Source organism: Poecilia mexicana, unplaced genomic scaffold, assembly GCF_051168715.1.
Source record: "Poecilia mexicana isolate PSO_F unplaced genomic scaffold, ASM5116871v1 scaffold_3, whole genome shotgun sequence".
NCBI lineage: Eukaryota > Metazoa > Chordata > Actinopteri > Cyprinodontiformes > Poeciliidae > Poecilia > Poecilia mexicana.
In genome coordinates this window covers 13,184,630-13,296,520 of record NW_028263372.1, presented here as the reverse complement: position 1 = coordinate 13,296,520, position 111,891 = coordinate 13,184,630, and the positions used below count along the sequence as shown (strand labels likewise).

The 111,891-nt window shown below is 39.6% G+C and overlaps 5 protein-coding genes and 1 long non-coding RNA gene across 11 annotated transcripts; 3 read left to right on the top strand and 3 right to left on the bottom strand.

The window, feature by feature from the left end:
- Positions 1-10,410: 10,410 nt before the first annotated feature.
- Positions 10,411-21,630, bottom strand: LOC106904493 (SHC-transforming protein 4). Its single transcript, XM_088004187.1, has 13 exons — positions 21,540-21,630; positions 20,964-21,445; positions 20,006-20,076; positions 15,865-15,925; positions 15,667-15,786; positions 15,507-15,560; positions 14,051-14,102; positions 13,859-13,967; positions 13,582-13,780; positions 12,546-12,618; positions 11,546-11,642; positions 11,305-11,452; positions 10,411-11,128 (listed from the first exon to the last, which is right to left on the bottom strand). Exons 1-13 carry the CDS (start codon positions 21,589-21,591, stop codon positions 11,000-11,002), a joined length of 1,647 nt encoding a protein of 548 aa, XP_087860313.1. The 5' UTR covers positions 21,592-21,630; the 3' UTR covers positions 10,411-10,999.
- Positions 21,631-24,766: 3,136 nt separating this feature from the next.
- On the bottom strand, positions 24,767-43,599 carry secisbp2l (SECIS binding protein 2-like). 4 transcript variants are annotated; one of them, XM_014968843.2, is made up of 18 exons: positions 43,374-43,599; positions 39,074-39,294; positions 38,125-38,452; positions 37,877-38,018; positions 34,603-34,826; positions 33,885-33,909; positions 33,652-33,767; positions 33,380-33,490; positions 33,159-33,269; positions 32,769-32,936; positions 32,531-32,672; positions 32,211-32,386; positions 31,955-32,087; positions 31,136-31,298; positions 29,256-29,476; positions 28,752-28,906; positions 28,368-28,587; positions 24,767-27,235 (listed from the first exon to the last, which is right to left on the bottom strand). In XM_014968843.2, the coding sequence occupies exons 1-18, from the start codon at positions 43,392-43,394 to the stop codon at positions 26,598-26,600; spliced, it is 3,315 nt and encodes a 1,104-aa protein (XP_014824329.2). In that variant the 5' UTR covers positions 43,395-43,599; the 3' UTR covers positions 24,767-26,597. The 4 variants fall into 4 exon arrangements, with proteins under 4 accessions (XP_014824329.2, XP_014824331.2, XP_014824330.2 ...); XM_014968845.2 differs by having other exon boundaries at positions 33,652-33,764; XM_014968844.2 differs by having other exon boundaries at positions 37,877-38,015.
- An 856-nt stretch (positions 43,600-44,455) lies between these two features.
- Positions 44,456-51,129, bottom strand: cops2 (COP9 signalosome subunit 2). The gene is made up of 13 exons (XM_014968848.2): positions 50,948-51,129; positions 50,432-50,545; positions 50,264-50,341; positions 50,045-50,170; positions 49,744-49,833; positions 49,582-49,659; positions 49,282-49,456; positions 48,993-49,171; positions 48,756-48,808; positions 46,249-46,346; positions 46,092-46,174; positions 45,681-45,739; positions 44,456-44,979 (listed from the first exon to the last, which is right to left on the bottom strand). The coding sequence occupies exons 1-13, from the start codon at positions 50,999-51,001 to the stop codon at positions 44,835-44,837; spliced, it is 1,332 nt and encodes a 443-aa protein (XP_014824334.1). The 5' UTR covers positions 51,002-51,129; the 3' UTR covers positions 44,456-44,834.
- A 19,001-nt stretch (positions 51,130-70,130) lies between these two features.
- On the top strand, positions 70,131-71,595 carry LOC148160180 (uncharacterized). The gene is made up of 2 exons (XR_015762592.1): positions 70,131-70,825; positions 70,878-71,595. It is a non-coding gene; the product is annotated as an uncharacterized LOC148160180 (long non-coding RNA).
- A 23,350-nt stretch (positions 71,596-94,945) lies between these two features.
- fgf7 (fibroblast growth factor 7) lies at positions 94,946-101,676 on the top strand. Of its 2 annotated transcripts, none has more exons than XM_014968852.2 (4): positions 94,946-95,256; positions 95,786-96,201; positions 99,690-99,796; positions 99,887-101,676. In XM_014968852.2, exons 2-4 carry the CDS (start codon positions 95,916-95,918, stop codon positions 100,094-100,096), a joined length of 603 nt encoding a protein of 200 aa, XP_014824338.1. In that variant the 5' UTR covers positions 94,946-95,256; positions 95,786-95,915; the 3' UTR covers positions 100,097-101,676. The 2 variants fall into 2 exon arrangements, with proteins under 2 accessions (XP_014824338.1, XP_014824337.1); XM_014968851.2 differs by having other exon boundaries at positions 95,564-96,201.
- Positions 101,677-106,939: 5,263 nt separating this feature from the next.
- dtwd1 (DTW motif tRNA-uridine aminocarboxypropyltransferase 1) lies at positions 106,940-110,412 on the top strand. Of its 2 annotated transcripts, XM_014968840.2 has the most exons (6): positions 106,959-107,000; positions 107,376-107,477; positions 108,438-108,751; positions 108,923-109,060; positions 109,634-109,919; positions 110,007-110,412. In XM_014968840.2, exons 2-6 carry the CDS (start codon positions 107,444-107,446, stop codon positions 110,234-110,236), a joined length of 1,002 nt encoding a protein of 333 aa, XP_014824326.2. In that variant the 5' UTR covers positions 106,959-107,000; positions 107,376-107,443; the 3' UTR covers positions 110,237-110,412. The 2 variants fall into 2 exon arrangements, with proteins under 2 accessions (XP_014824327.2, XP_014824326.2); XM_014968841.2 differs by lacking the exon at positions 107,376-107,477 and having other exon boundaries at positions 106,940-107,000.
- Positions 110,413-111,891: the final 1,479 nt, after the last annotated feature.

Here is a 111,891-nt window from a genome sequence, read left to right as displayed (position 1 = left end):
GACATTGCCCCTGTGGATTTTTACTGTGAGCCGTTTTCAGGCTCACGATTGGCAAACACCTTACTCTGCGGAAAGTATAGCACCAAAGTGTAGCTTTAAAGCACATCTGCTCACAAAGTTACCGCAGCTCAAATTTATTTATTTTTTTTCAAAGGTCCCGCTCGCTCGGACGCCAACGGGTTTCCTGAAGACTTCCACATCAAAGACTCCTTGGTTGTGTTACTTTTTTTCCCCGTCTGCAACAAACGCACAATAAAAGAGGTTTCGGTGCTGCCTTTTGTAGCCACGGTAGGAGACCCTGCAAGTATTTACCTTGCACAGACTGTGTGATTTGAGGAATTTTGTTCAGCGCAGTGATAGTTTTCACACTCTGCCTGATGTCTGTCACCACGCCCTGTAAATATACAGTCAGCCTGCCCCACTCTGAAGCTTCCTGTCTGAATCCAGCAGCAGTCACTTTCCATTATATTCCACACCAGCTTCCCTGTGGGCTGCGTTTCCTCCTCTTGTCTCCGCTAACTGGCTTTGACACCTTTCACTCCCTCCGAGCTGATTCTGTTTTGATATGTGGGAAAGAGCTCTGAGAAAGACAAAAGTTTTTTCAGCACGTGATTAAAAGCACCACTTTCCCCTGCACCGTGTATCAGCTTCGCTTCGTCAAGTTGTCATTTTGGCATAGGTCTCCTCTCGTCTTTCTGAGATACTCTCTTGGAAGCATGTCAGCCACCTCAAAGTGAGCCTCATCGATCCTCTGCTGCTGTTCCTGCCCTTCACATGGCCTCTCCATCACTGCTGACAAGATGGTGTTTACCTAATAGACAGCAGGCAGTCTGCCTGCTGTCAGAGGGCACCCAGAGTTAAACCTCTGTGCATTTCTGCTGCTTTGCTCGTTTTCTAAACAGAGGGCTTGAAAAGAGTGTTACTCATACTTTTGGTTAAGCCCTGTTAGGACTCCCCTGGAGCTCTTAAATGACTGATGTTACCCCATGTTGCTGACCTTATTTCTGCACATGGATGTTCCTTTAAACAGCTTGAAGCATTACAGCACACAACAATTTCCATTTGGTGCAAACCTTTGCTTCAAAGTTGCAGCTATAAAGAGCGTTTTGTAAAAAGTCTGCCGTCCTCCTGTACTTTTGTAAATGACAATGTGCCTGAGCTACTATTTTGACCTACTTCCCAGTGCCCAAAATGCTAATTACAGTTCTCTTCATACTGGAGAAATAAGAGTGTAAATGACAATGGAAATGTCCCTAAAAAACTGTAAAAGGTGAACAAATCAGCTAAGTCAAGTGGTATGCATGAGAAACTGTGGGTGATGGCAGAAGAGACAGCTGCTCAGAGGATAATAGGTTCAGAGTTGGAATGAGAGTCTGGAGAAGAGGCAGAGCAGAGAAGTGGCCACTGTGGACTAGAGGCGTTGTTTTGACAGTAAGATGGACTCTCCCTCATTATATGAGAGCTTCAACTGTCTCTCTGTCTCTTTAAGTATAGCATACATCAACCTGTGCGACATATCCGTGAACTGGGTTGGGAGGATCAGTGCGTCACCCACTGGCTTCAAGGTTTCACAGTTGTGATGTTTTGTTGTTGTATCCAGCAGTGATTTGCAGCAGACTGGGTCTGCTTGAGAACGCACAGATCCATCCAGTAAATCAGTAAATCATTGAAAGCCCATTTATTTCAAGTACCTACAAGAAGTGCAGTTTCTACTGCTCCAAACATCTCATGTCCTGAGAGAGGACGGTCTCTAGAAACCAGAAGTGATCCACCGTCCTCTTTCACATTTTTAAAGCAACCATTTTATTAAATTAATTGCACGGTTTGACTGACGTAAGAAATCCAGATCCCAAAACGTTTGTAAGGCTGCCGTTGAATTCCTCCTGATCTTGGAGAAGGAACCCAGTGGCAGCTCAGTAGCGGGAGTACCAGCAAATAAATGAGCAAAAACATGTCCTGTAGATGTATTAGTGAAAGAGAAACAATGAATACAACATGCCAAGCAGATAACAGTGCTATGGAGACTGGGAAAGACTAATGAAAGTCTAATATGTACTCCCACACAACAGCCCTGCTGGAGTCACAGCGGTGACGTCAGAAACGTTTCTACTGAGGCTTCGGGTCGTGCTTTTCATCAACGAGATGTGTAGCATGGGAGAAAGCTGATGCCTTCTGCTCTTCCTTTACACGAAGAGTGTCATTTGCTGGAAGATACACACCCCTCCCATCTCACTCCACCCACTCAAACGCCCACCAGTGTGTCCCCATCCTTCCCTCGGTTAATCTCCTTTCTTTCAGGAAAGAAAGCGTGGGTTTCATTTTAGGAAATGTTTACTCTTGGTGCCTAAAATGGCAGAGCTAAAAAGTCTGAGGACTGAAACAGAGTTCAGATAAACATCTCTAAAGCAGCCGGTCAGTTTGTGCTCTGAATTTTACAGCCCGCCACATTTCCCTATTGTTTGTAACTGTTTATTCTGCGTATTTAATCCGTTTTCAATGAAACATGATGAAGCACAATTTTTCTTCAGCTCTTTTCTTAAACTAATCGTCCATGAAATACATGCCAAGACGCTTTGAGTTGCTCGCTCTGTCTCTCGCCGTTTTGGGAGCAGCAACTGGAGCAGACTTTCTCACACAGTGTGTTGTGTTTGGCTCCAGCAGCCACGGTTCATTTCCTTTTGTCTTCTGCAGCACTACTGCTGCCAATATTCATGTGAAATATTTCATGAAAATGAGCTGCAGCAGAAACAACTCTCTCCCCTTTCCTCCTGCTTCGTCTCCGTGACCCACATGCACACACACACACACACACACACACACACACACACCCACACACACACACACACACACACACAAACTCGGCGTAAAATCGAGTGCAACCGGCTCAAAGGCGAGTTTGGTGCTCTCGTCGGTGGTTTATGTGGGTTATTAGTGTAAAATACTGAGCAGTTTAGGAACGTCTGTTTATTATCCCGAAAGCTCTCCTTCATTAACACAAACATTACTTACAGTATAGAGGCCCCGGCTCCAGTATAAACAGAGTCATGATAAATATTTGAAGCAGTCTCCCCGGTTTTCTTGCGTGCACCTGTATGTGCAGCCTGCACTCTTTCACCCTCTCCGTGGTTTCCCCGTGGGAGTGAATCAGAAATACTAAGAGGATGATGATGTTTCCAAGCAATGAGAGGAATGACGGAAAAGCAGCACGAGGCTGGATAGTGAGTCATCTCTGAGCGCGCTGGGAACAGGGTTTAAGTGCGGCTGCTCTTAACCTGGATGTTGTTTTGTGCTTACTCACACCCTGAAATGACACTTAATCTGATTACCTGCAATCTATTCCCTGATGGATTGAGGGAAGCGGTCCAAGTCGCCTATTCCGAATATGAGCTTTCAAATGAAAAACATCTGTTCTTGTTGGTACAAATGCAGAGTGTTGGTCAAGCCGAATGGTTGACATGCTGCTTAATCAGAGATAGTATTCCTCATACACTGGTTGTGACGAGAAGTCCCTTAAACTACTGTTGCCTTTCTATCATTTTAAACCCGAGATACTCAGATCAGCCCGTGTGACACTAATAATCGTGACATGTTCAAAGTCACCTGAATTCAAAATGTTCCCCCTTCTAATGCTCAGATTAAACTTCAAAAAGTTCACTTTACCTCTCTTTGATGCCTAAATGCATTAGTGTTTTGTAGCTTATAACTAAAGAGTCTGGCTATCAGCAGGGAGCTGCACAGATAGACAGCAGCAGGTGCTAAATACCTGCTCTTTCTCCTCTGGACAAAAAAGTGCCCTTCTGAAATCTTTTTTTTTTTCCCCCATGAGGTCCAAAATGGCATGATTATGCCTAATGTTCAAGCACTTCTAAAAATAAATGTATACTGCTAAAGCTGCCTGTGGTTACTTAATGCAAGGTTCCCCTTTTTTTTTTTATTTACTACTTGACCCCCAAAATGTCTGTGCACAGTACACCAGTGTCCATCGGAGAGACTGGTGAGAGTATATTTCTGCTCCAATAGAAAAATTAATAATGAAAACCAAGTAATCGTGAACAAGGGGAGAAAATGCAGCATATAGTTGTGGCAGCTTGTTGCCATCATGTCCCCCGTTTTTTTACAGGTTGAAAACTGAGATGTTGGGGAAGCATGGCTCTTCAAGGATCCCAGCTAACTAGGAGGCATTGTGAAATGATTAATGTGGAACAAAATGAGAGAAAACTGACTCATTTTGGTATGACAGCTTCCCAGAAGCCATTAAATCTTATCCGAAAATCTGCACTGGATTGAAATGGTTAGAAACTTCACTTGCTGTGACACACTGAATAACTAATGATCTAATGCATTAATGTAACTTTGTTCCAAAGCAAATGATGAATCTGTTTCCCCCATTAGAAAACCTCCATGTCTGGCGTTCACCTTCCCAGAAATACAACCACAGGTGGCAGCAAGCGCTGCAGAGTTGACTGATGCACTTTCATGTGTTTTTCTTACTCCTCAGTAGCCTCTCAACTGCAGTACGAATGGGATGGTTCGCTTGTACTGGAATTAACAAAGGCCAAATTTAATCTGAGACTCCACTTTGATATAACTTGTTGCTTTTATTACTCCAAAATCTCTGCTCTCATTTGGGTTTAGTTCATTTTTGAGTTGGCGTTACACTGATCCCCATGAGCTTCACAGAGCAGACTCTTGTCAGATGTTAAAAGCATCTTGAAATCTCTTCTCAACATTTGTTTTTATTCACAATGAACTGGAACCAACAAGATTTTTACTCTGGTATTTGCTTGGCATCCACAGAATGTGTAAAACACTGGAAATGGTTAGGCGAGTACAGAGGAAATGTTTTGTTAGGTAAGCCCTGCAGCTTTCATTGCGCTAAAATTCAAATATTTAACAGTGAACGATGTACGCTTACCACATATAGTCCTCCGTTCATGCATGCAACAGTTCAGTTTGTTACACTGAGCTGCAATATGATATCAGGTGTTAATGTTGCGCTGTCCACATGCTGCGTCTGAACGCTCACAGATTTATGCAAGTTCCATCCCTTGCGGGGCAAACTGGATAGTATCCAGGCTGCTCTAACAGCCTACTTACCCTCACCCCCCTTTTACGTGAGATTTATGCAGTCTGTGCCCCCCACACAAATCTGACCATCTTAGGAATGGAAAGCATTCCCTGCTGAATTTTCCTACCAACTGTTCACAGCTACCATATGCAAGAGGCTTCGAGTCAAAGAGAGAGGACCAGCAGAGCTCACTTCATAGAAATACAGATTTAAAATAGAATAGGATACAAATATCCTGAATTTTCCCTCACCGGGGAAATTCAGGTGTACCTGCAGCAACGTAAGGGGCGAAACGGAAACAGAGCTGTACACAAAATTAAAGATTATATAAACAGAAAATAAGAACAAGAGGCTGATATGTACGGGTAATTTTACAATATAAGAGAAATAAATGCTGTTTTGGAAATAGCTTATTCAGATTCAAAGAAATGCTCAACTGAGTAAGATAAATTTTTTTTTAAAAAATGAACAAAATGCGCACGTATGTTTGGGAGTTAAAGAAAAACATTTTACTAAAAAAATGGAAATTATTGGTATTTTCTGAAGTTGTTAAAGAAATTGGGACATTCCTTTTTCATTTTATATGCACTTTTATTTACAAGAGCCAAAAATAGCACAACATCATAATTTGAAGGAGTGTGAATACTGTTTTTGGCATAAACATTTTCCCCTGAATGTGGGTGGAATGTTACTCTTTTCTATGTAGAAGAAGATGTTGTCTTTAGACCGGAGCTGATGAAACAAATGACTTAGCATTTTGTTGAAATATGCCACAGTTAAACAAAAGAATTTGCCACCATTCTTTCTTTTACCTCCATAACATTACCTCTGGCAAAACGGAAGGAAAATATACATTTCAAATTTTTAAAGTTTCCAAAAATTAGGCAAACTTAATAAATTCAAGGTGACAACAGAAGACAATCTCTTGTGGAGAGCCTTTATATCCACTAATTAAAAGAGCAGAATATGGGGGGGGAGGAAAAAAACATCATGGAAACCTCTCTCCTGCTGGTTGCTGCAGTCCAAGTCACGCTGTCAGAGTCTAAGAGAAAAGTTGGAGCTGCTGGGCGAGCTGAGAAATAGAAAGCAAGGCTGGAGTTAAAGGCTCTTTTTGTAGCTTGCCAGCAGTGGAGTTTAGATTTTAGTCTCCCACATCTGTCTGCTGCCTCGCACAAGAATCCTGGAATCCCCCACCTCATCATCATTACTGTATTACACAGAAAACACCCACAGACTTGTGCAGCGGTCCTTATTAGGACAACCCAATGGGCCGTGTTCATTATGCACACCCAAGCCTTGACTTTCCACCAGTGCATGTCAGCACTTAGCAGGATGGTCCTCACTCCAAAATTGAACATCTGGTCCTGACGAGGTTGGGCATGGAAACAATCCCCAGGAGAAACCAAAAACAGGAACACAAACACGCAGAGATGCAAACACAAGGATGAACTCAACTATTTCCTTTAGATTCTTAGATGGGGGACATTGTGTAAAATTGATTCTTTTTTTTAATTTTATATCATGTTTCAACGCTATTCTCACGTAAAAACATACATTGAGTGTTGCTTTGATTCTTTCACGCATGTTTGAAAAAAAAATCCTTTAATCTCCCATGGCAACCATTCAGGAGTGCCTAAACGCTTGCTCTCTCCAAGCACTGCCTTTTCCATGCCCCTCTTCGGGCCTTCCCCCTCACAGAGCAGCCCTCCCCTGCACCTTCCCTACTCACGACTCTCCCACTCAGCTCCTGTAGACTAGCGGCAGCAGCAATCGGCAAACACCTGGTGGAACCTGGTGAGTCTGCTGAGCTCATCACACAAACTACTTCTCAGTGCAAAGCTCCTAAGACCGGTGGTTAGCATTGGAGCATTGTTGTGAGGTGGTCTGTCGGAAAGTGCAGGAACTCCTTAAAGAGACAGAGACCCGTTATTAAGGCGTCAAATTGCAAAGTCAGTTTTCCTTTAAATTATGTTTGACATATGCAGCGTTTTGATAACAACTAGTTACTCGACTGTGCTTTAAAATGGCACTATGTGCCTGGAAAATACACTCTACTGCCCCTTTAAAACAAATGGCAGATTAGCATTGCTGATAGCTGAACTTACAAACACACACACACACACACACGCAGACACGCACACAAGTACACAGCTGGGGTGTGAGCTAATGACATGAATCACACTGACCTATTTTGTGAAAAGACAGAAGTGAAGGAAGAGTGGAAAGATCTGAAATTTGGGAAGTGTAAAAAGACTGCAGGGTCTTCAGATGACTCCATCTGAGTGGGCTGAGTGTGTTTCTCCTCAACTTCACACATACATAGTAGCTTCAAAGGTAAGCCACCATGCTGGTCATACCGCCAGCCAAAAGTTGAGCTCTGTTAAGCAGAGATGCTCTCTACACATATAGATGCAAACTTTTCTCGTGCATCCACTCTGGCAAACTCTTGCCGTTTGCTTTTTTTTTTGATAGACATTGTTGCCCTGATCTGCTGCATGTCCTTGTTGGATCCGGACTTTTGCAAACAGGAAACAGAACCAGGCGCGAGACCCTGTAAGGTTTTTTTTTTTGTGTGTGTGTTTTTTTGTTAGCGTGTATTTGTTTGTGAGCCTCACATGACTCAGTGTCTGCTTCTTTTAACTGCCTGTAGAGGTACGCGCATGTGGAGCGTTGCAGTGACTGCCGCAACGCAGCCAAGTTTCTCTTAGTTTCCTTCCAGATCTGAACTCTGTGTGACTCTGATAACATTGAATCGAGAAACAATTTCATGCTCTTGTACTCGGGGTGCTTTTTATGGCTTCAACTGTTCCATTAAGGCGCTTCAGGGTCTGGGAATGGTTTTTTGAAATGTGTGTGTACGTGTCTCTCTCTCTCTCTCTCTCTCTCTGTCTGTGTGTTTTAAGTTAATGCCCTCAGGCTCATCAGCCGTTCAGTTGATACTGCAAAAGGAATCCAAACAGTTCAAGCTCTTTTATGTTTTGGTTCCTGACCAAAGCCACAGAATGAGGAGATTACCCTGAATGCTTATCATTTCCTGTTTCTGAGGCTGTCATGTCACCAATGGGGTTCAAGGAAATTATTCACACTAACAAATGGACACAAGACATGGGTGCAACTTGTGAGCTCCCTTCGTCGTTCAGATTAGTTTTTCTTTTTACCTTTATGACTTATATCAAACTTCTAAGCAAAAGTTTTAAGAGTTTTTTTTTTTTACTTGGTATTGTAGACACAAATAAAAAAATATATTGTGACCATCGCAATGCGATGCTTACTAATCTTTTCCAGGTAACTCGTCATAAACAAGTTTTATAGCTTTACAGAAGAAATGGTTTTACAGTTTCTTCCTCAAATAACGAGTTTATAGGTCGCCCATAGTTTTGGATTGTTGTTTAGCAGTGTGTAAAAATGTGTCTCATTTGTCCCTGTCTTGGCTCTAAAGTGGTTTCCGATCATAGATAGTGTTGTTTGTCCTCCATTCATTGGAGGACCTTGAGGTTTCTGAAAGGAAGCCATCTTTTAGGTCACTTGCTGCCCACCATCATGATCATTGTTACATTCAGAAGAAAAGTGGGAAGCTTAGACTACGAGCCTTGCAGTGGAAGAGGCGCTTAATCGAAGATAACATGTTAAAATTTTTATTTTATTTTTTTTAAACACATGTTGATGATTTGTAATAATAGCCTGATGAAAGGTCTAAAACTGCATCCAGCTTCCCAACTGTTATTTTGACATTAATGAGAGGTCAGAGGTTAAACAATGAGCTCACAGCTTCGACAAGCTGTGACAGTCTGCACGCCTCTCAGAGTCGGCAGAATGGCGTCACAGAGGAGGCCATTGTTGTTCTTGGTGACACTTTCTGGGAGAGGTTCCTGTGACTCAGAGAAAATATGCGAGGATAAAACTGAATCAGTCAGTCTGCTTCATTTCATTTCACATTTTGTGTTTGTAGGCGACTTATCGTTACACTTGAAACCCCCGTGGATCTTTGAACCGACAAATTCAAATTACGCTCGCACTGTGATGAAACTGAAATTGTGCATTAAATGCGTAGGAAACACAGGAGATAACACTTCAAGCAGCTCCACTTCCTGCTCCTTCAGACGTTCTGCAAGTTTGGGATTGTGAGGAAGTTACAAATGCACTGATAGCATCTCACATCTTCAGAACAGAAAGGCTTCAAGTGTTTGTTGTTTTCTTTCTCTAAGATACCCTTCAGTATGTATCTTTTCTTGTACCAGTCAAAAGAATATCAGCTGTCGGTTCTGTGGTCTCACCCTAACAAGCTTTACTCAGGCTGATTAGGACAGGAGAGACCTCCCAGGCTTCACGAGAAAGCTGTTAAAATTTGCGTTTTTAGCACACTTTAGCATCTTTTACTGCTATAAGGTGAATACGAAACAGGCAGCTGAAAACTAAAGCCTAGCAGCAGCTATTGTAGGCTGGTTCTAACCAGCTGTTTTCACTGCTCCATCTCACACACATCTGTTTCAGACCCTCAGATTTGCTACAGAAACTAAGTGTTTTTTATCTACGTCTGTCTTTTCCGCAAACTTGCATTGGCTCCTTTTCATAATAAGACGTAATATACATTGTGCGAGAACGAAAACAAATAGTTTAGGAAACCCTAGCAAGCTTCATTCTATATATCATTTCCTTTTAAACCCGCTTTTTCTGTCCGGGGTCATGGAGCGGCCGGAGTCCATCCCAGCTGTCACCAGGCGAAAGATAAACTACCAGCAGACTGCCGGTCCTTCACGAGGCCATTTGACCAATCAACGAGACAGTTTATATACCGTGAGGTCAGAGGCTCGAGGAAGATCCACAGCACCATCTTGTGGTCAACAATGGCTACAACAGCAACGAGCCACATACCCTGATGCAACCTTCGATGGAAAACACAGATGCAGATTGAGTTCTGTGGAGTTGATCCTCCACGGGACCTCAAAAGTGAAAGAAAACGTAAAGATTTGTCAATATCCATACTTTCGCTATTTCATTTCCAGTTATTGTTTCGTCATTTGGTTTCTATGGGGAGAGAAACTGCAAAGGGGCAGCAGTAAAAACTAAAATAAACGATTGAACAATTGAAGAGGTGCCAATACATGAAATACAAATGAAAAACTTTGATTAATATAATGTAAATAATGTGATATGACGACATAATCGGAACAAACTGCAGTATGCCCAATTTTTTGATTCTTCTTACTATGAAAATGAGTCAGTAGGGGTGTGTTTGGCACCAATCTTAATGCATCTTTTCACCTGATAACGCCTTAGAAGATTCTTGGAGTATTAGAATGTATAAAAATTGATGAGAGTAAATAATACAGAAACTGCAAAGGTTTTATGTAAAATAACTCTAGATTTATTTTGCTTCAGAGAAAACAGAATATCTTAATATTTCTCAGCCATTTATCTGATAAGAACTAAACATGTAATTTCTATATGCTTAACGCAAAGAGAAAGTGAAGCATAATATGAATCAGCCATATGAAATCAGGATAATAAATCCAAAAAAATAAAAAAATAAAAATTAAAACAGGTTAAATTTATCATAAAAAAAAGAAGAATGATTTGGAAAAGTAAGCCGGCGTTCTGGTAATTTCCTCCTGGCAGCAGAGATTGTGCTTAAACTTCGACTAAAAGCCAGCAAAGTCTGCATGGAGGAGGCCGGATGTTCCGCAGGCGAGCAGCTGCTCTCAATGTGGGACGGAGGAGCTGACAATTTACTCATGACGGACAGAAACAAATGGACAGGAAGAAAGCTCAGGAACTGTACATACATTTTTCCGCCCTCAAAAAGTCGCAGCTCACTGTGATTCTGTGAATTTGATCAGGCTGCTAAATGTGATGATGAACATTATTCTTTTTTTTAATTATTTTAATTTTTGGGGCCCAGATCTTGTATTTACATTTAATAGTCTCTCAGTGTTACTGCGATTGCAGGATCGGCTGCTTCAGCCACAGCTTGGTGCTTCCAGAGAAGATGGGCGTCTGCCTCTCCATGTGGAACCGCACCAGGTGAGAAACGCTCTGAAACACCTGGTCCCGTGTTCGCACCTGATTACACCAAAATAAAAATGATTTATTTCGCTTGAAGTATTCATAGCACTAGAAAAGAAGATTCTCTGTTTCATTTTAGTCTAGAGACCATCCTAAAACATAAATATGTCGTCATCTAAACTAAGTATTCCCACAGCATAACGAATTAAAGAGGTAGGGCAGCAGCACACTACCTGGCCGTGTGAATCCACCAGCAGTATATGTCGCACAGTGTCGCCCTCCATCCCACTGAGGACGTATTGACTGGAGGCCGAGCCACTTTCTCTGACCAGGAAGTCCCCGCTGCAGGTGAGGAGAGACTCTGCCTGTTCTCTGTCCAGCCTGGAAACGAGGGACACGAAGACGCTGTGAAATCATGAAAAAAAAAAAAAAAACGGAAACCTGAAAATTTGCTGGTATGATGATTCTCCCCACCTGCCGTGGAACCAGTCTTCCTGGTAAACTAAGCTCTGGACTGGGGAGCCAAAGAGGGGAGACTGTTGTTCTCCACTGTCATCAAACTGCACAGAGTCTGGTGGAGACAAAACCAAAAGGAAATAGAGAAAGAGAAAAAAAGAGATGAATTTCATTGGTGTCCAGTACATTCACACAAGATTTACAGGATAATACCAGCTGCATTACACACGCTTCAACTTGCACAAAAAACTTCATGTAAAGGAGCTGAAGCTCCTGCTTGGGATTCAAAATAGTGTTTTACCTAAAGCCGATAATGTCTATGTTTTGATGGCCTCATTTTAATGCAGTGAAGTAAGTAGATTCACCACAGAGAAAAACAGATTTCAGCAAGAAGGGCAATCCCAAACAATCACCCGAAGAATAAAAATGAGTCTTTAAAATGTAAATACACCAAAGTTGAATTTATATCTTGTTTAAGAAGCACATCATACCGTTCCACAACAAAAGTTTAGTGCTAGCAGCTGGCGTGAACATATTGGTTCCTGTTGTGACTAAGTTTGGACTTTTAATCAATTCACACTGGCCTGGGCTTCCCTGTTAAATCTCAAGTGTGCACGCACTTACACACAGCGACTGTATAAACAGTGATTTATTTCAAGTTGTGAATGAATAATCTTATACAACTCTCACTGCTGCTATATTTAAAAACATCAGAAATAAATGCTATGCTATAGTAAAATTATGAAAAAATATATTTTAAGATACACAGCAGATTGCACCTTAAATAGTTAAATAGATCAGACACCGACTGATGTCCACCTACTATTGAAGTTAGTCAAACTCTACCTTCGACTTGAATTATTTGCTCCTTACGTGTCTAAGAGTAAGATTACTGAGTGTGAAGCAAATTGTTGAAAAAGTGTTTGGAGACCTCTCTATGCATCAGTCCTGTGTAAACCTGCAACACCGGTTCTCAGGACGCTGCTTTCTCTCCTGCAGCCTCATCTCTGACACTCACCTGCAGATGGAGCTGGAGTTTCTTCTCTGACAGAGTAGTTCTCATACAGCGACACCGGCTGGGACAAGCAGACCTGCAACAGATGAATCATGCAAACTAAATGTAACAGATATCTTTGTCACTGTGTGTGTGTGTGTGTGTGTGTGTGTGTGTGTATGCGTGTATGTGTATGTGTGTGTGTGTGTGTGTCAAAGTGTGCGTGTGTGTGCGTGTGTGTGTGTCCTGCGTGCACAGTTGTTTGTGAGCGTAACGAGAGCCATGGCCTGAAGGTTAGAGATGTGAGGTCGTGACAGGAAAGTCGCTGATTCAATTCTCACAGCGATTGTTAGAAGTGACTGAAGAGCGTCTTCTATTACAAACTACTAGGAAAGGCATTTCCTGTTCAGTTGTTCCTCCCCGGTGACCCACAGACGGAGTTACGCTGTACAGGGCCACCCTGAGGTGTCATCGTATAAATGACTGGCTTTAATGAACTAATTCAGAACAATTAAAAATAGGGAAACATTTCCTAACTTATATTTTTCATTCTTAGTTTGTTTTAAGAATGAAGTGTTTCAGAAGTGATCACATTTCAAATACTACAATCTATCGCTTAAACTGAAGGACAAAACTTTGTTTTTTCTTTTTCTTTTTACTCAACTGCTGCTGAATAAACTAACCCTACGGCTTTCAGCTACATCCTGCAGCTTCTATCGGGGAACTGAGTCACTGAGATGCTCAATTATACAAAAGATATTTATCCAAGATCAATGTGCTAAATTACAAATTATCACCATGATGACAAATATTTTATATAGTTTTCAATTATTTAGCTAAGTAAATATATATATATATATCTCCTTATTACTAGTTACAGGTTAGTTATAGACTAACAGCGTAGATGGTGTTAGGAGTCAAGTACAGGAGGAAAAAAAAGCATCAAAATGAGTCACAAAATGTTAGAAAGAGCGAAATATGACCAAGACAGTTTTGACTCATGAGTGTCTATAGATGTCTAGATCAACTGAGCACATAACAGATTTTAAAGCACTCTTACCTCCTGAATATCAGGTTCCTGTTTCTTCTCCTCCTTTGACGCCTGCTTGCCCTCTTTGCCGCCAACCAGTGCAAAAAAGGTTTTTCCTGTGATGACGTTATAGTAGTCCGGCTGCTTGGCGACCTCTTCCTTCTGCTTGGTGTTCTGCTCCACCGACGTCTCTTTGGGACTCCGTCTTGGACATATCCTAACCATAGACCTGAATGAAAACCCACATCCGTGATGTTCAGATGTCGCCGTGTCTGACAACAAGCTGACTCACTCATAACTTTATAACCTTGGGGAGAGGAGCGTTGATGTCTGCCGGAAGCGCGTCTCAAAGGCCTGCCCGATGGTGCCGATAACTTCACTGGCCCGACCCTGGGGACACTCCATGATGTGACACTCTGCCCGACGGTGAAAAGGAGACGCATCATTCCCATAATTCAAATATCTAGGAGCTTATTGTGGCCTAAAAAGTGAGCCCTACCTCTCTTATTGATGAAGTCCTTTGCAACGTACGCAATATAGTCTGACATGTCCTGTGAATATATTTAAAGAGGCTTATTTAGTCATAGATAGAAGCATAATTATGTCCCATTAAAGTCAAACATCTGCGGGTGGAGGTAAAGTGTGTAGAGTGAGATTTAAGTTAAAGTTAAGATTTTTGGACCTGACCTGAGTTAGACCAGTGTTGATGAAAATAAAGGAGAAGACGTCAATATTAGTTTTATTGCTAATAGCAGTCAGCCACCAGAACATTTAGGAAAACTCAAAAGTTTTCTGTTTTGCAACTACAATTTTTCAAATTCGGCTCTGATGTTATTCCCACGTTGTGTGTGTGTGTGTGTGTGTGTGTGTGGGTGTGTGTGTGTGTGTGTGTGTGTGTGTGTGTGTGTGTTGGTCATGGGATGAACGAAGTGAAATTCACTGGGTCAAGGTGTTTTCCACACTCACTAAGAGACAATACAGTGTTGTACACACACAGCTCACCAGAGCCCCCTAGTGGTCAAATAAGTACATGGTCACTAAAACAGAAACAAGTTCGTCAGACTGTTTTAAATGGAGCCACGCTGAGCATGCAGCTAATGAATCTTCATTATCGCAGACTGAGCTGCTGCATAGGATCGCATAGATTAATTAGTGATGTCGCTATTTACTCAAAGCTGCTCCTCTTCCTACACACTCCTCGGTGTGGATGTGTGTCTGATCAATCCCTTCTCATTTGTTTTATACTGATTCAAGAGCAGAGTCAGCAGAAAATATTTTCAACAAGGCTGAAACAATTTTAATCCCCTCAGCTCATGCTCCAAAGCTGAGTTTTAAGGCACACTTCTGGATTATTTTAGCTAATTAATTTAGCAGAGAGCTATAATCCTTTCCACAGACACTACCCTCTTGCTTGTTTATTTCTTTGTAAGTTACTGACCAGAGATTTTTTTTTTATTCTGGGTTTGTGTCCACAGGTTGCTGCTTCAGGATCATATGATTTGTAGCATCAGGAAAATCAGTCAGGGAGGTAAATGATCAACAATCTATATATTTAGACCTCTAGCAACCAAATTTTATCATTAACTTCTTCATAAATGTATGAGAAAAGGGCATTTTTAAAAAATATAGATATTGTAATAAAAGACCTGACCTAAATGAAATCTCAGGAAGTTCAGTGTTAATCAGCTTTTTTATAGTTGGCATTTTAATAATAAAAATCAACAAGCTGGGTTAAATCATGCTAAGCCTCTAAATCATCAGAATTAGCACAACTCAATCTCAGCTAACAGAATGACTTTAATCAGGAAAGAAATTTTAATTCAAGCTGTCTGACCTAATTCTATATTTTAAAAATAATAGCATAATCAATACAATACGTTGTGGTACACTTTTTGCATTGATATTAACCTGAAAATGTTTGTTCATGTGGAATATTCGAAAACAAAAAAACATACTGGGTCTCCTCCGGAGGCAAACGAAATGCCCTGCATGGGATGGTTGACGATCCTCTGTGGAAGAGAAGGGAGGGAAACGCAAACAGTTTTGGATACTGTTGTTAGAAACAAATATATATATTTATATATGAGGGAGGTTCAACGCGGATTCGGTTGTTACCTGTAAGTTGGAGGCTGTGATCAGAGACAGACTGTCTGTGGACACTGTGAGGATGGCTCTGCTCCCAGAAAACTGCATGTTGATCTGACCCAAAACAGCAGAAACCCCTTTACACGGAGGCTGATGACGACAAGAATCCCAGTTACTCCACCAATCCGTCACCTGAATCCTCTCCCCGCTTGTTTACACCGCACTTACCCTCCTGCTTTTCAGCAAGGATTTCACTGAAGCCCTCTCGCACAGTCTGCTAATTGCCTCCCTGCACACAAACGCAGATGTTAAGCACGTACACAGTCGAGCGCACGAGCACAGAGATACCTTTGTAAAGAAGGGATTCGGTGCGTCCTGTGACTTGTGATGCATGTGACAAAAAGAGGAAAACCTCATTACAAGCAGCCAGTGTAAGCAGGGTTACATTTGTTCCTTATAGTAGTTTAGACAGATGAAGAACACAAATAAATATTTTTATAGAAGTGTGGAATAAAATCCTACTTTATAAAAATAAATTAAGAATAATGTACTGTATTGCAAATCTACCACATTTCAGAAGCTAAAATTGCATATGGTTTCAAACCAATTCATTATTTTTTAAAATCTAAAATTAATATTTTAGGCTAAACAACTCAAACATTTAGTCTTGGTAAAAAGGACCCCACCCTATAAAGATCAAATTAAAGGATTTAACTCAAACTCTACTGAACAAAAACAAAGCCACCAGATAAAGCCAAATTGTAAAAGCTTGTTAACATTCAGTGCACTATAAGTTCAAAGTTTACTGTATGTCTCTAATCTTTAGATTATTATTTTTTAATTAAACTCACAAAAGTGCATCAAAGCTCCTGTTGTTGGTTGGATGATTAAAAAATGGTTGAAATTCCCAGCTTCATTCCAAACTCTGGTCAACTGATTCATGCATCACTAGTTTCTCGTTCTGAAAAACATTGTTCTTAATAGAAACTATTTTACTGAAGTTAAAGTCATTCGTGATCAAGATAAACTCTAAATATAATAGAAAATAGTTCCAAAATTGCAGCAGTGTGTTAAAAGATGTAAAAAAAATAAGGAAGGAGTTCAAAATCGTTATAGTGAAACACGCATGCGCTCTGGTGCACACTTATACTACGTTGACAGTTTAACAACTAACTGAATTATTTGCTAACAAATTGGGAACACTGAGCATTAAAGAATTTAAAGAATCCAGGGGGGAAAAAATCTAGTTACATGAGGCATGTACAAGGCCTCTGCACAACGCAAAACTCATCTGGACCCACTTAAGTGGATCGGAGTGATGCCGTAAAGTTTTCCTAGTAGTCTAGCAAATCAAACTTTATCACAGTTTAGTAAAACAGTGCTAAATATTTCACTAAACTGCGGACTGAAGAAGGAACAGGAAAATGCCGGCAATTATTTGCACACAGCTTACCAAAAAAAAATGTGAAATACCACCCGGCATGTCAGTGGGGGGAGCAGGACTGCACTGCTGCTTTTTTGCAGATGATGTAGCCGTGCTGGCTTCATCGGGTCACGACCTCCAGCTTTCTGTGGAGTGGTGAGCAGCTGAGTATGAAGTGGCCAGGATGAGGATCAGTGCCTCCAAATCAGAGGAAACCTGAGCCGGAAAAGGATAGAGATGGGGACGTGGTCCACCCCTCCAGTGGGGGAGTTCGAGTTTCTCAGGGTCTTTTTCACAAACGAGGACAAAATGCAGCAGGAGATCGACAGGTGGACTGGTGCTGCGTCTGCAGTGAAGCAGAATCCAACAGGATCCATGGCGGACTTGATTTTTTCTTTGTGTGTGTGTGTGTTTGTAATACATTATGGAGGGGACGATTTTCCTGACACATACTACGTTGTGGGGACCGAAGCCTGGTCCCAACAAGGGGAAATGCTGTTCTTGGGTCAGAGGTCAGATTTAAGGTAGGAATTGAGTTTTGGTTAGGGTTAGGTATGTAGGGGTTAGGGTTAGGTATGTTAGGGTTGGCGTAGGTATATAATGGGTAGGGTTAGGATAAGGGTAAGGTGGTAGGCTGTAGAAATGAATGGAAGTCAATGGAAAGTCCCCACAAAGATAGCCACGCAAACGTGTGTGTGTGAATGCATGTTCCTGTTCCTTAAGTGAAAGGGTTCCTGCCGATGTCTTTGGTAAGGACTCTCAGAAGAAAAGTCCTTAGATGTGTTATTTTATAGGTCAATTTTTCATACAAAATTGAGATCAAGAGAAAAAAGACGGTTACATAAAACTGGATTCTTGTTTTACTGCGGCAAAAATTTGTTCCCCGAAGAAGTTACAAAGCTCCAATCGAACTCCCAGACGATTTCTGAGAGCAGATGCTCGGGTCAGAAATGCGAAGGCATAAAAACACACACATAACTGTGTAGGCAACAAGGTCGTTTTCCTGGAAGAACATTTCTCCTCTTTGAAAACGTGTTTCATGTAATGGATGTGTTCTGCCTCTCCAGCTTGCTTTTTAATAAGACTATGAGAGATCATTAGGAGGAAATTCATCTAATTGGATTTTCTGGCCCATCACTCAGCAGCGCTGTTGTTAACAGAGGTTGCTGTGTGTTGGCATTCTGCACTAGGATGTCAATATCAAATGTGAACGAGAAAGCCCCGGTTTATGAAACATTATACATTTAATTTAATTTCCCGTCTTTGAAAAATAAATAATAAGCTACACATGCCCACTTTGGCAAATATAACGTCAAGCTTGGAGTGAAAGGAACGTCACTACTCTTTTAAACACATGGACAAAATCAGCAAATATATCAATAATGCCTTATATTTGTGCCTAAATGTTCCTCTTTTTATCTTTATTTTGGTCTGGAGCTTTCTCTTTCTCTTTGACAGCATTTAACTTTGCAGGATAAATAACTCAATGTGCTTTTCAAAGTGTCTCCAGTAGAACTATATGTTGACTTTGTCTTTCTAAATACTTAATTTGAAGAACTGTTGTTTAATTTTCTTTCAAACTACACAATCTTTATTTCTTTGCTGGTTTTGTTTCTAAAGTACATGAGCATTTCATTAACTGTTGATTTGAAAAATAAAATCTGGCTCTTGAATTTAGATAACTCTAATGTAAAAATGCAGAAAATGTCTGCTGAATTTCCCTGCTTGTCTGCCATTTGAAATCAGACTTTCTGGAATCCTTCAAGCTCTTTTCTCAGAATGATTACTTGTACTTCCAGACCTCACCATGACCTCCTCCTGTCCGTCTATGTGGACAACTCTAAATCACATTACTGACAGAGAAAACATCTTTTCTCCTTTAAGCTTCTCCAACTTCATGGCTGTTGATTATATTGTATTGCATACTTCAAAATCTGCATTATTTGCATTTGCAATTACAGGCCTTTGTCCCGAAATTAATACAAACCACCCAAAGCTTAAGTAAGGCAGTTTTTACTTTAAATTTGTACCACTAAAAAAAGGGTTTGGGATAAATAGGGTCACATTTTTAACGCAGAATAGCAGAGCTCCATGAAATTCGTTGGCTTCCTGTCACGGTGCCAGCTATTTAATGTAGTCAATTTCATTTGCGATAGGTTTTGAGCCAGAAGCTAGTCTGCTTAATCCAAACACGTTTTAATGTGTTTGGGATTATTGTCTTGTTGACAAGCTGCAAACACGTGACCCAAACCCTGTCATCCTCAGACAAAAGTAAGTTGTTGAAGAAGTCCAGAAAAAAAAAAACGCAGAAACCGCTGAAAGGGTCCAGTCAATCATAAACTGGAAACTTCTGGAACACCTTTGTTCCCATCAGCAAGCAAAACCAAATCTTAGATAGAGACCCAAAGAAATACTCTGACTGTTCTCAGTTGGGACAAAATGAAGTGTAGAGTCCTACAGGAAGCAGCAAGCTGGAGACGCCTTTAAGCTGAAGAGCAGGGCACCAACCAATCCAAAATAAATGCTCCCACATAATAAACTGGTTTGCTGAACTGGTAAAGGCCATTGACAGAAACAGATACTGGAAACTCTACTGTAAATGTGTGGAACAATTTAGAGGCAGAGCCTGCTGTCCCACATCCATCCAGAATAATGATGAGTGCAAAGACTTTTGATCAAGGGACAATTAACCAGATATTAGAAGGGGCTCCTGGAAGCAGCACATCCGGAAAGTTTTCACAGCACTTCACTTTTTACACACTTTGTTGTCACAGCTCTTATTCCAAATTGTACTAAATTCATTTCTATCTTGAAAACTCAACATACAAAACTGTGGAAGAAAGTTTTTGAGTGTTTTGAAAATTTACTGAAAATAAAAAAAAAAGAAAGAAAGAAATCACATTTACGTAAGTGTTCACAATCTTTGCCACGGGTGTGTTATCGTACCGTGTGACTTGCACTCTTGTATCAAAGTCGAGTGTCCTCATGGACTGGACCACTTCCACGCTACCCATGTACTTCAAAACACAAGCAAATAAACAAAACACCAGTTACTAAGCAGACAGAAACATGATCGAAAACAGCATTAAGCAGAGCCGCTGTGACTTTCTGTCCTATAAATCCACTGCATATGTCCACAGTGTCATCTGTTTATCAAACAGCGAATTTCACAACTTGATAGTAAATACATGGAGATGATTGTAGAGGCATTGTTGCAAACAGGCGACAATTTGCTCACTTTTTGCTGCCCTTCTCCCATTGGTCATGAGTTCGAACAAAACAGGCCCTATAGGCCGGAGCTGGGATGAGTAAATCCATTGATGCGAACCCAGCTCAAATCAATAAGTGTACATGTGGGTGGGGTGTGATACTTGTGTGTGCGTGTGTGTGTGTGTGTGTGTGCTTGTTTATAGAGGACAGCCAGACAGTCCGTTCTCTTTTCCACTGTTGGTCAGAAGTCCTGCTCCTAATCACCCACGAGAACACACTTCTGTTTATGGGACAGCATGAGCCCTGCTAATACCAAACACACACACAGACACAAAAATACACACACACACACACACACCAGCAAGCAGAGTTGATCTAGAGAGGAGCAGAGAGCCAGGATGAGTCACTACTGCCTACACAGGAAGCTGTACGTGAGAACTGGAGGGGGGTATGAAAGTGAGCATGATAGTGTGGAAAGAGCAGAATGAGACAAGGGTCTGTGTGCCTCCTTTGTGTCCGATTGTCCAAAAACTGTTGATCCCAATCAACACAGACATCCAGAAAACTCAACCGTGTTTCACAAAGAGAATATGTGGTGATGCTTAAACCCAAACACATGGAATGGAAACTCTCCTCAGCATTAGTTGTTGCTAGATTTTGCGTGTGCAGGCATGGAGAGCGGTCAGAAGTATACCTTCACGTGATGGTGAACTGCTTTGTTCGATGTCCTCACCACTGCACAGTCATCTACTGTCTTCAAGCGGCAGAGCCCGTCACTTTGCTGCGAGCACGGGGCGCAGGGGAGGCTGGCCATCCGGTGCAGCGTGATGGGACGCCTTGTGGAGAGGAGAGCCGGGTGAATCAGGTCTGGTCCACCGAGGGAAGAGCTCCAGTCTGCTCTGTCGTCCCGTTTACTGACAGTTCTGATTGTGTTCGCTTGTCCCTTCAGGACTCTCCTCAGGCAGTTGGGACTTTGCAGCCGGATGCTGGCCACACGGGGGATGAAGTTCCTCAGGGTGGATGATCCATGGGGAGATGGAGTCCCGGGGTCAAGCTGAGCAAAATCAGAGTCTAGGCAAAGGTCCCTCTTCGAGGGCACCAATCTTTCAGGGCGATCCTCCAAAGAGGTCAAGGAGTCGTTGCGCAGTCGGCTGTATTTGGTGCGTTTCAACATACCTGCAGACGATGGAGAAAAGTGTAAAGAATGAATTCTTCAAGAGTGAATGAGCAGAAAATGTCTTCTCATTAAATGTCGTTAAAAGAGACCCACCTGGTAGGAGTCCTGTCTGTGGTTTGAACTTGGGTATGGTTTGCTCTCGCATAATCAGGGCACTGGAGCACTGGAGGAAGGAAGAAAAGAGGGAGCTGATAACATTAATGACTCAATTCTCCCTCAAAAAAATTGAAAAATGCAACAAAGTTTTAATTTTTTGCCAATCAGCTGCTCTTTACAAATGTATCCCTGTGTTTTTTTGTTTTGTTTTTTTGGGTGGGGGGAATCATCAGATCATCATATGTGATTCCCACCACACATCACAGCAAATTCAACTCACCCTCACGCGTCTGGGGTTGTCCTGTGTAGATTACAATCCTGTCTGCTCCGCTGCAGTCATGCCGAGTAAAGTATCAAACCTCCGGACTGAGCACTTTCACAGTCAGTTTACCGGCTTCCAGGGTTTTCTATCTGAGGCATGGAACAAATGAGCAGCTTTTATGAATGAACTCACTTTTTTTATGAATGAATGAGAGGCTCTGGCTCACTTCCTCTGTCTCTCTCTATGATGCTGCAGATGAATGTATGAATGAACCAGAGGAGAGATTGACAGACAGACCCTAAGGCAGCACTGTTGCCCCTCCCTCACCGATAAACTACCATCCAATCACAGACAGGCAGGGTGACTCATGCTCTGCACTCTCTCTCTCTCTCTCTCTCTCTCTCTCTCTCTCTCTCTCTCTCTCTCTCTCTCTCTCTCTCTGTCTCTTTTTCTCTCTCACACACACACACACACACACACACACCTACAGTTATACACTGAAGCAGAGCCAATAGAGTGCTTTGTCCCTCTCTGTTAACATCACTTGCACCTTGGAGATGCTTTTAAAGCGCATTATTAATGCATTACTAGCTTGGCTTCCTCCCCTCAAAATGCTTCCTATCTGATTTCTGAATGAAATGAACTTTTTACCATCTGCTTTGCAGGAACATTCTCGGGTTGACTTGATCTCTGCGATAAAAAAAGAAAAAAAGACATTTCGTAGTGTATCTAATGAAGGTATTATTCAAATGACCCGCATGAGCGCGCAAGCGGAAGGGGATTAAATGAAACATTTGCATTTCCGTGTGATTCAGATCGGAGCGTTATACCCGGCGCCAGTGTTGAGAGTATTTTACATAGAGAGTTTGCTGCCGATTAAAAAGATCGTCACTGTTCTATTTTTGAACTGTTTTCATGAGATTTTACTCGGATGTAAGCAACACGGCAGGGACCTTTACACAAAGCAAATAAAAACATGCAAACAAGAGATAGAAAAACACACAAAAGCATGCAAATCTTTGCATCGTAAAGCACGGCATTTATAAATGTAGTCATCATATAACACACCAAATACCACGGTTTGAAACTGAAAGAACATTATGTGCAAATGCAGACGCAACGTGTTGAGACATCAGCCAGGAAGTTAATGCTCAGGTGCAAATGGGTCTTCAAGAATAGAGAATAGCTCTCTCAACATACAGTCAGAGATTTTTGATGTGGCCATCAGGCAGGACTGATCTTGATGCTTTAATTTGTGAGCAGATCTGAGAAGTTGTATGTGAACAAGGCGGCCTACAAACCTGACTGAGTCACACCAGTTCTGAGAGGAGGAATGGGCCACCACTCCAACTAAACTACTGACAGAAGCTTGTGGAAGGAAACCCAGAATGTTTGACAAAAAGAAAATGCTGTAGAAATGCGTGTGACCATATGATGAAGACATTAAGAAATAAATCTCACACATGTTCTTTCTTCTATTATTCTGGTATTTAGCTAATAGAGATAGTTCTGGTAATTCTGCCAAGAAGAACTTTCTTGGACACAAAAAAATGTGTCCTTTAATTCAGTCATTACCATTGCCAATTGTAGTTTATGTTGTTTGTTCTCTATTAGTTTCATTATTTATAGATTTACAAGAGAGCAAATTTCTCCGCATCACATTTCACATATTACTTACACATTTCTGACAGCCATCAGCTATGATCAGAATAAAAACAAACAGCACTGAAGCAGGTACAAATGTCCGTATGTTACGCATAACATGCTGTTTATTGAAGAATAGTTTCCATATTCTGAATTTCCCTTTAACCAATTAGGGAAAAAATATGTTAATGTGGTTATTATCTATAACACAAAGTAAACAAGATTTGTCCATGTTCAACAAGTAAAATGAAAAAATGTGCCTCAAAAAGCATTGATTTGTGAAATACTTTGTAAAAACATATCTAAATTTAGCAAATTTTAGTACGGAATATCCCTCTAAATCTGAAGATTTGGAAAATACAATCATTTACTTTTTGAAAGTAAATGCACTTCAAAAAATACATTTATGAACAATAAAATAGCAGCAATAAATAAAGCAGTAACATAATGTCAAATAAATATATATATATATTTTAGGAAAAAACAACAAAAAAAGTTAAAAAAAATGCATCAATGAATATGTGTCTTAAAATGTAAAATAAATATAAAAACACAAGCATGAACTTTACTGGAAATAAAATGAGTTAAATGAATGGAGATAATGGGTAAGTTATCGCAATTTAGCTGAAACGTCATTTAGACCTTAAAAGGTGAATAACAATGTTGGAAATAACTGAGGGCACAATACAGTAAAATACTTTATATATAATTTTAACAACAAATAAACTGTTGCAAGACGACATTTAAGTAACTGTGGCATCTGCAGAGTAAACCAGAAAGTTCGTATCTTTTTGTATGAAGTTTTGACTGGTAAGTTGTCAGAGCTTTTTCTCCACCTAGTGGTCATTTTGTAAAACTACACCCTGAGTATGTCAACCTCATGCTTAAACTGAGACTAAATTTCTGTTAAAACAGCGGTGAAAACAATTAAAAATATAAACCTTTTATGCAACACAGTCGATATTTTCCAAGGAAGAATGATGTGTGTGTGTGTGTGTGTGTGTGTATATATATATATATATATATATATATCTCAGTTAATAGATGTACAAATCTGGTGGATATGGCAACTGAGATTACAGGAAGTGGCAGTATTACTTTTGGAAAGCATTTTATGTGTGCAAATCAATTGACTTGCAATTTTAAAAATAAATAACTAAAAATCTGAGTTTTCAGCAAAGATTAAACTTTAACCCCACCAGGCATCTTTGGAACCAAGTGAAAACGTTTTGAGTCGAAACGCTGCAGAAAAACCTAAGTAAAGCTCCAGAGTATTTGTGTTGAAGCTGCGGGCAAAAAAATGAGTCATCAGTCCAAATAATTTACCTAAACAATATTTTAATGATGTTAATCATCAGTCCATATATGTTAAGAGTGTTAACATGATCATGAGAAACAGCCTCCAACAGTGTCACAAGTGAAGTACAGTCAGAGGGAGACGATTTTAAATATCCATAGAAAGACAACACACTCAAAATAGAATTACTTCATTGAACCGTTTTTTTTTTTTTTTTTCTTTTTTCCTTCTGTTTTTGTCGTTTGTTCACATTAGTTACAAGACTTTAACCGGTACTGTATTTACATAGTGCAAAAGAAGAAAGAAAAACACACACACACATTAGCTTTCAATTACCACATCAAAACACTTTGATGAAAGTCATTACACACGCACACACACACAGCGTACCTTTAATTAAACCAGAAATACTTTCATTATTTCAAAGCATGAAGTATACAGACAACCCCCCGGCACACGGCCTCACATGTTGCATTTACATCCCTTAATAGTCTGATTATTGATCAGATACCATTATCAAATTGGATTCCGACTGTTCACATGTTCAAAGTATTAAATGGCTTTAAAAACAAGATGATTGCCTTTTCTTTTCTTTTTTTTTTAAATACAAATCTGAATTTTGGTTTTTCTTTTTATGCCTGTATTTACAGAAATATGTCCAGAAACTTATGTTAGACTGGAAACTTCTTATCTTTACTGGTGCTTGAAGTTTGGTGAATTAAAAACAAACAACAAAATAAAACTGCTTATTAAATCTGGAAGAGCTCCACTGTGATTCATTTCAGTGAAGCAGAAATTGATATCAGGGGAGCTATCAATGCGGTTCGGTTACCAGTAAACCGGTAAATTCCCAAATTTCCTAGACGGTAAAGTGGGAGTAAATCTCAAGTGTTTATAATAGAAGAGTTGTGTGGACGACAACCTCTTTCCCTTTGGGGGAAAATAAACACTTAAGAAAACAAATAAGGATCACTTTTCTTTCTTTTTGTTTTTCTTTATGAAGCACAGGTCAGGGATTTTACATTTCCAATTCATTGGAAAACCTCTAACACTTTCACACAAGGCAAGATCAATATGACAAACCATTAAATGCTTTAGTAGAACCACCGAGACAAGGTTATATTCACAAATCCTATTTTGCTTCTTAGAAGTAAAGTTATTCAAATAATCTAGATACAGAATGAGACGCTCGTTGTTTAGACGTTAAAAACACTCTGGAGACTGATGGATGGGAGGGAGGAGCCGTTTTGGTTCCAACACAAAGCCTCCCCGACACTTTTGAAGCAGATGACAAAACCGACTAGGTAGTAAATGCAAATCTCTCTATCCCTTGGTAAGCAAAATGAACGGGGGGAAAAAAAGAAAGAAAGAAAGAAACAGCGTATTTAATATACAGATAAAGCCAATGAAACAGCAAAGTAAGTCGAACGCATGAGTCTGTAAAGCGCACACACACGCAGACGAAATACATGTAGAGCTGTAAACCTCTTCAGAGCTCTGGATGAAGAAATATCCCCCAAACTCCGCGTCGCTCTCAACACTTGCTCCCAGAAAAAGTCTCCGTAAAGAGTTCAGCTTCAGAGGTGAAGGGAAAAAAAACAAAAAAAAAAAAACAAAGATCAAGTTTCTCCCACACTCTGGATTCAAGTGTTGCAGGTTCTGGGTTGAAGAAGGGAGGGGCGTCCTTGCTGTAGTGTGAGGGGTGGTTTGGTCTGCGAGCTGGTCAGATCCTCTGCGACGTGTGTGAATGTTGGTCGACGGGTTGATTCCTGAGATAATGCCTGGTGTCAGGGGTAACACACGGAGGAGACGGAGGGATGGAGAGTGAGCGAGAGGAAACACTGGAGTGGCTTCAGGCTGAGGCTTTCTTCGCTTCCACCTGTTCTTTTTCCTCCACCTTCGGCTCCGCGACGTCCGCCGAGTCCAGGTCGTCCTCGTCACCGCTCTGCCCCCTCTCCTCTTCGTCCTCCTCCTCGTCCTCTTCCTCCTCCTCTGTACTTTCCTGGCTTTTCCCAAGGTGCAGGTTTTCCAGGGTCTTTGACACCCAGGAATCGATGCGACTGCTCAGGGTGGGCACTTCGACAGAAATAGGTTCTGGAGTGTAGTCTTCCTCCTCTTCGTCCTCCTCCTCCGCCTCCTCCAACATCCCAGGGACCAGGGTGGAAGTGGTGGAGGTGATTGAGGAGGTCAGCGGCCCCCTGCAGCTCCCGTCCAACGATCCCGTCTCCGTGCTCTGAGAGGCCAGCTCCAGCCGGTCGTCGGCCCGGACCTCATCTCTCTCGGTGGGACCCTGCGTTGCGGGGCCCGTCCTGGGCTGGGGGGCGGTGGAGCCTTGAGGGACGCTGCTGCTGCTGGTGGTGGTGGTGGTGGTGGCTGCTGACGTCTCACTGCTGTTACTCTGGGAGGCTGCGGAAGCCGCGGGGCGACACGGCTCCGTCTCTACAGGCTCCAGCGCATCTGACGATTCCATCATGCTCCTCCAATTCGTCTCTGAAGGAAAAAAATAACAATTTGTGGTTGTATTTTTTTATTATTATTCATTTAGTTTTAAACAGGAAAAGAAGAAAAGAAAAATCGGGCTTGTAATCGGTTTTACAGCGAGTTCCTGCTCTCCAGATACCCAACATCACATTAGTATACACTACACACACACACACACACACACACACACGATAGGTTACAAAATTTAAGAAAAGCAGCGTTTACACTATGAGCACCTAACGGTGATTACAAAAGTAGGTGTGTAGATGGGACTTTATACATAGAAAAATTGTCTATGGCTGTCACAAAATATTTAGAATCAGACATTAAACCCAACAAATCTATTAGAAAAACTGCAAATGTGCCAAATGTCAATGTAACAGTCATGTTTTTAGGATATTTCCCCTTTTCTGGGAATGAGAAGAGATGGGACTCCAATTGTAAACGCTGCAGTAACCTCAATGCGTCAGCAGGTGGCAATAGCGTTGAGAAGCACACCAAAAAATTCAAACCTAAGATGACTGAGAATGTGTTCTGCATTTTAGTATACTCTGTCCTGACCAAAAAGAAATGTTTTCTTCCTGTCACCTTGTGAAGGAACACACTTTTTTTCCTCTATTGGATTAGTTCTGGCTCTTCTGTGGGGATTTGGAAATTCAGGAGAAGCTTCATCATTTCAGCATTATTAGTCTGACAGGGTGCTCGCCTGTTTCAGATAGTTCAATTTAAATCCCTTTAAAGATTTTTTAAGACTTCTAGGAATGAAATGACACTTTACCAGATCCATATGAAAATTTTAATTAAAAAAAATAAAAACAATTTATTGTCATCGATTCTTCACGGGAATCAACTGAAAAATAAAACTTGACTAAATTAAATTTGAGACCTCGGACGAAAATCTAGTTGTTTTTAAGACCTTTTAAGTTCTTAAATTCAGATTTTTCAAATTTTAGCTTTTTTTTCTTCTTTTTTAAAGACATTTTAAGACCCCACGACAAACCCTGCTCTGACAGAGACTCAGATTTCCTGCAAAACTCCAAATTGTGAACAGATATCTAGCTAAAGACAAGAGCATAAAAGTAAGCATAAAATTCAAACATAACCCAAAAAGCTATGGGCCAGATATGAAACATGAGCTCACCATACTCTTTTTCATTGACCTCCGAGATGGGCTCAGAGAAAATGGAGCAGAAAGAGATGGCGGAGGCAGCTGAGTGGTTGCGTGAGTGGCCCATGTGATGTGGGACCTTCTTGTCATTTTTCAGAGCCTCCTCAGCCTGCTCCTGCTCCAGGGCAGACACCATGTCCTTGTAGGCCTTCCTCGCCTCTTCTGTCAGCGACACCAGACGATTGAATAGACCCTGAGAGAAAGAAAGAAAAAAAAAAAGGACAGCAAATAAAAAAATAATAATCATCACAAATAATCCTGTTTCCAGGGTCTCTGAAAAAATTGTTTTAGTCCAGAATAATACTGCAAGAGAAACGTTGAGAAATTAAGGATTTTAGAGCGATAGCGATGGCCTACCTCGGCCCCAGAGTAGTTAAAAATTCCCACAACACTAACAGGCACCAGCTTGTTGACGCAGCGTCCGAGAGCTTTCCTGCCCAAGGCAAACACAAACGGGATCTCTTGCTCCCTTGCCATGGCGATCACATTATACAACGCTTCATCCAAACCACCTGCAACACATAAAACAGTTGGAACCTCAAATGGCCTCAACAACAGGGTGCAACAACACAGTAATTTGGCTCAGGAGCATTCAGTACCCATTACACTGCTGGGTTTGGAATCCCTTTGCATGCGACCAATTATTCAAACACCTGGTATTAAAATTATTTCACGACTTTTCTAGTCATGATTTTTGGACTGAGAGGGAATTTCTCTCTGCAAACATCCACACTATTGCAGCTTAGCTAGCATGCAGTCACATTAAAAGGATTTACTTCTGTCAACGGAAGAAAACGACCCTCAAATTATTGACTGAATTTATCCCTTTTGCTTGAGCGTGCTACGCGTCCCGACTGTCACCTTTAGCTTGGATCTTCTCGCAGTTGGGAGAAATGATGACACACTTGATCTTGTGCAGCTTCATGTGCTTGGTGACCTCTCTGAGGCCCATGACCAGCCGACGTTTAGATTTGGCTTTGGTGGGGTCTTTCTGGTAGACCCGCTCCTGGAAGCGAACCAGCTCCTGCAGCAGCAGAGTCACGCTCTCATCGATCTCCTTACTCAGGACTTGGTTACAGTACCTACAATGAGGCGGGGCGGGGGGAAAGGTTATAGGTCATTGCTACGTTAGTGGTAAAGCCTGAAATAGTCACCATAAAGGACGAAGCTGCCTAAGATAATCTCAGTATTTAAGGAAAATGTATAATTCAAGAGTTGATCTTTGAACTTTTTAACAAAACAAATGTTTTTCTCCAAACTGCTGCCTGGCTGCAGACCCCATTAGTGCATGAGATCACATTGCATAAGTCAGCTAAGTTTAGCGCCATCTGATCAAGTGTCAAATCCAACGTGGCGGATAAAAGCTTCTGCGTCAAATGAGCAGAGTTATAAAAGGTTTCACTCTAAAGTTAGACAAATTTTCTGTCTGGTTTCCTGTTCAATGAATATCTGTTTATGGAAACATTTTGTGGCATGCCAGTCCAACTCTGCACCTGCGTGTGCTAATGAGCCGACTCGGCCAACCAAGTCCACTTCACTTCATGCTGCTTCAATCACATTTTATTGTGACGGTAACGTCGATATCTAAATGAATGCGTTATAAATGAGACGCACTCGTAAACAGGAGTTTCTAAACACAAACTCCTGGGGGTCGCATGGAAACGTTAGTTTCCACTGTGACATTTTAAACAAAAGGGTGTAACAGAGTTTTTCTTTGGAGAAACCAATCATGACCGAAAAAAAGTTTAATGCTATTTTCGTCAATATTCTGAAAACCTATAAAAATTAAACAAATAAATAGGAGCTTTATAGTACGTATTTTTGTTTTGCTACAGGTGTATCTTCACAGACACTTTAAATGGCTAATATTTGCTAACATTTCATGTTGATTTAACATTAACTTTTGTTCATTTTTTTTCTCACAATTAACAAATGTTAATTTTGTTAAACTTTTGTTTGTTAATTACCAAGAGTTTCTTTTTTCACAATTTACAGAAGTTGTGAAAAAAGTAGCCGTCATAGTGACTCTAATAAAGTGCAAATAGAAACAACAGTTTTAGACTTAAGCAAATTAGCTGCTAAAATAGCTTAAGAACCATCCTCGTGCTTTTACGTCAGGTTTTCAAGCCAAACTGTGGTCGTTGTTTTGCAGCTGGTAAAGAAAGCTCACACAGCTGCTCAAAACAAAAAACAGAGCTAACTGCGTATGTTTGCTGCAATTCATTTCAGAATGAATTGCCATTTTCAGAAAGAGGAAATGCCTTCAGCCTGACGGTAAAGCACAACAGATAAAAAAAAATTTATCTGAAATATTCATCAAAAGGTCAACATGGTGTGATGTGAGGATTCAGCGTCCTGGCAGCTGGATCTCAGAGGAGGAGCTTTGGCCACAGAGGCCTTCTGGAGACTTTAAAAGAAAAAGAAACAAGCAGCTAGAAAGCGGTGGGTTGGGACAAAGGGCCTTTAAGTGAAAGCATGGAGGAACAAAGCTGTGTTTGAGACGTCAGGCATCCAGTTTTGCTTAGCGCTAGACGTTTGTGCCACACTCTACAATTCTTTATTGTCCTTTCCCACCCATTAAAGCCACCCCACTGCTTCTCACAGCCAAGGTGTTTTTGGAGTGGGACACGGATTTTGCTGAACCAACAAATTCTGCCCGCCGCATAGTGAATATTTCCATCCATTAAAATACCAGAGGTTGCTAATAACATTTCCACGTGGGGTCGGAGCAGGGCACTCACTCTCTGAAACGCCGGCTGTGGATCTTGGTGATGGCGTTCGAAGCCATCGGGCTGCCGATCCCGGAGCTGGCAGGAGAACCCTGTGACACCGGGGTGATGCTGTACGGGGAGTTCTGGCTGGCCGGGGACAGGGAGCCGTCGCTGGGGACGCTCAAGCCGTTTTCTGTCACACGAACCACCAGCAGAAACGTTTTATTAAAAACATTTCGACTTAAAAAAACTTAAAAAATTAAACATTACTGAAACCTCTATGCAACTTTCAAACCTATATTAAGATGAGTTTGTGGCAATAGTTGCATGTAGTTTTATAATTACTTAAAATGTGTAACATGCAAGATGTTTTACAGAACCACTTGCAAATAATGATTATTTTAATAATCAATTAAACTATCAATTATTCTGATGATTAATCAGATTTAAAGAAAGGCACATTTGAGATTTTTTTTTTATCTAACCACTTGAGCCTTTTTTAGAGAATCTCAAAAATACACTGAAATATGCAAATGAAGTAAATTCTTCTTAAATAAGAAAAAATATTTTATAACACATCATTCCTTTACTAAATTAAAACCTATTTACAAAGTTTTTTTTTTTGTTGTTTTTATCTTAAATGCAAAATTGTATATCTTTTTGTACAATCTTAGCTTACTTGCTACTCTGACTATGTTGTTCACAATTCACAACATATTAACCACATTTTTTGGATTTCTCCAAATTATTCCTTTCTATGATTCGGTATCAACGCAGTAAAGTCTGCAGCATTTAGTCGAAGAGCAAGTTCCCACAGAACGAGAATGATCCGCGTACTGATGAGCTCACCTTCCTGGGACGCCGGCTCACGTGACAAATCATCGGTAAACTGGAGGCACTCATCTCCGTGCTCGTCAGGGCCTGCAGAGTCTTGCTCTGCACATGACTTTCCTTTCTTCCCCTCACGCTCCTTTAAGATAATCTAGAAACGCAAAGGAGGGAAAGGAGAAGATTAATCGACGTATAATTCCACAAGAAAAAAACAAGGACAAACAAGGTTTTATTTCTGTCAGCAACTGCAGATTATTAAATTTAATTTGCTAACTTTTTTAAGGGCAGTAGGGCGTTTCACTTTGGGAATTTCTCTCTCCTTCCCCCTCTTTACTCGCGGTGCGGTGGAATCCAGAGCGTTGTGTGGGGCCGAGAGGGCTTGCTGGTGACCCCTCAACATGGACGGCACGCTGGTGGAGCCTGAGCTGTGGAATGGAGTGGTTGTTCCAACTGGGCAGAGGATGAGAGAGAGGGAAAAAACTCCACAAGTTATTCTAAAATAAAGGACATCATGTGGAAAACTCCAGGATTAACCTGTTGACTTTATGTGATGTTTTTATTGACGCGTTTCATCCGCAAGTATTTTACAAATACCTGTAAAAGACAGTGGCTTCGTATTTGTGAGTTGTCTGGCCTTCATGGCCTGCTGTTGTTTTTCCAAAGCAGCCAACATGTCTCCCAAGTCGAGCTCAACTGAGGTTTTACTCTTCTTCCCCGCTGCTTTGGTGAACGCTTCCTGCAAGAGCACATGCTAAACCAATTAGAGGCCGCAGAGGAGCAAAACAATATTATTGCACGTGCGGCGCTGTGGATCAGAATGTTTCGTCCACACCTGCAATTTCTTCTGCTCCATGCTGATTTCAGAATACTCCTGGGCAGTGGCCAGGGCAGCTGCCAGGGCCTTCTTCCTCTGACTCTTCGCCCTCTTGGGAACGGAGGTAGTGATGGGAATGGGTGTCTGCACAATGTTGATTGGAGAGTTTTCTGGTAGGTCATCCAGCTGCAAAGCATAACCATGATGATCTTAGTCAGAAACACTTTTTTTTTTTTTTGCTACCGAGCAGAGACGTTGGGCACCCCGAGTCCAGAGCTCTAACTTCGAAGACGACTCAAAAGCAGAAGGCTTTCTCCAACACGATGAAAAAGACTCATCAGAGGCGGTTTTGGTTGATGTGATATTTGACTGTAAACCTACAGAGATGTGGAAAGAGATTTCTCTCACCAGATTTTTAGGCAGTTTAGGTTGTGTGTGCGTCTGCGCCGGTGCAGGCTCAGGTTTGGTGCTGCGTTGGACAGATCCTCCAGCTGCAAGATCCGGAAACTCATCCTCATCCTAGAAAATGCGCGGAGGTCGTTTCAGTTTAGTTATTTTTGAAACACAGAGGCTGAAATGCCTTTGTCTTGCTAAAATTCACACGGAAACAGACCAGTGCTTCATCTAACCTCAAAGTAAAGCGGCTCTGGAGTGAGATCCCCAACAGTGACCACTGCTGGCTGGACTATTTGCTCCGACTGGTTGGATGTTAAACGTCCCGAGTAACCATTATGGAAATCCTGGTGGGAAAACAGTAATTCAAGTAAATAAAAGGGTTTACCCATCACGACTTGTGGATCTACTCTGGTAAGGAGGGCACGATGGGGAAGGAAGTTAAGCTGACATAAAACTACAGTGATAACCTTCGTCGTTTAATTTAGATGCCGTGTAAAAACTTTACCAGTGGCAAGTTTCTCTGTTCAGGAATCTTCCTCTGATCGGCTCGGTGGAAATGGCCATTTCGGTCCCTCCAGTACTTCGGAGTGGCCTGAGATGCTACATTTACCCAGGTACCTGCTGGCAAATAAAAGAAAATGTTAAAGTACAAGAAAAATTAACATTTAGCAGTGTAGGTATTATTCCTACATTATTAAAAAAAAAAAAAAAAACACAAATCAGAGGGATTAAACTTACCTGTCACCACACCAGTTTCCACTCCCTAGGAAAACCGAGACATAAAATAATTTACATCTGCAGATATATGAAAATACACAGACGGCGTGAATGTAATTGTGCAAGAGTTCATTTCCTGCAGGGCTGACAGAAGTATGAATCTGATATGATGAGCATTTAAAAGGTTAAAACAATTTCAGATACAATTAAAAAAATGTTTATAAGATCCATAGGGAAAAAAAAATATTAAGCCACCTGATCTCATGGTTATCAATAGCCATTTTCTAGAATGTTTTGTTAAACATCTGCATTTTAAGGCAAATTTTAAAGTGAGATCTGCCAACGAGGATGTTTGTGTTGTCTTCTTTTGGAGATGTAACGCGTCCTAATCGCACACACTCACCTAAAACTACCTCTCTGATTTACTTAATATTTCGATAATCCAGGAGAGTTGCAGATGTTTTCACACGTGTGCCTCAGAAGATAAACAGTTTGAAGATTTTAGTATTTTGAAGAATTTACTCCCTCCTTTACCACAGGACGCTTTAAGCACACCGTGTTAAACTTTATTAATGTTAAAGCTAACAGGCAATTTGAGTTATAGGTAAATTTAAGCTGATCACAGTCACAAAAAACACAGCAACACACCAGGATGCACTGATCCGGGTTAAAGGATGGAGGTAAAAAAAGTTTTTTTTTATTTTTTTGTCTTCGGCCAAGCACAGAAAACTCAACATACCATCGGTGTAGCGGTGTTCTCTGGAGTTCGCTGTGCCACTCCAGTGGCCTGGTTGTGTTTGGGACTACAGTAGCCGCTGTCGCTGTCAATATCTGCCTCGCTGGCGCCCTGCTCGTTGTAGCCTTCAGCCGGGTGAGAAGCCCGTCTTCTCTTTGTTCGGTTTTTCCACATCTGTGGACTGACCTGCTCAGAGGCACAACGCCCCGTCGCTTCACCTGGGAAGTCTGAGGTGGGCGAGAAAAAAAAAAAAAAAAGATAAGCCTGTATTTTTCATTAAGAGACACAGACCCTGAAGACTTAGTCCAACTAAACAAACACTCAGAATGATTAACATTAATGGGGTTTGTGCACTTTTCCCCCCAGAGTAAAATTCAAGCACTTTTCAAGGTAGCTTTCAAACTTTTACACCACAACAGACAGGTTCAATTCACTGATATAGGATATAATTTATTACTTTTATTAATACAATCTTGTGATAGTATTCTATAATGCATGGACATGGTAAACAAATGTCTCTCACACAACCTATACACTTGACTGGACCAAGAACAAAAAACACAAATTTAGCAAACAATAAAAAATACAAAAATGAATAATATTGCTTAATGAAATGTAATACAAGCCAAACTTTATTTCAATTACACAGATCAATAAGTCATTGAGCAATTAGGAATAATAAATACTTATTACACTGAAATAATCCTAACAAATAGTGTCAAATTTTAACCTTCCTGTTAAAATTAAATGCTAAGAAAGAAGTAACAAAAAGATATCTCAAAATATTTCTAGCATTTAGCAGACAGGAATAATTTTTGGTAATTCTCTAAACAAGAGAGAAAAAAATGGTTGTGTCCTTTCATTGGGTGTATGAAAATTTCCATTGTAACTAAAGTTTTCTAAATTTAGGCTTTTAATTAAATGTTAGATTGCACTTCTCAAGCCCTTTCAAGGACTTGATTTACACAGAAATCAAGCACTTTCCAAACCTTGAAAACACCCAATTGAATTTCAAGCATTTTCAACGATTTCTGGCACCCGTACAAACCCTGCATTCAGAAAACCCCAGCTAAGATAAGCTATTCACATAAGGTCACTCTCCCAGCAGAGACTCGGTTGGTGACATCATGTGCTGCACACATGTTCCCATCTCACACTGGAATCTCAGCATTCCAGTTCTTCTAAAGGTTAAGCCGAAGCATCGTCAACATCGACAATAACAGTAAGAGCGGTGCCAGACACCGCTCTTACTGTTATTGTGTCCTTAGCAGCTGACAGGAAAAGCACTTTGTCATGACGTAAAAAGCAGAAATCTTTTAATAACCCCGGAATGTGGTCATCGCACGCTTCAGTCAGCAAGAGGACTGAAGACTAATCCTGGGCTCACATGAGATTTTCATGCACAGCATGATAACCATCAGGAAAAATATGACACAGGTAAATCAAGCCTTTACAAGCTAGTTATAAATTCTGGTTATCTGCTTGTGTAGCCAGCTTAGATTTAGCTGCTTAACAAATAAGTCACGTGAACTTTAGCTTTACATAAACTTTAATAAACAGTTATGGGCAGTGCTCCTTTAATTACCACCCAGTGACTGCCTGTGTAGGCCTGTCACGATAACAAATTTTGCTGAGCGATTAATTGTCTAAAAAATTATTGCGATAAACGATAATATTGTTTTGAGACCTTTTGACACTGATTTAATGGAAATGACTGCATGCTATTTCCTGCCATAGATACACTTTGTTTTCAAAAGACCACATAACACTGGAACTGATAAACTAAATAAACAAAACAACCAAAAACAAAAATAAAATGGATTCTCAGTCTCCATTAACAAAAAATGTACTTTAATAAAAACTAAACAACATAAAGCCTAAGTGAAAATAAATACGGCATTCAACCAAAAGAGTGCAGATCATGAAGTCTGTAAACTGTATTGGCCTTCAGTAATCACTAGATTTAAATAGAGAAGACGGGCACATCTGACTACCTAATGCAGTAGTTCATACTACACGATTCCCCCCGCCCCCCTATTTTCTCCTTATCACAATCTTAGATCGTTGGCCGATCTAAGATTGTCGCTGGTGATTTCGTAACCGATCATCCCGTAGTGTGACGTAGATCGTCGTGGCCGCTCCGATCTAAATAAGGGGTTTTCTCCAACTGGGAGCTTAACGCTGAATGTATCAGGTAGCCAATCAGAAAGCGCGGATTCTCCTCCGTGCTTTCTGAGGGGAAAGTCCAGCGGAGATGATATGTGGAAACAACATTAATGTTTATTCAACGTTTCGTGCAAAGAATATAGAAATGACAAGGGGAGGAGTTGGAGCCAAATTGCTACCGCAGATGATAAACCTGGTAAGTTTTCAGCTGTTCTTTGTTACCGTGACATAAATAGGTTATAATGATTTTCATTCAGTCAGGACTTTACGCTGACTCTAGCCAAATGCATCACAGGTAGATTCTAGCAAAGCATTGATTAATGCCTGATTTTAAAATTAGTTAACTGGACTTGTAGCCATTATTTTGTGCCCATGTGGCTGGACACCACACGGCACGACGAACCCGATCGAACCGTAATACCTAGAATTTCTGTCGGCTAATGATGGTCTCTCAGGTTTTGAAAATGGGCCGACAACTCTTACTGTGCGCTGGACATTACACTAAGGAAATAGAAGGGAGGGTCAGTGCAGAGCACCGGAGCTCAGCCTTTTTCATTCAGTGTCATCAACAGAAAGAAAAAACGGCAGGAAGAGACGATAAAGCCGATAATTAAAATGAGGTCGATAGGTTTAATTTATCATGCGATTAATTGATTTATCGTTTAGACAGGCCTATGCCTGTGTTTCCAAACAGCTGAATTAGTCATTTTTCCTCACCAAGGGAAATGTGTAATCCCTCCTTCTGCCAGCTGACAGGTAGTGCACAGCAACAGTCTGCATTCTGGACTGAAATGGACTTTGTGTGTACTGGACGACATAATTCGGGGTAGGATTTAATAAGCATTTGCTTCTCCCTACTCCCTTTTGAACCAGATTTGATTATTTTGTACGTTTGATTATTTGTGTTTTCTCCTCATTTTATTTCTCTGTTATTTTACATGTTTGAAATAAATAAAGAGAGGGTGAGGTGGAGCTACATCACGACGTGATGTGTCCAACCAACATCTCTGCTGCATTAGTGATATTCAAACTAACTTTTACAGCAAAGCCTCCAAAACATAAAAGCAGTTGTATTCTAAAATAAGCGTCATAATTGTCGTATTGTTCTTACCGGTCTGTTGAGCTGCGTCCACCAACATAACAGTCTTGGTCCGACCGTCAGGTGTTAATGTGCACACCTCCTTTTGCACGGCAACGTTTCTAGTTGGGGGCCGACGACCTCTTGGAGGCTGGCAAACGCCTAAATGCGGCTGCTGGAGGAAGTGGAAAAAACAGATGTTAGCCGTCCGTTAAAGCTACAACCAAACGGCCTCGATGCAGCAGCAGAGTGAGTGGAAAAACCATGTTGAAGCTCCAGACCTTAGTAAGAACATTCGATCGGGGAATGCCTCTCCCTCTCTGGCCGGCCATACCATACGTAGGCCCCAGCGGCAGAGGCCTTTCACCGACATCCGCTGACACGGGACTGACCACCCCGGCTTGCACTGGACCGGCGTACGTCCCAGGGAAGGGCTGGTAGAAGCCCATCACAGGAGGGCATGGCGCAGGCATGATCTGGTAGTAAGCGTAGTCGTTTGAGACGGGAGGCTGTGGGGAAGACAAGATGGGGTAGGCCAGGTATGGACCTCCAGGGCTGGGGTTAGGCTGCGGCCAGCGCAGCTCCCCTCCATTGTACATAGGATGCTGCCTGTAAAGAAGCAGACAGTGAATGTCCCGGTTGGTGATTTCACTAAACACGCAAAACTGAACTAACTCAAGTCCAGGCTGAACAAGGCCCAGATTCCTTTAGCCAGAGCGGTTTGACATGCATGATGTTTTTATGTTTGGTTTGCTCCAAGCATGCAACACAGTAAAGGCAAACGCTGATAAAGATCAACGTGACATTTCCACAGCCTCTGTCTGCTATAGTGGGCATTTCCTTGCATTCAAATAGTGGGAAAGGAAACAAAGAAACGGATGCGTGCAGGATACAGACGATCACTGCGGACAAAGGAAGAGTCGATGGAAACATTACAGTTTACTTTGGCTCAAAATAAACACCAAAACTGGTGAGGCGTCCAGTTCTAATTGGAGAACAGAGGAATCTGGTGGTTCTGACAAAGTATGATGTCTAAAAAAATATGACAATAATTCAGTTGTGAAACATAACATGGGGGACACAATGTTCTGCTTTCAGCAAACCACATTGTGAGAAAACGTGAAATCAAATTGTCTTTGGTCAGCCATTTTAGGACTTATAGAGTTTGATAAAAATGAAATGCACGTTCTGGTGCTTTTTCACCCCTCCACAGTGAAAGCGGCGCGGTACCTGTTGGGTTGGTTTTCCTGGACGAAAGGGTAGCAGGTGATGAGGTAGCTGGGTATGGGTGCAGCCTCCACCCCTCCGCCGCCTCCTCCTATACCGACGCCTCCTCCTCCTCCTCCGCCGCCGCCGCCCGCCTCGCCGGAGAGACTCATGCTGACCAGTGATCCTTCAAAACCTTTCCTCTGTGGGATAAATGGTTCCACTTCAGGTGAAAGCTTCACATCCTGCACAGACGCAAACGAGCAACCGTTACTGCCGCACGGTGTGCGAAGTCGAGCAATCGCGGCTGCCAAGATGCATCTTGAGAAACAAACAGCTGTAAACGGCAGAGATCGGCTCGTCAAGCTGCTGCCGGGATATCGGCGAACGGCTTGGAGAGGAGGGATCTTTTTCGTGGCAGCACCCGACTCTAGAGAGGTTATGGCCTCCTGTCACATTTGCCCGTCAAGGGCTAAAGTAATAAACCTCGACAACAAAAAGGTGAAGAGCTAATTTACAGTGCTGGGCAAAAGTCTGAAGGCAGCCTGCAAATATTTACACTTGGACTTATTTAATCCAAGTGTAAAGTTCTTTCAAAGCTGGGTCGAGCATTAGATTCCCAAACTTTCTGGCAGAATTTCAAAGTTCTCAGTCCTTGATTTTTTTTTTACCATTATAGTTTAGTAAAATACATATTTTGTATTTTTTTTAAATAAATATACAAATAATCATTACTGTCATTACTAAAAGACCATCAATCCAGATATTACTAACATTGGTGGCAAAAGAAACAAAAATGTGTTAAAAATGATTTGATCTTATTTGATAGTGGATCAAATTATCACTATATTAATTTATATCTATCAAAACTGATCAGTGGTGAGAAAATTATCAATTCAGTTTATAAAAAAACTTTTTAAAAAATTGAAAATATTATGAACAAAAGTAACTAAGGAAAATCTTTAAAACCCCACGAAGAAATTTGAAGGACCCTACAGAACTAGGCTCCTTTAACATTTGAATTAAATAAAATTAAGAAATACAAACGTTGCTCTGTCATTAATATGCGTTTGTAGTCTGTCGTTAAAATTATTTTAAGAGATAAGAAAGTTGTTTTTCCAAAGTCAGCTTACATGATAACACTGCACCTCAGAGACAATCAGTCCCCGGACCTTTAGGTTTATAACTTTAGTGTGGTGAGCTGATCACAGCTGGAGGCATATTTACTCTTAGCGATGCTGTCACTTTACAACCCTGCTTGTCATTAACCATAAAAAAGTCACATGATACAAGGGTCACAATTTATTTTTTCCATTATGACATAATACTTTTTTTTTCCCCATGACGCATCACTGACAAAAGTTCAAACCAAAACTAAAAACAATGCCTAAAAGCATCTGACAGGAGGAAGTTCTGGCTTTAATCAGAGCAAAATATTCTTAGAAAACTCTTAGCCAACCTACATTAATCACATCTACTGTTTTTTCCACAGAAAAAGTAGATTATCATTTTATTAGAAGTGAATGAAATACTCTCTAATCTCTAAAATACAACACCAAGACAGTGATAAATGCCAACTCTGTAATCATTTTCTTTCCCCTCAGAATCATAAGACTCTGTTTTAGACTGACGTGCTAACTCCGACATGACGTCGTCTTTGTTGTAAAAAGTTAATGACTGCTCGCAGCAAGAAAAAAAGATAAATACTTTGAATGCTCTTCTTAATTATAGCTGTTACTTAGAAAACGGAATCAGCCAATGACAACATTGGCAGGTCGAAGGTTTATATTAAGAACAAACGCTGGGAAAATGGGCCACACATTTCTGATTGATGCATTGCTACATTATGACTAAGGGTCCTAAAAGCGAATTACCTCGTTAAGAGAAGTTGGTTTGCTTTATTTCTGTAATTATTTTTAAACTCGCAAAATAAAGCGAAGAACAAGAAGAAGAAAAAAAACCCATCTAATTATGCCAACTAATCATTGCCTTTGCCAGCGAGGCGAAAAAAAACATCAATCCAGATTTTAGTAACCTTAGTTGGAAAATGAGCTGAGTTTTTTTCTCCTTAATCTTTTTAATTAATTTTTATTATTTGTTCCTTTTATCCTTGGAACATTTTCTCTCTGAGCGCTCTAGTTAATGACAAGCCTTTAAACAGACGTTACAAAGTAATCACCTGATCCGAAAATCAACGGTTTTGACATCTGGAAGCATCGTTTGTTATCTCCCAACACCCTTTGCTCTACATCATGGTGGCACTTGTTGTCAAACTGTAATTTGCCATTTCGCAAAGAAAGAAGAGGTGACAGGGTTCAGCGTACAAAGATGTCCCCTTTCTCTGAAACCGTGGTTGTGGTGGATGAATGGAGTTTCAGTGCAGCCACTGGATGTTGCACAGACAACTATTGTCTCCCACTGTTGGTGTTTGTGGGTGGTTTCTTCACTTTCCCCTTAGGTGACTCTGAGACCTCAACCCGTCCAGTGAATATAGAAGTCTACCAGATCACTCAGGAGGGCCAAATTACGTTTAAAAACTGAGATTTCTTTTTTTTATTTAAGCTTCTCAAACCCAACACAGCAGTAATAGTCTTCAAATCCAAAGTATTTAGCAGTGCAGTAGCTCTGGACTTGTGCGATCTTACACTGTTGCTGATAGTGTGCCGCTATAGGATTAAGTGTGAGAGGATAAGGCAGGCACTGCATCACAGGATTAGCTAATTATCCAAAAGGACACAACATGGACTTCTCATTTTAATTCTGAAAAAAAATAAATAAATAAAACACAGGGCATACATAGACAAGCATGACCATAGACAGATATGTGGAGGAAAAACCAGAGGATTCATCTTTCCGTTCAACCATGGGTGGATCAGTACGTATGTGTTAGATAGAGGGAGGGTCGCTGAGAAAAGCTGCGATTGTTAAAAAGGACAATGAGGTCAGACCCAGATGTGCATCCGTTTGGGATGACAGAACCAAGCTAAAACGACCGGGCGTCTCTGATCTCACCAGCTTCTGTTTGTCCAAGCATTCATCCTGAAACCATGGGAGAGTATCTGATTTTACACTGAAATTGAGCTATGTGTGTGCAACACAGCGTACTACAGCTATGTAGACAGTTTTTTTGTTTGTTTTTTTTTTTTTTTACAAAAAGAGCTGACACCTATCATGGCATTGTAACAGCAGTTAGGTTTTTAGGGCAGGATTAAATATAAAATAAAGTAGATTACTTCCTTAAGTGCTTAAATCACCTAGTGCCACAGTATCTATGAGTCCTGTTTGCTTCTTGTAATCCAGACTGCTTTCTAAGATCCTTGTGCCACAGGTTATTAGGGTTTGGAGATTAAAACTCTACATGTCATTACTGTTATTGGTGTTGTTTTAACAAATCTAAGAATCCTTAATCCTAATGTCTGCAGACAACGTCAGAGGTACTAATGTGTTTACTGCTTAATTCACTCAAGTCAGCCATTTATGTAAGACGTGAAAGTTCATTTAACACGACTCGTTTGACCAGCTGTGAGTCATGCAACACTGCTATGTAAGGATTTTAGTGGCAGGTTAAATTGAAGCTTTGGCTTTTAAACAGGGAGGAAAAATCCGATCGCAACCAAAGTGAACTTTCTGCATAGCTGAGAACTGCAAAGGAATGACAGACATGCAGAAGAACCAGACATTCCTCTCCTGATGGTCCACGCACTGAAACGTCTCCGCCTCTCTTGACATCAACACTCATGCATACGCTCCTTTCTGACAGAAACCTTCCAGATCTGATCTGTCTACATCTAGAAACTGATACAAAAGCGAAGCAAAAAAAAAAAAAAAGTATATATAACGAGGTTACACCAAGAGGCAACCGCGTCTTATGACAGCAGAGAGATATTAAGTTAGCTTCTGCTAGCCAACAACGTTAGCCTGCAACCACGGCGGAATAAAACGCAAAGGAATGCGGTTATAATTATTTATGGTAGTTTGGTGACATAAACCAAGCACAAACACAGTGGCTAAATAATAATACGGCGTTGCGGGTTCGTAAGATACCATTAATGCTGTTTTTAGGTTAGCTTATTTAGCTGTCGCCTGTCTCAGAAAACACCAAAGCCTATCTCTCGGCTAGTATCGAATAAGATTCAAGAGGGCATTTGAACGCAACAAAAAGTGACGACGCAGTTGTTGTTATTAACAACAGTGGTTGTTTTTTGGGCAACTGCAAAAAAGTCTAAATTTCGGCCTCGATAACCCAAACTAACGTTGCCCCGTTTCTTTCCACAGGCTAAAGCGTTAGCTGAACCCATCAAAAACAGAGCAAAATAAACCGTACCTTAATGTCACCAGCGTCCATGTCAGTCACCGACTCCGCCACAGATCGTCATTGATCACTATGTGGACACTGTCAGGACGGAGCCCATTTTAGTTTCTTCATTGTAAATAATATCAACCACTAAAGCCTAAGAGCGACTCGCTGTTCCCACGAGCTCCACCGTTAACTGTTGCTGCTGCGTCAGCTGCGAGCGTGAAGCGCTGTCTCTGGCTACAAAGGGAAAACTGCTGTCGATGAGGAAATGGGAGGGGCTCAGCATCATTTCCCAGCCGGGGAGTCAAACAGAGAGCCGGCGAGGAGGAGTTTGCGCTTCAATTCAAGCTGTACTTGACATGCAGGATATTAACCTACTAATACACATTGCAACCCGCTTACATTCAACTAAAACATTCACACTTTAAGGCAGATATAAACATAACACGGTTGTTTGGATGCCGTGAATTATCTAACACTTTTCATACTTAATAAACTTAGCTAAGTCATATCCTATACAGTGCATTTGTCAACAGTTAATGACGTGCTTAACCAAATTCGCACAGAGTGGTGTTGCATGACGTTACAAACACCTTTCTGCGCCAGTAGACGGTTACCCCCTAACAGATAAACTCCCCCCTCGCCGTTTGTCACCGCTCCCACCCAAATCATTTGGCGGCTGACTGTGAAGGAAGGGACCCAGTTATCTGAAACGGAAGCTGTCAAACTTTGGATATATATAATCAGAATTACATAAATAATTCAGACCTCGCACCATTTACAGACATTAAGATGTTTCAATGTGTATTCCATTTTCATAAGTACGAAATCACCCATGAAATTTTTAGGTGCTTTCTAAGGCTTTAAGTCTACTTAGTACGTAATTTAGCTATGTAGTAAAAGACCGCAAGAAAAAAAAAAAAAAAAACATAACTTAGTTTTGTGATGCAAGAACAAACTCAACATGAAGTTAGATATATAAAATTCTAGTTTCAACTAGGCCTTACTTAGATAAAAAAAAGTTTCAAGAGTGAATATCTCATTCGTAATTCCATATTTATCTTAGGACACATTTTAAACCTTACTGCTACCCGAAAGCAGCTCAGACCTTTTATAGTGCCGAGGGAAATCAAGTTTATTAACAGGCAACAGTATACATTAAAATGTTGTGTACAGACTTTCATACACATTTGAACTTTTTATACAACCAAGATATTTGTCTGCTGCACCTGAAAGATACGGCCAATCAACATAAAAAAAAAAAAAAGAAAAACAAAAAAAAAGAAAAACAGGAGTCTGTGATTTCCTCTCATCAGAACAGAAAGAAACATGTTCCTGGGGTTCATGGAGTCCTCGTGAAACTGATGCATTCTCAAAACCCGAGCTGTGTATCTCGTCTGAGCAGATTTACTCGTAGAAGCACATAAGCATACGTTATGGATGTATTCAAACATGCCATTTTCCTTTGTCTCTTTATTCGATATGCCATCATGTGAGCTTGCTAACAATGGCTTGGTTCAAGGAGTTGAGCTGATTTGTCCATTTGTCTAACGCTGTGTAGCGAGCGCCTCCTCTTTTCTGGTAGTCCAGTTCTAGAAGCTGGTTGACCTGGTCGATTCGTCCATGGATCGTGCTGTGGAAAAACCAAAAAAAGATTAATGTTTAGTTCATTTACAGGCAGGGAGTTCAGGTAAATTTATCATCACAAATAGAACAGATGACAAGAAATCAGTTGGCATAAACAAAAGGAAAGTTACATTAAAGAGGTGCTTTCACTTCCTACTGTCTCATTTATTGTTCATTTTTACAAATGAGACATTACAGCTTGAATATGACGCTGTATGATGATGCTGAAAAGGTGCATATGGTCTGCAACACTGCTTGCATAATTAGCACAGATCAATATAACATGCACACAAATGGCAGAAAAGAAAAGAACCTTGCACATAGCATCACACTGACTTCACTGGTTTGCGTTCCCATGATGCATCCTGCTGCCGTGTGTTTCCAGGTAAACCAATGTTGCAAATACGCAATTTATTTAGTTTTTCTTCTGAAAGTATTACATTTCAGTCTTCCAGTAACTAATGTAATATTTCCTTACCTTAATTTCCTGAACTTCCACTGCACTTGTCTGAAACCCTTTCTGAAAAGGAATGTTTAAGTCCTAAAAACGAGCAATTAGGCCTTAATTACCGGTGAAACAATTTGCACCGCTCAACTCTTACAGGTCAAGGGATTCAAACTATGAGGAAACATTGCTATTAACAGGAAAGCAGGTGATTTTTTTTTCTTCTTTTGTGCTTGTTCTCGGCACACAAAGGCCAAACTTACTTATCCAAGATGCACTGCACCAGCAAACTCTCCACGTCGCACACGTCAATGTTTAACTCCTGAAACAACACAGAGCAGACATGTTCTCAAACCGGTTAAAGATGTGTGAGTAATCACAGAAAAGCAGCACATGAGTGGTGCTACATTGTAGACACTCTGTAATGTCAGAGACAGGGTAAACAAAACATCGAATAAATCATCATATGAAGACTACAATTCTGGATTCCTGTATGTAATCTGTAAAAAATAAATGTTTGAGTAAGTAGATAAATCCGAGTTCACAAGTAATCATTTGGTCAGGTAGCCATAAGTTTGAGTGTTTGACATAAAAATAAATAAAAAATAAAAAATCTATCAAGTCCTAAAAGCAAGTAATGGTGCCAAAAAGTAGGCACATATTTTCAGACTCACCTTAGAAATGAAGGGGATGTGTATTCTTGTGTATGGTTTGATGAGTTTGATAAGGACTTGAGTTCTAATGTTACGCAGGAGCTCTGAAACGTCACATAACATCACATGTTTTAACGACTGCGCAGGCAAAGCGACTGCGGTCACGTCCTCTACTCACCCTCTATGTGCTCTCTAATGAACGGGTCGTCCATTATGTTGCTGTGATTTGTCTTCAAGATTTTCTCAAACTCGGTGATGTCATTGTTCTGGTAGGCGCTGAAAATAGAAAACAGTCTCGGTTGTTTAAATAATTCCCATGTTTCTGGGATCTCTGGGACTTCAGTTCCCCTTCCCAGCCACCCCGAAGGTCATCAGACATATTGCAAAATATTATATAAATATTTCTTCTAAACTCTATTCTTGTAATAGCTTTGGGTTTCCATTCTTAGTTTCTTGTTTTATCTTATTAAATCTTAGCAATGTTCACGGACATACTGACAGTATCTGGTATCTGTGTAAACACTGGAACAAAAGCTTGCAAAAAAAAAAAAAAAAAAAGGAAGCAGGAAATGTGTAAAAGCTTCACATTTCTACAAATTCTATAAAGTGCCTGGATAAAGAACTGTTCGGTCATTTGCAGGGAATGATTTTAGAAACATTAATGTCCTTGCTGAAGCTAAGCTATAGATGATTTTCACAGAGACAAGAAAAACTGCTCACACTGGTTGTACAGAGCTTACAGAAAAATTCACATCCCTTACGTGTTTTCATGTTTTATCTGATTTAACAACATAAAGCAGCAAACAGCTAAAGCAGAAGGAAAAGGTGCGTTGGTTTTATTTTATCAAAATCTAAAAAGAAAGTGGTGTGCACACATATTCACCCCATTAATAGGACAACTTTTTAAATCATAATTTTCATAGTATCGCAATAAAAGGGACTGAGTGCATATAGACATCACACTTCCTTTGCATATTGATTGTTTGGGATATTTTTCACAAGAAGTTTTTAAATCTGGTATTTTAAAAAAAATATATATATTTCACATTCATCTGTTGCTCTGCATCGAGTCTGTCTGAAAAAGTTCCAATAAATTTGTTAGCCGGAATGTGAAAAACCCAAAAGAGTGTAAATACTTTTGCAAGGTGATGCAAATGTGGCACGGTGAGCATCTGACCACAATACAAAACCTTTGCATGTGACACATTGATTCATATCAACTTCTCTTCTTATCATTACAAACATATTTCTCACCGAACTTGCTTCACTCTTAGGCCATTGTCTAAAAAATAATTGCGATAAACGATAATATTGCTTCAAGACCTTTTGACACTGATTTAATGGAAGTGACTAATAATGCATGCGATTTCCTGCCATAGATGGATACATTTTATTTTCAAACAAACACATAACACTGGAACTGATAAACTAAAACAAAACAACCAAAAACAAAAATAAAATGGACTCTCAGTCTCCATTAACAAAAAACGTACTTGAATAAAAACTAAACTTAAAGCCAAAGGGGAAATAAATATTGCATTCAACCAAAAGAGTGCAGATTATTAAGTCTGTATACTGTATTGGCCTTCAGTAATCACTAGATTTAAATAAAGACGGGCACATCCGACCACCTAATGCAGTAGTTCAGACTACACGATTTTTTTGCCCCCATTTTCCCTTTATGACAATCTTAGAACGTTGGCCGTTTCAAGACTGTCGCTGGTGATGTCATAACCGATCATCCTGCAGTGTGTGGTGTGTTATGGTGGATCCTTGTGGCCGCTCTGATCTAAATCAGGGATTTCCCCCAATGGAAGCATCAATGCAGCCCTTGAATGTGACAGATAGCCAATCAGAAAGCACGGATTCTCCTCCATGCTTTCTGAGGGGAAATTACGGAGGGGAATCCCAAACAGCTGATATGTGGAAACAACATTAATGTTTATTCAACATTTCGTTCAAAGAATATAGAAATGACAAGGGGAGGAGTTGAAGCCAAATTGCTACCGCAACCCGGTAAGTTTTCAGCTGTTCTTCGTTACCGTGAGATAAATAGGTTATAATGATTTTCATTCAGTCAGGACTTTACGCTGACTCCAGCCACATGCATCACAGGTAGATTCTAGCAAAGCATTGATAAATGTCCGATTTTAAAATTAGTTAACTGGACTTGTAGCCATTATTTTGTGCCCATGTGGCTGGACACCACACAGCACGACGAACCCGATCGAACCGTAATACCTAGGATTTCTGTCAGGTTTTGAAAATGGGCCGACAGTCCGCCAACAACTCGTGTAGTGTGTGCTGGACCTTGCACTAAGGAAGAGCACCGGAGTTCAGCCTTTTTTCATTCAGTGTCATCAACAGAAAGAAAAAAAGACAGGAAGAGACGATAAAGCCGATAATTAAAATGAGGTCGATAGGTTTAATTTATCGTGCGATTAATTGATTTATCGCGACAGGCCTATTCACTCTTAACATTTCTTAGAGCAACATGTATAACAAAAGAAGCAAAACTCTTTACTTTTTCGTGTGAAGTGTGAGTTCAGCAGAGTCCAAGATCCACATCTACTGTCTAGAATTCTTAAAACTTGTCTAAATCTCAGTAATTATTCCAAATTTATCAGTCAATATTAACATTTCAGCCCTCTTATTATGGTTACGCATTCAAACATGGACACTCACCTTACTAAGTTTGTCATAGCTAGGATCTCTGGGTCGTTTTTGTATGGTTTGGCCTTAGGGGGAGAAAAAGAAGAAGTTAAAATTTGCAAAAAGTAAATGTTAAAGTACACTTTATTACCCTGATTAGAATAGTTTCTGCTGGGTTTTAAAACAAAGTTTAAACTGTATGGTCAGATAGTGCAATCATTCCAGCTCCCACTTGCATTATTTAACTGAAGCTAAACATAACCTCCACACCTCTTGAGAATCGAAAGGGTTTATCCCCGACTTCATCAGCATGTTGGCCAAGACCAGGTACTTCAGGCACGTCGTCCTTCGTGGGCTTCCAGACTCGTCATAGTTTTTGAAGGCCTCGAAAAAATCCGTGTGCGCTTTCTCGAACTCGCCCTCTCTTAGATGCATCTTCCCTCCACACTCTGGCAGGGACCAATCGGAGACGAGTTATTCCACAAACAGCAAAATGTTACAGCGCACGCAGCTCAAGTTATTGATTTATTTTGCTTTTTTTTTTTAAAAGAGAGCTAACCTCGAATAACTCCCATTATGAGAGGGTGAGGGATAGCAGACTTAATGTGAAGCGACTGCTCATACAGCGCTTTCAGTTTCTTGTTGTTTTTTTGTGCAGTGTACATTTGGATTTCCAAAGCGTAGATCTCCAGCAGCTGTGTGCCTTTTTTCAAGTCATCCTCTCCATCATCTGTCTGTATTTAAATACAAATATGCATCAATAAAGGAATGTCTACTTAATCAGTCAATGTAAGAGTCAGACTTGCTCTGACCTTAAGAGAAATATTATTTCATGCACAATATTATTTAGATTTATTACCTGACATGACTGGTGAAGTTGCCTAAGTATCTTCTGAAGTTTTCCATACTCTTCTCTCTCCAAGTACAGCTTTCCCAACTAAAGAAATGAAACAAAAAGGATTTGTAGAGCACATTTTACTAGCAAATGGTTGTGTACGACTGAGGATCGATGCTTCTGTACCTTTGTGTTGGTTTTAAACCACAATCTGTCATTTTTTGCATCCTTCAAAGCCTCCAATGTGGTTTCATAGAACTCCTGCAGCAAGTCCATCTGTGTTCAGAAGGGCAGCAATTTAAGATGCACAGCAATGCAAACAGCAAAAACGAGACAGAGTAGGAAAGTGATCCAAGTGCATCTATATTTTTGCAAAGATTGGCTGCATACAAAATTATTGAGATCTTTGCAAAAGTCAATATGCAAATATTTTTCTCTTTTTAAATAATAAGTTGACACATATCCATCTGATACTGTAGAACCATACCTGTTTAGAGGTAGAAATGTAGTCCAAAATGGAGTTGATAGACTTTTCTGAGTAGTTCCTGGTAACAGCACTTCGGATGTATGTAAGGAGCTGCTTGTACCTGTTCATCATTTCTGGAAAATTGGTCTATGGTGTTGAGAAAAAAAAAACAAAAAAGACCATGACAACAACCCTGATTTAATTGAAATAATTCAATTAAGCATGCGGTACATGACTTACCAACTTAAAGTTGATTTTTATCATCTGCTTAAGAGCTTTGAAACCCCATTCTCCCTTTTCTCCCTCTAGTTCCAGTACCTGTACAGAACAAACATGAAGAAGTCTATGCATATTTTGTTCTAAAAACACACGTAAATAGCAGATTGCCTTTAAGGAGCTCAACTGCACCTTTTGGAAACTGCTAAGTGCTGCTTTGGGATCGTCCTCCTTCAAGGCTTTGGAGTTGTAGTACTGGTTCTCCAGGTCCACATTTGGCTCTGAATTGCTGTCCTCTGAATATTCCTGAGTTTATAAGAATCGGTATTCATCAGGGTATCAAACTATTCCCTTCATGAAGCAGAGGTAAGCATGGTAGGTTCATTGGCTAACGTGCAGTTAGCTAACAACATGACTTCGTAACTTGCTCAGTGATCGCCCTAAAATAAACTATCGTAACGCGACGCATTTTCTCAAGCACCTCTACCAATGACAGCGTTAATTCTTGATGATATTTCTCTTATATTAGCCTTTACCAACAATAACAATAACACTAGCGGGAAGCTAACGTTATTTATATACTGACAGCTTCACGTTAGCTAAGAGCTAAAGCTAACTAGCCCCGTGCTGTCGGGACTTTGGTAACAGCTCTCAGCGGATAAACGATGAAAATTTAAAAGTCAAACAGGTGATAATAATCTTAATTACCAGGTCGTAATCTTCTTCATCATCGCACATGAAATCATCTTCCATATCAGACATTTTTATGGGGTTTCTTGTCCTTTTTCAGGGACAGTCAGCAGCCGAGGCCTGTGGTATGTTTTGCAGAGAAGTGGTGAGGAGGTGCGGTAAGAAGCAAAGACACACTTTCTGCCATAGATGGCGCTATTGCACCGCCTCAAGTTTCCTCAGATGATTTTTTTTTCTTTTTTCTGGCTTCTCCAAAAACTCATGGTCAAACATAACCAAATCAAATTTAACCAATTCGTCAATACATATTTTTGTGTGTCATAGTAATTCATTTAAAAACATACTTAAAAATAAAAGAACTATCCGTGTTTGGTTCAGTATGTCAGTTACGTATTGAATAAACAATTCATTTATAACTTGGTAATAAAAGTTTTAATTCATTTTGTTAAAATTATGTAATAATTTCAAAATATATTGAACTTTTCAAAATTGCTTATACTTCAGTCCATCATTACATAATATAAAACCATATAAACATTCACCTTAACGTTTTTTTAAATGAAATACCGGCATTTGATTGGTTAACCTGCACAGCAGTTCGACTGCAGACCAATCAGCTTCTCCATAGCATTGTAGTTACACCAGGTGACATTGATCACTGTAAGGACCAAATACGTAAGTTCACCATATATAGTTCATAGGCTAATATTTATCAAATTCTGGTACTTTTTCAGCTCTGAAGGATAAAGTATTAGTTAAAACAATTTGATTAAAATTCACTTTCGAGTTGAATGCCATGTTTTTTTTCTGCTGTGCAACAGCTCAGATGGAAATAATTAGTTTTTTTTTTCCTTTACTGTAATATTTTCATCTGAGATGCATCTCCTTTGGAGAGCTGCATACCTCAAACCATATTAATCTTGAAGATGGTTATTGCAAGAGATATCAAGGGATCAAAATTAACTTCAGCCAGCATTTGTCCTACTAATTTATAAATCACTGTTAATTCGTTATCATATAACATATAGCATTTCCTGTCATTTTTGTTGCAACGACTTCAAATTGTACCATGTTGTACAATTGACATTGAGTAAATTGTTTGTTTGCATTTGTGTCAGTCTTTACTGAATACAGTTTGACGGAAAAGAGCTCATGTATAATTAATCATAAGCTGCTAAGGTAGAGGTAGGTGTATTCACAGTTGTTGAGAAAATACACTGGTAATTTCCATCGCTGTAAATATCCCAGGAACTCCAGCTGTGTGTGTCAGATGTTAGTCAGCCCCATTAATCAGGTTCTTGTCAAACGGATTTCGTGACTACTCAACGGCGCTGGCTGCCACACAGAGAGACCATTGGCAGCATCATATCGGCAACCTCCCCACCTCTCTCTGGGGTTCGTTCCACATTGGACACTGTGAAAAATTATACTACAAAAGGGTCTGAGTTTCCCAACGCAGACTTTATGCAATCATCTTTTGTGTAATCAACATATGTTTTATAAGTTCGAGGAAAAAAGAAAAGAAAAACCCGATGAGTGCTGGTGAAAAACTCAAGCCTATGATCTGATGCAGTCAGCCTGGCCATAATATTTACAGTCTCCAGACACAAATCACTAACACCATTAGAAGGGAGGAGGCTGTTTTCACAGACCGAGTAATAACGCTAATCGTTATTAATGTTTAGTACTCTGGGTTCTGTGATTGTGTTTATTCATGTGCCACAGACAGAGAGTTTTCCTTACCCATATCATCATTCTTGTTTGCCCCGACAGAATTATTATTTACAAAACGGCATCACTTTGTTGTGTGCCAGCTTCACGTCGAAGCGAGAACAATGAGATTACTCTGGGAAGGTGACGTCTTTGCTTCTCCAGTGACACGATACAGTCTATTTGCGCCAATTAGCTGGCTGCGTGAGAAGCTTAATATGAACAATGGTGGCGTGCGCTTTGTCTGTCAACATGTCATTAATTGCACAGCTCAGCATCAACATGGAACACAAGAAAAGCTGTTGGTCTAAGACAGAGACAAATAGGTGATAATTTACTTCAGTTTTTGATCACAGTGCCCACATAATCCTCCTGAAATTATATGTTATTAGGCTTTGTCCTAAAATCTCATATTGACTGTTATCAAAACTGACGTGTCTACAGAATGAAAATCCTCCAAAAAACAAAATGCATGTCTCAGCTGTGAAGAGGGAAAGGAGCGATTTTCCTGGCTGGTTTGTTAGAAGAAAACATAAAGCTGGAACATCTGAAAATCCCCTAATTTGATTAACAGTCTTGGTTTTCACCAGAAATGGGCTGATTTGCACAGATGTAGCGAGCTCAAAATGTGAAGGATGGGTTTTATTTATTTATTTTATCTTTTTTTTTGGGGGGGGGGGGAGGAGAAGGGGGGACTGCTGTTCAGAGATCTGTTGTGCGTCTCATTCTGAATCAATCCCAGCGAGTGACAAGTAAGCATCAACACATTTCAGAGATTAGTGCAATGCTGAACATATTTACTTCTGAAAATTGAATGATAAAAGTAAAAATAAAGTTTAACAATTAGTCCTGTGCCCGTAAATCTACTCTGCAACCCCCCTAAAATATATTTAATTATATCTTCTTTTAATGGTTATTAAATTACTTGATGAACTTATCATTGTGACATAAATCCCTTATTACTAATTCATAGGGTAAAAAAAACGAGAATAAAAAAACAGACCGCCTGACAACAGAAATCTTGTTTTGTTTCATGCAAAACACTATTTTGGGTGAAATTAACATTAGCCAAAAAAAAATTATGGAAAATTTATTTGAGAATATTGTGTACATGCAGTATTCAATAGTTGTTAAATTGTAACAAAATTCACAACTTTATTTTTTTCTAATGTTTTAATGTAGACTTGAAGTCAGCCACAGTTCTCATTGGTTGTGTACGATGTCCAGCAGAGAACAATACGGGTGTTAGTTTTATTATAAAAAATAGATTAAATTAGGAAAAAAATAAGGATTGTGAAATTAATGGTTTGAGAAAGTATTTGTCTTACAGCAAGAAAGTTTGTTTCCAGCTTTATTTTGCTTAGCTACAGTGCTGCTGTCGTCAAACTTGCTAGCAAGTTGAGCTTCTTGACAAGGTAAATGTCCAAGACAAAATGGACTGAAATTAAGGAAATACAAATTGTCTAATCTATATAATTTGTCTAGTTGTGAAATAACCCTGAACATCCTCTTCATGAGAATATCATGGAGCGTCTACAGTCAGAGGTTTCTTCAAATTCGCTTTAAATTCACTATGTTACATCTTTCCTGCCCACAGCTATTACCATCTACAATAACTCATTGAAGAGTCTTGATTTAATGAACTATAGCAACATTTAATCTCCCTTCTGGATCAATAAAGTATTTTTGAATTTGAATTTAATTGACCCCAAGGATGTTGCTTCACTAATGTTTTATGTCTCAACTATGACCAATTCCCATTTTTCATTTGTTTTTTTAAACATGGGAGAACAAACCACTTGTTCTCCCGTCTTAGCAGTTATTCGTATTTAAAGAAATTTAGTTGAACAAGTAAATTTTTAAGAAATGGTTGAAATTTAACTTTTTTATTTTCAGTTTTTAATCCTAATTTCTCCTCCTAAATATCGATGAAATCGTACCCCCGTTAAATGCATGCATGTTTTATCAGTGCATAATCTGGACAAAACAACTACCCTTACCTTCAAGCAACCGTGCAGTTTTGCTAACCCTGGTTGTCCCGCTGCCAACTCACTTGTACGTCATTACTCATACATTAACAGAAAATGCACCCACAGTTAAACAACCTGCAAAGTTGGCAACCATGCACAGCCTTCCCTCAGGCCATCATGGCTGCTTTCACTTTTCCACTAATGCAAGATGCGTGACTGGCCGGGTTGTTTTTTCTCTTGCTATTTTTTTGTTGCTGTTTTCATTTTTACAAGGTATGTTGAAGCGTGTCTCAATTTTATGCAACAGTCTCCTTGATGTGGGGCTGAGGCTCAAAATGAAGTCCAACTTCGAATAGGCTGTAATAGTTGCTCTGGCCGCCCACACGCACTCCCTCTGCATCACACGCAAGCATATTTTGGTATGTGAATTGAACGGGTTATGCAAAGTTTCCAGGGATGTCTTGGGAGACTCCGTGTGTTATAAATGTACACAGAGCGCAGAAATACTATCAACTGAACAATTTTTGACTCTAACTTTGGACAGGCTCATGACACAACACCGTACTGAAGACCATCCAGTGCAAACATCAGAGAGATAACAACAGCATAAACAAAGTTTGACAGGACTGATCTGGACTGAGGTCATCTGGACGTGGAGGTGTGTTACTCGACATGTCAGATTAACTTGTTCCGTCACGAAAATAAATCAAGTCAGTACTGGACTGTTTCTTGGCAAGTGATTGTGATGGGATAAAAATGAAAGTTTTTTTTTTTTTTTTTTTTACACAAATCAGAAACTCCTCTTAAAGTAGTTAATTACATGGTTATCAATCAAGCAGTTTGGAAAAGTGGAATCCAGAATTGGAGTCAGTCATATTATTGAAAAAGTCTTTGTTTTTCTTTTGTTTCAGTATGTCTTGCACATTTATCTCACTAATGCATCTGTGAGCAAAACTATAAATCTGCTGTTCTTGCACATAATTCTGGAGATGACTACAAAATTTAAGTCATCCAAAGTATTTTTTTTCTGAACCACTGAGAACTTACAGTCCCGTCCCCCCCAATGAGATGATGGGTAAGAAACTTTAAGATTCGTCGTTTGTTCACTACTCTTTTACAGTCATAAACAGACTCAAAATACATTTCGGCTGTGGTTTTTCTAGCAAAAGCTCCCCAGATGAACCACCCTCCTTCACAATCAAAGGTATCAACTAAATTAAAATAAAAACATTTTACTGATAATAAATAAGCAAAGAATAGAGCTGACTGAATGTCTGGTCCGTTGCTGCAGTAAAATCTTCAGGCAAGGTAAATGGTAGTGTGAACCGGCTGAGCCCACGGCGATAAATTCACCCACAGTTATCACGCTGCTAACCTGTCAGAGTAAGCAGTGATTTATGTAAAGGTTCTGATAGGCAGGCACAGATGAGCCACTCATGTGAAAGAACCTGACAGAGTGGGGGTAAAAAAAGAGAGTCCCCTTGCCATAACTTTTCTTCTCTTGAATGGCTTGCGTGAGTTCATACATACCATGGTTATATAAATCCCATACTTTTTGTTAAGAAGCAGATGTGTTACCATTTTCTTCCGAGTCCCCTTTCCTAAATGAAAATTTTATCATGTAGCTCAATATGCTGTGTTAAGTGTTTTTGTTTAGTAAAGCCGAAAGGAAAATTGCAGATGGACTTTACTGCAAAGATCTTTTCAGAGCCCCCCCCAAAAAATCTATAGACATTATATTTATGTCACATTTGGTGAGTATATTGACCGTGGAAATATTTTCAGAGCAGTTTCTTTTCAATAAGCCAAAGCAGGCACCCATGAAAATTAAATTCCCTTTAGTTATAATTTGATGTGTTGCTTTCTGTAAATTATTTGGCACTTTAGAAATATGACAAATTTAGTATTCACTGCTTTTACTCTAAAGTAGCAGGGATATAATCATTAATGTACAAACACAAAAAGTGTCAGTAGTGACCAAACACTTAGTTTCCAAACAGAGCACTTTGCTCTAACTGATACAATGGCACAGGCAATAATCTGACATTTACCCAATTTTAAAAATCCTGGGGAAACAACTAAAGTGTATATGAAGCAACCCTGAAACCTTTGATATTTAAAGACGGTTTGTATGGACTTATAGATTAAAATCATACTTATTCCCTGTGTTATTCCAGTTATTTAACAATACACGCCTTTATTCGGAAACTAATTTTCTTTGCTTTTTCTGTAAGTGTGTTTAAAATGGATTATTTCTGATCTGAGAATATGAATTGTATATCAATGACCCAATTAGAAATATTTAAACAAAAAAAATGTTGATGTTTTTAACATGTTTTGCCAGTTGAATTATTTAAAAATGTCCTAAAACAAGATAAAAACAAAACAAACAAAAAAACATATCTGTTTGGATATGCATCGTTCATACTCTACTGCAATAGAGACTATTGGGGGAGGCACACAAAGTTTCCCAAACACCAGCAACACAAATAGTAAGTTTCCATTGCATGGAACCTAGGTAGTTGCTGAGAGATTACCTTATCTCTGCCCTTAGAGTATTACAGGGAACTCAATTACATTTGTAGGAAAGACAATTAAATAAGAGGTATGTGTACTCTGCATAAAGTGGATTAATGGCCATTCATTGGGTTTAGCCTCACATGTGTGTGGACAGCAGGTGGCTTGATGAATGCCTATGTATTGGTGCAGAGGTCTCTCTATTGTGTTGATGTAAAAGTTTATCTGGCCTTTGTTGCACAACCTCCCATGAGATGATCTGCTGTTAATTTCCATTTCCCACACTTGATGAAATCACTGCTCAGATGAGATAAAAAAAAAAAAAAAAAAAGGCTTGAGCAAAGGTGAAACGCATATCTGTCAACACTCAGGCCACTGCTGGAATTTATTCCACTCATTATCATAAACAGAGACAGTAACAGGAAGTTTGATCAGATGTCTGCCAAAACCACATTTGTTTACCTTTGCATAGGGAGCACTTTCAAAAACTACTAAAGACGAGGGTGTTATTCACAACCTTTAGGGAAAGGAGTATAGAAAGGAATGAGAGGGATACAGTGGGATGCAAATGCATTTATACCCCTTTGCATGTATATAGACAACGTGTTTGAGACCTGCTGGCAGAACATGCACATAACCAGACATGCAATAGAATGGTTTGGATCAGCATATTTATGTGAAAGTTCAGGCAAAACACATATTTATAGACATGATTTTGCAAACAAAACAAGGGGAACGATTCCTTCAACGTCTGCAACCCCAGTCCTCAGGTGCAACTGCCCTGTAACTTTTGGACGGATCCCTGCTCCAACACACCTGTACCGAATAAATTATTAATAAGTAGGTCTTTGCACAACTTGCTGACATGCCAAGGAGGTAATTGAGCTTTTTGGTTCAGGTGTGTTGGAGCAGGTTTGCGTCCAAAAGTTGCACAGAATGGTTACTCGGGGACGGGAGTTGTAGATCCTTGACCTACATGTACAAAGATCATTCAAATGCATGCTACCCTTCTCAGACTTTTTCTGGATACATGACATGTTGATGCATGGCTCTTGAAAACCATGCATTGATCTCACGGTCTTTGTGTTGGTCTTTGTCCCAAGAAATTTAGATAGAATGAATTAAAGTTTGGAGTTGGAAAGTATAAATGTTGCTTTCTCTAGGAACGTTCAATAGTGATGTAGGATTAGGCTATTTGTTTCTTTTTTTATACTCACAGGACAAAGACTAAAATACAGATGAAAGCCTTAAAAATGGCACAAGTTGGAGCAAGATCTGAGCTGAAACCTCATGGTAGGCATTAGACCCAAAACTGCATTGGCTGCATTTTGCATGCAGACAATGCAATGTACTCAGACTCTGGTGTCAAATTTTGTGCTTAGTATAATGAAATCAATAGTAATGCTATTACCACAGTCTACTATTGATTTGAAGTAGACAGATGGCTCAGGTTGAGCTATGACCACACAAAAACTGTCTCCCATATTCCTCCATGTTGCAGATTCCCGTCGTCAGACAGAGAAATCATAAATTTTCTTCATGAGAGACTTCTCAAGGGCTTGATGTATAACACATAATGCAATACTCTCTGTACAGTTCGGTGTTGTCTGCATATAAACTGTCAACACTGTGTAAAAGTCTTGCCACGTGTTTACATCAGTATAGTGAAGGCTGCAGATTAGGCTCTCCAATACTTTTGAAATGCATGCATTTGAGAAAACACGTGGATGTAAGCCAGAGACAAAAAAAAAAAATAATAAAATGTGATTGCCCCTTTTATTTCAGTCTGATGTGACCCATAGAAGGAAGGGTTGAAAACTGCAGCATAGTAACTTAATATAGAAGTCCACAACTACAATCTGTACAGAGTTAGGAGGCGGCGGTGGAGAAGGGCTTACAAATGGTTCTGGGCATGTTTCCCACAAAGGCGGGAATTCCACCTCACTTCACATGTCGAGTTGTTTGCCTACAAAATGTGGAAGCAAGCCGTGATGCAGGGTCGGCATCTCTGTCGGTGTGTGTTCAAGTATGTGTGCGTGCGTGTGTGCGCGTGGTCAAAGGAGACCCTTGGCTCTCGTGACTCTGGCTGGGGATCGCGGGAGGGAGTCGGGAAGATCCTATCAGGCCCTGATTTCTGTGGTTGTGATGACATCCAGATAATAGCAAACATGCACACAACACAGACACATAAAAAACAGCTTTTCTGCTTCACGTCTGCCACCAATGGCCTCTTAAGCACACACACACACACACACACACACACACACACACACACACACACATGCACTCAAACAAAAGGAACTCCTTCACAGACACACGCACACACAAAACAGCCTGAAAATTACAGCTTAGCATGCAAGCGTTCAACAGATAGGTCTCCTAATGACTGTTGTGTACAGTGCAGAGGGAGTGTGCTGCTTTCCCATTACACATCCATCTAGCAGCCCTCCAGACCCCAGATCGCAAGTATGGCTTTCATTTACTTTATGTCTTAACTGGCACAAGTGTGACACAAGCAAGTTGCAGGTGGTCAGACCAAAGCACAGTGGAGACTCCTCTGCACTTGCTTTCCTTCATGAGGGAAGGGACATAGACAAGAGGCAACTAATTGTGAGCAGCAGTATGGTTTTATGCCAAGGAGGAGAACCACAGATGCCATCTTTGTTCAGAAAGAACTTGATTATGTCTTTGTGGCGTTAGAAGAAGCATGTGAGAGAGTGACGAGGAAGGAGCTGTGGTATCGGGAAATCTGGAGAGGCAGAGGAGTATATTAGACTGGTACAGGACCTGCATGAGGACAGCAGGACAGTGGTGAGGTGTGCTGGAGTGACAGATAGCTTCACTGCAGCGCTCCTTCTCATTTGCTTGGGTGATGGGGTCAGGCAGGAATCTCCACGGACTATGATGTTTACAGGCGGCATCATGATTAGTGGTGAGAAGAGAGAACAAGTGGAAGAAAACTGGGAGAGTTGGAGGTATGCACTTGAAATACGATAAATGAAAGTTAGCCATGACAAGACAGAGTACATGTGAGTGAATGAGAGGGAGTTTGGTGGAACAGTGAGGTCACCACGGTGCACTATCCAGGAAAATGGGGAGTGTGGTAAAGAGGGGAAGAGGAGAGTCTAAGTAGGACGGAGTGGATGGAGAACAGCTTCAGGAGTGATTTTGTGATAAAAGAGTAAAGGCAAATTTCAAAGGAAAGGTTTACAAGACAGTCGTAAAAAAAAAAGAAAAACAGGACACAGAATTAGAAGTGGCAGAGCTGAAGAAACCAAGGTTCTCCTTGGGAGCGATGAGGATGACGATGGAGGTAGAGCACAGGTTGTACAACTGGGAGATAAGAGTTAGTTAGAGAGGTCAGACTGAGACTGTTTGGACATGGGCAGAGGAGGGACACTGGGTATGGGACAGAAGGATGTTAGAGATGCAGCTGCCAGGAAGAAGACAAAGGAAGGTCAAAGGGGAGATATATGGATGTTGTTGAATTGAGGACAGAGGACGCAGAGGACAGGGAGGAGAATGTGGCAACGGCTGAAAGAAAAGATTCGTTTTGAGGAAAACCTCTGTTCCACCTGAAGCACAATCAAGAACATAATTCCACTGAATCCATGTTTTACAGAAGGCATGATTTTCCTTCGGTGATGTGCAGTGATGTTGTTGGTGCCAACAACATCACTGCACAAAAGGGTTTGTTACTCAGTGTAAGTTTGGCTTCATCAGACCCAAACACATCTGTTAACATGGTTTTGGTTGATTTTGACTAAAAATGAATGTTGTCTTTGGAAGACCAGAACTCCAGCTCCAATCCCATTCCTTACGCCAGGCATGCAAGCAGCGATTGAGATTGTTGTACTTTTCAGATTATTACAGTTTTTTGTTATTATTATTTTTACGTTATCCTATCAAATAAATGTGTTTGTTTTATTGAACATTGCAGATGTCACATTGGAAATGGAAAAGGTTTCAACATGATTTTGTGTGACTTCACTTTTAACGTGACAGAAACCTGGCAATTTGAAAGTGCAATCATGTTTAAGATCCATTGTGTAGAAATACGGTATTATTTTTACATTAAGTATATAGAGTAAGGTTTATAAGCTCAGCACATTAGCGTGCGCCAGAGGTAGACTGTTCAGGATCTCGCATTATAGCTGTCAAGACATGATTAGTTAAAGATGAACTAATTTAATGATCTAATATTTCAAGAATTGTCCTCCACAGCCCAGCTCTTAAAGGCATACAATACCTTTGAAAATCAACTGGACTCCTTTTCTTCTTGTCTTGTTGTATTTGGACAAATTCCTTGGGTTTCTGGAGCAGTGGTTCTCATCCTGAGATCGACAGCAGAAGGTGTGCAGGGTTTTCACAGCACAGAGATGCTGACAAAGATGGACTTTAATACATTGTCAAATGTGCAGGTGGAGAACGGACGCACCGCCAATTCATGATATTTGTGTTTTTTGTTGGTCAGAAGAAAATGAAAGAAAACAGATTTTAATCTTGATGGAACAAACCCATGTGAGGCCTCGCTGCTTTAAGATCAACAACATCGAAAGTCATCTGTAAACCTGAGAAAAATGTCTAAAAGCTGTAAAAAAAGCCCCCCCAAAAAACAAAAAAACAAATAAAAGCAAAAGCATCAGTATTCGATTAAAACAATCCTGTGTGACTGTTGATTTGTTGCCTTGCTCAAGAGGGAAATTAAGTCATGTACCCAAAATTCAGTCACAAAGTAATGATAGACCAATACAAGTCCCGTGGTAATCTGCGATGGAGACATCGCTCCATATATAGCTTCATTTTGTTATGGCTTGCGTAAGTGTTCACAGAAGTGTTACCTAATTTTTAAAAATTACAATCACATTACAAAATGTATTTTAATAAGATTTTATGTGGTGAGCTGACAGGCTGGGCAGTGAGAGTTTGACGTTTGCCAAACGCCAAAGTAGGGAACAAACATGAAGAAGAAACTGTTCTTCTTCATGACTTTTGTTGTCAGTGAAGACAAAGGAGGTGGAAAATTTACAACTGGTTTTTACTGCATCTAAAGCTTTCTCCAAAAGTAAAATACAGAGATTTATTAGAAAATACTGAAATCTATTCTGTGCGAGATTTGATGATAGACCATCGTGCTGTGAGGCAACAGCACTAAATATTAGGCCACAGAGCTGTTGTGTCACAAGAAAACTAATAATAAAAAAAGGTTTATTAAAATCATAAAATACAGACTTAAAACAGCTATTGCTAACAGAACACAGCTGTGAACAGAATAGAACAGAATGTATCCAGTCAACCAAAAAATTATTAATACCCCCAGCAGCGGATTCTGATCTGCGGAGGAAGCCGAACCAAAGATTCTGGCTCGGTGACTCCAAACTGTGAATGTTACCGCAAGTCAGGGGAAGCATGTTTCTAAACGCAGAAGAGTTGTTGTGATGAGTAACCGTGACAACAAGGTATTATTTTGCATGGGAGCGTCGTTAAAAAGGAGTGGCAAAATCAAATGACATGGATTAGCAGTAATTGCCATCAACTGATACTGTCCTCCAGGACACGTTACTGTGACATATCATCCCTGCCATCCAGATACTGAACTGTTAGCATGTCATGACCGTCATGACAACGTCACACGTCAACATCCTCCAGATTTGCTTCAAAACTGACTCCTACCGTAAATCACCAACCACAAAGACTGAAGACGCTGGGATAAGTTTTGATAACATTTAATTTCTCTGTGGGGTAGATAAAGTATTTTTGAATTGAATTGAATTTAGTAGCATGGTTTAAAATATGTGAGAGAAAAGGGACACTGTCTCTCAACAAGTGATTTTAGAAATTATTAATTTTAATGTTTTATATAATGATTTATGATCTTTATGCTGTTGTGAGTCATAAATATAGCAATTTATGGCTGCAGTAAAAAATACTATGTCATTTTATTATGATTGATATTAACCGCATGGCTTTTATAAGGATCAAAAATATCCTCGCCCTACTCCTTCCTGTATAACCTCCTTCTAACCTCCTCCTTCCTTAATCACCTAAGTCGTGGATTTTTAGTGGTTTAATGTGCAATAACATAAATTACCGGTTTATGTCAGTGAGATATTTTAGTAGTAAATTCATAATTCATTCTGATTAATCTCCTAGACCCTTTAATTGCCTACGTTGCCCCTGTAAGTGGTGCTATTTTGGATTTGATCCTGTTAGAGCCCAGGATTTATTTATGTCAAACAGATGTTTTAATACCAGTGATAAATCTAAAATCATTAAAACCCATGACCATTTGTTTAATTTGTGGTCATAAATCCCGTTGTGAGATATGATATAAGTGTTTGAAAGACACATCACTAAAAGAGATTTAGATCAACCAAAGTAAGATGCTGAGATGTCTCCAAGTTGTGCAGATGCTGGCCCACCATCGTGACGCAGTGTTGGTGGAAGACTGCCATTAAAATGGATTTGGAAATTCCTGCTGATCATAGCATACAAAAAAACAGAGCATAATAAATTTGAGAAGTACCAGGGTTTGCAGGAAGAACTCAAACACATGTGGTTAGTGAACTCTTAAAAAAACATTATTCCGGTAGTAAAAATGATTTAAGGCAAACGTCTAAAATTTCTTTTTAAATGTGCAGCCCTTTAAGATAAAGACATAGGAATTTCTGGGACTTCAGCATGAGCTGCACCAAACCTGCTTAAACCGATCAACCGCGTAGCGACGCAGTGTGATTCTAAGCTTGTTAGGGTACAATAAAGGTGCAGTAATCCAGCCTTGAAGGCACACTGTGAAGAAAGGATTAAAAAAACACAATGTGATCTGCTTCCCAAATACCCACACGCAAACAAACATTTGTTGAGGCAAACCAGCTGTAAAGAAATCCTCATCAGATCCCATTCACATACTTCCACTGACACACACACACCTATCTTTGTTTCTGCTCCTTTTTCAGAGGGATCAGTCAGCGCCTCACTGTGAGCCGTATGAGAGAGCGATTGATGCTGTCTTCATATGCGTGACCCCTCTTTATGCATGTTCAGTGGGTGCGTGTGGAGGAGACAATGGAGGAGAAAACCCTGTCTGCAGGCCTGTCTTTACCTAATCTGCAGTTGCATGCAAAAAGTGATGTGCCAGACAGCCATGAAGGTACGGCCGCTCCGAGTTACATCACTCGCTCAGGATGCCTTTGTTTCTCTGAAACCAAACACATCTGCACGAGTGTCATGGCGAGCTGGCTGTAACTGAGACGTCTCTGGAAGAGGGCACACTGAACTTGTGTTGGTCTCAGTTTCTCCTTTTCTCGCACGATATCTCATCCGTGATACCCCTTCCCTCCCTCCTCCCGCCGCTCCCTCCCTCCCTCCTCCATCTTCGTCCTCATCACTCTGTCTCTCTGCGAGGCACACCACGATGATATCCTATACAGTGTGCACTTTTGACCAACTGTCCTGGGTAATGGTTTTCAGACTCTTCAAGGTGGCCTGAATCAATGCCAGAGCTGAAAATGGAAAGCAAACATAAACCCGTCGCCCCTCTGTTCCTATTTAGCTCCAATGTAAACTCATTATTCAGGTTCTTAGAAAATTCTGTCCTGGCTTTTTCATGTCAGACTCCCACCCCTCAGTGACAGCACAAGAGGAGCATGAGGTTCTGTTTGTTTGTTTTCTGCTGAACCTCCTTATGTAATGCAGTCGGCTATAATGCGACTGGTAATTAGCTCTGGACAGATCGAAAAAAATCGGTTTACTTGTGTCGCTGTCAAACGTCCATGTGTGAACCATTTCTGTGCGACGAAGCTGCTGCAGTTCTGCAGGTTGTGCGCACAGTGGTGTCGAGCATCTCGTATGAATTATTCTGGGTGGTTCAAAAAGCTTTCAGTTCTTCCCACATGATCTCAGTGTGTGGTTCTGCAGAGCCAAGTTTACTCTACCAACCTCCCTTCTTTGGGCCTGTACAATTATTGTGGGCTTTGACCTGCCAAAGACTTGTCAGGCCACTCCACAATTCCTCCTTGTTGTTACCACCAGCACTGAAATTTTGAATTAAATATTATAATAGTAGCATCTTGTCTTTTATCACTTCGGAATTTGATGTGGAAACTGCAAATGACTCAATCGGATAAATTATTCCTGTGAGGTCCTGGTGACCAAGTTACAGGGCTGTGGAAAAGTAGACTCCTCATTGCACGTTTTTTCTTTTGTCACATTTAAATGCATCAAATCGTAAAACTAAATTTCATACAAAAAACAAACTGCAGTTTTCAATTTTTTTTTTTTTAATGAAAGCATGATCTCGATAATATGTGAAAAAGTAATCACACCCTTGTTCTGCCCGTTTGAGTCTTTTATATGTCTCGGGTATTTTTGACATACTCTTTCTTTTCTAGAATTGATGTAATTCAGCCATATTGGTAGGTTTTCAAACACAAATGACCCATCTGGTTGCACAACGGCAACTCAACCCTGCACCTTGAGGTCACTCTCCAACCTTCATATTCTCAGATGTTCAGACTAATAGGTGTATTTTGAAAGACTATTATGTTGCTTTTTCTTCAGGATTTTCTTCTAGTGGCAGAAATCGTTACGCTGTTTGAAATTGTTCTGTTTCTGAAATGCTGCATTACTTTTATGCTATAATGCGTATCACCTAAAACACCTTTGGCTCATCAGACCACAAAATACTTTCCCCAAAGTCACAGCAGTCATCAAAATGTTTTGGCAAAAGTGAGACAGGCTTTTGTCTTCTTTTTGCTCAGCGTTGGATTTTGCCTTGAAACTCTTCCACTGATGCCATTTTGGTCCCATCTCAACAGCTAAAACTATATTTAAAGTTCCAGCGAGGCCTGGGAGCTTGAGGGTTCTGCGCAGTATCTTGGCTGTGCCTAGAATTGCACATTTCTGGACTGAGATGTCTGATGTTGTTCCTGGGATCTGTTTGAGCCACTGCTCCAGTTTGGGGGTGACTGCCCCGAGGGCCCCGATGACCACAGGCACCACTGTGGTCTTCACCTTCCAGGCCTTCTCCAGTTCCTCTCTGAGGCCCTGGTATTTCTCCAGTTTCTCATGCTCCTTTTTCCTGATGTTGTAGTCACTTGGTATTGCTACATCCACCACAACGGCTTTCCTCTGTTCTTTATCCACCACCACAATGTCCGGTTGGTTCGCCATTACCATCTTGTCTGTCTGGATCTGGAAGTCCCACAGGATCTTAGCTCGGTCATTCTCCACCACCTTTGGGGGTGTTCCCCACTTCGGTCTTGGGGCTTCCAGTCCATATTCGGCACAGATGTTCCTGTACACTATGGCCGCCACTTGGTTATGTCGTTCCATGTACGCTTTCCCTGCCAGCATCTTGCACCCTGCTGTTATGTGCTGGACTGTCTCAGAGGCCTCCTTGCACAACCTACACCTTGGGTCTTGTCTGGTGTGGTAGATCTGAGCCTCTATTGCCCTGGTGTTTAGTGCCTGTTCCTGGGCGGCCAGGATGAGGGCCTCTGTGCTGTCCTTGAGTCCAGCTTTCTCCAGCCATTGGTAGGATTTCCTGATATCAGCCACATCAGTTATTTGTCGGTGGTACATCCCATGTAGGGGCTTATCTTCCCATGATGGTTCCTCCAGCACCTCATCTTCTGTTCTCCATTGTCTGAGACATTCGCTGAGCACATCGTCTGTTGAGGTTTTTTCCTTGATGTATTTATGGATCTTGGATGTTTCATCCTGGACAGTGGCTCTCACACTCACTAGTCCTCTGCCTCCTTCCTTACGGCTCGTGTACAGTCTCAGGGTGCTGGATTTGGGGTGGAACCCTCCATGCATGGTTAGTAGCTTCCGAGTCTTAACATCCGTGGCCTTCATCTCTTCCATTGGCCAGCTAATTATTCCGGCAGGGTATCTGATTACTGGTAAGGCGCATATATAGACACATATATAGACAGACACTTCCACGCTGTGACACAAGACGCCAGAGGAAACAAGGAAAAAGGAGAAATAAAAAGGTAATAAATGTTGGAGCTGTGTAGACTTTTATCAATGTCTTTAAAAACGATTCAATAACAAACAGAAACTCATAAAACGTGTTGGCTCTCTGCTGTACAGAGCAAAACGAAAAAAACTCCTAGCTGAGCGAGATGACGGGAAGAGAGAGAGAACGCATATGGGAAGTGACATAAATGAATATCATCCAGCTGTAAACCAGATGCAGTGACTGACACAAGTATTTATATCTGAAAATAAAGTGGAAGAAAGATGACGTCTGATTTGTTTTTTTAACGATAAATCTGAAAAGTGTGGTGTGCATTTGTGTTCAGCTCTTTGAATCAATAATTTATGCAACCACCGTGTGCCGTGTTTCCAGCTGTTGAACTGCTGAGATATGATTCTGCTAAGCTTGCACATCTGGAAGCTGACATTTTTGCTCGCTCTTCTTATCAAAACACTTAAATTTAGTCGGCTGGGATGGACAGCTTCTTTGAGCAGTCACTGAGGTAGGCTCTCAATCACGTTTTCAGTGATAGCAGTCTTCTTGCTCTTTCATAAAAGCCAGGTTTGTGAGGTTCATGACAAATAGCTGTCCCATCAAAACATCCTCCTACCTGGGCAGTGGACTTCTGCAGCTCCTCCAGAGCTACCGTGGGCCTTCCTGACTGCTTTTCTGATTATTCTCCCCCTGCCTGTCCTATCACTTCATGTCCGCGGTCATGTTTTGGTTTTGTGCCGTATCCTTTCCATGTTCAGAGAATAGACTGAACAACAGCACTCTGTAAGACGTTTAAAGGTTGTGATGTTGTTCATTACACTAAACCTACTTTAAATCCCTCCACAACTTTAGTTCTCTCTTGTCTTCTGTATCCTTCCATCATCATGATAAACAGCTGGATCAAATTAAACACTTGGAGAGCAGCAGCAATGTACTTGAACAGGCCAATTCACTTGAAAAAAATACTTGAGAGTCAAACAGCATTTACAGGAACAGGATTGTTATTGGTTTTAAGCTGAACAAAAAGGTTTCTACTCTCATTTTCTTTTCTTTTTGGTATCAACTTGAGTCCCAACTACAGTATTTCAATAGTTATATGTCTCTTTAATCATTTCTTTTAAAATGTCACTCGTAGACCCCCATACCCGTCCATTAAGGAAGCTCCCATCTGCAAGATTCAGTTCTGGGATACAGTGATAGCTTGATCAAAAGTGACAATGCAGAGGCTCTCTTACAACTGTGCAGATTTTGTGATGTTACTGTCATATGTCTTGTTACTGCTTTTAAGCTACACTGGAAAGATAAAAATACACAGTAAACCTTATTAGCTCTTTGTTGTTTTTTTCCCACAGGTGTGTCCCTGAAAGAAGGGATAAGAAATGAAATTCCAATACATTTAAATTTTTCCAAATATATTTTACTAGGGATTTACACATTTAGCTGAAAGGATAAAATGGGAATTACAGCCAACAGAGGTTTTTGTTTTCTCTGTGTGTGTCAGCTGTGCGTGTACTTGTGGGTGTTCGGCATTATCACCTCCAACACCTTCCAACCAAACCCCATGTATAGGTGTCAGACATCTGTCCCAGCGTTATGAGAGGACGGCCGGCGTTCCCGCGATCTTGAGAGGTGACGAGGCCTGTAAATTCGCGCTGAGGGGGTGGTCTCTCTGAGGCTGCCCCAGCCTTGGCAGGAAACCTGGTCCCAAATTGAAAACAGTCATGTTTGGAGTTCATTCTCTGAGTTACTACTGTTCAATTGTGATTTACAAGAGTGTGTGAGATATGGAAATCTCTCACGCAACTCAAGATTTGGGCTGAGTAAAAGCACATTGTGAAACATGCCTGTCCGCCTGCTGGGAAGGACTAATCTGTAAACTCATGCTAGCCTTCCATGTGGCCAGGGCTGTCTGTTTAGTGTTTTCATCGTCATAGCACCCAAAACGGCGGGAACGTTGTCATGCCTCTCTAATAAAGAGGACAAAACATTAAGAACAGGAAATTCAGGTGGTGTTCAAAAGGAATCGAACATTAAGACACCTCTTAGGAAAAGATACTGAGGATGAATGCATGTCCTCGTCAGAAGTGACCTCAAACGGTGGCCGTTGTTCCAGATTGATGAGACCAACAATCATGACCGTTCACTGGAAATAATGCATCAAACTATGTGATACATTACAAAAAAATATTAGGTTACACCTCCATAACATTGAGCTCCAGTCACTTGTATGGCTCCTGGTGTACACAATCCAGAGCCTAGGCAAGCACAGTGTGAAGGAAGTGGTCAATCCTATGACTGAATTCAACTGGAGAACTATGACGCGATGCCACCTGCAACAACAGGTCAGCTGGGAAACGTCCTGGTTGCTAATTATTTTACAGTCAACTCAAACTAACTTTAACCTTAAGAAACCCAAGTAGTTGCAGATGCAAAGTGTGGCCCAACTCAACATTTTATATGTGCTGGGAAATCGTGTCATTTAAGTTCACGATTAAATGACAGGGAAATGTAGTTTAGTACTTCTGGTACTGCAGTGTACGTAAAGGCGGAATATTTCGATATTTTTGTGACATCAACACTTTTCATGTCTTCCCCACAGTGGCAACATTTGTGAGCGAGACCTTTTGTGAGCGATACCTGGAAGAGTTCAATAACATTTAATATGTTGCTTGTTTAGTTTTAGCTCACACAGTGATACCAACAAATTCCACCGCTCAGCCTTAGTTTTTGTTTATCTATGTTAATTTAGAAATTGTTTTAGCAATTTCACACAAAAATGTTAACTGTTCATCCTTTGTTGCTAAACAAAATGGGATTTTTGTAAATATATAAAGTACTTACTATGACTAATTCTCTTCCACCGATGCGTCAGGTAAACAGAAACACATGTCGTCTTTGTGGTTTAGCAGTTTTCTTTGTTGAAGTAGATGCCTGTAACACACCTTGTTTCATTAGTCTGGGCAATTCAGGACTTAGCTGTTCAAAAAAGGTTATTTCCTTTGACTGAAATGGGGTTTAATACACACACACGCACACACACACGCACACACACACACACACACACACACACACACACACACACACACACACACACACACACACCCCCTTGTCTGTATACACTACTGGGGACTAAAGACAAGACCATGCTTTCTGGGAACCCCCCTTTCTGAAAGTAGCACAGCTCTGCAAAAAATCAAGTAGCATGCTAGAGGGGCAGTGAACAAACATATCACTTAAAATTTGCAATAAGACTAACTAGAGTTCTCAACATGATAAGAACGTGGCTCTTGGGGACTTGTCAGGTTTTTAGTAATGTGTGGGGAAATAAATACACACTAATTCGTTTTTATTACATTCTTAGTACCTGTAGCACAGTTTCAGGTTCAAAATGCTTAGAGAGCCACTGCAATGCACAATGAAATCTACAATTTGGAATCAAGCAAAAAATAAATTGAGTGGGCACTCAAACTATGTTAAAATCTAGTATTGAGCAGCATACTGGAACCGCTTTGTTACATTTATTCTTTTAAAGAAGTTACATAAAAGGATTAAAATGATGCATACATTTCTACAGAATTTTTTTTTTCTTGCAAATTAGATCACAATTTTGTGTTCTTCTGATTGACTGTAAATCTCTTATCCAGGAACAACCTGTGATGATGAGAACTGTGAGGAGATGGGTTACAGGCAGCTGAAGAAGCCTTGTGTAATTGTTTTCAGGCCATCAACAGGAATGCACTCTGAGAACGTCAATCTTACCACGTTCTCAGAGTGCATTCCTCAGAATGGGAAAGACTAAATACATTTTTGCTTAAATAGAACCTCAAGAGAGCACTGAGATACATGCTCCTCCAGAGTCAGTGAGGACAAAAAATTAGTCAAGATTGTCAGAAGCAACTCAAAGTCAAGATTAAAGACTGTAAGAAGGCATAAAGGAGCACACTTGACACCAAGGTCCAGCAGAACAATAAATCAGAAATGAAAGAAATAAATAAATCACAAGCAGGAGGATCGAATAAACGAAAGTCTGGACAGAGCAATGACCTCAAGACATACTTCAAGAGGTTGAGTTCAATACCAGTTTTTAAGAGTAAAAAAAAAATATCATACATTAAATGAGTGGTCAGCAACACAAAGGAAAACCGCATTGGACTTCACTCTTCTGATTGTTTTCCACTCTGTGCAGGGCAAGTCCCACTGCTGTCATTTTCGGGATACTGAGATAGTATGCAGTTGTTTTAAACACTTATCACAGTCTGCTTTCCCTTGAACTCAACAGGTGTTGATGAATTCCATCAAGATTTTTTTGACTGCAAGGACCTCTCTTTCATCTGAAGTTCCCTTCTTGCATGGTTGGCGACCTTTAAAACCAAAATAAATAACACATGTATAACAAATACAGCCCTGAAGTAATACAAGTAATTAAAGACGATGAAATGAAATTACCAAACCAAATCATACTTAGTGTTTAGTAAAATTGCAAAATACAATCATGACTAATTAGACCCATCATGCTAAAAAAAGATAAATACAACACCTAAACCAGTATCATTACAGAATTTTACTCATCATGGAAAGCTATTTTCTCAACAAAGCCAAAAAGAAACTTTTGGAAACATTTAAAGTAATTATTAAAGTTGACAGAGCTAAGTTTCAAAATACATGAAGAATAATTCTTCATGAAAACAAATTGATACACAAAATACAACATTCTTGTTAAGTTCAAAGTTTATAGAGCATTTGAAGAAAATATTACATTTCTTCCAATATAACTGTACTGACAAATCTCTGAGACATCTCAGTTAAGACTAGAAGACCAATGACAAGAAGTTCTGACATAAATACCTTTTCCTTAGAGGACTTGGACTTGGGTGGAACTTGATCCAATGAGCCAACATGGTCAGCACCGACACCCTCAGTCATAATTGGTTCTTTGACAACCTTAGGAAAAGAAGAAAAGTGATTCTTAATACTGTAAAAAGACTGGCTTACATTTGGGCAAATCCAATGACCACCTAAACAACAACATATAAAACCATTGACTAATCAAAAGAAATGCAGCTGTTGATTAGCATGGTACATTGTTGATGAATCTTAGCTGTAATGTTCAACTAAGAAACCATTTCTGGTTCAGTTTATCAGCGATCCTTCATCAAAATGTCTAAAATTTCTGTACCAATTTGACCGGTTCAAATGTTTACCTAAGATGACATCACATAATTGGCCTGTAAACATGTCTGCATTGTATTTTCTGATTTGAAACATACATGTTGTCTTAAGCCAGGTATGAGCAATGCTACTGAGGGCAGACTAGATTTGTAGTTACACAAACAGAGTTAAAATATTTGACCTAAAGAAACCTCAAACGGGGTCCCCACTTGTACTGTATACCAGAAATGTGTGCATGGCCCCAAACAGCCAGTCCATGGAAACAAATACTTCAGCTGCTAAAGACCCCACAATGTAATCAAACCAGACTAGTGTGTGTTACCAGGACTACTCAAAGAAACCTGTTAAATTCAGAGCATTTGAGGAAAATATTGCATTTCTTCCAATATAACTGTACTGACAAATCTTTGAGACATCTCAGTTAAGACTAGAAGACCAATGACAAGAAGTTCTGACATAAATACCTTTTCCTTAGAGGACTTGGACTTGGGTGGAACTTGATCCAATGAGCCAACATGCTCAGCACCGACACCCTCAGTCATAATTGGTTCTTTGACAACCTTAGGAAAAGAAGAAAAGTGATTCTTAATACTGTAAAAAGACTGGCTTACATTTGGGCAAATCCAATGACCACCTAAACAACAACATATAAAACCATTGACTAATCAAAAGAAATGCAGCTGTTGATTAGCATGGTACATTGTTGATGAATCTTAGCTGTAATGTTCAACTAAGAAACCATTTCTGGTTAAGTTTATCAGCGATCCTTCATCAAAATGTCTAAAATTTCTGTACCAATTTGACCGGTTCAAATGTTTACCTGAGATGACATCACATAATTGGCCTGTAAACATGTCTGCATTGTATTTTCTGATTTGAAACATACATGTTGTCTTAAGCCAGGTATGAGCAATGCTACTGAGGGCAAACAAGATCTGTAGTTACACAAACAGAGTTAAAATATTTGACCTAAAGAAACCTCAAACGGGGTCCCCACTTGTACTGTATACCAGAAATGTGTGCATGGCCCCAAACAGCCATCCCTGGAAACAAATACTTCAGCTGCTAAAGACCCCACAATGTAATCAAACCAGACTAGTGTGTGTTACCAGGACTACTCAAAGAAACCTGTTAAATTCAGAGCATTTGAGGAAAATATTGCATTTCTTCCAATATAACTGTACTGACAAATCTTTGAGACATCTCAGTTAAGACTAGAAGACCAATGACAAGAAGTTCTGACATAAATACCTTTTCCTTAGAGGACTTGGACTTGGGTGGAACTTGATCCAATGAGCCAACATGGTCAGCACCGACACCCTCAGTCATAATTGGTTCTTTGACAACCTTAGGAAAAGAAGAAAAGTGATTCTTAATACTGTAAAAAGACTGGCTTACATTTGGGCAAATCCAATGACCACCTAAACAACAACATATAAAACCATTGACTAATCAAAAGAAATGCAGCTGTTGATTAGCATGGTACATTGTTGATGAATCTTAGCTGTAATGTTCAACTAAGAAACCATTTCTGGTTCAGTTTATCAGCGATCCTTCATCAAAATGTCTAAAATTTCTGTACCAATTTGACCGGTTCAAATGTTTACCTAAGATGACATCACATAATTGGCCTGTAAACATGTCTGCATTGTATTTTCTGATTTGAAACATACATGTTGTCTTAAGCCAGGTATGAGCAATGCTACTGAGGGCAAACAAGATCTGTAGTTACACAAACAGAGTTAAAATATTTGACCTAAAGAAACCTCAAACGGGGTCCCCACTTGTACTGTATACCAGAAATGTGTGCATGGCCCCAAACAGCCATCCCTGGAAACAAATACTTCAGCTGCTAAAGACCCCACAATGTAATCAAACCAGACTAGTGTGTGTTACCAGGACTACTCAAAGAAACCTGTTAAATTCAGAGCATTTGAGGAAAATATTGCATTTCTTCCAATATAACTGTACTGACAAATCTTTGAGACATCTCAGTTAAGACTAGAAGACCAATGACAAGAAGTTCTGACATAAATACCTTTTCCTTAGAGGACTTGGACTTGGGTGGAACTTGATCCAATGAGCCAACATGGTCAGCACCGACACCCTCAGTCATAATTGGTTCTTTGACAACCTTAGGAAAAGAAGAAAAGTGATTCTTAATACTGTAAAAAGACTGGCTTACATTTGGGCAAATCCAATGACCACCTAAACAACAACATATAAAACCATTGACTAATCAAAAGAAATGCAGCTGTTGATTAGCATGGTACATTGTTGATGAATCTTAGCTGTAATGTTCAACTAAGAAACCATTTCTGGTTCAGTTTATCAGCGATCCTTCATCAAAATGTCTAAAATTTCTGTACCAATTTGACCGGTTCAAATGTTTACCTAAGATGACATCACATAATTGGCCTGTAAACATGTCTGCATTGTATTTTCTGATTTGAAACATACATGTTGTCTTAAGCCAGGTATGAGCAATGCTACTGAGGGCAAACAAGATCTGTAGTTACACAAACAGAGTTAAAATATTTGACCTAAAGAAACCTCAAACGGGGTCCCCACTTGTACTGTATACCAGAAATGTGTGCATGGCCCCAAACAGCCATCCCTGGAAACAAATACTTCAGCTGCTAAAGACCCCACAATGTAATCAAACCAGACTAGTGTGTGTTACCAGGACTACTCAAAGAAACCTGTTAAATTCAGAGCATTTGAGGAAAATATTGCATTTCTTCCAATATAACTGTACTGACAAATCTTTGAGACATCTCAGTTAAGACTAGAAGACCAATGACAAGAAGTTCTGACATAAATACCTTTTCCTTAGAGGACTTGGACTTGGGTGGAACTTGATCCAATGAGCCAACATGCTCAGCACCGACACCCTCAGTCATAATTGGTTCTTTGACAACCTTAGGAAAAGAAGAAAAGTGATTCTTAATACTGTAAAAAGACTGGCTTACATTTGGGCAAATCCAATGACCACCTAAACAACAACATATAAAACCATTGACTAATCAAAAGAAATGCAGCTGTTGATTAGCATGGTACATTGTTGATGAATCTTAGCTGTAATGTTCAACTAAGAAACCATTTCTGGTTCAGTTTATCAGCGATCCTTCATCAAAATGTCTAAAATTTCTGTACCAATTTGACCGGTTCAAATGTTTACCTAAGATGACATCACATAATTGGCCTGTAAACATGTCTGCATTGTATTTTCTGATTTGAAACATACATGTTGTCTTAAGCCAGGTATGAGCAATGCTACTGAGGGCAAACAAGATCTGTAGTTACACAAACAGAGTTAAAATATTTGACCTAAAGAAACCTCAAACGGGGTCCCCACTTGTACTGTATACCAGAAATGTGTGCATGGCCCCAAACAGCCATCCCTGGAAACAAATACTTCAGCTGCTAAAGACCCCACAATGTAATCAAACCAGACTAGTGTGTGTTACCAGGACTACTCAAAGAAACCTGTTAAATTCAGAGCATTTGAGGAAAATATTGCATTTCTTCCAATATAACTGTACTGACAAATCTTTGAGACATCTCAGTTAAGACTAGAAGACCAATGACAAGAAGTTCTGACATAAATACCTTTTCCTTAGAGGACTTGGACTTGGGTGGAACTTGATCCAATGAGCCAACATGGTCAGCACCGACACCCTCAGTCATAATTGGTTCTTTGACAACCTTAGGAAAAGAAGAAAAGTGATTCTTAATACTGTAAAAAGACTGGCTTACATTTGGGCAAATCCAATGACCACCTAAACAACAACATATAAAACCATTGACTAATCAAAAGAAATGCAGCTGTTGATTAGCATGGTACATTGTTGATGAATCTTAGCTGTAATGTTCAACTAAGAAACCATTTCTGGTTCAGTTTATCAGCGATCCTTCATCAAAATGTCTAAAATTTCTGTACCAATTTGACCGGTTCAAATGTTTACCTAAGATGACATCACATAATTGGCCTGTAAACATGTCTGCATTGTATTTTCTGATTTGAAACATACATATTGTCTTAAGCCAGGTATGAGCAATGCTACTGAGGGCAAACAAGATCTGTAGTTACACAAACAGAGTTAAAATATTTGACCTAAAGAAACCTCAAACGGGGTCCCCACTTGTACTGTATACCAGAAATGTGTGCATGGCCCCAAACAGCCATCCCTGGAAACAAATACTTCAGCTGCTAAAGACCCCACAATGTAATCAAACCAGACTAGTGTGTGTTACCAGGACTACTCAAAGAAACCTGTTAAATTCAGAGCATTTGAGGAAAATATTGCATTTCTTCCAATATAACTGTACTGACAAATCTTTGAGACATCTCAGTTAAGACTAGAAGACCAATGACAAGAAGTTCTGACATAAATACCTTTTCCTTAGAGGACTTGGACTTGGGTGGAACTTGATCCAATGAGCCAACATGGTCAGCACCGACACCCTCAGTCATAATTGGTTCTTTGACAACCTTAGGAAAAGAAGAAAAGTGATTCTTAATACTGTAAAAAGACTGGCTTACATTTGGGCAAATCCAATGACCACCTAAACAACAACATATAAAACCATTGACTAATCAAAAGAAATGCAGCTGTTGATTAGCATGGTACATTGTTGATGAATCTTAGCTGTAATGTTCAACTAAGAAACCATTTCTGGTTCAGTTTATCAGCGATCCTTCATCAAAATGTCTAAAATTTCTGTACCAATTTGACCGGTTCAAATGTTTACCTAAGATGACATCACATAATTGGCCTGTAAACATGTCTGCATTGTATTTTCTGATTTGAAACATACATGTTGTCTTAAGCCAGGTATGAGCAATGCTACTGAGGGCAGACTAGATCTGTAGTTACACAAACAGAGTTAAAATATTTGACCTAAAGAAACCTCAAACGGGGTCCCCACTTGTACTGTATACCAGAAATGTGTGCATGGCCCCAAACAGCCAGTCCATGGAAACAAATACTTCAGCTGCTAAAGACCCCACAATGTAATCAAACCAGACTAGTGTGTGTTACCAGGACTACTCAAAGAAACCTGTTAAATTCAGAGCATTTGAGGAAAATATTGTATTTCTTCCAATATAACTGTACTGACAAATCTCTGAGACATCTCAGTTAAGACTAGAAGACCAATGACAAGAAGTTCTGACATAAATACCTTTTCCTTAGAGGACTTGGACTTGGGTGGAACTTGATCCAATGAGCCAACATGCTCAGCACCGACACCCTCAGTCATAATTGGTTCTTTGACAACCTTAGGAAAAGAAGAAAAGTGACTCTTAATACTGTAAAAAGACTGGCTTACAATTGGGCAAATCCAATGACCACCTAAACAACAACATATAAAACCATTGACTAATCAAAAGAAATGCAGCTGTTGATTAGCATGGTACATTGTTGATGAATCTTAGCTCTAATGTTCAACTAAGAAACCATTTCTGGTTCAGTTTATTAGCGATCCTTCATCAAAATGTCTAAAATTTCTGTACCAATTTGACCGGTTCAAATGTTTACCTAAGATGACATCACATAATTGGCCTGTAAACATGTCTGCATTGTATTTTCTGATTTGAAACATACATGTTGTCTTAAGCCAGGTATGAGCAATGCTACTGAGGGCAGACAAGATCTGTAGTTACACAAACAGAGTTAAAATATTTGACCTAAAGAAACCTCAAACGGGGTCCCCACTTGTACTGTATATCAGAAATGTGTGCATGGCCCCAAACAGCCAGTCCATGGAAACAAATACTTCAGCTGCTAAAGACCCCACAATGTAATCAAACCAGACTAGTGTGTGTTACCAGGACTACTCAACGAAACCTGTTAAATTCAGAGCATTTGAGGAAAATATTGCATTTCTTCCAATATAACTGTACTGACAAATCTTTGAGACATCTCAGTTAAGACTAGAAGACCAATGACAAGAAGTTCTGACATAAATACCTTTTCCTTAGAGGACTTGGACTTGGGTGGAACTTGATCCAATGAGCCAACATGGTCAGCACCGACACCCTCAGTCATAATTGGTTCTTTGACAACCTTAGGAAAAGAAGAAAAGTGATTCTTAATACTGTAAAAAGACTGGCTTACATTTGGGCAAATCCAATGACCACCTAAACAACAACATATAAAACCATTGACTAATCAAAAGAAATGCAGCTGTTGATTAGCATGGTACATTGTTGATGAATCTTAGCTGTAATGTTCAACTAAGAAACCATTTCTGGTTCAGTTTATCAGCGATCCTTCATCAAAATGTCTAAAATTTCTGTACCAATTTGACCGGTTCAAATGTTTACCTAAGATGACATCACATAATTGGCCTGTAAACATGTCTGCATTGTATTTTCTGATTTGAAACATACATGTTGTCTTAAGCCAGGTATGAGCAATGCTACTGAGGGCAAACAAGATCTGTAGTTACACAAACAGAGTTAAAATATTTGACCTAAAGAAACCTCAAACGGGGTCCCCACTTGTACTGTATACCAGAAATGTGTGCATGGCCCCAAACAGCCATCCCTGAAAACAAATACTTCAGCTGCTAAAGACCCCACAATGTACCGGGTAATCAAACCAGACTAGTGTGTGTTACAAGGACTACTCAAAGAAACCTGTTAAATTCAGAGCATTTGAAGAAAATATTACAATTCTTCTAATATAACTGTACTGACAAATCTCTGAGACATCTCAGTTAAGACTAGAAGACCAATGACAAGAAGTTCTGACATAAATACCTTTTCCTTAGAGGACTTGGACTTGGGTGTAACTTGATCCATTGAGCCAACATGCTCAGCACCGACACCCTCAGTCATAATTGGTTCTTTGACAACCTTAGGAAAAGAAGAAAAGTAACTCTTAATACTGTAACAAGACTGGCTTACATTTGGGCAAATCCAATGACCACCTAAACAACATTAAACAAGCCATTCACTATTCAAAAGAAATGCAGCTGTCGATTAGCATGGTACATTGTTGATGAATCACAGCTGTAATTTTCGACAAAGAAACCATTTCTGGTTCGGTGTGGCAGTGATCCTTCATCAAAAAGTTTCAAATTTATCTTACTTAAACCTAGAACTCTACGTCGGGACACAAGGAAAACAGCTTGCATGACAGGTAGCTAACGCCATCTTGTTAACATAAACTGAAGTAAATCTTCAATTTACTTCTGTTGTATGCCTTTGTTTCGCCTTACAGATTTTTAAAAAGAAGCTCGGCTAGTCTCACCATCCATTAAATCTTTTAACTAAACCGGTACATTAAAATACATTTAAAATAAGAGTAATTACTTACCCTTCTGGGTGGTGAGCTGCTTTGCCCAGGGCTCTTTGTGAGTTCATTTAAAAGTGCGCTTCTTTTGTCACTCAGCGCGGCCCGGGTGGAGACAAGTAAAACACAAACTACGAGCTTCCACCCGTCCGGTATGTCTTGGTCTTTAAATCCAAATGATTCAATTATAAAGTAATTTAAAAGGACTGAGCGTTTGACTTGATGGATTGGACAATAATTAACTATTTACGGTTTTAAAAGTAATTTGTTTTAAAAGCAGTTGGAATGCAAAGAATTGTAAATTTGTAATTGGTAAGTGAGGATTTTTTTCCTCCTGTCTTGTTTCGGCCTCCTTAAGTTTCTGTTATGTGTTTACATGTAATAGGTACAATCTGTTTCAAAGTTATTAGTTATTAGTTTTCACAAAGCACATATTTTTTTCCCAATTTCTTTGTTTGATTTTAAATAAATTATATCAATTGGTACATTGCTGCAAATGACTATATCTGAAGAAGTGTGGTGGATTAAACTCGGCTTACTTAAGTGCTTGTACCCCTGCTCTCAACATTGATGAAGCATGTTGTACCAAACATGTGTTAGCCATAGCATACATTTACATGGTATATTAAATTAAATTTTATTCAGTTTAAAATACTTTAATTAAATATAAATGAATTAACTATTTTTTAAATACAATTAAGTTTTTTATGTGCCACTTGCACCTATGTATGAATCATTGAAACATTGTCCATTATTAATTTACTAACTACTGAATGACATCAAACTAGGAATTATAGAGCCCGCTCATTCTTCCCCAGATGTCCACATTGTTGGTTACTATATTTATTGCTGAAAGATTAAATTTCTTTTCTCCCAAACCAATAGTCTCATTCAGATCAAGAGGAAGGGTTGATCTTTCCAACTGCTATTTTCTCTTTCTGGTACACTTGTGGCTTTCTGTAGAGTTGGTTTTATGTTCATCTTTTGGTATCGATTCTGCCTTCGAGCAAATGGTTTTCTGAGTGTAAATGTCTGGTTACCTGATTCTTTAGATATTTTGTATTTCTTAACTATTTCATCAGTCCATCAATCAAGTTTATTTGTATAGCACATTTCAGCAACAAGGCAGTTCAAAGTGGTTTATGTAATTAAAACACAAAATACAAATTCATAGAACACACAGTCTACAATGAAAACTTTTTAACTATTTTTAAGATTCTGAGGATTCAGGTCAGAGTCCTTCACTACTCTCAGATTTAGGACTTGATCTCTAGTTTCTACCTGTAATAACTGAAGCTGTGTGCTGACTCTAGGTCATTCCTTTTTATGTCCAAGGATAACTTCAGTTTTGTTTCTGTTCAGCTGGATAAAGTTTTGACACATCCAGCCATTTTTTCTAAGCATCTTTTCAGTGCTTGAATGGGTTCTGAGTCACCTAATGACATTGTAATGTAGAGCTGTCTATCATCTGGCATAGGTTTATAATCTCTTCTAAGCTTTTGTAGTTTAGTGTATGCATCCTAGTAATGCCAGGATGCATACTAGGATGCATACCTAGGATGCATACCTAGTAGTAGATCTTAGATCTTGCCAAGATCTAAGATCTTGGCAAGATCTTAGATCTTGCCAAGATCTAAGATCAGGACCACCCTCTACTGTCAGATCCACCAATGTTATCTGAGGTGAAAAATTGTTATTCTGACAAAATATGTTCCTCAGAATGCCCCATGTCTTAATAGTATTAGTAATTAGAAAGTTATCTTTGACAATGAGTGGGAATTCTCGGTTTTGTTTAACATATTTATAGGGTGACAAGGTTTACAAACACTTTCCTCGATCTCAAGCCATTACAGTGTTTTTGGGTAGCCCACACTGAAATAATTCTTACATGTAAAGACAGTACATAGTTTTCAACCCTGGGCAGGCCCTATCAACTCAAGGTTTAGGGAAGTTGTAAGACTTTAGTTTTAATTTTAAATTTTCTACCTGAACAAATAAATTCTGATATTGCTTTATTGATTCCAGCTAAATCTTTAGAGTCAATAAACAAAAACAACATAGACATTGGATAAATTAAATTAGGGTGAATTATCACCTTAATAAGGCTAACTCCCCCCAGAAAGGATAAGGGGAGCTTCTTCCATCTCACCAACTTATCCTTAATATGAATAATTGTAGGACTGATGTTTTCGGAGTACAGCTGACTAATTCTAGATCCAATTCGTTTTCCTAGATATTTTAATCTTGTAGGAGCCCATCAAAATGGCTTGATGAATACTGATTTTCCCTGGTCACAAGCATTTAAAGGCATTATTTCTGATTACTATAATTTACCTTATACCCAGATATTTTACCAAATTTTGTTGACACAATCAATTAGAGCCGAGGTAGATTTCACAGGGTCTGTCAAAGTTTAAATTATATCATCAGCGTATAATAATATTTTATATTTTATACAATTTTGTTCCTATTAATATACCTTTAATATTATTGCTTTGTCTAATTGCAATTGCAAGTGGCACTACATCCAAAGAGAAAAGTAGCAGAGAAAGACAGCTTCCTGCGCCGTCCCCATTTCCAGGCCACAGGGTGTTGACAAGAGGCTATTTGTCAAGATGGATACTGTGGGCTTTTTATAATGAAGTTTTATCCAGTTTATAAAATTTTCTCAAAGTCCAAATCTTCTAAGCAGTTCAAACATATACTCCAGTTTGACACAGTCAAAGGCATTCTCAGCATCCATTGAGACAATGATGCCTGGTATTTCTGTCTGATTTTTGGTCACTATAACTGGGTTTACTTTTAAATGATGAGGTCATAGCTCCATCTCCCTCTCTACCCTGAATGAGCCTTACTCTCACAAATAAACATGCTGCCATTCTGCAGTCTTGTCAGATCTGAAATGGAAAAACCCACCAAACTAATTTTAGTGTTAAGGATATTAAAATAAATCTTATGAAAATCCTCAGTTTCCTGTCAGCTCTGGAACAAGTTGTTTGATTTAATTTTCCACATCTATGGTCCATAACAAAGTTATTATTTTCAAGTTATCTACCATTATACTGTTGATAGTTGCTCTTAGTCATTTTTTCTGAATAGTATGTAAAATTAGCCCAATGTATTTGTAGTCAGGCAAAAACAGTAAATGTATAGTTTGCTTGAAAATGTACATTTGTGTAGTTATTCAAGTTTTATTTCTTTTGACTTGGTTTTTAGACACTACTACAAAGGAAGGTCTTGTGGCAATAAACTACTGACTTTATTTAAACAACATGGGCAGAAATATTCAACTAAAATTACACAAAATTAAACAAAACATTTTAATGACGACATGAATGAAAAAAATGGGAGAGCTGTACATTTTCCATTCCCTTTGAACTGAATTAGTTCCTGATGTTACCACAAGTCAGAAGCAATCATTTAAAGAATCATTTAATATAATTTAAGACAATAAAGTTTTTACGTATCAGTAATTAATGATGGTCTGAAGAGACAATGGTATTTTGACAAGACTTTTACCCTACAGTTTCTGCATGTATAAAACTAAATTATGCTGGTATATGAAGATTATGGCGGTTTCAGTAATAAGCTACCATGTCCTAAAATACTTTTTTTTTTTTTACAGATTTTTAAGAATATTTACTACATTAATGACATAAATGTCAATGTAACACTAAGCAAGTTAACAACCAATCTGCAATAACGCTAATGATTCCAAATGTGAAGGTTATAAATCAACAAATAGTAAATAAAACTATTTCAAGTCATTTAAAACAATCCGCAAAAGTAGATTTTTATTTGTCCCTTCAATGTCACTAAAGTCAGATTAGTGTGTATAGTGTGTGTAAGTGTGTGTTCCTGCAGTACCACAACCCACCACTAGAGGCCGATACTGAGTGACTATCGTATACACACTTATACACAAACAGTTGGTTTTTGTGAATTCTAAGGACTTGTCTGAAAATTTGACAGAGCATCCTCCTGACCTTCTTTTCATTGAATTCAATGCAAACTTTGTGGGGACCAGGTTTTTGGTCCCCACAAAAAATTTGGTCCCCACACCGTGAGTGTGCTGTCTTGCTTTGGTCCCCTCTATGTAGCAAAAACAAACACACACCCACACACACACACACACACACACGTCTCTCTGCTCTAGACAACACCTGCTCTCCACACATATAACTCAAGATATTCATTTCCGTTCTGACTCTCAACTTTTGTGACATGACTCAGCTTTACAAGTGACGCAGAACTTTGATGAAACTCCAAGATGCTCGAACACAGAACAGGAAATAACTGTAAGCAGTGTGAGCAAGATAAGAGTCATAAAAGGGGGGAAAAAAAAGACAAGAGAAATGGATAAAACCCTCGTATCGCTCATGGCCTTGTCATGCCGCAATCGCGTAGCTGATCCCACAAGAAGGATGAAGCGACACAATTTATAAGGGCAATCTGTTAAGTTCTCCATCCAACATAAACTCCAATTCTCCCGCTTTGCTCCGCTTCTCCTACCTCCGCATTTAACAAGACATCTATCCTTACAATGAGACAGGAGGGGGGTGCACAACAGAGGCAACGCTACCTTTTGAAATGTCAACAACGGTGAGCTGCCTGTCCCAAGTGAAACCACACGGATGCATCACGTGTACACGGATATGCCTCAGCATCTTCTCGTATAAACATACACAGATTTACTAACATGGCTCTGCGCACATGAAAGATAACCTGCTTGCAAATAAATGTCAGTGATTGTCTCCAATGTTGAAACAAACAGATGTAATCTCGATTAAAAAAAAATGTTCATATGGCTCAGGCTTATTGGAAACGCTTGCCAACAAGAGCCTCGTCTGTGTCCGTAGCTCTGTGCTCTCACATCTCGATGAACTTTGCAGCTCTAATAGAGAGTTGTGAAAATTAAACAGATGAACCAAATATTTTTCACTTGTTAACTTTAGTCATAACACATGACACAGACATTCCTCTCAGGAGCCAATGGACATTTGAGTGACTCAGTGTTATGGTTATGGCTCCACTAAAGCCAGTAGCTATGAGAAGATTAGGGAGGACTTTGGATCAGCACGACACAAGTTCTGCCCGGACGGGGTTTAAGTGGACTTTAATTTCTGAGAAGACTTATTCTGATCATGACCTTTTCTTGTCTTCTGATTACTTTCACTAAGTACTACAACAAACAACTAGGGGGAAAGATTAGATTGCTGTAAATAGAAGGTGGTTCAGCTTGTCTACAGCAAATACACATTACACTATAACTACGCAGCGTTGTATCTTTGTCTATCCTTTATGCATAATGATATAAGTGAATGAAAAGGGATGGGGAAAATATCAGAAAGTAGAAGTGAATCAGTTGTTGCCCCATTAGTTATCTGTCCTCTGGTTGTGCTAAACTCGTTGTCATTTTGACTGACGGAGTCAAAAAGTCCCATCTTAATTTATTTTTATTTGACAATTCTCTAAATGGTAATAAGGGCTTATAAAATACAACTTTTTATTCATCTTAACTAATATTCAAGTCAAACAAACTGAACAGATAATCAGAAGCAGGAAGCAGGATATATGTAACTTTTTCTCCACTGTGGATGCTGTAACTTCAATATAAATAATAAAATTAAACAATTGAACTTAAATTCTGAACAATTCACCTACTGTGACCTGAACATTCTCACAACGTCCTCCTAGTCCGAAGGGACGTGGCTTGTACACTCGCTTGTGTGTAATCTGAGGTCTCAAGTGGGATTACTGCAGGTGAAAATGTCATGAGGTTTTCTTACTTTTCATGGGGGTTTTTGATGATAATCTGGGGACGAATCTCTGCTCTACTGCCAGACTGGAACTACAAACACCAATACAGCCAAAATTTTGTAATCAGAGAACAGTTCTCCTCTTGAAGTGATCAGAAGTTGACAAGACTCAGGTTTCCTGATCCTGCAAGCACTGGTTTCATCGGGAAGGGATTTATGATTTAGTAACCTATACTATGTGCATAAAATTTACATTTTTTATGCTCTTTTGCTAATACTATTAATATACTATTAATGTATGTTTCAAGGTCTGGTGGTCGATTGCTGGATACTTTAGCTGACTTTTTTTTTTTTTTTTTTTTGCAGAATGTATGACACAGACAGAACCACAAGGAAGGGACTGATGCTTAATGTGACTGGGCCTGGTCAGTGTCAGTGAACAGCTCAGCTCATCTACTAGTTTTGTGGACCATGTCAATAAAAAAAGGACTGTCAGCTCCGATAACACGTTGACCCACCAGGACCATACCAAGCATGCCAGACGGCCAGTCTCAGTCTGCCCATGCTGTATCCTGAAAGTATAATATGAGACAGGTAATCTGTGAAGAAACTGAGTTCTCTCTGTGGTCCTACTGCCATCTGCAGAAATATACTGCTCAGTCACAACCAGTCAGCACCTGGAGGAAAGCCTGAGCGTTGTCAATCACATAGATGCCGCTTACATCCTCTCCCTTTCTCTCTGCTTTTTTACAGCTCCTTTCCACAGTGGAGCCTGCCATGAATGTGCAGGATAGTTAGCATGGCCACCAACGATGGTGGATAAGCAGCTTTCCTGTAATGTTAGATTGTTTCTGCTCCATTAGTGCTGCAGGAGGCCTGGGGGAAGAGTACTTACTCTGCTAAAACCTTCCTCTCCTGGCTCTGACCGGTTCTGTTTGACCAGGAGCGATATATTTCTGCAGATGGCACTGGGACCACCAGAAAGAGCCAGAGGAACTTGACCTCATATTAGGACCTGACCTGTGGTGTCAGCTTGAACAAATATGTAAACAACACATCTTTAAGTTAGTTACTGCTGCTCTGAGATGAATACAAATAAAGATGGATTAAATATTTAACACATATGAGTAATATTTGAACAACTGGGAACTGTTTGGAGGACTAGACAAATTATTTTACAGCAAGACAGTTAAAAATTATTTCACCACCTTGCACTGAACACATTTAAAACATTAAGCTCTACTGTCCACGAAGCTTATTCCAGCTTTTCAAAGAATCCACTTCTCCCCTCACATGTTTGTAGATTACTGAGAAGTGAGAACTACATGTACACGTCCCTCAGACAAATCCCACAAGGCAAACTCCAGAAACAACATGTAGATCACTTCTGTCCAAACAAAGCCTCCACAACCTTTGAACTCCGTCTTGTGCAGCTTCGTGCCAACTTCATTAAGTCCCCCATTGAACAGCATGAAGCTGCATATTTGCATGTTTTCATGAGGTTAACACACTCGCCGTGTTTGAACCTTCTCCCTGTTATTATCACTGCACCCTGCTGTTTGAAACCCCATCAGGCTGTTTGCATGTTGAGACCAGAACATAAATCGCAGTACCTACATGAGCCATGATATTTTATTAGCCCGCTATTCTTTGGCCTGTTTTTAAAATGGATGGTGTGGGTTTAACCCTTTTGAGTTTTTTAAATTGAAATGCAAAAAAAAAAAGAGAGAGAGAGAAAAACCTGTTACCCCAGGGTGAGTGAGTGGCCACACAGACAAATACACTGTGAATGTGAAAAGGGCGATCTGTAATGAAACGAGGAAAACAAAAGCTGCGACTGGGACACCCATCTGGAAGTATTTTGAGTTAAAGAGGAAGGTAACTTTAGCTCTGAAATTGGTCGTGACAAGAATCTCATAAAGTACAAGCTGTTATCTGGAATATTAATTTCAGATAATTATTTAAATGCAGCTCTTTTTGGATCACTCTCTGCTGGCTGTGGTCATTATCTCTATTTGTTTACAAGCTCCAGAGCTGAAACTTAGCTTATCATCTTATCGTTTCACCCTAAAAGGAAAAAAAATAAAATAAAAATCAGCAAACTGCACAGATAGGAATTTGTAGTTTGCAGATTTGAAAATGTAGGTCATGTAAATAAGGGACGATAAAAATACACTTTATTCATAAATGCAGGAAAACATTCTAAGCCTAAAAATAAAAGATTAAGTGAAGCAAAATTTAAAAAATGTAAAAAATCTGAAAGTAAACGGAGAGGGATCATTGGATATTTGTGACACCTTTTTCAGATTGTGGTTTTTTTTTTGTTTTTTTTTTTAAAGGAGAATATAATAAAATAGGTTTCTGCACTAACCAAAGTTTGAGCTGACCTTCATTGGTCTAAGTATAAAAAAATCTTGAGGCGTGTTAAAGGAAAGAACATGAAATTAGTAAACCGTTCAAATCGGTGTGAAGCAGCAAAAACTTTCCAGATTTTTCTTGTATTTCTTTGTTTTTGTTATTTTCCAGAGTCTCTTTTATGTTCCAAGCAGAAACTAATTATTTTTATGACAAAAATGATTAGCCATTATTGTGAATTTCACCGACTTTTTCCACTTTAAAAACTGCACTAATGTCAATCATCAACATATTATTTAACATATGTGTAGCACATTATACTAATTTAACTCAATGACGAACATGGAAGCTATTTTTATTCTCGCCTATTAGGAATCTACAAACTTCCTTTTTGAAACTTGAAGATAATCCTGTGGCTTGTCAACATTGATACAATAAATATTTTCAGCGTGAAGTAAATGAGTTTTTTTCAGTATTTCTCTTGTTGTTAGGGAATCGATCTTGTTGTCCACATTTTTCTTATCAGACTCCTCTCACGGCATGTTGCATCACTGAAGCCTTCACCTGTTATTAATGTCTTCCTTTGCTTTTCCAGTCTTTCCAGTCTTTAGTACTGCAATTGGCAGGAATTGGAAGAAATTATTTATCAACTTGAACTTCATTCATTTATTTATTTTAATAAATGCATGAATTTGATTTTGCAAACACAAATGATCTGATAACCCTCATGAATAATTTGGTAACATTAAGTTCATATTGAGATCATATACGCAGTTCTGGATGTCCAGATGTAGCAAAAAAGAGTAAGCAGATTACGTGTACATTCACAAAACCACAACTTTTACAGAGTCAGTATAAATTGTGCTCAGTCTCCAAATAAATTGTAATCAGACAGGAAGTGGCAGGAAGGAAGCCCAAAGTTGAAAAAGTATTTTTCTTAAAAATAAAATGAGTGAGGGCTACAGAAAAATTATAGAGAATAAAAGAAATTTAAAAGTGCTTATTTCAGAGTCTCCTTTGCTAAAGAAGAACATGTGTTTAAAGACAAGCCAGAGGTTTTTTTTTCTGTTATTCAAACTGAGATTATGAGTGGTTAAGGCTTGGATCCCTAACAATTGTTCCTAAAATAAATGGGATCAGTGTATTCCCCAGACAGAACCACAACACCACTTCACAGGACTCACTGCACTTGTCCCAGAGCACAAAAACTGATGAGCCTCTTCTGGCCCTCAGAAGAAGAAAAGAAAAACACACAAAAACTTCAACCACGATGGACAACTTCAGATACATTTGACTATTTTTTATCTACTATTTATTTCTATTCTAATTTACATTCGTTTGAGGCAGCAAACTAGCATAGAGTCGTGAAAAACGACAACGAGGAGCGGAAATCCTCGTTGTTTTGGACGTGAACTTAGCCGTACCTGAGACCTTAGAAACAAGCAAACACGCAGGTCCCTTCTTGAATTACCTGAGAGAATACTTCTTGTCTGAAATCTCTCAAATTCGCTTCAGACAATAATATTTACTAGCAGACACCCAGCAACAAGTTTAAATCTCTCACTTCAAACAAGGCAGAGGAACAGGGTTCATCCTGTTGCCATGTGTTGAATTTCACAGCACTAACTCAGCGAGTAAGCGGGACCCAGTTAGAGACGGGTACAGCTCAGAGTGGGAGGGAAGCCTTTTACCGCAGACAAAACTTCACAATTCTTTGCTGCATAGTGCATAACATGGGGAGAATGCTTTCAGGCTTTGCACAGGAATTTGGGGACAATTGTTTCCTCCAAACTCCAAAATGCCAAATGCAGATCTTCTTCAAAACTCATGCAGAGAGCCATTCAAGCTTTTTTTTTTTTTTTTACCTTGTCTGCGCACATGAGTAGAGACTGTGTTTCTTAGGCTCTGTGGTTATTTATAGTTGGAGTTAATGTTGTGAGGCTCTATCCCGAGAGATCCCCAATTATTGTGGAATTTAGAAAGCAAAAGCTAAAGCCAAACAGTCTATAGCTGCGCTAAGAATAGAGTGAGGTGACTGTTCGTTCTCCAAACATACATGCAGACATATCGCTGGAAGTCGGGGTGAAGAGCACAGACACAAAGGCTCTTCTCTCTCCAGGAATGCTTTTAAAGCATGGACAGCGGACTGTGTCTCTGCAGTAATAGTGGAAACTATAACAAACCTCTGGCTGTGGTTCTAGGTGTCGACATCGAAAGAAAAGCTTTAGACATAAAAGGGAGATTAAATAGTCTGCAATATTTCTGTCATACTTGTAGGAAGACAAGTAAACAACTAGACAAACAGCTGCTGTTTTTATTTTTATTTGTTGTTGTTGTTGTTGTTGTTTTGATTGTAGGTTAGAAAAAAGTTTCAAACCAAGTTTATTTTACTAATGTTTTGCGTCCAATGACCCAGCAAGTCTTGTAAGCCTTTAAAGTGGTCTTGAGCAGCAGGCAGTCTAAACATCCTTCAAAGTTTTCGTCTGAACTCTGTTCACTTTTTCCATTCATTTTCTGCGCAGTCTTTGTCTATATCCATACACAACATAAGTCAAAAGGTTGGAAACAACTTTGAGTTTCTGTTCACAACCTAAAAATCAGATGGGTTTCATGATTTTGGGAGGTATTCGCTGCACTATAAGACTAAATAAATAAAAAGAGAGCTGCCAGGCTTTAACACTGTCAAAAGAACTGTTTGCAAAAGTCTTGTTTTTATGAAATCCAGCAGACAGGACCTGATAAATGTATCATCTTTCAGTGTTAATAAATCTTTGGGAATTCAATAACCGATGCAAAAATATGCTTCTTATTTGTGCAAATTATTATTTCGAGAAAAACAGGACAAATTGTGTCTCATTCTACTTACAAGAAAATGCCTTGAGGGAATTTTGATGTCTCATTGTTTTGTTGTTCAAAGTTGTTAATTTGGTTTAACAAACAAACACTGAACCAAAATTTCCCAAAAGAATCCTTTAAAAAAATGTCTGGACAGAAAACAGGGGAAGAAAGGCATTTCCAAAAAAACAAAAAACAAAAAAAAAAAAAAACGTCTCTCCAAAGAACCAGAGTAAAAAAAAACCAAACAAAAGTAAAACACTTTTCCACTCTTAAAATAAAGACATAGTCATTATGCATGTACAACATGACATCGTGTAAGTTGCTGTTAATTTATGCAAAAAAGCAACTGGCTGACAAATGTCAAAGCTAAAAAATTCGAGCTGGTGGTTAGTCTGGAGCTGAAGTCAGAATGGTATCCGAGTTCATGGTGAGCTGGCACGTTTGCGTGTTACACAGCAATCATCCAAGCACTCGCAGACTCTCTGCTGGCTTTAACGACATTCAACATACCATCCGACAATTGGAACCAATTAAAAAGAATTGTAAGAATTTAAAAGCTAACCTCTTTGTCACAAGAGCAAAAGACTGACAGATAAAGAAAGAGAGAGAACGAGAGAAAGACAGGGAGGGAGGGACGGTGCGGGCGGAGCAAATAAAGGACAGATGGGAATGAAGACATTCAGTCATTGAAATTTAAAGAGTTTTACTCACGCAGGCCTTGTGTGTCTGCCTCACGGCCACTGCACTTCCTATGCTACTGTAAACTCAGACACTGCAGCGGCCTTTGATTCTGCAGCAGCCGGCAGCCATTTAGCCTTTAAAGCCAAACTACCTGCAATCACACATTCAAGTAAGTGCAGAAACATTAACACGAGATTCAAGTGCACAATTTTTCTGAGCGGGGCACAGACATAAAGCTTGCTTAGCAGCTGTATGTAACTTTTGTTAAAAAAATATATTTTTTAACATGTTTGTTGAAACTATTACGTTGTGACAGTAAGGTATGAGACAGATAATCTGTGAAATAATCAAGCTCTCAGTGCGATCTAAAAACAACCAATCAGGCCCAGGAGGCGGGTCTTAGTGCTGTCAATCAACCCTCTGCTGCAGCTAACACAGCCTGACATGAAAAGTCAGGCTAGGTAGCATGTTCTCGGTTTTCCTGTCGTGTCTCCCCCATAAGCACATTTAGCAGCGAGTACGTGAGACTGATTGACAGTGCTAACACGCTGGCTCTATTTGTTTTTTCAAATAAAAGTTGGATACTGCACCCTTAAAGAGACGCTTGACAATCTGGCTAGTGATATAATAAAACAACAGTAATAAAAATGTCAGCATTTCTTCCAAAATACAAATCAGCCTTTGACCAAACATCACGAGAAATGCAAACACTGACAAATATTTAGAAACAGCTGTGTCAGAGATCCAGAAATAAAAACTCAATAGCTGGGATATGATGCAATAGAAGAAAAAAAAGCTTTACAAAACAGCCGTTGACACAGTCATCAAAACTAGATCTTTCTAAACACAGTCTATCTAACAAAAATGTTAAATTGACTTTTCAAATTAAATTTTATTAAACTTTTTAGAACTCGTTGGCCTTCTGTCTCAAGTTAAAGAGTTCATCAATCAGACAAATACCTTAAGAGGCAGTGAAGTGGTTTCAAATATTCTAAAGCGTGAGCTCTACAGCAACGCACTGCATGTTACTTTATTTCAGAGGTTCCCAAACTGTGGGGCGCGCCTAGTCTGGATGAAAACAAAACAAAACAAAACAAAACGTGAACACTGTATGCGCTGGGTTTTTACCTTAGAATGGCCGGCTCTCTGTTATTCCTATGTCAATTTGATACAGTAGAGGCTTCCACACCTCCCATATTTGTGTCCTCTGTCACTTTTATCAGCAGTTAAAACTGTTTAATCCGTTGTTAACATGTTGTAACCTGTTTTTTCCGAGCCGCCTTTAAACGCAACATGAGCGCTACGACGCTCGCGCTGGGTTTCCACCTGTGAAGGAGACCTGCTGCTGCTGGGCGGAGCTACAGGTGTGTTAGAATCACGGCAGCAAACCAGCAAAACGCAAAGAACTTTTTACAGTTTTTCCCTCCAAACTAACCGACTGAGTTGAGTAAAGCTGTTGGATGCAGGTAATGTTAGCTAAAAGATGACTAGCTAATATCAATACAGAACCTTAAGCTTAACAAGTACCTTGTAGGCTACCGGTGTCTATTTTCAGCGTACATTCATTTTGCCCCCCAAAAAGTCGGTGCCCCCCCTCCCCCCAAGAAAAAGAAAAAGTTTGGGAACCACTGCTTTATTTAATTACCCATAGCAAAAAGCACGTTAGATGCGTGTGGAGCAGCTGAGGACTGCCAGCCAGCCAGCCAGCCTTTAGGTGTTTTATGGAGATGGATCTGTAACAACTAAAATCTTGGAACGTAAAAGCTCTGTAAATTCACACATTATTTTACTCCCCTTTACTGTTCTCATCTCATCTCGGGACTATTAAGTTGCATGATTAGGCCTTAAAGAACCAGGTGCGTGTGCATTTTCACTGTCACTTGGCCAAAATCTATGCGTTCTTGGCACAAACAGTACAAGAGTTTAGGGGAGCAGACTGTGCAACTTCATGCAAGCGCACGCCTTTCCACAGGCATGTATAGGACTTAGAAAATGTTACTTTTTTAAGAAGTAACTTTTATTTCATCGAAATCACTTCAAAGTAAAGCAAAGTAAAGGGGCGGATACTGATCAAATGCATTTTCTGTTGTACATCTTACAATCATACCATTCATATTGTGTAATTGTATTATTCTATTCACTGCACCTGCCGTTTAGGAAGCGACTTAAAACGAGAGACGTTCATTTCCAGCCTCTGTTTCTAACAGAAACACCCTGAAGCTGACATCACAGGTTGCGCCTTATCTTCACCATCTCTGGGAGCAAATCAAAGATTGCAGCCATGGATACTTCCCAACACTACTGCACAAAAACACACGAAAGGCAGATCATTCAACACGAAAACATCAAGTTCATAAATTAGTCGCTGTTATTCTCTTTTGAAAAAAGAAACAGCTAATGGCAGCCGTGATCTGGGTGGTTTTGTGGAAGCCCCTCTCTTAGCACTTTTTAGGCTTTTTTTTTTTTTTACAAAAGGACAGACCGCTACTCCCCATGGTGAAGTCGTAAGGCCAAGGCCACTCTCCCACCTGCTCTGCCTTGTTTCCCAGCAACTCGGGGTCATTTCAAACTCAAGGGTTAGACCTTTCATCTCAAGCAGTCAGCCAAATGGTATGCCAACATAACCAAACACAGATTCCCCAATAAAATACAGCCAGCAGGGACAAATGCATTGTTTCATGCAAATACCCTAGGGTGTCACCTGCAGCTCTTCCTGCAAGCCTGTCTGCAAGAAGAGGGGTCCAGGTTTCAAATTCCAGGCAAGGTCACTCATTTCATGTGGTTCTGGGAATCCTGACTGCGTCTGGCCCTTCTCGTTGAAATAATCTGCCTCGGGGGACTTCACCAGGTGCTACATGCCCCTGGTCTGCTTCAGAGACACCTCCAATGTGGAAAACAACCTCTCAGAAAACACTCCCGCATGATTTAAAGTAAACCCGTCTGAAACATGGTGCATGTGCAACAAGTCATGTTGTGTTATTTCTGTTGAGCTGGGTTTTTACTTTGCTAATGCACAAGACCAGAACATGAACTGTCTCTGTGGTGATATAAAGGACAGCTGAACAAGCCGGAGCGACGCGACAGATCAGGGGAGCTGCCGCGGCCGGAGTCCTGACCTTCCCAGTGGCAAGCGCATCTTTATAGGGCGCATATAAACTTTTGAAGTGGGACATCTAAGAGAAGCATTCAGAGCAATAGAGTGAGACTTTAAATACAAAACACAAAAAGAGTGAAAGGATGCATGACCTCTAACAAGGAGATGACTTCTTCCTCTTAGCAGCCATGTCCTCTGCTTTTCTTTCTCTGGATGAAAACCTGTGAGGCATAACTTGTTGCTTCCCACTATTATGCCGGATCCGAGTGAGCGCTAAAAGACCTCTTTGATGTTTTCACTCAAGCCAGTAAATCCTCTCACATGACTCAGTGAGCCAAGTCAAAAACCGCAAATTAATTATGACATCTGAAATGAAAGGAGATAGATCCTGTGAAGCTTTGTAACTTGAGTAAATATCTAAGCTGTCCTTTGAGTGAAAGTGAGTCAGATTTATGATATGCAACACAAAAAGCCGTTTAGAACATTGCTAAGGGAAGTTGTGGAAAACACCCCACGACTGGGTGTGCGTGGCCGTGTTTTTACAGCACTCTGGAGCTCGTGTGCAGAGCAGAGAGTGGTGTTTTCGAGCGTTTATAGCTCCCTCTCATGTCTGGTGGGCGAGTGGCAGCGTGCGCCAGAGAGAGGGTGTTTCTCCACTGCATCTGAGCCATGGACAGCTGACTGGTTGGGATCTAATTGCTCTCAAGTGAGGTCAGCAGCAGGCATTTATCTAAGCAGGGTGCACGACGGAGGATGCACAGAGTCAGCTTTGCCAGAAGCAGGGAAGCCTAGATGAGGACTGACAGCGGTTCTCACCTCTTGCTTGGCTTTATTGCATCACTGAACCAGGTTTACCTGGGTTTAACTGCAGCTTCAGACCTGAGGAGTCTCATCACTGGTGCTGAAAAGCAGCACGCGTCTGACAACGTCCCTCATCGCTTCAGAACGCATGTAAGTTGACGATCCACAGATATTGTTTGTTCAGTCTCTCCTCTTGCCGAAAGAGGAGAGACTTTATAGTTGTGAAGCAATCTGAAGTATTATTTTACTCTGTTGGAGGCATGACTCGTGAAAAGGAAGAAAATCACTGGCAAAATTCTGATTTACTATTTAAAAGACGTTTTTGTAAGAGGCTATTTGTACTATAGTATAGAGATATACCACTTTAAAACACAAGTGTTTGAATATTTATTCATCTATTTGCATTATTCAACACCTATGTGATAAGACATCTTGCGAATCAATCTTTTTTTTACAGTGACAACCAGTACAGCCATCCCTAATCTGGATTATTCCATTGTTTGTTGGACTATCATCTCAAGGGGATCAAGCGATTGACGAACTCTTTATATATGGACTCACAAACCTAGAAAGTCCCCATTCTGCCATCTTTTTGTTTTTTGGGGGTGGGGGGTTTTCACAAGACTTCTCACCTTTGAACTCAACCCAACCTCACAAAGTCTTCCTCCCATCCCTCTAGGAGTCCCTGAAACACAGACCTGAAAGATACAAGGCAGGGGTCAGGAGGTCGCTGGGTTGAGGAACAGCGCTCAGCTCTTGAGCTCGCGTCTCAGCATGTTCCTCATTGATCCCCACAGCATTGCATTATAATGCGCAAATGGATGCTGACATGGAACCTTCAAAGTCTGCTCTCAGGACTCTACCTGCACGCGATCTTTTTGCTTGGCAGCGTGTGTGTGGTCTACAGTGACTGCACCCCCGAGCAACGTGTTGCCATCATGAACTGCTCTAAACACGAGCGCCACACCAGGAACTATGATTACATGGAGGGAGGAGATGTGCGCATTCGACAGCTGTTCAGCGGCACGCAGTGGTTCCTCACGATTGATGACTCGGGCAACATTACGGGAACTCAAGATCCTACCAACTGCTACAGTAAGGATGTGGTCTTGTTTTAATTGCTTGGGCTAATTACAGGTTTTTCTGTTTTTTTATTACATGCAGAAAATGTCGTTTTGAATGCGAGTGAAGATCATCTCAGGCATGTTTTTCTCTTAAGATTTAATATTTTGAAGGTTTAGTACTTTGCTTGGCCGGTTTGAAAGAAACAATAAGGAGATGTAATGTGTAGTGTTGTTATTACAAAGGACAGAAATAAACTGAAGCAAGTGAAAGTCAAATTCTGGCTGTAATGAAGAAAAGTAAAAACATACTACAACTAAAATCTCAAACTCAACCACCTTGAAACAAAAACGTTTGCCGATTCACTCAGCTCTTGCCAGCACAACTAAAGACCGACACATTTAATTTGCCAGCTTTGATAGCAGCAGTTTAACACGGTTATCTGTTCAAGTCACTGCGGCGGAAAATTCATTTTCTTCAACGTTTATGTGTAGGGATGCAACTAAAACTCGCAGTCACAGTGAGGATGTTTTGCGTGGTTATCGTTTCCTCCTATCTGACAGTGTGGCAGAGGGAAAAATGTTGGCTTTAAAAGAAGATGCCTCATGGAAAAGATGTATTGCACAACAACTGGAAATGAAAGACTGAACATCTGAGACACCCACATGTGGCTGGGACTTGCACGCAAAGAGCCAAATAAATGTTGTTTTTTTATTTTTAATCAACAGTCTTTTGATGATACTAGCTGGGAATTTTTTTTTTAAGTTTAGAGAATGCTAGACTTCTTTTCTTGAAATAAGACAAAAACCTTGTTATGGGATTGTGCATTACATCGACCAGAAAACCAACCACTTCCACTGAACTTATCTTTTATGCTGCATAAAATATATATAATATAATATAATATAATATAATATAATATAATATAATATATTTTATCTCATTTATCTCATTTACTCTTTGAAGTTTTTTTTTTACTTATATTATCATTTATATTGTTTAAAATATATATTTTTACTTATCTTCAGAGCTTTTCATGCTGGTACAGAAAGTGATACCGCCATCAAATTATAAAACTATTTCTTTATAGGATAAATGTCTACTACTACAATTTTTTTTTTTTTTTTACTGAAAATGTGCAAATAAATTGTAATGAAATGTACATACAAATGTATTTACTTCTATAAATTTTGACATGAAATGAAGGCATTTAGTGTTTTCAGATGTGCAATAAGTCACTGCCCTAATAGGCCCGTGTCAAGGCATGGCCACAGCTATCATTTTTTTCTTTTTGTTTGACCAATACTATTAAAAACATGCAAAATTTGCCAGCTGAAATGTAGAAAGACCTGAAAGACATGGGACTAACCGAGAAAATATTGCAGCCGATGTTAAAATGTTACAAATTTTGCTCCCTTTTGCTTTAGAACATATAAGTGCTTTCAGTATCAGCGTGACAGAACAACATAATTTCAGAAAACCCCTCTACAATATCCTGTTCTTGAAAGGCTGTCTGCTGGAATCTTAGCGGCAAAGGCAAATCCGAGCTTCAGCAGTCTTCAGAGACATCAGGATTGGGGTTTCTACCCACAAGATTGTTTGCCTCGCCAAAGGCAGCAAGTGATGGCAAATCTGTTTAAGCTGGTGATTGCCTGAGAGGCTCTCTGCTTCAGAGCCAGAATGTCTTAAATGTGTGTGTGCATGCATGTCTGTGGAAATGTGCATCTTTTCATGATGCACCAAATGACTGGAACTGATAAAGGGCATTAGCTGGCCAGCGGATTACATTACCAAACATTAAAAGCAACAACATGTCCCGTTCCGTTCCTCCCAAATGAAATGACTGTAAAAGAGCAAATGAATGTTTAACATAACACGAATTCAGCGTCAGCTGTACCTTTAATCATCACGAGTTCAATCAGCAGATCAGACAGGCTGGGTTAGAATAATTTGAGCAAAGTAGTCAATGCTCACAATTAGAAGGACAAATTAAAAGGGCAAGCAGAGCACAAACAACATCTCCAGATCGGGACGCTACCATCTGTTTGTGATCTGGCAAAGACGCATGCATGCTTAATGTCAATCTGGAGAACCTCAGAAGAGTTTTCCTTTTTTTTTTTTTTTTTTTCCTCTATCTGCTTGTCAAAAGAAATAATATTTTTTACATAGAATAATGAAAGTGACACTGAGGCTTTAACGTAACCAAAACTCTGTCATCAGGACCTTGTTGTTGTTCATGAAATTAATTTGTGTTTATGTAAAAGATGAGAATTTCATTTCACGGTTTATTCATTCGCTGGAGTCAATGAGAAGAACAACATAGTAAGCCCTACATATTGCTGCATTCAGACAAGCTTTAAGTCTAATACAACAGATTCATTACCCAGACTTTCATCTGCTTATATATTGTTTTACATGATACTCAAATTGTTAGAGTAGAACTACTTTGACATATTTTTACTCAAGTAAAAGCAAAAAGGAGCTGTCCAAGAAGGCTATTCAAATACTGAGTGACTGATCAAAACGTAAATTATTTCATTTTTAAGAATTATGTCAGATTGACAAAAATATAGTTATGTGGAAATTTTGGCTGGATCTTTAGTTGGATTTTAACAAGATTTCAAACACTTTCCTAGCTCAATTTCTTTCAGTATAAAACCTGGAGCACTGAAACTTACAGCAGGTAACACAAATACAGGACAGGGTAAAAAGAAAAGAAAAAAACTTCCAGTGACAATTCATGCAGTGTATTATATAATCTGTCGACCTCCAAATTGCACAGCAGACAAAGTTTGTGTATAAACACAATGTCCTACTTTAACCAAAACTGTAGGTGTGTTTCTAGTGGATATTTTTGTTAAAATAAGCTTGTTTTCAAGTCACAATGGGTAGAGTATTTTGAGATTTTACTCAATTAAGACTAGAGATATTTCATGATAATATTACCAAAGTAAAAGTAAAAATAACAGTCTAGTAAAACTACTCCTAAAAGCACTCCCCCCGCCCCAAAAAAAAAAATACTGAAGTAAATATAACTCGTTACTACCCACCTCTGATGATATTGTAGATAAAGTAGTAGGACTTTCATTCATTTCCTTCATTTAAAACAACTTACTTGGAGCACTTTTTTATTGGCAACATGTATTTTCTCAAAACAAACAATAAAACGGAGCACAAATGTTCTGCCTTGCAACAGATTTGAAGAGCAGAGCTAAACTGTAGCGTGCAAAGCACATGCAAGGAGGCAGTTTTCTCAATCTCACGGGAGAGAAGCTTAATCTGTCTCCCATATGTGCAATGGCATAGGTTGTGGTTTGTCTAATGGCCACCCAGGCAAGTTAACAAGACTTGAACTAAGCCAGAAAGACCACAGACTGATTAATCGCAGGAACCTCCATGTTGTTTTGCTAATGAAGATGAATGTTGAGGTCAGCGTGGAGCTGGAGTGAAAGATGGATGTTGACAGTTCCTTATCTTTTCTGCAGTGTGTCTCATTTCTTTACTGCCTCGCTGTCTGGCAGGTATCCTGGAGATCAGAACGGTGTCCGAGGGGCCCACACTGGCCATCAAAGCTGTAAAGAGCCAGTATTACATCTGCATGAACAAGGGTGGGAATCTGCAAGCCAAGGTATTGCATTTCATTCGGTGTTGAACTGACGTGTCGCGGAGGAAGAGTTCTGAAACGTCGCAATAAAGGTTTGATATATTGTCATTGCAGAAGACCTACAATAAAAACTGCGACTTCAAAGAGGGCTTCCTAGAGAACCACTACAACGCTTACTCCTCTGCAAAGTGGACTGAAAAGGAAATGTTCATAGCGCTAAATCAGAGGGGGCGGCCAATGAAGGGGAAGAGGACCAGGAAGGCAAGCGTAGCTTCTCACTTCATCCCGATGAAATGCTGGGAGGAGGAGAGGAGAGTGGAGTGAAGAAACTTAAGACTTTGTCCCAGACTGTGTGACTCAGGTCACATTTATATCATACCAGACACATGTAGTCTCATTACAAGCATCACTCTCCGCTCTCCTAACGTTCAGTCGTATTAATAACTGAGAAACGAATGTATCATAAGCTACGACAGTCTCCATCATACAAGATACTGAAACTGCAAACATGGACTGAAGTTATTTTGAAGTAAATAGTATAAATTGTATTAAAACAGAAGTATTTTCTTACCAAACCATAAAAAAACACACACACTTCTACATGCAGTCCGGACTGTATTCTTTACAAATGATTTGCCACCAAGCTGCCGGATGAGGGGGACGTATTTAATCAAAGAATAAAATAAAATAAATGTAATAATTATTCAGAGGGGATAGTTGGTCTGACCAAAAAGTGCTGAAGCAAGCTGGGCTTGTCTTTACCTTCCACTGCACCAGATACATTCATACAGAGCTGACATAGTGCATGTAGTTAATGAAAATATGAACAGCAAGTCAAGCTTATTGTGATAGATGTGCGTGCGTGCGTGCGTGCGTGCGTGTGTGCGAGCGTGCATGTGTGTGTGTGTGTAATTTTCTGCATGGACTCTGGTCAAGTACACTGTAGCTGCTCACTGACTCTCTTTTCATATTTCATCTTAAAACGCTGAAAGGTTTTTGCTGCTGCTGAACAGACATCCAGATATATATACAGAGCAAATATCTTAATAAGTGAAAATAATCCCTACATTAAAAGATAAGATATTTGTTTGAAAGGGTTTTTCTTTATGTTCCTTTTCAGACATTCCTGTTGTACTGAGTGCCAGCTGGAAAAATACCCAGAGATTCAATATTTGATACTGTAATGTAATAAATATTACCAGAGTTTTGTCTATGGCGTTGCAGCACTTCCTCGCCTACGGCCCCCCAAATTTCCTCCTTAGTACAAAGCCGACATGCGCATCTTTTTTTTCCCCCTCCACTAGAGGGTATAATAAACCTCAAAATAAACTCACATCCCTTCGCTTATGAAACTTCTTAAGTCGACTTGTCAACAAGACATCAAACTGAAATGGAAACACTCAGCTCTCTGTTAGATGTTGCTTTGAACGTCTTCACAGCCACTTGTGCTCGGGTTAGACTGCATGTGAACTTTATGAACCGAGCCTTTATCCTGCCATAAACTAAACTGACGTTAAGACTAGAAAGCTCTGGGGGAACTTGAAGACAGAGGTGTGTGTTATATACTGTGATGACATTCAGCATTATTTATTCTGTTTATTAATGAGACAGTAAAGACAAACGTGGTATTTATTCTCAGCTTTTGCATGTCTGTAATATCCACTATGATATAGTCATACTTAATAAACAAAGAGGTCTGATGATCTATTATTTGCTGTGATTTCAGTGTTATGGTAAAATGACCCCGGTTCGGCAGCCTAATGTACTCTTTAACTCTGGATTTTGCATTATCCTGTTGATAAAACCTATTACCAGTAAAAACAAACTCAATGTATCAAATTTAAATGCTTCCTTTGTTCTTTGGATGATTATTTGCATGTTGTAAATAAATTTGGGGGAAAATGCTTGTGTCCCTAGAGAATCCTGACAAAATAATTCAGATTCATCCAATCTGATAAGAGAGACCTACACGAAATGCACCACAAGGGGTGCGATTATGAATTTATGATGGAAGATGCATCAAAGTTTACTTCATGTACAGTAAAAGTAGAGTCTTGTCGGTGTAAAAGATAATATTGCAGACTTACCGGCAGGCTGCCAACACATGCATTTAGTTATTTAAACACAAGAGTGGATTCCCCCCTAACCCCCCACAAAATAAAAATGCTCACCGACACAGAGAGCACGTTTTGCCAGGGTTCACATCTGGCTTGGAAAACCCCTGTCAGACGGAGACAGTGAAATTGAGAGAGCAAGCCCATGAAATACGATTGACCCAAACAACATCTGAGCAAGGTGAGGGCTTCTGCCAAGTCACGCAAAGTTAGTCTTAGCAGATAATTTGTAACATGCTCAAAACGTAAACACATTTCAGGCTCAAGGCCGTGAATTCCCAGTAGGAAGGACGTGAGGCTGGAGCCGACCAACGACAGCGAGAACCCTCCAACAGAAAGGATGCAGCACAGGCACACCAGATGCAAACTGTTACAACCTGCAATGTGTGACATAAAGGCGCCGATTGCATTTGGACATTTTCTTCCTGAAATAGCAACTCTCTTTAATATTTGGATCTGCAGTAGATAAATGGACAGCACGGTGAAACGTATTGCTTCAAGAAGCCACCTCTGAATAAACGTGAATTGTTTAACAGTTTGTCTACACGGTTTTCATTCTGCGTCATTAATGATTAGACGCTGTTTATTTTTGACACCAAAACCAAACAATTAGCTCTGTGAAAATGGCTAAATCTCTCCGTAATCTACGTAGGTGATGTCACCTTGTTTCAAAACCCAGTATGAAGAAATCAGAGTGATTCTTTATTTTTGTGCATGTAAAAAAAAAAAAAAAAGCTACTGTGCAATCTGATGAACCTCTTAGGATGAAAAACTGTTCTATAACAATGATTTACTCTTAATTGTGATGCTTCATAACAGCAGGATTGCATTTTTTTGTATAAGCATAAACACAGAAAACCACATGTGTCCCGTATTAAAGGCTACATGCGCAGACATGGGCAATGTCTACAAAAACAGTGAGGTCTGCGTCTGGCTGTTAACAACGGAGCCAGGAACACCCGACAGGAGGGGAGCATAAAAACAAACAAAGAAAAAAAAAAGGTGGATAAGGACGAACAGAGAGTGAGGTTGAGAACACACAACTGAACTTGATACATCTCAGGACCATAAAAACTTTCCTTCCCAAAGGAAATCTGTTGCTAGTGTGTTCTGTGTTTGCACCCCTTTGCAAGGAGACTCCAACAAACTTTAGACCAGAGGGAAATAGTATCACTGCTGTACTCTCATAACAGAAGATAGGATGAGGACAGAGAACTGGATCAGATATTTGTACTTTCTACTAAGTTATGTCTGTATTTATGCAGCAGATCTAACTTTTGAAGATCCATCTGCCCATCAATCCATGTATTTTCTCCCTTTTATCTAAGATCAGGTTACGTTGACCTGAGACTTAAAGGAGCTGAAATGCCCCCAGGAGTTTACACTCAGCACTTCATACTCACTGTAAATGGCTTCAGTGCGAATTGAATTTTATGGCCTGAAAAATGCCCTTCCCAGAGAAACCTTCATAGGCCATCCAATCCTGCTAATTAGTATCAAAAACAGGGAGTGTTGGAATTAAGACCAACAATTCAGCGACAGCTTTTGTTTTGGCATGCAGGGACCAGATTGGCCCTGAAAACTACCCAAGTAAGCAATACTCCTGCAAAGCCTCCCCAAAAAAACAAAACACTGGCTGTCATCTACAAAACTATCCACAAATTAAATGGTGTAAACTCTGATCTTTATATTTGAACTGTGTTGTTAATATCTTGACCAGGTTTGCCTTGCAAAACAAATCTAGGATCTCAACGGGAGAAACCCGGGCAAGCAGAGGCAGTGAATTAAGCAATGAACAAAACATAGAAGAACCTTTGTGATTAATAAGGTGCTTAAACACCCTTAGGTTACCCTGGTGGGTTGCATTTGTCATTATGTGTCACCAGTTGCACGAAACTAATGTTCATTTTAAAGTACAGTACAGTCTTTCATGGACTCATAAAATCCTAGAAATGGTTGATTACATTCAGTCGACTGTCTCTCATGGGTCATTTCTTTAAAAGCTGAAAAGGTCCATGGCAAATAAGTAACACATGTCTTTGTACTTAGCAAAATTACCATAACCGAAACTGGTCAGTAATCCGTCTGGCTTTAAATGACTCGTCAATGTTTATGGCTTTTCCAAGGATTACTAAGTGTCTTTGTTCCAGTGCAAAGGAACAGAGAAGATGGTGTGGGATATTGAGTCACGCCATCTTTACTCCATGTTCCAGCGGCGCGCACACATCTTAATCATTGCTGGTGAGGTGAAAAAAGTAAGTGAATCGGTTTTGGATCTCACATGTTGCAATTGTTTTCAATATATCTGCAGGTAAATTGCTGTAATTATTGCAAAGAACTGGACGATATTGTTAAAAATGTAACAACACACTGCAGAACAAGGAAGGATATAAAAAGGGTGCTTTTATAAAGCAGCAGTAAAATGGGAATAAGGTCACATTTTATTTAAAAAATAATGAGTCAGATCATGTTTTACAATTTTCAAAACAGAAGTTAACAGCCTGTATTTATTTATTTTTCCTATCCCAGTATGGAAAATCATAGGCTCGCTAAAATAATGCCCTGAAACAGCTGTGATAAATTACTTTATCATCATGCCTGAGAGCATGACATGTATGGTAAATTTCAGCAACTCTTTTTTTGGAAACAGTTAATTCAAGCAACATCCTCTCAAAGGATATTGCTTAAGAGGCGGAAATATATAAAGTATCATTGCTGGAACTGTTCAAGAGTTTAGCATTCAAACTGAGTGGACTTCCAGATAATAAATTCTTGAATTATCTGAAGATGCCAAACTTATTTCCGATGCAATTTGTAAATGTCGGAATGACATCACTGTGAAAGTGGAGCAACTGAAGCAGTCTCACTCTTGGCAAGTAAAAAACATGTTTCTGTCATTATTTGTGTCCCATTTAGATTCAGATTGTGTTCCACTTACTTTTTTTTTTTAATTCAAGTAAGAGCTAAAGGGTAACGTGCTTTTGGTCTGAAAATCAGTGAATGTCTGGTGCGTGGCAAGTAGCTCTTCAAAAAGTTATAGACTATTTTACAAAGCTGTTATGGCAAAGACATCAGACCACAGACTTTGAGCACAGGAAATCCATAAATGTCTGGCAGAGTGAAACAACCATTTATATACTATAAAGACAAATGGTAAACACAATGGATAATTAATGTTGAGGTACAAGTAAAGAGGGTGTTTTTTTTTTCTCACATCATAATGGGAATTCACAATTCACATCTCAAAATCGCGAAAATTATGGACAACCCTAACCATTCGTGTGAGAAATCTTTTAATCTCCCGTGGGAACCATTCAACTGTGTAAAACGCTTGTGGGGTCCGAGCCCCGCCTTAGAGGTCAAAGTTCCTGGTTGGAGCTGCAGCTTCCCCTCCTCCGTGACTTCCTCACTCAGCTCCTTCAGGTGTTTGCTAATTGCCAGGAACATCTGGTGGAACTGCGCATCAGCAGAGCTCCTTAAAAGTGCTACTTCTCAGTGAAACGCTGGTAAAAACATTGTTAAAGGAGGAGTTACGTTGTCATGACATCCTGAAGGCGGAGTTTCGGAAAGGCGAGGAGTTTTTAAAGAGACAGAGGTCCAATTTCAAGGCGCTAAATTACAAAGTCAATTTTTATGTCGTATTTGGTATATAGGACATTTTTTTAACAACTGAATGCAACATAGTTGCTTGATTGTGCTATAAGAAGGCACAATATGCCTGAAAAATACACAATACTGTCCCTTTAAAAGAACATGTTTTTAAATTAGTCTAATATGTAATATTTTAAATGTCATGCTTCCATTAATTCTGTAATTGTAAGTAGAATATCAGCACAATTAAAGGCTTGAAAATATCAGTCTGAGTGTAATTAATAAATAATTAATTCAATGATTAATCATGAGTTACTGAAATAATTATTTTTTTAAATTATTCTAATTAACTGAATGTGACTGTAATTACTAGTTTCTTCACTATATTTCTACAGATTCAGAAAGTTGTCACATCTATGTTATATGTAACACAGTTATCACTTTGGTATTTCAATGTAAGATGAACATAAATATATTCATCCATTATCTACCAGGAAAACAAATCCAACAAGAAAAAAATTGTACTTTTTATCAAGCACAAACGGCTTTGATAGCCTTTTGTGAATTTCTCTGATGTAGCCTTTTTACCAACAACACAAGCAATAAGTTGTTGTTCTTTTTAATTGGCAAGTGAATCTAAAAGTGATCTGCATTATATTTTTACAGTGTGTGAAAAAAAATCTTTGGGATAATAAAAATATGATCATACTTTCAAAAAAATCTTAAAATCAAAAATATTTTTTGCTAAACATTGTTTTATGTCCATATTCTCTTATCCACATTAAAGCTGTTAATAATTAGTATTGGTACATTATTGTTATTGAACAATTTCAATTGATATATTTCTCAATTTCTTGAAACTGCAAAGTGAGTACTGCAATGTGAGTTTTGTGTTTAAGTGAAATGGTAATGCATTAAAAAACCAAGTGATGCATTAAAAACCAAGTGAGCTGGATAGAAAAAAAATATATTAGTTAAGATAGCAATGACATAGATGGGATTGTTGACCTACAGATCCCTACCAAAATCTGGTGGTTAAATAACTTAGGAAAAGTAAAATATTCCAATATTCCAAACTAATTACACTCTCTAAATCTGTCAGTTTATCAAACCAACTGACATCAGAGTTGTTATTACCTTAGTTAAAGAAATAAACTACTTGTGGTAGTTTATTTCCACAAGTAATGGACAAATGGTCCTAATACCATTTGTCATTATTATTACTAACTTTGACAAATGGTGCCTTCCTGCCTTGGTATAACTATTGTGAGGTTTACTAGTTAAAGTTAATTAACTTTGTTGTAACAAAAATAGATGTGGTTAAATGCCCAAGAGTTATTCATTTCTATTGAAAAAAGAAAATGTGTTTACTCCTTTTTGCATGCAATATCTCCTTTTAGTCCATTGAGGGCGCTAGGTTAATCGGACTGCTTAGTTGTTGCTTGGCAACGGAGTTCTTGTATCTATTTCCGTCTTGCGCCGTAGAATTTCCGGCATGTGGGAAAGACGCGGGCTGCTTACTGGTAGGCATGCTTGAGCTGTTTTGCTTGGGGTTTTATCTTACCTGGGATGCCAGCAAACATTATGCGACAGCTTTTGTTTTGCTCAGAGCTTTCCTCGAATAATTAAGCCTTTGTGTCTGCTAATGTTTACTGCCTGATGTGTGGGGAAGCTAACAGTAGTTAGCTTCACAGACTGATGTAGCTTCAGTTTGTAAAACAAACAGATGTGCATTTCATCTGTTGGTTCGCTTAAAACACTTGTGATCCCAATCACTGCAGCCTGGGAACCCCTCACGAAAGCTATGCTTTTGGAAATGCCCTGAACCAAAAGTCTAGGCATCACCATGTGTCCCTCGTTAGACTTGTTTAGATCCGTTTCTCTTGCTCTTAACACAGCCATGTAGAGGACAGACTCAACAGACGTCAGGACGAAGAGATAATCATCGTTATTCACTTCTTCCTGAATGTTGCATATGCTTCTAAAATATAAACATAGTGGTAAGTTCTAGTTTGGAAATCTTTTAGTAATTTCGGAATGATAAGAGAACATTTTTACATCCAGACAAACAATTTACAACCTTTCTTTTGCGCTCCGAAAATGCCACAGTTGAATTAATAATCAAAATGCAAGTATACAATTAAATAATAAGAATTTAAAAAGCGTGCACAAATAATTTATTAAATAAGCAATTAACTAAATGCGTTGTTTAATTTTGTATTTAATTGTATTTGTTTTTATTTCATCAAAGGCATTTGCAATTTTTTTAGATACTTCTTTTATTTTAATTGTTACTGTAACACCCCCATGAATATATCTGCCAGCCCTACTCATAAGTTAACTAGTGAAATACTATGATCCATTTGCAGTCTAAATAATTCTATTGTGAACTGTAACACAGAAACCACGACATAATTAAGGAAATTTTAAAATAATTGAATGCGTTAGCATCTAATGGCATAATATTTTAATTCAATTTTATATTTAATCACTCACTCATTTAAATAATATTAAACAGCTTGTATTGTAAGTTTTATTTTAGTAATGACACGCCTATTAGATTAGTATTTATTATATTGTGTGACATTTATTGCGAGCAGTAAATGCCAGTCTCAAGTGTTTAAATGCGACGTTCTGGCTTTGTTCTCAGAAGTTAGTAGAAGAAAGTACAGTTTGGCAAGAAGCAGCTCATATGTGCCTCAAGGGAACGTTTTTGGAATAAAAGAAGATTTTGCTGACAGCATTGCTAATTGTATCATATTTCTTTAACTACTAACGGCCTCCTCAATTCAACTCATTTGTCTTAAAAAAGTAATAATAATTCTGTTTGGACTTCGTCAAATAACTCCCAGCTGGATAAATGTAATTTTCACGTTATTCTGTCACCCTTTTTGTTTTTTTACATCATGTAACTACTAAATCAGTTGTGTTTTTTTTTTTTTTTTCCTCCTAACATTTAGTGATTGCAAAGTCATTCTACTCCAATACAAATACATCCAGATCTGGAACAGCAACCATGAGCAGCCTGGATGAATACCAGCGATTTTATTCTGGTTGCCGTGACAAACCGACCGTCACCGGTGATTCATCAGACGTCCACGAGCTCGCCAAGGAGCCTCTCCAGGGCCTGAAATTGGCATCACATGCAGTGCTGGACACAGCCCAGCAAAGAGGCAGGTTAAAGTGCTCTAAATGCGGAGGGTCGAGGATGTTCTTCTGCTACACATGCTGCTCATTAGTGGGTGACAACATGCAAGAAATTCCCGTAATCAAGGTCAGTGAGGTCCTAAAAAAATCCACTTAGTGTTGTATCAACAGAGTCCCTCTGGAAAATTAATTTTAAATGTTTTGCGATGTGATTTGTGATTCAGATATTTTTCGATGCATCATCAGTGATGAACTTTCCTGTCGACCTAACTTTTTCATATTGCTGTGTTTTGCTCAGCTCCCTGTGAAGATAGACATCATCAAGCATCCGAATGAAACGGACGGGAAGAGCACGGCGGTCCACGCCAAGATTCTCGCCCCAAACGACGTCACGATGCATACCTACCCCTGCGTTCCTGAGTTTGAAAAAGACAAGGTTAGATGGGTTTCAGTAAATCCTGGAACTGGTTTTGCTCTTAAGATGCTATTAGGAATCATTGGGTGTTTAGGCTGAGAGGTAGAGACCTTGCTCTGTAATCTACAGGAAACTGCAGAGCTGCTGCCCTGTGTGGTTCATGAGAGTGTCAGCAGAAGCCATGTACTGTCAGTGGTTATAAATGGATGTGGCTTCATAGGGCTTTTCCATATTTTCTGTAACATTTACTGTGCATAATAGTTTAAATGCATACAGCTGTTTTTCAGTCACTTTGGTTTTTCTCTATTGATTCCTTTCACTTTTTTTCTGCGCTCTTGTGCCTAATTTCAAACAGCTAGTTTTAGATTTGCCGTTTTAAAGGCTTTTAACTTTATTGTATGAGTTTTATTCTCTCCTCCCTCTCTCAGCTGAGATGTACTCACATTCTACCTTTTTCTCTTTTGCTGCTTCTCAAGTTTAGCTGTGCATAAATCAAGGCACTGCAGAATCGGCAGATTTTATAAACTCCTTTTGTCAACATGGAAGTTATGCTATTCCACTCGGTGTCTCTGCTTTTGTTTTGTTTTTTCCTAGGTAGTGTTGGTGTTCCCAGGCCCGGGGGCTGTTTCAGTTCAAGAAATGATCCAGTGTTTACGTGACGGGAGTAAAAACAGGTCGGGAGACCCCTTTGAGGAACCCTGTCTAAAGAGGATGAAAGGCGAAGGTCACGCTGCCACAGACTCAGCTAAGGACGCACAGACGGGGAACCCAGATGAAGCGCAGAGCTCAGAGTCAAGGGTCTACCCGTTACAGAGGGTGGTCTTCATTGACAGCACCTGGAACCAGAGCAACAAGATCAGCACAGACGAAAGGCTTCAAGGTAGTCGTCAAAGTCGTACTCTGACATCAGGGAAGTATCTTAGGTGACGTTCACGTTTTCATGTTTTGATTTTTTTTTCTTCTTTAGGTTTGCTCAAGGTGGAACTGAAGACAAGAAAAACTTGTTTCTGGCGGAGCCAGAAAGGCAAACCGGACACGTACCTCGCTACTATTGAGGCTATCTATTATTTCCTCAAAGACTTCCATCAGCACTGCCTGGGTCAGGAGTACTCTGGAGAATATGATAATCTGCTGTTTTTCTACTCCTACCTGCACTCGCTGATCAACAAAGCCAAAACTTCTGCTGGAAAGTCCTGATGAAAGGTGTGTGGAAAGAACAAAGTCAGCTGAGTGGGAGTCTTATTAACAGTTAATTTAAAAGCCTTTGTGTATTATTTGATCTAATTTTCCATTGCTGGAACATTTTATTTCATATGGAAGGCTGACATCACTTTGCAGAAGAATATGCAATAAAACCCAGATTTCAAACTGTAGGCATGTGAGTTTTTGAGTTGGTACATTTAAAAAGTGTCGTGGCGATTTGAGAAAAACATACAAAGTATGTAAAAACACTCACGGATTTGTTATTAATGTGAACAGAAACTAATGACGCTTTGCTTTAGTTTACAGTTGCAAAAAAAAAATATTGCGTCAAGATTTGAGCATCAATCATTCCAAGCTCTGAAAATCAAGATCAAAATCACTGCAACTTAAGTGATTAAAAAGTTTATTTTTTTACTTTCAGTTACTGATAACCATGTCAAATACCTCAATCACCAAACTTTCATGTTTTTTTTTTGAAGATTCAGCAGGTTTGGAAGAACTTGACTTCATCAAATACTTACTAGTTCAGAAGTTTTTCTTTTTGAGATCATAAGATTAAGATTGTGACAGAAAAACCAGATCCACGACTACAAGTGGCTCAAATATGCTATCCAGTTAGCGGGGTCAGGGTTCAGCCTTAGAGAGAGGATGAAGAGCTCAGTTATCCACTGGGAGTCTGGGCACTTGATCTGTTGTGTCCTTCCAGGGCAGACCCAGAAATCAACAGAAGGACTGTGCATCCCTCTTGACCTTTGGAGTGCCCTGGAAAAAGTTTGAGTGTTGTAAGGAGCGGCATTTCATCCTGGACCTGTGAACCCGGTGACTTGATTTTGGACAAGTGACAGACAGACTACAGAAAAACCTTGCTTTCCATCTTTAGTCATTTTTTAGAGGCGCGTTGATCCCCCTTTACTGGTTCAGTCAGTTTTATTGACAGATGTGAAGTGAAATTTTCAAGCAAATCTCTACATTGAATTCTCAACTAACATTTTCAGCTGTGATGGAAGAAGCATCATCATCTTTTCAGTGTTTTAGGCTAAGCTAATCGATAGCATAAACTTAGAAAGCCTTTCAAGAGAGTGCCAGGTAGAAAGCTCCAGTACCCGAGTCTGGCTGTGACCTCGGTGAAGAACCTTTTGGACTAAAAGACTACCACACTGCTGGCATTGCTTCTCTGATTCATCTAAACGTCTCTTTTATCCTGCGCTGCGTCACTGTCACATGCCCAAACAAACCTCACCCTCCTGCCCTACGCATACACAGAAGGCATTAGCATGGAAATAATTGTTATCGTCGACCCAGTTACACGTTTTGGTTAAACAATCATTGACATCAGCCAATATCAACGCGAATGCCGAAATACTGCATTTCCAACCTTTTGTAGAGGTGAGCAAATCAATCAGCCAAACATCAAAGTCGGCCAGTTTTCCCTTTGATCTGTGATTGGCCGGCACTGAGCACTGAAATACAGAGAAACAGGTTTTTCTTTTTATGTACAATTACTACATCAAAACTAGGAACTCCCACAATGTTTGGCTTGTAAAATGCGTTGACCAGCTACATGTACGTTTATGGCCTTTGCTGAGCTTAATTACAATCAGATGAAAGTTAGAAGGATATGATTGTAATTCCTTCATTTTCAAATCTAC

Coding starts and splice junctions, on each gene's coding strand:
- LOC106904493 (XM_088004187.1), bottom strand. CDS start 21,591: ATGCGAGAGCAAACCATACCCAAGTTCAAACCACAGACAGGACTCCTA. Junction 20,077..20,963: donor CAGTTCACCATCACGTGAAG/GTATACTTCTGA, acceptor TGTGTTTTGAAG/TACATGGGTAGCGTGGAAGT. Junction 15,926..20,005: donor ACAAGAGTGCAAGTCACACG/GTACGATAACAC, acceptor GTTTGTGTGCAG/GGAGGCAATTAGCAGACTGT.
- secisbp2l (XM_014968843.2), bottom strand. CDS start 43,394: ATGGACGCTGGTGACATTAAG. Junction 33,768..33,884: donor GGAAACTGGTGTGGTGACAG/GTAAGTTTAATC, acceptor TTTATTTGCCAG/CAGGTACCTGGGTAAATGTA. Junction 32,937..33,158: donor CTAAACTGCCTAAAAATCTG/GTGAGAGAAATC, acceptor TATGCTTTGCAG/CTGGATGACCTACCAGAAAA.
- cops2 (XM_014968848.2), bottom strand. CDS start 51,001: ATGTCTGATATGGAAGATGATTTCATGTGCGATGATGAAGAAGATTAC. Junction 50,546..50,947: donor ATGAAGAAGATTACGACCTG/GTAATTAAGATT, acceptor TTATAAACTCAG/GAATATTCAGAGGACAGCAA. Junction 45,740..46,091: donor ACATCCCCTTCATTTCTAAG/GTGAGTCTGAAA, acceptor GTGTTGTTTCAG/GAGTTAAACATTGACGTGTG.
- fgf7 (XM_014968852.2), top strand. CDS start 95,916: ATGCGCAAATGGATGCTGACATGGAACCTTCAAAGTCTGCTCTCAGGA. Junction 96,202..99,689: donor AGATCCTACCAACTGCTACA/GTAAGGATGTGG, acceptor GCTGTCTGGCAG/GTATCCTGGAGATCAGAACG. Junction 99,797..99,886: donor GTGGGAATCTGCAAGCCAAG/GTATTGCATTTC, acceptor TTGTCATTGCAG/AAGACCTACAATAAAAACTG.
- dtwd1 (XM_014968840.2), top strand. CDS start 107,444: ATGTTGCATATGCTTCTAAAATATAAACATAGTG. Junction 108,752..108,922: donor AAGAAATTCCCGTAATCAAG/GTCAGTGAGGTC, acceptor TGTTTTGCTCAG/CTCCCTGTGAAGATAGACAT. Junction 109,061..109,633: donor CTGAGTTTGAAAAAGACAAG/GTTAGATGGGTT, acceptor GTTTTTTCCTAG/GTAGTGTTGGTGTTCCCAGG.